Source organism: Melospiza georgiana, chromosome 34 (genome assembly GCF_028018845.1).
Source record: "Melospiza georgiana isolate bMelGeo1 chromosome 34, bMelGeo1.pri, whole genome shotgun sequence".
Lineage (NCBI taxonomy): Eukaryota > Metazoa > Chordata > Aves > Passeriformes > Passerellidae > Melospiza > Melospiza georgiana.
The window spans coordinates 281,778-425,956 of NC_080463.1; the positions used below are offsets into that span (position 1 = coordinate 281,778).

The 144,179-nt window shown below is 54.3% G+C and overlaps 2 protein-coding genes across 2 annotated transcripts; one reads left to right on the forward strand and one right to left on the reverse strand.

Annotated features, from left to right (window-relative positions):
* Nucleotides 1–19,370: 19,370 nt before the first annotated feature.
* On the reverse strand, nucleotides 19,371–65,316 carry LOC131095370 (antigen peptide transporter 1-like). Its single transcript, XM_058043067.1, has 14 exons — nucleotides 64,992–65,316; nucleotides 62,524–62,632; nucleotides 57,141–57,486; nucleotides 54,191–54,418; nucleotides 51,367–51,495; nucleotides 50,346–50,555; nucleotides 47,647–47,820; nucleotides 45,159–45,318; nucleotides 41,018–41,154; nucleotides 37,241–37,421; nucleotides 24,029–24,259; nucleotides 21,916–22,028; nucleotides 19,465–19,618; nucleotides 19,371–19,381 (listed from the first exon to the last, which is right to left on the reverse strand). Exons 1-14 carry the CDS (start codon nucleotides 65,086–65,088, stop codon nucleotides 19,371–19,373), a joined length of 2,280 nt encoding a protein of 759 aa, XP_057899050.1. The 5' UTR covers nucleotides 65,089–65,316.
* A 3,848-nt stretch (nucleotides 65,317–69,164) lies between these two features.
* LOC131095381 (antigen peptide transporter 2-like) lies at nucleotides 69,165–92,540 on the forward strand. The gene is made up of 11 exons (XM_058043075.1): nucleotides 69,165–69,666; nucleotides 71,377–71,485; nucleotides 71,563–71,693; nucleotides 74,706–74,911; nucleotides 76,386–76,583; nucleotides 80,288–80,416; nucleotides 80,497–80,685; nucleotides 82,516–82,689; nucleotides 84,790–84,949; nucleotides 90,642–90,769; nucleotides 92,031–92,540. The coding sequence occupies exons 1-11, from the start codon at nucleotides 69,165–69,167 to the stop codon at nucleotides 92,295–92,297; spliced, it is 2,193 nt and encodes a 730-aa protein (XP_057899058.1). The 3' UTR covers nucleotides 92,298–92,540.
* Nucleotides 92,541–144,179: the final 51,639 nt, after the last annotated feature.

Below are 144,179 nucleotides of genomic sequence, written 5' to 3' on the forward strand. Positions count from 1 at the left end.
TACCAATTTTACAATTACAATATACATATCTGTCCCAGCTCTCAGGCTGCCACAGCTCTCGGCTGTCCTATCTTCTATAGTCCCAGCTCTCAGGCTGCCACAGCTCTCGGCTGTCTTTAAACACACACACAAATCCCTAGATGTTCCCAGGCTCTTCTCCTCAAAGGCCATAGTCTTACAGCTCTCTGAAAAGCCATAATCTTATAGCTTTCTGCTGTTACAGCTCCTTGATTTAAAGGCCTTACTATATTCTAGAGTCCCAGCTCTCAGGCTGCCACAGCTCTCGGCTGTCCGGGGGATTCCATACCTTCTTTAGATGTTCGTCGTGGCTGCAGATCTTTATCACGTCGGGGTCACCAGATGTTGTATACATATTGTTGTCTAATTATATTTTCTGAATCTCATACCTTCTTGATGATTTTCTCATGGCAGATCTTCACTGCAGTGGTGTTGTTGCTTCTCGGTCAGGGCTCCTCTCCCAGGCTCTCCCTGACCACCCCGCCCCCTTTTATCTCAGCTACCTCCATGGGCTACAGCTGCTGCCCAATCAAGGACATCACAGCTGCAGCCCATTTACAATAACTAGAATCAGGGCAGGGTCACTAATACAATACAAAGATCTTTCACTGCCATACATATATTTACAATACATATGTTAACTCAGGCCCCTACACCTATTGACCAACCTGCCACCATCATCTATAACCCATCAGCCATCATCAACCATCATCCCTCATCCAGCCACAGAACCACACATCCCTGCATCCCCATCCATCCATGGATCCACTCTCCATCCCTCTGGCCTCCGCATTCCCACCCCATCTCAAGCCCCAGAAGAACTTCCCAGACTCCCCAAGCTTGAAGGGTCATGTGAGACATTTGATGCACCACAGGAGCAGATGCTGCCTGAGCCCCCCTCACCTGTCATGACATCAGTGGACACGTGATCAATCCTTTTGCCACTTTGTAACCCGTACAGGTGGAAGCGGTACCGGCGGGACGGGGACAGCCCTGGCACTGTCACCGAGCGGGACCCGCCATCGATGGGCAGGGCCTGGGGCTGGCCCTGGGCATCCCGGTACTGCAGCGTGAAGGAGTCAAAGGAGCCCTGGGGGACGCTCCACTGTAGCTCCACAGAGCTGGGTGTGACACTGGAGACCCTCAGCTCCCCCAGCTCTGCTCTTGCTGGGAGTGCCTCGGGTGACAGGGACTCAGTTTGGGGCTTTTCCACTTGAGGCTCCTCTGAGGGCAAGGGTTCTTCGATGGCTGCATTGGAGAGAAGATGGTAATGGGTGTGGGCATCCTTGTATCCATCCAAATGCCCGTCCCAGAACCCACCAACCAATCCATCCATTCACCCATGTGTCCATCTATTGGATCATCCATCCATCCATCCATCCATCCATCCATCCATCCATCCATCCATCCATCATTCTTTCAGTCACTCATCCAACATCCAATACAAGCCTGTAGACATTTCCACATCAACCTCTCTGTCTCTTTTTTATCAAATCTCCCCACGCCTTCACCCTTCCCACCCTCATTTCCCATGGACAACCTTCCATTCATTTATCACTGAAAACATCCGGCCTGGATAGAGGATGAGGGAAGCATGGCAGGATAGATGGATGCATGATAATTGATGGATGACGATGATGGGGATTCATGGTAGATGAAGATGATGGATGAAAATTGATAATTGATGGTTCCGGCTGCTGCTGGTGTATGATGGATGATGGGAGGTGCTGGTCACTGGGTTGGTGGAAGGGTTGATGCTTGATCAGATGGTGCTGAGGCAATGGCTGCTGGTTGGTGGGCGTGTGATGGGAATCCCTTGATGCCTCCATTTTGTGATCCTTCCATCTCTTTGACCTTCCCCCTTACCTGTCACAGCCTCGGTGGAGACACGGTCAATCCTTTTGCCTCCCCTCAGCCCGTAGAGGTGGAAGCGGTACCGGCGGGACGGGGACAGCCCTGGCACTGTCACCGAGCGGGACCCGCCACCGATGGGCAGGGCCTGGGGCTGGCCCTGGGCATCCCGGTACTGCAGCAGGAAGGAGTCAAACGATCCTTCAGGGACGCTCCACTGCAGCCCCACAGAGTTGGATGTGACACTCGAGACCCTCAGGTCTCCCAGCTCTGCTCTTGCTGGGAGTGCCTCAGGTGTGGGGGCCTCAGTTTGGGGCTTTTCCACTTGAGGCTCCTCTGAGGGCAAGGGTTCTTCGATGGCTGCATTGGAGAGAAGATGGTAATGGGCATGGGCATCCTTATGTCCATCCAAATGCACATCCCATGACCCAACAACCAATCCATCCATTCACCCATGTGTCCATCTACTGGATCCTCCATCCATTCATCCATCCATCCATCCATCCATCCATCCATCCATCCATCCATCCATCCATCCATCCTTCTTTCAGTCACTAATCCAGCATCCAATACAAGCCTGTAGACATTTCCACATCAACCTCTGTCTCTTTTTTATCAAATCTCCCCACGCCTTCACCCTTCCCACCCTCATTTCCCATGGACAATCTTCCATTGATTTATCACTGAAACCATCCTTGATGGACAGAGGATGAGGGAAGCATGGCAGGATAGATGGATTCATGATAATTGATGGATGACGATGATGGGGATTCATGGTAGATGAAGATGATGGATGAAAATTGATAATTGATGGTTCCGGCTGCTGCTGGTGGATGGTGGATGATGGGAGGTGCTGGTCAATGGGTTGGTGGAAGGGTTGATGGTTGATCAGATGGTGCTGAGGCAATGGCTGCTGGTTGGTGGGCGTGTGATGGGAATCCCTTGATGCCTCCATTTTGTGATCCTTCCATCTCTTTGACCTTCTCCCTCACCTGTGACAGCCTCGGTGGAGACACGGTCAACCCTTCTGCCTCCCCTCAGCCCGTAGAGGTGGAAGCGGTACCGGCGGGACGGGGACAGCCCTGGCACTGTCACCGACCGGGACCCGCCATCGATGGGCAGGGCCTGGGGCTGGCCCTGGGCATCCCGGTACTGCAGCGTGAAGGAGTCAAAGGAGCCCTGGGGGACGCTCCAGTGCAGCTGCACAGAGTTGGATGTGACACGAGACACCCTCAGCTCTCCCAGCTCTGCTCTTGCTGGGAGTGCCTCAGGTGTGGGGGCCTCAGTTTGGGGCTTTTCCACTTGAGGCTCCTCTGAGGGCAAGGGTTCTTCGATGGCTGCATTGGAGAGAAGATGGTAATGGGCATGGGCATCCTTATGTCCATCCAAATGCACATCCCATGACCCACCAACCAATCCATCCATTCACCCATGTGTCCATCTACTGGATCATCCATCCGTCCATCCATCCATCCATCCATCCATCCATCCATCCATCCATCCATCCATCCACCCATCCATCCATCCATCCATCCATCCATCCATCATCCATCCATCCATCCATCCATCCATCCATCCATCCATCCATCCAACCATTCTTCCCATTACATACCTAACACCCAACTCAACCCCCTAGACAGACCCACATCAATCCCTCCGTCTGTTTCTAATCACATCTCTCCGTGCCTTCCAGCCTCCCACACCCATCTCCCATGGACAACCTTCCATTCATGTATCACTGAAACCATCCTTGATGGACAGAGGATGAGGGAAGCATGGCAGGACAGATGGATGCATGATAATTGATGGATGATGGTGATGGTTATTCATGGCAGATGAAGATGATGGATGACGATGGATAATTGATGGTTCCTGCTGGGTGGTGGTGGATGATGGATGATGGGAGGTGGTGGTCAATGGGTTGGTGGAAGGGTTGATGGTTGATCAGATGGTGCTGAGTCAACGGGTGCCCGCTACTGGGTGTGTGATGGGCATGGGATGCCTACAGGTCTCCATTTTGTGATCCTTCCCTCCCTCTGACCTTCCCCCTAACCTGTGACAGTGTCGGTGGAGACACGCTCAATCCTTTTGCCTCCCCTCAGCCCGTAGAGGTGGAAGCGGTACCGGCGGGACGGGGACAGCCCTGGCACTGTCACCGAGCGGGACCCGCCATCGATGGGCAGGGCCTGGGGCTGGCCCTGGGCATCCCGGTACTGCAGCGTGAAGGAGTCAAAGGAGCCCTGGGGGACGCTCCAGTGCAGCTGCACAGAGTTGGATGTGACACTCGAAACCCTCAGGTCTTCCAGTGCTGGGGTGGCCTCAGGTGTGGGGGCCTCAGTTTGGGGTTTCTCCTGCTGTGGTTCCTCTGTGGGCAGGGGCCGCTCCTCTGGCTCTTCTGCAGCTCCTATGGAGACGGGATGTTAATGGCTGCTTCCATCCAAACATCCATCCACCACCAACCCACCCACTCACTCATCCACACTTCCATATTCTAGACCATTCTTCCTGGCAATCATCCTTCCGTCCATCCATCCATCCATCCATCCATCCATCCATCCATCCATCCATCCTTCCATCCTTCCATCCTTCCATCCATCCATCCATCCTGTAATATTTCTCTTCACACACTTTTTCCTTCAACACCTTCTTTAATCTTAACATCCATTTGATCATCCGATCACTCAACCACTGATCTGATCTGCCCTGTTGATCAACCATCAATCTGTCCTAAAAACCATCATGCATCACCTGCATTCATCAGTCCTGTTTATTTCACTCAGTCTTTGAGTCCAATCCTTCATCCACACTCCCATTCCCATGCACCTCCCAACCCCAAGACACAAACCAGCCACTGACACATCCATAAATCTGGTCTCCGTCCTTCGATCCATGAATCCATCCATGCATCCATCCGTGCATCCGTTCCTCTATTGCTCACCCCTCCACCACTACGTCCCTTCATCGAATCACCCATTACTCCATTCTTCCATCACTTCATCTCTCCTTATATCCATTATTTTTCATCCATTTATCCATCCACCGTTCCTCGTCTTGACCCTTTCCCTCACCTGTCACAGCCTCGGTAGACACATGGTTGATCTTCTTCCTGCCCCTCAGCCCGTAGAGGTGGAAGCGGTACCGGCGGGACGGGGACAGCCCTGGCACTGTCACCGAGCGGGACCCGCCATCGATGGGCAGGGCCTGGGGCTGGCCCTGGGCATCCCGGTACTGCAGCGTGAAGGAGTCAAAGGAGCCCTGGGGGACGCTCCAGTGCAGCTGCACAGAGCTGGGCGTGACAGTGGAGACCCTCAGCTCCCCCAGCTCTGCTCCTGCTGGGGGTGCCTCAGGTGTGGGGGCCTCAGTTTGGGGTTTCTCCTGCTGTGGTTCCTCTGTGGGCAGGGGCAGTTCCTCTGGCTCTTCTGCAGCTCCTATGGAGAGGAGATGTTAATGGCTGCTTCCATCCAAACAACCATCCACCACCTTCCAACCCACTCATTCATCTGCATTTCAATATTCTGGACCATTCATTTGGGCAACCATCCTTCCATCTGTCCATCCATCCTGTCATATTTCTTTTCACACACATTTTCCTTCATCTCCGTCTTTAATGACAACATCCATTTGATCATCTGATCACTCAACCACTGATGTGATCTGCCCTGTTGAACAACCATCATTTTGACCTAAAAACCATCATGCATCATCTGCCTTCATCAGTCCTGCTTCCTTCAGGCAGACCTTGAATCCAATCCACCATGCACATTCTCATTGCCATGCACCTTCCAAAGCCGAGACACAAACCAGCCACTGACACATCCATAAATCTGCTGTCCATCCATCCATCCATCCATCCATCCATCCATCCATCCATCCATCCCTCCATCCATCCATCATCCATCCATCCATCCATCCATCCATCCATCCATCCATCCCTCCATCCATCCATCATCCATCCATCCATCCATCCATCCATCCATCCATCCATCATCCATCCATCCATCCCTCCATCCATCCATCATCCATCCATCCATCCATCCATCCATCCATCCATCCATCCATCCATCCATCCATCCAGTTATATTCCTTTTCACACTCTTTTTCCTTTAACGTCTTCTTAATCTTACCCTACTTTTGACCATCCAAACACCCAACCACTGATCAGATCTGATCTGATCTGCTCTGTCAAACATCCATCAATTTGTCCTAAGAAACATCATGCATCATCCATCCTCATTGCTCCTGTGTCCTTCAATCAGTCCTTGAATCCCATCTACCATTTTCCTTCTCATTGCCATGCACCTCCCAAACCCAGGACACAAACCCAACACAGGCCCAGCCATAAATCTGCTATGCATCCATCCATCCATCCATCCATCCATCCATCCATCCATCCATCCATCCACCCATCCATCCATCCATCCATCCATCCATCCATCCACCCATCCATCCATCCATCCATCCATCCATCCATCCCTCCACCCATCCATCCCTCCATCCCTCCATCACTCCATCAATCTATCCCTTCCTGCAATTACACATCCCTTCATCCCTCCATCACTTCATATATCCATTATTCTTCATCCATTTATCCACCCGGCCTTCCTCCTCTTGACCTTCTCCCTCACCCGTGATGACCTCGGTGGACACATGGTTGATCTTCTTCCTGCCCCTCAGCCCGTAGAGGTGGAAGCGGTACCGGCGGGACGGGGACAGCCCTGGCACTGTCACCGAGCGGGACCCGCCATCGATGGGCAGGGCCTGGGGCTGGCCCTGGGCATCCTGGTACTGCAGCAGGAAGGAATCAAATGATCCTTCAGGGACACTCCACTGCAGCCCCACAGAGTTGGATGTGACACTGGAGACCCTCAGCTCCCCCAGCTCTGCTCTTGCTGGGAGTGCCTCGGGTGCCGGGGACTCCGTTTGGGGCTTTTCCACTTGAGGCTCCTCTGAGGGCAAGGGTTCTTCAGTGGCTGCATTGGAGATAACGTGGTAATGGGTGTGGGCATCCTTGTGTCCATCCAAATGCCCGTCCCACAACCCACCAACCGATCCATTAATTCACCCATGCGTCCATCTATTGGATCCTCCATGCATCCATGCATCCATGCATGCATGCATCCATCCATCCATCCATCCATCCATCCATCCATCCATCCATCCATCATCCATCCATCCATCCATCCACCCATCCATCCATCCATCCATCCATTCTTCCCACAACATATCCAACACCCAACTCAACCCCCTAGACAGTCCCACATCAATCCCTCCGTCTGTTTCTAATCACATCTCTCCATGCCTTCCAGCCTCCCACACCCATCTCCCATGGACAACCTTCCATTCATGTATCACTGAAACCATCCTTGATGGACAGAGGGTGAGGAAAGCATGGCAGGACAGATGGATGCATGATAATTAATGGATGATGGTGATGGTTATTCATGGCAGATGAAGATGATGGATGACGATGGGTAATTGATGGTTCCTGCTGCTGGTGGTGGTGGATGATGGATGATGGGAGGTGGTGGTCAATGGGTTTCGTGGAAGGGTTGATGGTTGATCAGATGGTGCTGAGTCAACGGGTGCCTGCTACTGGGTGTGTGATGGGCATGGGATGCCTACAGGTCTCCATTTCGTGATCCTTCCATCCCTCTGACCTTCCCCCTCACCTGTGACAGCGTCGGTGGAGACACGCTCAATCCTTTTGCCTCCCCTCAGCCCGTAGAGGTGGAAGCGGTACTGGCGGGACGGGGACAGCCCTGGCACTGTCACCGAGCGGGACCCGCCATCGATGGGCAGGGCCTGGGGCTGGCCCTGGGCATCCCGGTACTGCAGCGTGAAGGAGTCAAAGGAGCCCTGGGGGACGCTCCAGTGCAGCTGCACAGAGTTGGGTGTGACACCAGACACCCTCAGGTCTTCCAGTGCTGGAGTGGCCTCAGATGTGGGGGCCTCAGTTTGGGGTTTCTCCTGCTGTGGTTCCTCTGAGGGCAGGGGTTCTTCCATGGCTGTAGTGGACAAGAGATGGTAAAGGGGTGGGCATATGTCCCTCCAAATTTCCATCCCACCACCCACCAACCAATCCATCCATTCACCCATGTGTCCCTCCATTGGACCATTCATCCATCCTCTCCTGTTGAGATGGGATAGTGATCGCTGTGGAAATGCCTGTGTCCCTCTAAATGTCCATCCCACCACTTACCAACAATCCGTCCATCCATCCATCCATCCATCCATCCATCCATCCATCCATCCATCCATCCACCCATCCATCCATCCATCCTTCTGCCCTTTCATCCCCTGCACCTTTAAGTACAGCACTCATTATCTACCCATCCAGGAAACCATGGTTCATACCATGAACATTCTCCTTCAACTCCTTCTTTAGTCTCACACTGCACTGGGGCATCAGACTATTCACCCATTGATTTGATGACGTCAAACCGCCAACAAAACATTCCCAACAATAATCATGTATCATTCATCTTTCATCCATCCATCCATCCATCCATCCATCGTTAATGGATGAAGAATGATCAGTGGTTGGATGGAAGAATGGATGGATGGAAGATAATTGAGGAATGATGATGGTGGTGTTTATACATGGTAGATAAAAATTAGGGATGAAAATGATGGATCAGTGATGGATAATGGTGGATGGATGATGATGATGATCATAGTGGACTGTAAATGTTGGTCACCTGGTCAGCAGAAGGGTCAGTGAGTGATTGGATGGTGCCCAAGTCAGTGGGTGCTCACTGACAGATGGGGATGGAATAGGAGTGGAGTCTGTCCATCCATCCATCCATCCATCCATCCATCCATCCATCCATCCATCCATCCATCCATTCCCCTATTGCTTCACTTCTCACGCCATCCAACCCTTCATCCAATCGCCCATCACTCCATTCTTTCATCCCTCCAGCTCTCCATATATCCATTATTCTTCATCAATACATCCACCCACCCTTCCTCCTCCTGATTTTCTCCCTCACCTGTCACAGCCTCGGTGGACAAATGGTCGATCTTCTTCCTGCCCCTCAGCCCGTACAGGTGGAAGCGGTACCGGCGGGATGGGGACAGCCCTGGCACTGTCACCGAGCGGGACCCGCCATCGATGGGCAGGGCCTGGGGCTGGCCCTGGGCATCCCGGTACTGCAGCGTGAAGGAGTCAAAGGAGCCCTGGGGGACGCTCCACTGTAGCTCCACAGAGTTGGATGTGACACCAGACACCCTCAGGTCTTCCAGTGCTGGAGTGGCCGCAGGTGTGGGGGCCTCAGTTTGGGGTTTCTCCTGCTGTGGTTCCTCTGTGGGCAGGGGCCGCTCCTCTGGCTCTTCTACAGCTCCTATGGAGACGGGATGTTAATGGCTGCTTCCATCCAAACATCCATCCACCACCAACCAACCCACTCACTCATCCACACTTCCATATTCTAGACCATTCTTCCTGGCAGTCATCCTTCCGTCCATCCATCCTTCCATCCATCCATCCATCCATCCATCCATCCATCCATCCATCCATCCATCCATCCATTCCTGTATTCCCCATACCTCCACCACTCCATCCCTTCCTCCAATCACGCATCACTCCATTCCTTCATCCCTCCACCTCTCCATATATCTGATATCCTTCATCCATTCATCCACCCGGCCTTCCTCACCCTGACCTTCTCTCTTACCCGTCATGACCTCGGTGGACACATGGTCGATCTTCTTCCTGCCCCTCAGCCCGTAGAGGTGGAAGCGGTACCGGCGGGACGGGGACAGCCCTGGCACTGTCACCGAGCGGGACCCGCCATCGATGGGCAGGGCCTGGGGCTGGCCCTGGGCATCCCGGTACTGCAGAGTGAAGGAGTCAAAGGAGCCCTCGGGGACGCTCCACTGTAGCTCCACAGATTTGGATGTGACACCAGACACCCTCAGGTTTTCCAGTGCTGGAGTGGCCGCAGATGTGGGAGCCTCAGATTGGGGTTTCTCATCCTGCGCTTCCTCTGTTGGCATGGGCAGTTCCTCTGGCTCTTCTGCAGCTCCTATGGAGTGGGGAAGGTCATGGCTGCTTCCATCCAAAGAACAATCCACCACCAACCAACCCACTCATTCATCCACACTTCCATATTCTGGACCCTTCATTCTGGAACCATCCTTCCATCCATCCATCCATCCATCCATCCATCCATCCATCCATCCATCCATCCATCCATCCATCCATCCTTCCATCCATCCATCCATCCATCCATCCTTCCATCCATCCACACACACACACATGCAGTCATCCTTCTTGTCAAAAACTTTTTCCTTCAAATCCTTCTTTAATCTCACCCTCCATTTGATCACCCAGCCTCCCAACCACCAATCTGATCTGATCTGCTCATGTCAAAAAAACAGAAATTTGCCCTAAAAAAGATCATGCATCATCTCCCTTCATTAATCCTGTTTCATTCAGGGAGACCTTGAATCTAATCCTCCATCTACAATGTCATTGCCATGCTGCTCCCAAACCCACGACATAAACCAGCCACTGGCTCAGCCATTAATCCACAGTCCGTCCATCCATCCATCCATCCATCCATCCATCCATCCATCCATCCATCCATGGTTAACTGATGAAGAATGATCAGTGGGTGGATGGAGAATGGATGGCTGGAAGATGATTGAGGAATTATGATGGTGACAATGGACAATGATGGTGGTGGTAATACATGGTTAGTGAAAATTATGGATGATACTGATGGATAATTGATGGATGCTGGTGATGATGATAGTGGACAGCAAATGTTGGTCGCCCGGATAGTAGAAGGGTCAATGGTTGAATGGATGGTGCCCAAATCAGTGGTTGCTCACTGACAGATGGGGATGGAATGGGAGTGGGATCTTTGCATCCATCCATCCATCCATCCATCCATCCATCCATCCATCCATCCATCCATCCAGTCATATATCTTTTCAAACACTTTTTGCTTCAACTCCTTTTTTCATGTCACCCTCCCTTTGATCATCCAACAACCCAACCATGGATCTGCTCAGATCTGCTCTGTCAAGTAAGCATCAATCTGCCCTTAAAAACATCATGCACCATCCATCTTCATCAGTCCTGTTTCCTTCATGCAGACCTTGAATCCAATCCTCCATCTACAATTTAATTGCCATGCACCTCCCAAACCCACGGCCCAAAGCAGCCACTGGCTCAGCCATTAATCCACTGTCCGTCCATCCATCCATCCATCCATCCATCCATCCATCCATCCATCCATCCATCCATCCGTCCGTCCATCCTTTCCTGTATTCCTCCATCCCTCTACCACTCCATCCCTTCCTCCAATCACCCATTCCTGCATCCCTTCATCTTGCCATATATCCATATATCCATTATTCTTCATCCATTCATCCATTCATCCACCCAGATAAACTCCTCATAACCTTTCCTCTTACCTGTCATGACCTCGGTTGAAATGTGGATAATCTTCTTCCTGCCCCTCAGCCCGTAGAGGTGGAAGCGGTACCGGCGGGACGGGGACAGCCCTGGCACTGTCACCGAGCGGGACCCGCCATCGATGGGCAGGGCCTGGGGCTGGCCCTGGGCATCCCGGTACTGCAGCGTGAAGGAGTCAAAGGAGCCCTGGGGGACGCTCCAGTGCAGCTGCACAGAGCTGGATGTGACGCTGGAAACCTTCAGGTCTTCCAGTGCTGGGGTGGCCTCAGATGTGGGGGCCTCAGTTTGGGGTTTCTCATGCTGCGGTTCCTCTGTGGGCAGGGGCCGCTCCTCTGGCTCTTCTGCAGTTCCTGGAGAGCGGATGTTAATGGCTGCTTCCATCCAACCAACCATCCAAGACTAACCAATCCACTAATTCATCCACACTTCCATATACTGGACCATTCATTCTGCAACCATCCATCCATCCATCCATCCATCCATCCATCCATCCATCCATCCATCCATCCATCCATCCACCCATCCACCCATCCATCCATCCACCCATCCATCCATCCATCCACCCATCCATCCACCCATCCATCCACCCATCCATCCATCCATCCAGTCATATTTCTTTTAACACAATTTTTCCTTATCGCCTTCTTTAATCTCACCCTCCTCTTGACCATCCAACCACCCAACCACTGATCAGAACTGATCTGATCTGCTCTGTCCAAAATCCATCAATTTGCCCTAAAAAATATCATGCATCATCCATCTTCATCCCTCCTGTTTCCTTCAGTCAGTCCTTGAATCCAATCCTCCATGCCCATTCTCATTGCCATGCACCTCCCAAATCCAGGACACAAACCCAACACAGGCCCAGTCATAAATCTGCTATGCATCCATCCATCCATCCATCCATCCATCCATCCATCCATCCATCCATCATCTATCCCTCCATCCATCATCTATCCATCCATCCATCCATCCATCCATCCATCCATCCATCCATCCAGTCATATTTCTTTTAACATAATTTTTCCTTATCGCCTTCTTTAATCTCACCCTCCTCTTGACCATCCAACCACCCAACCACTGATCAGAACTGATCTGATCTGCCCTGTCCAAAATCCATCAATTTGCCCTAAAAAATATCATGCATCATCCATCTTCATCCCTCCTGTTTCCTTCAGTCAGTCCTTGAATCCAATCCTCCATGCCCATTCTCATTGCCATGCACCTCCCAAATCCAGGACACAAACCCAACACAGGCCCAGTCATAAATCTGCTATGCATCCATCCATCCATCCATCCATCCATCCATCCATCCATCCATCATCTATCCCTCCATCCATCATCTATCCATCCATCCATCCATCCATCCATCCATCCATCCATCCATCCATCATCTATCCCTCCATCCATCATCTATCCATCCATCCATCCATCCATCCATCCATCCATCCATCCATCCACCCATCCATCCATCCATCCATCCATCCATCCATCCATCCATCCATCCATCCACCCTCACCTGTGATGACATCAATGGAGACACGGTCGATCCTCTTCTCACCCCTCAGCCCGTAGAGGTGGAAGCGGTACCGGCGGGACGGGGACAGCCCTGGCACTGTCACCGAGCGGGACCCGCCATCGATGGGCAGGGCCTGGGGCTGGCCCTGGGCATCCCGGTACTGCAGCGTGAAGGAGTCAAAGGAGCCCTGGGGGACGCTCCAGTGCAGCTGCACAGAGCTGGGCGTGACACTCGAGACCCTCAGGTCTTCCAGCACTGCCTGTGCTGGGGGTGCCTCAGGTGCCGGGGACTCTGTTTGGGGCATTTCAACTTGACGCTCCTCTGAGGGCAAGGGTTCTTCAGTGGCTGGTTTGGAGAGAAGATGGTAATGGGTGTGGGCGTCCTTGTGTCCATGCAAATGCACATCGCATGACCCAACAACCGATCTATCCATTCACCCATGTGTCCATCTGTTGTATCATCCTTCCTTCCTTCCTTCCTTCCTTCCTTCCTTCCTTCCTTCCTTCCTTCCTTCCTTCCTTCCTTCCTTCCTTCCTTCCTTCCTTCCTTCCTTCCTTCCTTCCTTCCTTCCTTCCTTCCTTCCTTCCTTCCTTCCTTCCTTCCTTCCTTCCTTCCTTCCTTCCTTCCTTCCTTCCTTCCTTCCTTCCTTCCTTCCTTCCTTCCTTCCTTCCTTCCTTCCTTCCTTCCTTCCTTCCTTCCTTCCTTCCTTCCTTCCTTCCTTCCTTCCTCTCTCTCTCCCTCCCTCCCTCCCTCCCTCCCTCCCTCCCTCCCTTCCTCCCTTCCTCCCTCCCTTCCTCCCTTCCTCCCTTCCTCCCTTCCTCCCTTCCTTCCTCCCTCCCTTCCTCCCTCCCTTCCTCCCTCCCTTCCTCCCTTCCTCCCTTCCTCCTTTCCTCCCCCCTAGACAGTCCCACATCAATCCCTCCGTCTGTTTCTAATCACATCTCTCCATGTCTTCCAGCCTCCCACACCAATCTCCCATGGACAACCTTCCCTTGATTTTTTATCACTGAAACCATCCTTGATGGACAGAGGGTGAGGAAAGCATGGCAGGACAGATGGATGCATGATAATTGATGGAAGATGGTGATCACGATTCATGGTAGATGAAGATAATGGATGACAATGAAGATGATGGATAATTGATAGTTCCGCCTGCTGATGGTGGATGATGGATGATGGGAGGTGCCAGTGAATATGTTGGTGGAAAGGTTGATGGTTGACGAGATGGTGCTGAGTCAACGGCTGCTGGTTGGCGGGTGTGTGATGGGCATGGGACCCCCTGATGGCTCCCTTTTGGGATCCCTCCATCCCTTTCACCATCCTCCTCACCTGTCACAGCCTCGGTGGACACATGGTTGATCTTCTTCCTGCCCCTCAGCCCGTAGAGGTGGAAGCGGTACCGGCGGGACGGGGACAGCCCTGGCACTGTCACCGAGCGGGACCCGCCATCGATGGGCAGGGCCTGGGGCTGGCCCTGGGCATCCCGGTACTGCAGCGTGAAGGAGTCAAAGGAGCCCTGGGGGACGCTCCAGTGCAGCTCCACAGAGCTGGGCGTGACACTCGAGACCATCAGGTCCCCCAGCTCTGCCTGCACCATGGGGGCCTCAGATGGGGGCCTCTCAGTTTGAAGTTTCTCATGTTTTTGGTCCTCTGAGGGCACAAGCATCTCCTCTGGCTCTTCTGTGCCTGCAGTGGATGATGCCATGGTAATCCCTGTGTCCATCCCATCATCCATCCCAACACCCACCAATCAATGCACAAATCCTTCCATTTGCACTTTTATCTGCAGGGCTATTCATTCCAGCACCCATCAACTGCCCGTCTATGTCAGTACAGGTCATACCACGCACATTTTATTTCAACTCCTTTAATCTCACCGTGCATTGGGTCTTCCAAACCCACCCACTGATCTGACATGGAAACCACAGAGAAACGGCCCCAACAGCTATCATCCATTATCCATCTTCATCCAACCATCCGTCCATCCATCCATCCATCCATCCATCCATCCATCCATCCATCCATCCATCCATCCATCCATCATCCATCCATCCCACCATGCTGTTACCAGTCCTCCACCCCCGAGTTGGCACTTGGGATTGGAGGAAACTGAGGAGAGCTTTGGTGGAAGGATGGGTGCTGGATGATGATGGTAACGATGAAGATGGGCGATGATGATGACAGTGGGTTCTTGATAGCAGGTTAGTATGGGATGAGATGAGATACGTTGGTCCATCCATCCATCCATCCATCCATCCATCCATCCATCCACCCTCACCTGTGATGACATCAATGGAGAGACGGTCGATCCTCTTCTCACCCCTCAGCCCGTAGAGGTGGAAGCGGTACCGGCGGGACGGGGACAGCCCTGGCACTGTCACCGAGCGGGACCCGCCATCGATGGGCAGGGCCTGGGGCTGGCCCTGGGCATCCCGGTACTGCAGCGTGAAGGAGTCAAAGGAGCCCTGGGGGACGCTCCAGTGCAGCTGCACAGAGCTGGGCGTGACACTCGAGACCCTCAGGTCACCCAGGGCTGGCCGGGATGGACGCTGCTCTTCTGGCTCGGGTTTGACTGCAATGGAGTGGGAACAGTGTGGGCACAGGCAGCTGTCTGTCCGTTCGCATGGTCATCCATATCTCCAGCCTCCCTCCATCCATCCCTCCCTTATCCCTCCATCTATCCATCCATCTCCTCCTCCATTCATGTCTGCATTCATCAGTCTCTCCATCTCTCTAATCCATGGGCCATCCATCAATCCATCATCCATCCATCCATCATCCATCCATCCATCCATCCATCCATTCATCCATCCATCCATCATCCATCCATCCATCATCCATCCACCCATCCATCCATCCATTCATCCATCCATCCATCCATCCATCCATCCATCCATCCATCATCCATCCATCCATCCATCCATCCATCCATCCATCATCCCTCCCTCCATCCATCCATCCATCCATCCATCCACCATCCATCCATCCATCCATCCATCCATCCATCCATCATCCATCCATCCATCCATCCATCCATCCATCCATCCATCATCCATCCATCCATCCATCCATCCATCCATCCATCCATCCATCCATCATCCATCCATCCATCCATCCATCCATCCATCCATCCATCCATCCATCATCCATCATCCATCCATCCATCCATCCATCCATCCATCATCCATCCATCCAGCCACCCATCCATCCATCCATCCATCCTTCCATCCATCCATCATCCATCCACCCATCCATCCATCCATCCATCCATCATTCATCCATCCATCATCCATCCATCCATCCATCCATCCACCCATCCATCCATCCATCATCCATCCATCCATCCATCCATCCATCCATCCATCCATCCATCCACCATCCATCCATCCACCCATCCATCCATCCATCCATCATCCATCCATTCATCCATCCATCATCCATCATCCATCCATCCATCCATCCATCCATCCATCCATCCATCCATCCAATCCATCATCCATCCATCCATCCATCCATCCATCCATCCATCCATCCATCCATCCATCCATCCATCCATCCATCCATCCATCCATCCATCCTCTCTCCATAGCAGAATCTTCTGAACTGGGTGGGACCCTTAAGGGCCATCAAATCCAACCCCTGAGCTCGTCCCATCCATCATTCCCAACGTCAGTACCTGTTTTCCTCACGTCCCTCCATGGCTCCGTCACCTTCATCCTGTCCAAGTCCCCCCATTCCAGCACTTCCACCTGGTTTCCACCGTCCCCTGTCCCCAGAGAGTGCGTTACTGGACATCCCTGACACCCCATCTCCATTTCCCTCCCCAGCATGTCCTTCCCCCTGATGCCTGTGATCCTCCTCCTTCTCAGCACGTCCTGTCCACCCATCCTCTCCATCCTCCCTGTCCCTGTCCCCCTGTCCCCTCCATCCCACCCTCCCCGGAATGTCCCTTCCCTGTCCCTGTCCTGTCCCATTCCCACCTCCCTGCATCCATCTCACTCTGATGTTCCTTTCTCCCATCCTCCATGTTCTCCATCCCCTCCATCCCACCCTCCCTGGAATGTCCCTTCCCTTCCCTGTCCCTGTCCCTGTCCCTGTCCCTGTCCCTGTCCCTGTCCCTGTCCCACCATCCCCTCACTCTGATGTTCCTCTCTCCCCATCTCCCTGTTCCCCATCCCCTCCATCCCACCCTGGAATGTCCCTGTCCCTGTCCCTGTCCCTGTCCCCGTCCTGTCCCTGTCCCTGTCCCCGTCCTGTCCCTGTCCCTGTCCCTGTCCCCGTCCTGTCCCTGTCCCTGTCCCCGTCCTGTCCCTGTCCCTGTCCCACCATCCCCTCACTCTGCTGTTCCTCTCTCCCCATCTCCCTGTTCCCCATCCCCTCCATCCCACCCTGTCCCCGTCCTGTCCCTGTCCCTGTCCCCGTCCTGTCCCTTCCCTGTCCCTGTCCCTGTCCTGTCCCTGTCCCCGTCCTGTCCCTGTCCCTGTCCCCGTCCTGTCCCTGTCCCCGTCCCTGTCCTGTCCCTGTCCCTGTCCCTGTCCCCGTCCTTGTCCCCGTCCTGTCCTGTCCCTGTCCCCGTCCTGTCCCTGTCCCTGTCCCCGTCCTGTCCCTGTCCCCGTCCCTGTCCTGTCCCTGTCCCCGTCCTGTCCCTGTCCCTGTCCCCGTCCTGTCCCTGTCCCTGTCCCCGTCCTGTCCCTGTCCCTGTCCCACCATCCCCTCACTCTGCTGTTCCTCTCTCCCCATCTCTTCCCCTCTCCACGATGTCCCTCCCTTGTCCCCCCATCCCTGAGCCCTCCTTTCCCCCCCCCGTCCCTCCCCAGTGTCCCCACAGCCACCTGTGTGTCCCCACGCTGTCCCCAGGCCCGGGTGCCGCCGCAGGATGTAGGCCAGGATGGCACGGGCCACCCCTGGCACCGTCTGGTTGCCACGCAGAGGGAACTTGGTGGCCCGGAGGTGGCTCTCGAGACGCTGCAGCAGGGAGCCACCGTACGGGGACAGCCGGGCCACCAGGTCCTGCAGGGAGGGGACGCCTGGGGACAGGGGGGACCACGGGGACTCTGGGGACCATGGGGGTGGAGGAGACCCTGGGGACACTGGGGACCCTGGCAGCTCTGGGAACTCTGGGGACTCTGGGGACACTGATGACCCTGGGGATCCTGGTGACCCTGGGGATTCTGGTGACCCTGGGGACTCTGGTGACACTGGTGACCCTGGGAATTCTGGTGGCACAGGTGACCCTGGGGACTCTGGTGACACTGGTGACCCTGGGGACTCTGGTGACACTGGTGACTCTGGGAATTCTGGTGGCACAGGTGACCCTGGGGACTCTGGTGGCACCGGTGACCATGGTGACCCTGGGGATTCTGGTGACCCTGGGGACTCTGGTGACACCGGTGACCCTGGTGACTCTGGTGACACCGGTGACCCTGGGGACTCTGGTGGCACTGGTGACCCTGGGGACTCTGGTGACACTGGTGACTCTGGGCGCTCTGGTGGCACTGGTGACTCTGGGAATTCTGGTGGCACTGGTGACCCTGGTGACACCGGTGACCCTGGGGATTCTGGTGACCCTGGGGACTCTGGTGGCACTGGTGACCATGGTGACCCTGGGGATTCTGGTGACTCTGGGAATTCTGGTGACACTGGTGACCCTGGGGACTCTGGTGGCACTGGTGACTCTGGGAATTCTGGTGGCACAGGTGACCCTGGGGACTCTGGTGGCACTGGTGACTCTGGGAATTCTGGTGGCACAGGTGACCCTGGGGACTCTGGTGGCACTGGTGACCCTGGGCGCTCTGGTGGCACCGGTGACCTCGCGGGAGCTGGCGATCCCAGGGACCCTCGAGCTGCTGGAGATGCTGGAACCTTGGGAGATGCTGGTGACCCCAAGGACCCGGGTGACCCCAGGGACAAGTCTGGCGACAGGGGTGACACCGGTGACCCTGGGGACCCTGGGGACTCTGGGGCTCCTCGGGCTGATGGTGCCACTGCTGGGGACCCCAGGGAGCCCTGAGGTGACCCCGGGGACCCCTCGTGGTGGGGCACGGACGGGGTGAGCGCTGTGGAGCAAAGGGGAGCCGTGTCACCAATGTGCCGCAGAGACTGGGGACATCCCTGTCCCCATCCCTGTGCCATCCCCACTGTCCCTACGCCATCCTGTCCCTGTCCCCATGCCACCCACTGTCCCCACTGCCATTGCTGTCCCTGCTGTGTCCCTCACTCCATCTCTGTGCCCGCTGCCTTGTCCCCAGGTGTCCCCAGGTGTCCCTGAGGTGTCCCTGGGGTGTCCCCAGGTGTCCCCACCTGTGCACAGGTGCAGGACCCTCTCTCCACCCTCACCCCAATGCCATCCCCACCCTCACCCCGTTCCTGTTTCCCCACCCCTTGCCATGTCCCCACCATGTCCCCAGGTGTCCCCACCGTGCCCCCAGGTGTCCCCACCGTGCCCCCAGGTGTCCCTGGGGTGTCCCCAGGTGCCCCCAGGTGTCCCCAGGTGTCTCCACCTGTGCACAGGTGCAGGACCCTCTCTCCACCCTCACCCCAATGCCATCCCCACCCTCACCCCGTTCCTGTTTCCCCACCCCTTGCCATGTCCCCACCGTGTCCCCAGGTGTCCCTGAGGTGTCCCTGGGGTGTCCCCAGGTGTCCCCACCTGTGCGCAGCCGCAGGACCCCGGGTGCCCCCAGGTGCGGCCCCCGCCGGGCCTGGACCAGCAGCTCGAAGGGGCGGCCTGGGGACAGCCCTGTCACCGAGAAGGCGACGGCGGAGCTGGGCAGCTCGTGCGTCGTCATGGCCACCGGGTCATCCTGGGGACATTCGGGGACACAGTGAGGGGGACACGGGGGCACCATGGGGACACCACGGGGACACACTGGGGACACCACAGGGACACACTGGGGACACACTGGGGACACCACAGGGAGACACTGGGGGACACACTGGGGACACCACAGGGCACATTGGGGACACACTGGGGACACCACAGGGAACATTGGGGACACACTGGGGACACCATGGGACACACTGGGGACACACTGGGGACACACTGGGGACAGAGTGGGGACACCACAGGGACACACTGGGGACACACTGGGGACAGATGAGGACACACTGGGGACACCACAGGGACACACTGGGGACACACTGGGGACAGAGTGGGGACACCACAGGGACACACTGGGGACGCACTGGGGACACACTGGGGACACACTGGGGACACATTGGGGACACCTGGGGACACCACAGGGACACACTGGGGACACACTGGGGACACCACAGGGAGACACGGGGACACACTGGGGACACCACAGGGAACATTGGGGACACACTGGGGACACCATGGGGACACCATGGGACACACTGGGGACACCATGGGGACACCACAGGGAACACTGGGGACACACTGGGGACACCATGGGACACACTGGGGACACACTGGGGACACCATGGGGACACCATGGGGACACCACAGGGAACACTGGGGACACACTGGGGACACCATGGGACACACTGGGGACACCACAGGGACACACTGGGGACACATTGGAGACACACTGGGGACACACTGGGGACACACTGGGGACACACTGGGGACAGAGTGGGGACACCACAGGGACACACTGGGGACACACTGGGGACAGATGAGGACACCTGGGGACACCACAGGGACACACTGGGGGAACATTGGGGACACACTGGAGACACACTGGGGACACACTGGGGACACCATGGGACACACTGGGGACACACTGGGGACACACTGGGGACACCATGGGACACACTGGGGACACCCTAGGAATGTGTTGGGAGCTTGAGGGACACTTTGGTGACGTGTTGGGGACACAGTGAGGACAGGGGGGTGACTCATCGGGGGACACCATGGGGACACACCGGGAACGTGGTGGAGACACCACAGGGAACATTGGGGACACACTGGGGACACACTGGGGACACACTGGGGACACACTGGGGACACACTGGGGACACACTGAACACTGGGGACACACTGGGGGACACCGTGAGGACACCTGGGGGACACCACAGGGACACACTGGGGACACACTGGGGACACACTGGACACAGGTGAGGACACCTGGGGACACCACAGGGACACACTGGGGACACATTGGGGACACCTGGGGACACCACAGGGACACACTGGGGACACACTGGACACTGGGGACACACTGGGGGACACCGTGGGGACACCACGGGGAACATTGGGGACACACTGGGGACACACTGGGGACACACTGGGGACACACTGGGGGAAACCATGGGACACACTGGGGACACACTGGGGACACACTGGGGGACACCATGGGGACACAATGGGGACACACTGGGGACACCCTAGGAATGTGTTGGGAGCTTGAGGGACACCTTGGAGACGTGTTGGGGACACAGTGAGGACAGGGGGGTGACTCGTTATAGGACACCATGGGGACACCTTGGGGACACACGGGGATGATTTGGGGACATGTTGGGCTCTTCCCCTTGTGGCCACACGGTGGCACTGGAGTGGTGGCCCTGGCATGTCCCTGTTCCCGCTGCGTCCCCTCCTGTCCCTGTGCCACCCCCGTGTCCCCATCACCAGTGGCACCAGTGTCCCCTCCTGTGCCACCCCCGTGTCCCCACTCACCAGTGGCACCAGTGTCACCTGCTGTGCCACCCCTGTGTCCCCATCACCAGTGTCCCCTCCTGTGCCACCCCCGTGTCCCCATCACCAGTGGCACCAGTGTCCCCTCCTGTGCCACCCCCGTGTCCCCATCACCAGTGTCCCCTCCTGTGTCACCCCCGTGTCCCCACTCACCAGTGGCACCAGTGTCACCTGCAGTGCCACCCCCGTGTCCCCACTCACCAGTGTCCCCTCCTGTGCCACCCCCGTGTCCCCACTCACCAGTGGCACCAGTGTCACCTGCAGTGCCACCCCCGTGTCCCCATCACCAGTGTCCCCTCCTGTGCCACCCCCGTGTCCCCACTCACCAGTGGCACCAGTGTCACCTGCAGTGCCACCCCCGTGTCCCCATCACCAGTGGCACCAGTGTCACCCCCGTGTCCCCATCACCAGTGGCACCAGTGCCACCCCCGTGTCCCCACTCACCAGTGGCACCAGTGTCACCCGGTAGCCGTCGGGTGGCACCGGGGGCTGGCCCCAGGTGATGCGCAGCGACGTCGGCGTGCGGGAGGCCAGGCGGGGTGACACCCAGGGCACCTCTGAGGGGACACAACGGGGACACCGTGGGGACAGAGCGGGGACAGCGTGGGGACACTGTGGGGACAGAGCGGGGACAGCAAGGGGACAGAGCAGGGACAGCGTGGGGACAGCGTGGGGACACCGTGGGGACAGAGCGGGGACAGCGTGGGGACACCGTGGGGACAGAGCGGGGACAGCGTGGGGACAGCTCAGGGACAGTGTGGGGACAGCGTGGGGACACCGTGGGGACAGAGCAGGGACAGCAAGGGGACAGAGCGGGGACAGCGTGGGGACACCGTGGGGACAGAGCGGGGACAGCAAGGGGACAGAGCGGGGACAGCGTGGGGACAGCGTGGGGACACCGTGGGGACAGAGCGGGGACAGCGTGGGGACACCGTGGGGACAGAGCGGGGACAGCGTGGGGACAGCTCAGGGACAGTGTGGGGACAGTGCAGGGACACCGTGAGGATAGGGCACGGACACCGTGGGGACACTTTGGGGACACCTTGGGGACACACTGGGGACACCGTGGGGACACACTGGGGACACACTGGGGACACATTAGGGACACACTGGGGACACTGTGGGGACACATTAGGGACACATTGGGGACACATTGGGGACACCTTTGGGGCACTTTGGGGACACACTGGGGACACCTTGGGGACACTGCGGGGACACCTTGGGGACACACTGGGGACACACTGGGGACACCTTGGGGACACACTGGGGACACACTGGGGACACCATGGGGACACCGTGGGGACGCCTTGGGGACACTTTGGGGACACATTAGGGACACCTTGGGGACACACTGGGGACACACTGGGGCACTTTGGGGACACCATGGGGACACATTGGGGGCACACTGGGGACACACTGGGGACATCGTGGGGACACATTAGGGACACATTGGGGACACCTTTGGGGCACTTTGGGGACACATTGGGGACACACTGGGGACACTGCGGGGACACCATGGGGACACATTGGGGGCACACTGGGGACACATTGGGGACACCGTGGGGACACACTGGGGACACACTGGGGACACACTGGGGACACCTTGGGGCACTTTGGGGACACCTTGGGGACACATTAGGGACACCGTGGGGACACACTGGGGACACACTGGGGACACATTAGGGACACACTGGGGACACTGTGGGGACACCTTGGGGACCCCTTGGGGACACATTGGGGACACCTTTGGGGCACTTTGGGGACACACTGGGGACACCTTGGGGACACATTGGGGACACCTTGGGGACACACTGGGGACACACTGGGGTCACCGTGACGCACCCACGTGGCAGCGGGCGCCGCCCCAGCCCGGGTGGGGAGGACAGGGGGTCCCTTTGGGGCACACTGGGGACACCTTGGGGCACTTTGGGGACACCGTGGGGACACATTGGGGACACATTAGGGACACCTTTGGGGCACTTTGGGGACACATTGGGGACACACTGGGGACACCTTGGGGACACACTGGGGACACATTAGGGACACCTTGGGGACACCTTGGGGACACATTGGGGACACCGCCTGGGGACACCTTGGGGACACCTTGGGGACACACTGGGGACACATTAGGGACACACTGGGGACACCTTGGGGACACACTGGGGACACTTTGGGGACACACTGGGGACACACTGGGGACACCTTGGGGACACACTGGGGACACACTGGGGACATCCTGGGGACATCGTGGGGACACATTAGGGACACATTGGGGACACACTGGGGACACATTGGGGACACCGTGGGGACACCGTGGGGACACATTGGGGACACATTGGGGACACATTGGGGACACACTGGGGACACCATGGGGACACATTAGGGACACACTGGGGACACATTAGGGACACATTAGGGACACCTTGGGGACACACTGGGGACACATTGGGGACACCTTGGGGACACACTGGGGACACTTTGGGGACACCGTGGGGACACACTGGGGCCACATTAGGGACACATTGGGGACACACTGGGGTCACCGTGACGCACCCACGTGGCAGCGGGCGCCGCCCCAGCCGGGCGCGCAGGCGGCCGTGCCGCAGTCGGGGCCGCTCCAGCCCGGGAAGCAGCGGCAGCGGCCCCGCTCGCACCGGCCCTGGTCGCTGCAGCCGCGGGGACACGCGGGCCGGGGCGGCGCCGGCGCCGGGGGCGGGGCCTCGCCCGAGGGGGCGGGGCAAGCGCAGGCACCGCCCGCGGGGGGGGGCGCAGAGCTGCACGGAGCGGCCTGGGGGGGGGGGGGGGGGGGGACGGGGGGACACACGGACAGCGGGGTGAGACACGGTGACCCCCCCCCCGGTGACCCCCCCGAAATGACCCCCCAAAAGCCATCCAGTGACCCCCGGTGACCCCCCAAAATGACCCCCCCAAAACCCACCCAGTGACCCCCGGTGACCCCCCGGTGACCCCCCAAACCCTCCCCAGTGACCCCACCAAAGCCCACCCAGTGACCCCCAATGACCCCCCAAAACCCACCTCAGTGTCCCCCCGGTGACCCCCCCGGTGACCCCCCAAAATGACCCCCCAAAACCCACCCAGTGACCCCCCCAGTGACCCCCGGTGACCCCCCGGTGACCCCCCCCGGTGACCCCCCAAAACCCACCCAGTGACCCCCGGTGACCCCCCGGTGACCCCCCAAAATGACCCCCCAAAACCCACCCAGTGACCTCCCGGTGATCCCCCGGTGACCCCCCGGTGACCCCCCGAAATGACCCCCCAAAACCCACCTCAGTGTCCCCCCCGGTGACCTCCGGTGACCCCCCAAACCCTCCCCAGTGACCCCACCAAAACCCACCCAGTGACCCCCCGGTGACCCCCGGTGACCCCCCGGTGACCCCCCGAAATGACCCCCCAAAACCCACCTCAGTGTCCCCCCCAGTGACCCCCGGTGACCCCCCAAAATGACCCCCCAAAACCCCCCCAGTGTCCCCCCCAAAGACCCCCCGTGACCCCCCCAGTGACCCCCAATGACCCCCCAAAACCCACCTCGGTGTCCCCCCAATGACCCCCCCCGGTGACCCCCATGTCCCCCACGTCCCCCTTGTCCCCAATGTCCCCCCAATGTCCCCCAATGTCCCAAATGTCCCCCATGCCCCCAATGTCCCCCAATGTCCCCAATGTCCCCAATGTCCCCCAATGTCCCCAATGTCCCCAATGTCCCCAATGTCCCCAATGTCCCCCATGTCCCCGCTGTCCCCTGTCACCTGTCCCGGCCTGCGGTCCCCCCGTGTCCCCGCAGTGTCCCCAATGTCCCCGCTGTCCCCTGTCCCCTGTCACCTGTCCTCCCAATGTCCCCAGTGTCCCCAATGTCCCCGCTGTCCCCTGTCACCTGTCCCGGCCTGCGGTCCCCCCGTGTCCCCGCAGTGTCCCCCATGTCCCCAATGTCCCCAATGTCCCCACTGTCCCCAGTGTCCCCAATGTCCCCGCTGTCCCCTGTCACCTGTCCCGGCCTGCGGTCCCCCCGTGTCCCCGCAGTGTCCCCGCAGTGTCCCCCAATGTCCCCCGCTGTCCCCTGTCACCTGTCTCGGCCCCCCGTGTCCCCGCAGTGTCCCCAATGTCCCCATTGTCCCCGCTGTCCCCCTGTCACCTGTCCCCCCATGTCCCCAATGTCCCCAGTGTCCCCAATGTCCCCGCTGTCCCGTGTCACCTGTCCCGGCCTGCGGTCCCCCCGTGTCCCCAATGTCCCCACAGTGTCCCCACTGTCCCCGCTGTCCCCAATGTCCCCGCTGTCCCCTGTCACCTGTCCCGGCCCTGCGGTCCCCCCCGTGTCCCCGCAGTGTCCCCTCAGTGCCCGCACGTGTCCCTCGAGCTCCCGCAGCCGCCGCAGCACATCGGCCAGCGCCGCCCCGCACGGCCCGGGGACAGGGGACACCGATGGTGGCACCGATGGCGGCACCGGGGGGGGACACCGATGGTGGCACCGGGGGGGACACCGGGGGTGGCACTGATGGTGGCACCGGGGGTGGCACCGCCTCCCCCCCGCAGCGCCAGCGCCAGCAGCAGCAGCCGCAGCTCCAGGGACACCGGCATCGTCCTGCGGGACAGCACGGGGACATGGGGACATCGTGGGGACATGGGGACATCGTGGGGACATCTGGGGACATCGTGGGGACATTGTGGGGACATGGGGACATCGTGGGGACATCGTGGGGACATCTGGGGACATGGGGACATGGGGACATGGCGGGGACATGGGGACATCATGGGGACATCGTGGGGACATGGGGACATGGGGACATGGATGGGGACATGGATGGGGACATGGGGACATCGTGGGGACATCGTGGGGACATGGGGACATCGTGGGGACATCTGGGGACATGGGACATGGATGGGGACATGGATGGGGACATGGGGACATCGTGGGGACATCTGGGGACATGGGGACATGGATGGGGACACGGATGGAGACACGGGGACATGGATGGGGACATCTGGGGACACGGGGACATGGGGGACACGGATGGGGACATGGGGACATGGGGACATGGATGGAGACACGGGGACATCGTGGGGACATGGGGACACTGCGAGGGGACATGGGGACATGAGGACATGGGGACATGGGGACATTGTGGGGACATGGGGACATGGGGACATGGATGGGGACACGGGGACATGGTGGGGACATGGGTGGAGACACGGGGACATCGTGGGGACATGGGGACATGGGGACATGGATGGGGACATGGGTGGGGACATCCCTGGGGACATGGATGGGGACACAGGGACACCTGCGGGGACATCCGTGGGGACACAGGGACATGGAGCATGAGGGGACATCCGTGGGGACATCCCTGGGGACACAGGGACATGGAGGGGGACACAGGGACATGTGGGGACATCCATGGGGGACACAGGGACATGGGGGGGGACACGGGGACATGTGGGGACATCCATGGGGGACACGGGGGACATGGGGGGGACACAGGGACACCTGTGGGGACAGCCAGGGGACACAGGGACAGGGACGAGCATGTGGGGACATCCGTGGGGACACAGGGACACCAAAAAAGGACACAGGGACACCTGCGGGGACATCCGTGGGGACACAGGGACATGGAGCATGAGGGGACATCCGTGGGGACAGCCAGGGGACACAGGGACATGGAGCATGAGGGGACATCCGTGGGGACATCCATGAGGACACGGGGGACATGGGGGGGGACACAGGGACACCTGTGGGGACAGCCAGGGGACACAGGGACAGGGATGAGCATGAGGGGACACCCATGGGGACATCCATGGGGACACAGGGACATGGAGGGGGACACGGGGGACATGTGGGGACAGCCAGGGGACACAGGGACATGGAGCATTTGGGGACATCCGCGGGGACATCCCTGGGGACACAGGGACATGTGGGGACATCCATGGGGACACAGGGACATGGAGGGGACACGGGGACATGTGGGGACACAGGGACACCTGCGGGGACAGCCAGGGGACACAGGCATGAGCAGGCAGGGACATCTTGGGGACACCCACGGGGGGACACAGGGACACCAATAAAGGACACGGGGACATGTGGGGACAGCCAGGGGACACAGGGACAGGGACGAGCATGAGGGGACACCCATGGGGACACAGGGACACCAAAAAAGGACACAGGGACACCTGCGGGGACATCTGTGGGGACACAGGGACATGGAGCATGAGGGGACATCCGTGGGGACATCCATGGGGACACAGGGACATGGGGGGGACACAGGGACATGTGGGGACATCCATGGGGACACAGGGACACCAATAAAGGACACAGGGACACCTACGGGGACAGCCAGGGGACACAGGGATGAGCATGTGGGGACATCCATGGGGACACAGGGACATGGAGCATGAGGGGACATCCGTGGGGACATCCCTGGGGACACAGGGACATGGAGGGGACACGGGGACATGTGGGGACACAGGGACATGGAGGGGACACGGGGACATGGAGGGGACACAGGGACACCTGTGGGGACAGCCAGGGGACACAGGGACAGGGATGAGCATGAGGGGACATCCGTGGGGACACAGGGACACCCCGAACCCGGCACCCCCAGTGACCCCTCCCAGTCCCCCCCAGTCCCCCCCCAGTGCCCCCCAGTCTCCCCCAGTGCCCCCCAGTGCTCCCCAGTGCCCCCCAGTGCCCCCCAGTGCCCCCCAGTCTCCCCCAGTGCCCCCCAGTGCCCCCCAGTCTCCCCCAGTGCCCCCCAGTGCTCCCCAGTGCCCCCCAGTGCCCCCCAGTGCCCCCCAGTCTCCCCCAGTGCCCCCCAGTGCCCCCAGTGCCCCCCAGTGCCCCCCAGTGCCCCCCAGTGCCCCCCAGTCTCCCCCAGTGCTCCCAGTGCTCCCCCAGTGCCCCCCAGTGCCCCCCAGTGCCCCCCAGTGCTCCCCAGTCTCCCCCAGTGCCCCCCAGTCCTGCCCAGTTTTCCCAGTTCCTCCCAGTTCCCTCCCAGTCCATCCCAGTCCCCCCCAGTTTCCCCCAGTGCCCCCCAGTCCCGCCCCATTCTCCCAGTCCCTCCCAGTATATCCCAGTGCATCCCAGTCCATTCCCAGTACATCCCAGTATATCCCAGTCCATTCCCAATATATCCCAGAATATCCCAGTATATCCCAGTTTGATCCCAGTCCATCCCAGTGCCCCCAGTCCATCCCAGTTCCCCCCCAGTCCCCCCCAGTCCATCCCAGTCCCTCGCAGTCCATCCCAGTCCATCCCAGTTTGTTCACAGTCCCTCCCAGTCCATTCCCAGTCCCTCCCAGTCCCTCCCAGCTCTCCCAGTTCCCCCCAGTTCCCCCCAGTTCTCCCAGTTCCTCCCAGTGACCTCACAGCCCCCAGTGCCTCCCAGTTCCCTCCCAGTCCCTCCCAGTGCTCCCAGTTCCCCTGAGATATCTGTGTCCCCAGTCCCGCCCCGTTCCCCCAGTCCCTCCCAGTCCCTCCCAGTCCCTCCCAGTGCCCCCCAGTGCCCCCCAGTGCCCCCCAGTTCCTCCCAGTTCTTCCCAGTCCCTCCCAGTGCCCCCCAGTGCCCCCCAGTTCCTCCCAGTTCTTCCCAGTCTCTCCCAGTTCCTCCCAGTTCTTCCCAGTCCCTCCCAGTGCCCCCCAGTTCTCCCAGTTCCCCCAGACCCTCCTGCGCCCCCCAGTCTCCCCAGTCCCTCCCAGTCCCTCCCAGTCCCTCCCAGTGCCCCCAGTTCCCCCCAATTCTCTCAGTGCCCCCCAGTCCTGCCCAGTTCCCCCCAGTCTCTCCCAGTACCTCCCAGTCCATCCCAGTCCCCCCCAGTCCCCCCCAGTCCCCCCCAGTTTCCCCCAGATCTCCCAGTCCCGCCCCATTCTCCCAGTCCCTCCCAGTCCCTCCCAGTATATGCCAGTCCATCCCAGTCCATTCCCAGTACATCCCAGTATATCCCAGTCCCTCCCAGTATATCCCAGTCCCTCCCAGTATATCCCAGTCCATCCCAGTCCATTCCCAGTACATCCCAGTATATCCCAGTCCATTCCCAATATATCCCAGAATATCCCAGTATATCCCAGTTTGATCCCAGTCCATCCCAGTGCCCCCAGTCCATCCCAGTCCCTCGCAGTCCCTCGCAGTCCATCCCAGTTTGTTCACAGTCCCTCCCAGTCCATTCCCAGTATATCCCAGTCCATTCCCAGTCCCTCCCAGTCCCTCCCAGCCCCTCTCAGCTCTCCCAGTTCCCCCCAGTTTCCCCCAGTTCCCCCCAGTTCTCCCAGTTCCTCCCAGTGACCTCACAGCCCCCAGTGCCTCCCAGTTCCCTCCCAGTCCCTCCCAGTGCTCCCAGTTCCCCTGAGATATCTGTGTCCCCAGTCCCGCCCCGTTCCCCCAGTCCCTCCCAGTCCCTCCCAGTTCCCCCCAGTCTCTCCCAGTTCCTCCCAGTTCTTCCCAGTCCCTCCCAGTGCCCCCCAGTGCCCCCCAGTGCCCCCCAGTTCTCCCAGTTCACCCCCAGTTCTCCCAGTTCCCCCAGACCCTCCTGCGCCCCCCAGTCTCCCCAGTCCCTCCCAGTCCCTCCCAGTCCCTCCCAGTCCCCCCCAGTTCCCCCCAATTCTCTCAGTGCCCCCCAGTTCCCTCCCAGTCCCTCCCAGTTCCCTCCCAGTCCATCCCAGTCCCCCCCAGTCCTGCCCAGTCCCCCCCAGTTCCCCCCCAGTCCATCCCAGTCCATCCCAGTTCCCTCCCAGTCCATCCCAGTCCCCCCCAGTTCCCTCCCAGTCCATCCCAGTTCTCCCAGTCCATCCCAGTGCCCCCAGTTCCCCCCAGTTCATCCCAGTCCATCCCAGTCCCCCCCAGTCCATCCCAGTCCATCCCAGTCCCTCCCAGTTCCCCCCAGTCCATCCCAGTTCCCCCCAGTCCCCCCCAGTCCATCCCAGTTCCCTCCCAGTCCATCCCAGTCCATCCCAGTTCCCTCCCAGTCCCTCCCAGTCCATCCCAGTCCCTCCCAGTCCCTCCCAGTCCATCCCAGTCCCCCCAGTTCCCTCCCAGTCCATCCCAGTCCATCCCAGTTCCCCCCAGTGCCCCCAGTTCCCCCCAATTCTCTCAGTGCCCCCCAGTCCTGCCCAGTTCCCCCCAGTCTCTCCCAGTACCTCCCAGTCCATCCCAGTCCCCCCCAGTTCCCCCCCAGTCCCCCCAGTTCCCCCCAGTCCATCCCAGTCCATCCCAGTCCCCCCCAGTTCCCTCCCAGTCCCCCCCAGTTCCCCCCAGTTCCCCCCAGTTCCCCCCAGTCCCCCCCAGTCCCCCCCAGTTCCCTCCCAGTCCATCCCAGTTCTCTCCCAGTCCCTCCCAGTTCCCCCCAGTCCATCCCAGTCCCCCCCAGTCCATCCCAGTCCCCCCCAGTCCACTCCAGTCCCCCCCAGTCCATCCCAGTTCCCCCCAGTCCATCCCAGTCCATCCCAGTCCCCCCCAGTCCACCCCAGTTCCCTCCCAGTCCATCCCAGTTCCCCCCAGTTCATCCCAGTTCCCTCCCAGTCCCCCCCCAGTCCATCCCAGTCCCCCCCAGTCCATCCCAGTTCCCCCCAGTCCATCCCAGTCCCCCCCAGTTCCCTCCCAGTCCCCCCCAGTTCCCTCCCAGTCCATCCCAGCGCCCCCCAGTCCATCCCAGTCCCCCCCAGTCCATCCCAGTTCCCTCCCAGTCCCCCCCAGTCCATCCCAGTCCATCCCAGCGCCCCCCAGTTCCCCCCCAGTCCATCCCAGTCCCCCCCCAGTCCCCCCCAGTCCATCCCAGTTCCCTCCCAGTCCATCCCAGTTCCCCCCCAGTCCATCCCAGTTCCCTCCCAGTCCATCCCAGTTCCCTCCCAGTCCATCCCAGTCCATCCCAGTCCCCCCCAGTTCCCTCCCAGTCCATCCCAGTTCCCCCCAGTCCATCCCAGTCCATCCCAGTCCATCCCAGTCCCCCCCAGTCCATCCCAGTCCCCCCCAGTTCCCTCCCAGTCCATCCCAGTTCTCCCAGTCCATCCCAGTCCCCCCCAGTTCCCTCCCAGTCCCCCCCAGTCCATCCCAGTCCCCCCCAGTCCCCCCCAGTCCATCCCAGTCCATCCCAGTCCCCCCCAGTCCCCCCCAGTATCCCCAGTATCCCCAGTACCTCCGGCCGCTCCCGCTCCGCTCTCGCTCTGTCCCGGGCGGGGCGGCCCGAGGGGGGCGGGGCCGGGGCGGGGCCGGGGGCGGGGCCGGGGCGGGGCCGGGGGCGGGGCCGGGGCCACACCCACCCCGCCCCCCCAGGGGAGCCGCCCCCGCCCGTGTTTGGGGCGTTGCCATGGAAACCAAACAGCGGAGCGGGAGCGGCTCCAGGGAGAGAAACCAGTGAGACCAGTGAGGGAAACCAGTGAGACCAGTAAGGGAAACCAGTGAGACCAGTAAGGGAAACCAGTGAGGGAAACCAGTGAGACCAGTAAGGGAAACCAGTGAGACCAGTAAGGGAAACCAGTGAGGGAAACCAGTGAGACCAGTGAGGGAAACCAGTGAGACCAGTAAGGGAAACCAGTGAGACCAGTGAGGGAAACCAGTGAGACCAGTAAGGGAAACCAGTGAGACCAGTGAGGGAAACCAGTGAGGGAAACCAGTGAGACCAGTGAGGGAAACCAGTGAGACCAGTAAGGGAAACCAGTGAGGGAAACCAGTGAGACCAGTGAGGGAAACCAGTGAGGGAAACCAGTGAGACCAGTGAGGGAAACCAGTGAGGGAAACCAGTGAGGGAAACCAGTGAGGGAAACCAGTGAGACCAGTAAGGGAAACCAGTGAGACCAGTGAGGGAAACCAGTGAGACCAGTAAGGGAAACCAGTGAGGGAAACCAGTGAGACCAGTGAGGGAAACCAGTGAGGGAAACCAGTGAGGGAAACCAGTGAGGGAAACCAGTGAGACCAGTAAGGGAAACCAGTGAGACCAGTAAGGGAAACCAGTGAGACCAGTGAGGGAAACCAGTGAGACCAGTAAGGGAAACCAGTGAGACCAGTGAGACCAGTAAGGGAAACCAGTGAGGGAAACCAGTGAGACCAGTAAGGGAAACCAGTGAGGGAAACCAGTGAGACCAGTAAGGGAAACCAGTGAGACCAGTAAGGGAAACCAGTGAGACCAGTGAGGGAAACCAGTGAGACCAGTGAGGGAAACCAGTGAGACCAGTGAGGGAAACCAGTGAGACCAGTGAGGGAAACCAGTGAGGGAAACCAGTGAGACCAGTAAGGGAAACCAGTGAGACCAGTAAGGGAAACCAGTGAGACCAGTAAGGGAAACCAGTGAGACCAGTGAGGGAAACCAGTGAGACCAGTAAGGGAAACCAGTGAGACCAGTAAGGGAAACCAGTGAGACCAGTAAGGGAAACCAGTGAGACCAGTGAGGGAAACCAGTGAGACCAGTAAGGGAAACCAGTGAGACCAGTAAGGGAAACCAGTGAGACCAGTAAGGGAAACCAGTGAGACCAGTGAGACCAGTAAGGGAAACCAGTGAGACCAGTGAGGGAAACCAGTGAGACCAGTAAGGGAAACCAGTGAGACCAGTAAGGGAAACCAGTGAGACCAGTGAGACCAGTAAGGGAAACCAGTGAGGGAAACCAGTGAGACCAGTAAGGGAAACCAGTGAGGGAAACCAGTGAGACCAGTGAGGGAAACCAGTGAGACCAGTAAGGGAAACCAGTGAGACCAGTGAGGGAAACCAGTGAGACCAGTGAGGGAAACCAGTGAGACCAGTGAGGGAAACCAGTGAGACCAGTAAGGGAAACCAGTGAGACCAGTGAGGGAAACCAGTGAGGGAAACCAGTGAGACCAGTGAGGGAAACCAGTGAGACCAGTAAGGGAAACCAGTGAGACCAGTGAGGGAAACCAGTGAGACCAGTAAGGGAAACCAGTGAGACCAGTAAGGGAAACCAGTAAGGGAAACCAGTGAGACCAGTAAGGGAAACCAGTGAGACCAGTGAGACCTGTGAGAGAAACCAGTAACACCAGTAACACCAGTAACAGAAACCAGTGAGACCAGTGACACCAGTAACACCAGTGAGAGAAACCAGTGACACCAGTAACACATCCCAGTGAGACCAGTGACACCAGTAATGGAAACCAGTAACACCAGTGACACCAGTGACAGGGCACAGCCCACCCCAGTGCTCCCAGTTACACCAGTATGGCCCATCCCAGTGACACCAGCAACCCCAGCAACCCCAGTAAGCCAAACCCAGTGTTCCCAGTGACACATCCCAGTGCTCCCAGTAACACATCCCAGTGACACCAGTGACACATCCCGGTGCTCCCAGTAACACATCCCAGTGCTCCCAGTGTTCCCAGTAACACATTCCAGTGCTCCCAGTAACACATCCCAGTGACACCAGTGACACATCCCAGTGCTCCCAGTGACATCAGTGACCCATCCCAGTGCTCCCAGTGACACCAGTAACACATCCCGGTGCTCCCAGTGACACCAGTGACACATCCCAGCGCTCCCAGTGACACATCCCAGCGCTCCCAGTAACACATCCCAGTGCTCCCAGTGACACCAGTAACACATCCCAGTGCTCCCAGTGCTCCCAGTGACACCAGTAACACATCCCAGTGCTCCCAGTAACACATCCCAGTGCTCCCAGTAACACATCCCAGTGCTCCCAGTGCTCCCAGTGACACATCCCAGTGCTCCCAGTAACACATCCCAGTGCTCCCAGTGACACCAGTGACAAATCCCGGTGCTCCCAGTAACACCAGTGACACATCCCAGTGCTCCCAGTAACACATCCCAGTGCTCCCAGTGACACCAGTAACACATCCCAGTGACACCAGTGACACATCCCAGCGCTCCCAGTGCTCCCAGTAACACATCCCAGCGCTCCCAGTGCTCCCAGTAACACATCCCAGTGCACCCAGTAACACCAGTGACACATCCCAGTGACACCAGTGACACCAGTGACACAGCACAGTGCTCCCAGTGCTCCCAGTAACACATCCCAGCGCTCCCAGTGCTCCCAGTAACACATCCCAGTGCTCCCAGTGACACCAGTAACGCATCCCAGTGCTCCCAGTAACACGTCCCAGTGCTCCCAGTGCTCCCAGTAACACATCCCAGTGCACCCAGTGCTCCCAGTAACACATCCCAGTGCACCCAGTAACACCAGTGACACATCCCAGTGACACCAGTGACACATCCCAGTGCTCCCAGTGACACATCCCAGTGCTCCCAGTGCTCCCAGTAACACATCCCAGTGCACCGAGTAACACCAGTGACACATCCCAGTGACACCAGTAACACATCCCAGTTCTCCCAGTGCTCCCAGTGACACATCCCAGTGCTCCCAGTGCTCCCAGTAACACATTCCAGCCCCTCCCAGCGCTCCCAGTGCGGGCGTGCCCGTGACTCACAGCCCCGGCAGCCACAACAACAGCGGGGGGGAACTGGGAGGGACTGGGATGGACTGGGGGGAACTGGGATGGACTGGGATGGACTGGGATGGACTGGGGGGGGCGGGGAGGGACCCCCAATGTCCCCCCCGTGTCCGTGTCCCGTGTCCGGCCCCCGTCCCTGTCCGTGTCCCCATTGTCCCCAATGTCCCCCCCCATTGTCCCCTCCCCCTTTTGTCCCCTCCGTGCCCCCCCCGCCCATCGCGTGTCCCGGCCCCCGCCGAGGAATTTCGGGAGTTTGGGAATTTGGGAATTTTGGAATTTTCTCCGTCAACAGCGATGAGATCATGGAGGGGGGGGGAGGGGCGGAGGGGCCCCGGCGGGGGGGGTCCGGCCCCGAATTGTTGCGTTGGTTTGATCGATTGATTGATTGATTGGTTGGTTGGTTGATGGAGTGATCTTATTGTTCGATTTAATTTATATCGATTGATTTATTTTATTGTTTGATTTATTTTATCGATTTTACTGTTCGATTTAATTTATTTCGATTGATTTTATTGCTCGATTGATTTCATTGTCTGGTTTATTTCACTGTTGGATTTATTGACATTTTGTTTTATTATTTCGCGCGTTCATTGATGCTCTCGCACTCGGTCGCTGTCACGGCCCCGGTCCCGAGGTCACCCCGTCCCGGCGGTGTCCCCATCGCTGTCACCGCTGCTGCCACTGCAGTGTCACTGTGTCCCCGTGTCCCCGTGTCCCCATCCTCGGTGTCCCCGTCCCTGTGTCACTGTCTGTGTCCCCGTGTCCCCAGTGTCCCAAACTCAGTGTCCTTGTCCCTGGTGTCACAGTCTGTGTCCCCGTGTCCCCATCCTCGGTGTCCCCATCGCTGTCACCGCTGCTGCCACTGCAGTGTCCCTGTGTCACTGTCTGTGTCCCCAATGTCCCAAACTCAGTGTCCTTGTCCCTGGTGTCACAGTCTGTGTCCCCGTGTCCCCACCCTCGGTGTCCCCTGGTGTCACTGTCTGTGTCCCCACTGTCCCCATCCTCAGTGTCCCCGTCCCCGTGTCACTGTCTGTGTCCCCGTGTCCCCAATGTCCCAAACTCAGAGTCCTTGTCCCCGTGTCACAGTCTGTGTCCCCGTGTCCCCATCCTTGGTGTCCCCATCGCTGTCACCGCTGCTGCCCCTGCAGTGTCCCCGTGTCACTGTCTGTGTCCCCAATGTCCCAAACTCAGTGTCCCCGTCCCTGTGTCACAGTCTGTGTCCCCGTGTCCCCATCCTTGGTGTCCCCTGGTGTCACTGTCTGTGTCCCCACTGTCCCCATCCTCGGTGTCCCCGTCCCTGTGTCACTGTCTGTGTCCCTGTGTCCCCATCCTCAGTGTCCCCTGGTGTCACTGTCTGTGTCCTCATTGTCCCCATCCTCGGTGTCCCCATCGCTGCCACCGCTGCTGCCACTGCAGTGTCCCTGTGTCACAGTCTGTGTCCCCATTGTCCCCATCCTTGGTGTCCCCTGGTGTCACTGTCTGTGTCCCCATTGTCCCCATTCTCAGTGTCCCCGTCCCTGTGTCACTGTCTGTGTCCCCGTGTCCCCATCCTCGGTGTCCCCATTGCTGTCACCGCTGCTGCCACTGCAGTGTCCCTGTGTCACTGTCTGTGTCCCCGTGTCCCCAGTGTCCCAAACTCAGTGTCCTTGTCCCTGGTGTCACTGTCTGTGTCCCCATTGTCCCCACCCTCGGTGTCCCCTGGTGTCACTGTCTGTGTCCCCGTGTCCCCATCCTCGGTGTCCCCGTCCCCGTGTCACTGTCTGTGTCCCCGTGTCCCCATCCTTGGTGTCCCCTGCTGTCCCCATCCCTGTTGTCACACTCTCTGTCCCCATTGTCCCCATTGTCCCCACCCTCGGTGTCCCCATTGTCCCCCAGGGGACGCTCCCCAGCTCCTCAGTGTGCCCTGCTGTCACAGTCCGTGTCCCCGCTGTCCCCATTGTCCCCCGTTGTCCCCGTTGTCCCCCAGGGGACGCTCCCCAGCTCCTCAGTGTCCCCATTGTCCCCATTGTCCCCACTGTCCCTGCTGTCCCCATTGTCCCCGTTGTCCCCCGGTGTCCCCCAGGGGACGCTCCCCAGCTCCTCAGTGTGCCCCGCTGTCACAGTCCGTGTCCCCATTGTCCCCGCTGTCCCCAGCCTCAGTGTCCCCCACTGTCACACTCTCTGTCCCCATTGTCCCCGCTGTCCCCATTGTCCCCGGTGTCCCCCGGTGTCCCCCAGGGGACGCTCCCCAGCTCCTCAGTGTGCCCCGCTGTCACAGTCCGTGTCCCCATTGTCCCCATTGTCCCTGCTGTCACAGTCCGTGTCCCCGCTGTCCCCGCTGTCCCCGCTGTCCCCACTGTCCCCGCTGTCCCCGCTGTCCCCGCTGTCCCCCGGTGTCCCCCAGGGGACGCTCCCCAGCTCCTCGGCGCTGCCCAGCTCCCGCAGCCGCCCCCCCTCCAGCAGTGCCACCCTCGGTGCCAGCTGTGCCAGGGCCACCCTCGATGTCACCAGCAGCACCGCCGGGCCCTGCCCCGGCCCGCGGCCGCGCAGCAGCTCCTGCTCCACCTGCGGGGACACCGGGGGACATTGGGGACATTGGGGACATTGGGGACATTGGGGGACATTGGGGACATTGGGGACATGGGGGACATGGGGGACATTGGGGACATTGGGGACATTGGGGACATGGGGGGACATTGGGAACATTGGGGACATGGGGGACATTGGGGACATTGGGGGACATTGGGGGACATTGGGGGACATGGGGGACATGGGGGACATTGGGGACATTGGGGGACATTGGGGGACATTGGGGACATTGGGGGACATTGGGGACATGGGGGACATTGGGGACATTGGGGACATTGGGGACATGGGGGACATTGGGGACATTGGGGACATGGGGGACATGGGGGACATTGGGGACATTGGGGACATTGGGGACATGGGGGACATTGGGGACATGGGGGACATTGGGGACATTGGGGACATGGGGGACATTGGGGACATGGGGGACATGGGGGGACATGGGGGACATGGGGGACATTGGGGACATTGGGGGGACATTGGGGACATTGGGGGACATTGGGGACATTGGGGGACATTGGGGACATTGGGGACATGGGGGACATTGGGGACATTGGGGACATTGGGGACATTGGGGGACATGGGGGACATGGGGGACATTGGGGACATTGGGGGACATTGGGGACATTGGGGACATTGGGGGACATTGGGGACATGGGGGACATTGGGGACATTGGGGACATTGGGGACATTGGGGACATGGGGGACATTGGGGACATTGGGGACATTGGGGACATTGGGGACATGGGGGACATTGGGGACATGGGGGACATGGGGGGACATGGGGGACATGGGGGACATTGGGGACATTGGGGGGACATTGGGGACATTGGGGGACATTGGGGGACATTGGGGACATTGGGGACATTGGGGACATTGGGGACATGGGGGACATTGGGGACATTGGGGGACATTGGGGGACATGGGGGACATTGGGGGACATGGGGGACATTGGGGACATGGGGGACATTGGGGACATTGGGGACACTGGGGACATTGGGGACATTGGGGGACATGGGGGACATTGGGGACATTGGGGACATTGGGGACATGGGGGGACATTGGGGGACATTGGGGACATTGGGGGACATGGGGGACATTGGGGACATTGGGGACATGGGGGGACATTGGGGGACATTGGGGACATTGGGGGACATGGGGGACATTGGGGACATTGGGGACATTGGGGGACATTGGGGACATTGGGGGACATGGGGGACATTGGGGACATTGGGGGACATTGGGGACATTGGGGGACATGGGGGACATTGGGGGACATTGGGGACATTGGGGACATTGGGGGACATTGGGGACATTGGGGACACTGGGGACATTGGGGACATGGGGGACATGGGGGACATTTGGGACATTGGGGACATTGGGGGACATGGGGGACATTGGGGACATTGGGGACATTGGGGGACATGGGGGACATTGGGGACATTGGGGACATTGGGGACATTGGGGGGACATTGGGGACATTGGGGGACATGGGGGACATTGGGGACATTGGGGGGACATTGGGGACATTGGGGGACATTGGGGGACATTGGGGACATTGGGGACATTGGGGACATTGGGGACATGGGGGACATTGGGGACATTGGGGGACATGGGGGACACTGGGGACATTGGGGGACATTGGGGGACATGGGGGACATTGGGGGACATGGGGGACATTGGGGACATGGGGGACATTGGGGACATTGGGGGACATGGGGGACATTGGGGACATTGGGGACATTGGGGACATGGGGGGACATTGGGGACATTGGGGGACATTGGGGGACATTGGGGGACATTGGGGACATTGGGGGACATTGGGGACATTGGGGACACTGGGGACATTGGGGACATGGGGGACATGGGGGACATTTGGGGACATTGGGGACATTGGGGGACATGGGGGACATTGGGGACATTGGGGACATTGGGGGATTGGGGACATTGGGGACATTGGGGACATGGGGGACATTGGGGACATTGGGGGGACATTGGGGACATTGGGGGACATTGGGGGACATTGGGGACATTGGGGACATTGGGGACATTGGGGACATGGGGGACATTGGGGACATTGGGGGACATGGGGGACACTGGGGACATTGGGGGACATTGGGGGACATGGGGGACATTGGGGGACATGGGGGACATTGGGGACATGGGGGACATTGGGGACATTGGGGGACATGGGGGACATTGGGGACATTGGGGACATTGGGGACATGGGGGGACATTGGGGACATTGGGGGACATTGGGGGACATTGGGGGACATTGGGGACATTGGGGGACATTGGGGACATTGGGGACACTGGGGACATTGGGGGACACCGGGGGACATTGGGGACATTGGGGACATGGGGGACATTGGGGACATTGGGGACATTGGGGACACTGGGGACATTGGGGACATTGGGGACACTGGGGACATGGGGGACATGGGGGACACTGGGGACATTGGGGGACATTGGGGGACATGGGGGACATTGGGGGACATTGGGGGACATTGGGGACATTGGGGGACATTGGGGGACATTGGGGACATTGGGGACATTGGGGACATGGGGGACATTGGGGACATTGGGGACATTGGGGACATGGGGGACATTGGGGACATTGGGGGGACATTGGGGACATTGGGGGACATTGGGGGACATTGGGGACATTGGGGACATTGGGGGACATTGGGGGACATTGGGGGACATTGGGGACATTGGGGACATTGGGGACATGGGGGGACATTGGGGACATTGGGGGACATGGGGGGACATTGGGGACATTGGGGGACATTGGGGGGACATGGTGGGCATGGGGGACACAGCAGGGATGTGGGGACATTGGGACCAAGGGGACATCGGGATTGGGGCCGTGTGGGACGAGGGGACATGAGGATTGGGGACCCAGGGGACATTGGGACCGAGGGGACACAGGGATTGGGGACCCAGGGGACAGGGGGACACAGGGGACATGAGGATGTGGGACCCAGGGGACAGAGGGACCCAGGGGACAGAGGGAATATTGGGGACACAAGGATTGGGGACACCGGGGACACGGGGCACATGGGGGACACAAGGATCGGGGACCCAAAGGACGTGAGGACACACAGGGACCCAGGGGACACACAGGGACCAAAGGGACACAGGGGGACGTGGTGGGGACATGGTGGGGATGGGGGACACGGGTGCAGAGCAGGGACCTGGGCAGTGGGGACATGGGGACCAAGGGGACATCGGGATTGGGGCCTTGTGGGACGAGGTGACATGAGGATTGGGGACCCAGAGGACAGGGGGACACAGGGATGGGAACAGAGGGGACACAGGGGACATGGGGCATGTGGGGGACACGAGGATTGGGGACACAGGGGACACAGGGATTGGGGACCCAGGGGACAGGGGGACACAGGGACACGGGAAGTGGAGACCCAGGGGACAAGGTGACCTAGGGGACACAGGGCATATTGGAGACACGAGGATTGGAGACCCAGGGGACACAGGGAGTGAGGACCCAAGGGACAGGGGGACCCAGGGGACACAGGGACAGGGCCGTGTGACACGGGGACAGCGCTGTCACCTACCTGGCACCGCGTCACGGGGTCCAGGGCCCTCGTGGGCTCATCCAGCACCAGCACCTGGGGGTTCCTGAGCAGCGCCCGGGCCAGCGCCACCCCCTGCGCCTGTCCCCCGGAGAGCGGCAGCCCGCGGGGACCCACCTCTGGGGACACAGGGACACCGTGGGGACACCATGGGGACAGTGTGGGGACAGTGCCACCCCCTGCGCCTGTCCCCCGGAGAGCGGCAGCCCGCGGGGACCCACCTCTGGGGACACAGGGACACCGTGGGGACAGTGTGGGGACAGTGTGGGGACAGTGCCACCCCCTGCGCCTGTCCCCCCGAGAGCTGCAGCCAGCGGGGACCCACCTCTGGGGACACAGGGACACCGTGGGGACACCGTGGGGACAGTGCCACCCCCTGCGCCTGTCCCCCGGAGAGCTGCAGCCCGCGGGGACCCACGGCTGGGGACACAGGGACACCGTGGGGACAGTGTGGGGACAGTGTGGGGACAGTGTGGGGACAGTGTGGGGACAGTGCCACCCCCTGCGCCTGTCCCCCGGAGAGCGGCAGCCCGCGGGGACCCACCTCTGGGGACACAGGGACACCGTGGGGACACCGTGGGGACAGTGCCACCCCCTGCGCCCGTCCCCCCGAGAGCTGCAGCCCGCGGGGACCCACCTCTGGGGACACAGGGACACCGTGGGGACACCGTGGGGACAGTGCCACCCCCTGCGCCCGTCCCCCCGAGAGCTGCAGCCCGCGGGGACCCACGGCTGGGGACACAGGGACACCGTGGGGACAGTGTGGGGACAGAGAGGGGACAGTGCCACCCCCTGCGCCCGTCCCCCCGAGAGCTGCAGCCCGCGGGGACCCACGGCTGGGGACACAGGGACACCGTGGGGACAGTGTGGGGACAGTGTGGGGACAGTGTGGGGACAGTGCCACCCCCTGCGCCTGTCCCCCGGAGAGCGGCAGCCCGCGGGGACCCACCTCTGGGGACACAGGGACAGTGTGGGGACAGTGTGGGGACAGTGTGGGGACAGTGTGGGGACAGTGCCACCCCCTGCGCCTGTCCCCCGGAGAGCGGCAGCCCGCGGGGACCCATGGCTGGGGACACAGGGACACCGTGGGGACAGTGTGGGGACAGTGTGGGGACAGTGCCACCCCCTGTGCCTGTCCCCCCGAGAGCTGCAGCCCGCGGGGACCCACCTCTGGGGACACAGGGACACCGTGGGGACAGAGAGGGGACAGCAAGGGGACACACAGAGACACTGTGGGGACATTGCGGGGACAGCAAGGGGACAGCAAGGGGACATTGGGGGGACACAATGGGGACACATTGGGGACACAATTTTCCCTGAAGGGGGACACCTGCTGTACCTGTGTCATGGGAACAGCAGGGGACACCATGGGGACACCATGGGGACACTATGGGAACATAATGGGGACACCATGGGGACACCAAAGGGACACACTGGGGACACCAAAGGGACACACTGGGGACACTATGGAGACACCATGGGGACACCATGGGGACACCATGGGGACATAATGGGGTCACCATGAGGACACCAAGTGGACACACTGGGGACACTATGGGGACACTATGGGGAGACCTTGGGGACACAATGGGGACACAAAGGGGACACAATGGGGGAACTGCAGGGGACACCATGGGAACACACTGGGGACACACTGGGGACACCATGGGGACACAATGGGGACACTATGGGGACACCATGGGGACACTGCAGGGGACACCTTGGGGACACCGCAGGGGACACTATGGGGACATAATGGGGACACAATGGGGACACAATGGGGACACTATGGGGACATAATGGGGACACCATGGGGACACTAAGGGACACACTGGGGACACCACGGGAACACCATGGGGACACAAAGGGGACACTATGGGAACACACTGGGAACACTATGGGGACACCAAAGGGACACACTGGGGACACAAAGGGGACACAATTGGGACACCATGGGGACTCCATGGGGACACCTGGGGTACACAAAGGGGACACTACATGGGACACCATGGGGACACTATGGGGACATAATGGGGACACCACAGGGACACCATGGAGACACAATGGGGACACTATGGGGACATAATGGGGACACTATGGAGACAGAATGGAGACACTATGGGGACACAATGAGGACACTGCAGGGGACACCATGGGGACATAATGGGGACACTATGGGGACACCTTGGGGACACCACAGGGACACCAAGTGGACACACTGGGGACACACTGGGGACACAATGGGGACGCCATGGGGACACAATGGTGACACAAAGGGGACACAGTGGGGAAACTGCAGGAGACACAATGGGGACACAATGGGGACACAGTGGGGACACAATGGGGACACCGTGAAGACACCTTGGGGACACAATGGGGACACTGCAGGGGACACAATGGGGACATAATGGGGACACCATGGGGACACTATGGGGACACAATGGGGACACCACAGGGACACCAAGTGGACACACTGGGGACACTATGGGGGCACCTGCCGTACCTGTGTCATGGGAACAGCAGGGGACACCATGGGGACACCATGGGGACACAAAAGGACAGCATGGGGACAGCATGGGGACACAAAAGGACAGCATGGGGACAGCATGGGGACACACTGGGGACATAATAGAGTCACAATGGGGATACAATGGGGACACCATGGGAACGCTGTGGAGACACCACGGGGACACAATGGGGACACCATGGGGACACAATGGGGACACTATGGGGACACAATGGGGACACCATGGGGACACCACAGGGACACAATGGGGACACCATGGGGACACCATGGGGACACAATGGGGACACAACAGGGACACAATGGGGACACTATGGGGACACAATGAGGACACCATGGGGACACAATGGGGACACAATGGGGACACCATGGGGACACAATGGGGACACTATGGGGACACTATGGGGACACCATGGGGACACAATGGGGACACAACAGGGACACAATGGGGACACTATGGGCACACAATGAGGACACCATAAGGACACTATGGGGACAAAATGGGGACGCCACGGCGAACACAATGGGGAAACCATGGGGACACCTTGGGGACACCGTGGGGACACTATAGGGACACAATGGGGACACAATGGGGACACCTTGGGGACACAAATGGGACACAATGAGGACATGATGGGGACACCTTGGGGACACGATGGGGACACTGTGGGGACACACTGGGCACATAATGGCGACATAATGGGGTCACCATGGGGACACCATGGGGACACAATGAGGACACCTGCCGTACCTGTGTCATGGGAACAGCAAGGGACACTATGGGGACACCATGGGGACTCCATGGGGACACCATTGGGACACCATTGGGACACCATGGGGACACTATAGGACACCTTTCATACCTGTGTCATGGGAACAGCCGGGGACAGCATGGGGACACCACGGGGATACCAAGGGGACACAATGGGGACACAATGGGGACACCATGGGGACACAATGAGGACACAACGGGGACACAATGGGGACACAATGGGGACACCATGGGGACACAATGAGGACACAACGGGGACACAACGGGGGCACAATGGGGACACTGCAGGGGGACACTGCAGGGGGACACAATGGGGACACCATGGGGACACCATGGGGACATAATGGGGACACCATGGGGACACAATGCTGACAGAAAGGGGACACAACGGGGACACCATGGGGACACAATGGGGACACAACGGGGACACAATGGGGACACCATGGGGACACCTTGGGGACACAATGAGGACACAACGGGGACACAATGAGGACACAATGGGGACACCATGGGGACACTGCAGGGGGACACCATGGGGACACCATGGGGACACAATGAGGACACAACGGGGACACAATGGGGACACCATGGGGACACAATGGGGACACCATGGGGACAGCATGGGGACACTATGGGGACACAATGGGGACACAATAGGGACACAAAGGGGACACTACATGGGACACCATGGGGACACCATGGGGACACCATGGGGACACCATGGTGACGCACTGGGGACACCTTGGGGACACCTTGGGGACACATTGGGGACACCATGGGGACACCACGGTGACACACTGGGGACACCTTGGGGACACCTGCCGTACCTGTGTCGTAGCCCTGCAGCAGGTGCTGGGCCCAGCTGTGCACCCCCACGCGCCGCGCCGCTGCCACCACCGGTGTCCCCTCCTTGTGTCCCCAGCCCAGGCTGATGTTGGCCCTGAGGGTGCGGGACAGGAGGGACGGGCTCTGCAGGACACCGGCCACCTGCGGGGACACGGGGACAGCGTCAGGGTCGGCAGGGACAAGGAGGGGACACCTAGGGACACACGGGGTGGGGGCAGGGTCACGGCGAGGTGACACAGGGCTGGCTGTGAAGAGCTGTTGGGGACACGGGGTGGCAACCGGGATGTGTTGGGGACACGGGATGGCAGCGGGGATGTGTTGGGGACACAGGGTGACCTGGAGTAGCCATGGTGACCCACTGGTGACACAAGGGTGGCACTGGGGACCCAGGGGGTGACACAAAGGTGGCACTGGGGACACAGGGGGTGGCACTGAGGCACCCATTGGTGACACAGGGGTGGCAGCAGGGACCCATTTGGGGCACAGGAGTGACCTGGGGATGGCAATGGGGATGTGTTGGGGACACAGGGTGACACTGTGGCCATGGCTGTGGGGACAATGGGGTAGCCATGGTGACCCACTGGTGACACAGGGGTGGCTGTGGGGACCTGTTGGGGACACAGGATGGCAATGGGGACGTGTTGGGGACACAGGGTGACACGGTGTCCATGGCATGGGACAATGGGGTAGCCATGGTGACCCACTGGTGACACAGGGGACACAGGGGGTGGCACTGAGGCACCCATTGGTGACACAGGGGTGGCAGTAGGGACCCATTTGGGGCACAGGAGTGACCTGGGGATGGCAATGGGGATGTGTTGGGGACACAGGGTGACACTGTGGCCATGGCTGTGGGGACAATGGGGTAGCCATGGTGACCCACTGGTGACACAGGGGTGGCTGTGGGGACCTGTTGGGGACACAGGATGGCAATGGGGACCTGTTGGGGACACAGGGTGACACGGTGTCCATGGCATGGGACAATGGGGGAGCCACGGTGACCCATTGGTGACACAGGGGTGGCACTGGTGACACAGGGGGTGGCACTGAGACACCCATTGGTGACTTTGGGGTGGCAGAAGGGACCCAATTGGGGCACAGGAGTGACCTGAGGGTGGCAGTGAGGGCCTGTTGGGGACAACAGGGTGGCCATGGGGACACAATGGAGAGGTTTGGTGGCAGGGGAACAGCAGCAGGAGATGGTTTGGTGACCTGGAGGTGGCTGTGGGGACCCGTTGGGGACAGCACTGGTGACTTTGGGGTGGCAGTAGGGACCCATTTGGGGCACAGGAGTGACCTGGGGATGGCAATGGGGACGTGTTGGGGACACAGGGTGACACTGTGGCCATGGCTGTGGGGACAATGGGGTAGCCATGGTGACCCACTGGTGACACAGGGGTGGCTGTGGGGACCTGTTGGGGACACAGGATGGCAATGGGGACGTGTTGGGGACACAGGGTGACACGGTGTCCATGGCATGGGACAATGGGGGAGCCACGGTGACCCATTGGTGACACAGGGGTGGCACTGGTGACACAGGGGGTGGCACTGAGACACCCATTGGTGACTTTGGGGTGGCAGAAGGGACCCAATTGGGGCACAGGAGTGACCTGAGGGTGGCAGTGGGGATCTGTTGAGGACCAGGTGTGGAGACAGGGGTGGCTGTGGGGACCCGTTGGGGACAACAGGGTGGCCATGGGGACGCAATGGAGAGGTTTGGTGGCAGGGGAACAGCAGCAGGAGATGGTTTGGTGACCTGGAGGTGGCTGTGGGGACCCGTTGGGGACAGCACTGGTGACTTTGGGGTGGCAGTAGGGACCCATTTGGGGCACAGGAGTGACCTGGGGATGGCAGTGGGGACGTGTTGGGGACACAGGGTGACACGGCGGCCATGGCTGTGGGGACAATGGGGTAGCCATGGTAACCCACTGGTGACACAGGGGTGGCACTGGGGACCTGTTGGGGACACGGGATGGCAATGGGGACGTGTTGGGGACACAGGGTGACACGGTGTCCATGGCATGGGACAATGGGGGAGCCACGGTGACCCATTGATGACACAGGGGTGGCACTGGTGACACAGGGGGTGGCACTGAGGCACCCATTGGTGACTGTGGGGTGGCAGCAAGGACCCAATTGGGGCACAGGAGTGACCTGAGGGTGGCAGTGAGGGCCTGTTGGGGACAACAGGGTGGCCATGGGGACACAATGGAGAAGTTTGGTGGCAGGGGAACAGCAGCAGGAGATGGTTTGGTGACCTGGAGGTGGCTGTGGGGACCCGTTGGGGACAGCACTGGTGACTTTGGGGTGGCAGTAGGGACCCATTTGGGGCACAGGAGTGACCTGGGGATGGCAATGGGGACGTGTTGGGGACACAGGATGGCAATGGGGACACAATGCAGAGGTTTGGTGACACGGGGACAGCACCAGGGGATGGGTGGTGACCCGAGGGTGTCCCGTGAGCGTCACCTGCTCGCGCAGCGCGGGCTCCGAGCGCGGGCTCAGGGGGGTCCCGTTGAGCAGCACCGTCCCGGCCGCCAGGGGGCGCAGCCCCAGCGCCGCCGCCGCCAGGGAGCTCTTCCCGCCGCCAGGGGGCGCCAGCACGGCCAGGGCCTCGCCGGGGCGCAGCGACAGCGACACCCCCTGGCGGCGGCAACGGGGATCGCACCCGGCACCGCCACGCGCGACGCGTGTCCCCAGTGTCCCCCCGTGTCCCTCCATGTCCTCCCCGTGTCCCTCCATGTTCAATGTGTCCCCCTGTGGCCCCAATATCCCTCTTGTCCCCTCATAGCCCCAACATCCCCTTGTCCATGTGCCCCAATTTCCCCAATATCCCCTTGTCCCCCCATGCCCCATGCGCCCCCGTGTCCACAATACCCCCATGTGCCCCTGTCCCATGTGTCCCTCCATGTCCCCAATGTCCCCTTGTCCCTCCATGCCCCATGCGCCCCCGTGTCCACAATACCCCCATGTGCCCCTGTCCCATGTGTCCCTCCATGTCCCCAATGTCCCCTTGTCCCCCCATGTCCCATGTTTCCCCATGTCCTCCCCATGTCCCCAATATCTTCTTGTCTCCCCGTGTCCCATGTGCCCCAATGTCTTCCTGATGTCACCAAAATCCCCTTGTCCCCCCATGGCCCCAATATCCCCCTTGTCCCTCCATGTCCCATGTGTCCCCATGTCTCCGCCATGGCCCCAATGTCCCCTTGTCCCCCCATGTCCCCAACGTCCCCTTCTCCCCCCATGTCCCTTGTGCCTCTGACCCATATCCCCCCAAGTCCCATGTGCCCCCATGTCCTTCCCGTGTCCCCAGTGTCCCCTTGTCCCCCCATGTGCCCCCATGCCCACAATATCCCATTGTGCCCCTGTCCCACGTTCCCCCATGTCCCACATTTCCCCGTATCTTCCCCATGTCCCCAATGTCCTTTTGTCCCCCCATGTCCCGTACGTCCCTCTGTGGCCCCAACATCCCTTCGTCCCCTCATGTCCCATGTGCCCCCACGTCCTCCACGTGTCCCCTTGTCCCCCCATGTCCCTTCATGTGTCCCATGTCCCCGTGGCCCTCCATGTCCCTTGTGCCCATGTGCCGTGTCCCGCCATGTCCCATGTTCCCCCATGTTCACAATAGCCCCATGTTTCCCCATGTCCCCAATGTCCTCAAGTCCCACCATGTCCCATGTGTCCCCCCAAGTCCCCCATATCCCCCATGTCCTCCCCATGTCCCACATGTCCCCCCGTGTCCCTAACATCCCCTTGTCTCCCCGTGTCCCATGTGCCCCCATGCCCACAAAATCCTTTCGTCCCCCCATGTCCCAAGCGCCCCCACTTCCTCCCCATGTCCCCAATATCCCCCATGTCCTCCCCATGTCCTCCATGTCCTCCCCATGTCCCATGTTCCTCCATGTTCACAATACCCCCACATTTCCCCACGTCCTCCCCGTGTCCCCAGTGTCCCCTTGTCCCCCCATGTCCTCCCCATGTCCACAATATCCCCTTGTCCCCCCATGTCCCCCCATGTCCCATGTTCCTCCATGTTCACAATACCCCCACATTTCCCCACGTCCTCCACGTGTCCCCAGTGTCCCCTTGTCCCCCCATGTCCCTTCATGTGTCCCATGTCCCCGTGGCCCTCCATGTCCCTTGTGCCCATGTGCCGTGTCCCGCCATGTCCCATGTTCCCCCATGTTCACAATAGCCCCGTGTTTCCCCGTGTCCCCAATGTCCCCTTGTCCCACCATGTCCCATGTGTCCCCCCAAGTCCCCAATATCCCCCATGTCCTCCCCATGTCCCCCCGTGTCCCCAACATCCCCTTGTCTCCCCGTGTCCCATGTGCCCCCATGCCCACAAAATCCTTTCGTCCCCCCGTGTCCCAAGCGCCCCCACGTCCTCCCCATGTCCCCAGTGTCCTCTTGTCCCCCCATGTCTCCCATGTCCCCCCATGTCCCATGTTCCTCCATGTTCACAATACCCCCACATTTCCCCACGTCCTCCCCATGTCCCCAGTGTCCCCTTGTCCCCCCATGTCCTCCCATGTTCACAATACTCTCATGTCCCCCCATGTCCCCCCATGTCCCCCCCATGTCCTCCCCATGTCCACAATATCCCCTTGTCCCCCCGTGTCCCCCCATGTCCCATGTTCCTCCATGTTCACAATACCCCCACATTTCCCCACGTCCTCCCCATGTCCCCAGTGTCCCCTTGTCCCCCCATGTCCTCCCCGTGTCCACAATATCCCCTTGTCCCCCCATGTCTCCCATGTCCCCCCATGTCCCATGTTCCTCCATGTTCACAATACCCCCACGTTTCCCCACGTCCTCCCCGTGTCCCCAGTGTCCCCTTGTCCCCCCATGTTTCCCCGTGTCCCCAGTGTCCCCCTGTCCCCCCATGTCCTCCCCGTGTCCACAATATCCTCTTGTCCCCCCATGTCTCCCATGTCCCCCCATGTCCCATGTTCCTCCATGTTCACAATACCCCCATGTCCCCCCACGTCCTCCCCGTGTCCCCAGTGTCCCCTTGTCCCCCCATGTTTCCCCATGTCCCCAGTGTCCCCTTGTCCCCCCATGTCCCCCCATGTTCACAATACTCCCATGTCCCCCCATGTCCCCCCATGTTCCCCCATGTCCCCCCACGTCCTCCCCGTGTCCCCTGTCTCCCCATGTCCCCCCACCTTGAGGACAGGCTCGGAGCGCCCAGGGTAGGACATCCAGACATCCTTGAGGCACAGCCCTGGAGCGCCCTGTGCGGTGTCACAGCTCCGGGGTGGCACAGGTGACGGTGGCCCCGCGGGTGTCCCCACCTTGGCCTGCTCCAGCAGCTCCAGGAGGGTCTCAGAGGAGCCAACGGACTTGGCCAGGATGGGGACGTACAGCAGGACACCCTGGGGACACGGGGACATGGGGTAACATGGGGTGACAAGGGACACTGGGGACATGGGGACATGAGGTGACATGGGGGAGCTATGGCGTGGCCGGGGGACAAAAGGGACATGGGGACATGAGGGGACATGGGGGAGCTATGGCATGGCCTGGGGGACAGAAGGGACACTGGGGACACTGGGGACAGTGGGACATGTGGTGGTGATGGGGACATGGGAGGGGTGATGGGGACATGGGGAGCTATGGCATGGCCTGGGGAACACAAGGGACATTGGGGACATGGGGGGACATGAGGGGACATGGGGGAGCTATGGCATGGCCTGGGGAACACAAGGGACATTGGGGACATGGGGACATGAGGGGACATGGGGAGCTATGGCATGGCCTGGGGGACACAAGGGACATTGGGGACATGGGGGGACATGAGGGGACATGGGGAGCTATGGCATGGCCTGGGGAACACAAGGGACATTGGGGACATGGGGACATGAGGGGACATGGGGAGCTATGGCACGGCCTGGGGGACACAAGGGACATTGGGGACATGGGGGGACATGAGGGGACATGGGGAGCTATGGCATGGCCTGGGGGACACAAGGGACATTGGGGACATGGGGACATGAGGGGACATGGGGAGCTATGGCATGGCCTGAGGGACACAAGGGACATTGGGGACACAGGAGACAGGGACAGGGACATGGCCAGGAGAACATGGGGACATCACTGTGAGGATGTGGGGACATGGTGACACAGGGAATGGGGTTGGGGACAGACTGGGGACGAGACGGGACACGCTGGGGACACATTTGTCACCTCCACAGCCCGGGTGAAGTTCAGCTGGCACATGAGGATGGTGACCAGCTCCCCACGGGTGACACTGCCCGCAGCCACCAGGCGTCCCCCCAGGAAGAGCAGCGCCAGCTTCAGGGCCAGGGCAGGGAACTGGGGACAAGGGACACGCAGGGTGTCAGCCCCGCCTCCTGTCACCGCGCGTCCCCAGCCCCGTGCCACCGCGTCCCCTTCCCCAGGACACCCATCCCCGCGCTCCTCACGCCCAGGCCACCACCTTTGGCCATGTCCCCCGGCCCCACGCTGCTGATCCCCATGTCCTGCCACCCCCGTGCTGCCATGTCCCTGTGTCCCCATGTCCCCACATCTGCCATCCCTGTGCCACCATCCCCAGTGTCCCCATGTCCCTGTGCCTTCAACCCCCTGCCACCACATCCAACGTGGTGCCACATCCCCGTGTCCCCCATTCCAATGCCATCCCCATGTCCCCCATTCCAATGCCACCACGCTCCCATGTCCCCCAGACCCCTGTCCCCACATCTGCCCTCCCCGTGCCACCACCCCCGTGTCCCCATGCCCCTGTGTCTTCATCCCCGTGCCACCACATCCGACGTGGTGCCACATCCCCGTGTCCCCCATTCCAATGCCATCCCCATGTCCCCCATTCCAATGCCACCACGCTCCCATGTCCCCCAGACCCCTGTCCCCACATCTGCCATCCCCGTGCCACCACCTCCATGTCCCCTATTCCAAGGCCACCAAATCCCCATGTCCCCCAGGCCCCTGTCCCCACATCTGCCATCCCTGTGCCACCATCCCCAGTGTCCCCATGTCCCTGTGTCTTCATCCCCGTGCCACCACATCCGACGCGGTGCCACATCCCCGTGTCCCCCATTCCAATGCCATCCCCATGTCCCCTATTCCAAGGCCACCAAATCCCCATGTCCCCCAGACCCCTGTCCCCACATCTGCCCTCCCCGTGCCACCACCCCCGTGTCCCCATGCCCCTGTGCCTGTGTCTTCATCCCCCTGCCACCACATCCGACGTGGTGCCACATCCCCGTGTCCCCCATTCCAATGCCATCCCCATGTCCCCTATTCCAATGCCACCACGCTCCCATGTCCCCCAGGCCCCTGTCCCCACATCTGCCATCCCCGTGTCCCCATGACCCTGTGCCAATGTCCCCCAGACCCCTGTCCCATCTGCCATCCCCGTGTCCCCATGACCCTGTGCCAATGTCCCCCAGCCCCCTGTCCCCACATCTGCCATCCCCGTGTCCCCATAACCCTGTGCCCATGTCCCCCAGCCCCCTGTCCCCACATCTGCCATCCCTGTGCCACCACCTCCATGTCCCCTATTCCAAGGCCACCAAATCCCCATGTCCCCCAGCCCCCCTGTCCCCACATCTGCCATCCCCGTGTCCCCATAACCCTGTGCCCATGTCCCCCAGACCCCTGTCCCCACATCTGCCATCCCCGTGTCCCCATGACCCTGTGCCCATGTCCCCCAGCCCCCTGTCCCCACATCTGCCATCCCCGTGTCCCCATAACCCTGTGCCAATGTCCCCCAGCCCCCTGTCCCCACATCTGCCATCCCCGTGTCCCCATGACCCTGTGCCAATGTCCCCCAGCCCCCTGTCCCCACATCTGCCATCCCCGTGCCACCACCCCCGTGTCCCCACGCCCCTGTGCCTGTGTCTTCATCCCCGTGCCACCACATCCAAGGTGACCTCCTGCTGCCACATCCCCACGTCCCCTCGCCCTTTGCCGCTGTGTCCCCTGTCCCCACATGTCCCATCCGTGTGTCCCCATGTCCCTGTACCCACGTCTTCATCCCCCTGCCACCAGCTCTCCATGTCCCCTATTCCAATGCCACCACGCATCCATGTCCCCCAGACCTGTGCCACCACATCCCAATGTCCCCAGCCCCTGTTGCTCACCCCCAGTGTCCCCATTGTTCCCATGTCCCCAGTGTCCCCAGTGTCCCCAATGTCCCCAGTGTCCCCAGTGTCCCCATGTCCCCAGTGTCCCCAATATCCCCACTGTCCCCAGTGTCCCCATTGTCCCCAGTGTCCCCATGTCCCCATTGTCCCCATACCCCGCTGGCCCAGAGCCCGGCCGCGTATGCCAGCGCCTCCCGCTGCTCCAGCCGCTGTCCCCGTGCCATCATCCCCATGTCCCCAGTGTCCCCATGTCCCCATTGTCCCCAGTGTCCCCATGTCCCCATTTTCCCCAGTGTCCCCATGTCCCCAGTGTCCCCATTGTCCCCAGTGTCCCCATTGTCCCCTTGTCCCCAGTGTCCCCAGTGTCCCCAATGTCCCCATTGTCCCCATTTTCCCCAGTGTCCCCATTGTCCCCACTGTCCCCATTTTCCCCACTGTCCCCATGTCCCCAGTGTCCCCATTGTCCCCATTGTCCCCAATGTCCCCATTGTCCCCATTGTCCCCAATGTCCCCAGTGTCCCCATTGTCCCCATACCCCGCTGGCCCAGAGCCCGGCCGCGTATGCCAGCGCCTCCCGCTGCTCCAGCCGCTGTCCCCGTGCCACCATCCCCGTGTCCCCAGTGTCCCCGTGTCCCCATTGTCCCCATGTCCCCAGTGTCCCCATTGTCCCCAGTGTCCCCGTGTCCCCATTGTCCCCAGTGTCCCCATTGTCCCCATTTTCCCCAGTGTCCCCATTGTCCCCAGTGTCCCCAATGTCCCCACTGTCCCCAGTGTCCCCATGTCCCCAGTGTTCCCAGTGTCCCCAGTGTCCCCGTGTCCCCAGTGTCCCCATTGTCCCCATTTTCCCCATTGTCCCCATTTTCCCCAGTGTCCCCATTGTCCCCATTGTCCCCATGTCCCCATACCCCGCTGGCCCAGAGCCCGGCCGCGTATGCCAGCGCCTCCCGCTGCTCCAGCCGGTGTCCCTGTGCCAGGTGGCGCCGCACGCGCTCGGTGGCACCGGCCTCGTGCCCGAAGGCCCGCACCGTGCCCATGGCCCCCAGCGCCTCCAGGGCCACCGCCGTGGTGCCGGCCTGGGCCGCGCGCACCCGCCGCGCCAGCTCCTGGGGACACGGGGACACACCGCGGTCACGCTGGGGACACGGGGGACAATGGGGGACACGGGGGACACACCGGGGTCACGCTGGGGACACGGGGGACAATGGGGGACACACCGCGGTCACGCTGGGGACACTGGGGACAATGGGGGACACGGGGGACACACCGGGGACACGGGGTCACACTGGGGACAATGGGGGACACAGGGGACACACCGGGGTCACACTGGGGACAATGGGGACAATGGGGACACGGGGTCACACTGGGGACAATGGGGACAATGGGGGACACGGGGGACACACCGCGGTCACGCTGGGGACACTGGGGACACACTGGGTCACACTGGGGACACGGGGTCACACTGGGGACACGGGGACACACCGCGGTCACGCTGGGGACACACTGGGGACAATGGGGACAATGGGCCACACTGGGGACACACTGGGGACAATGGGTCACACTGGGGACAATGGGGACACGGGGTCACACTGGGGACACGGGGGACAAAGGGTCACAGTGGGGACACTGGGGACACACCGGGGTCACACTGGGGACACACTGGGGACAATGGGTCACACTGGGGACAATGGGGACACGAGGTCACACTGGGGACAAGGGGTCACGCTGGGGACACGGGGTCACACTGGGGACACGAGGTCACACTGGGGACAATGGGTCACAGTGGGGACACTGGGGACATGGGGGACACGGGGGACAATGGGTCACGCTGGGTGACACTGGGGACACAGGGGACAAAGGGTCACACTGGGGGACACTGGGGACACACTGGGGACACGGGGGGGTCACCGTGGGGCCACCACAAGGATGGGAGGACACGAGGTGGCATGGGACAGGGAGCCACCCCGAGGCCACCATGGGGACAGGGAGGGGACAATGGGCACAGGGGGGTGACAATGGGCACAGGGAGGGGACAATGGGGACAGAAGGGTGACAATGGGCACAGGGAGGGGACAATGGGGACGGGGAGGTGACAGGGAGGTGACAATGGGGACAGGGAGGGGACAATGGGGACAGGGGGGTAACAGGGAGGTGACAATGGGGACAGGGAGGTGACAATGGGGACAAGGAGGTGACAATGGGGACAGAAGGGTGACAATTGGCACAGGGAGGTGGCACCTGGGACAAAGAGGTGACACTGGGGATGAGGAGGTGACATTGGGGACAAAGAGGTGACAATGGTGACAGGGAGGTGACAATGGGGACAGGGAGGTGACAATAGTGACATACAGGTGACACAGGTGACACAGAGGTGACAGGGAGGTGACACCGGGCACACAGAGGTGACAATGAGCACACAGAGGTGACAGTGGTGACAACGGTGACACAGGTGACACAGAGGTGACAATGGTGACACAGGTGACACAGAGGTGACAACGGTGACACAGAGGTGACACAGAGGTGACAGCGAGGATAGGGAGGTGACACAGAGGTGACACCGGGCACACAGAGGTGACAATGAGCACACAGAGGTGACAGTGGTGACACAGGTGACACAGGTGACAATGGTGACACAGAGGTGACAGGAAGGTGACAATGGGCACAGGGAGGTGACAATGGGGACAGGCAGGTGACAAAGGGCACACAGAGGTGACAACGGTGACGCCGGTGACACAGAGGTGACAGTGAGGATAGAGAGGTGACACCGGTGACACAGAGGTGACAACGGTGACGCTGGTGACACAGAGGTGACAATGAGCACACAGAGGTGACAATGGTGACACAGGTGACACCGGTGACACGGAGGTGACACAGAGGTGACAATGAGCACACAGAGGTGACAATGGTGACACAGGTGACACCGAGGTGACACGGAGGTGACACAGAGGTGACAATGAGAACACAGAGGTGACAACGGTGACACAGGTGACACAGAGGTGACATGGAGGTGACAATGAGCACACAGAGGTGACAACGGTGACACAGGTGACACAGAGGTGACACAGAGGTGACAATGGTGACACAGAGGTGACAACGGTGACACCGAGGTGACACGGAGGTGACACGGAGGTGACAGAGAGGTGACAATGAGAACACAGAGGTGACAATGGTGACACAGGTGACACAGAGGTGACACACAGGTGACACGGAGGTGACACAGAGGTGACAATGAGCACACAGAGGTGACAACGGTGACACCGGTGACACAGAGGTGACACAGAGGTGACAGTGAGGATAGAGAGGTGACACCGGTGACACCGAGGTGACACAGAGGTGACAATGAGCACACAGAGGTGACAACGATGACACAGGTGACACACAGGTGACACGGAGGTGACACGGAGGTGACACAGGGGTGACAATGAGCACACAGAGGTGACACCGGTGACACAGAGGTGACACAGAGGTGACACAGAGGTGACAATGAGAACACAGAGGTGACAACGGTGACACAGGTGACACAGAGGTGACACACAGGTGACAATGAGCACACAGAGGTGACAACGGTGACACCGAGGTGACACAGAGGTGACAGCGAGGATAGGGAGGTGACACAGAGGTGACACGGAGGTGACACAGAGGTGACAATGAGAACACAGAGGTGACACCGGTGACACAGAGGTGACACAGAGGTGACAATGAGCACACAGAGGTGACACAGGTGACACAGAGGTGACACAGGGGTGACACAGAGGTGACAATGAGCACACAGAGGTGACACAGGTGACACAGAGGTGACACACAGGTGACACGGAGGTGACACGGGGGTGCCCGCGGCGACGCGGACGGCGTCCTTACCTGCTGCACCCGGGCCACGGCGCGCGGCAGCAGCAGGAGCAGCGGCAGCGCCAGCGCCGTCAGCAGCCCCAGCGCCGGGGACAGCCAGGCCACCGCGGCCAGCAGCGCCGCCGCCCGCGTCGCCGCCCACAGCGCCGGCACCAGCGCGTCCGCCAGCGCCGCGTGCGCCGCCTCCGCGTCCCCGGTGAGCCGCGCCGCCACCGCGCCCGCCGTGTCCCCCAGGGCGCCGCCCGCGCCGGGCACGGCCCCGCGCAGCACCGCCGACACCGCGCCGCGCTGCAGCCGCGCCCGCGCCCGCGACAGCGCCAGCGCCGCCGAGGAGTCGCAGGCCAGCTCCGACAGCGCGCTGCGGGGACGGACGGACGGAGAGAGAGACAGAGAGAGGGGGTAGAAATGGAAAACACGACAGTTATTTTGGGGGAAACAAAAAAGAAAAGAGTTGCAAATCCAGTTAAACCAGTTACCGCTAAAGTAAAGTTCTAACGGTTTGCTATCGTCACCATCGGTTTGATATCGTCATCATCGGTTTGATATCGTCACCATCGGTTTGATATCGTCATCATCGGTTTGATATCGTCATCATCGGTTTGATATCGTCATCATCGGTTTGCTATTGTCATCATCGGTTTGATATTGTCATCATCGGTTTCATATCGTCATCATCGGTTTGCAATTGTCATCATCGGTTTGATATCGTCACCATCGGTTTGATATCGTCATCACCGGTTTGCTATCGTCACCATCGGTTTGATATCGTCATCATCGGTTTGATATTGTCATCATCGGTTTGATATCGTCATCATCGGTTTGATATCGTCATCATCGGTTTGATATTGTCATCACCGGTTTGATATCGTCATCACCGGTTTGATATCGTCACCATCGGTTTGATATCGTCATCATCGGTTTGATATCGTCACCATCGGTTTGATATCGTCACCATCGGTTTGATACCGTCACCACCGGTTTGATATCGTCACCATCGGTTTGATATCGTCATCATCGGTTTGATATCGTCATCATCGGTTTGATATCGTCACCATCGGTTTGATATCGTCATCATCGGTTTGATATCGTCACCACCGGTTTGATATCGTCACCATCGGTTTGATATCGTCACCATCGGTTTGCTATCGTCATCATCGGTTTGATATCGTCACCACCGGTTTGATATCGTCACCACCGGTTTGCTGTTGTCGTCACCGCTCGTTTTTTCGCTAAACGCTCCCTTTGTGTCAGCGCGGCCCTGCCTGGCGCTACGGGGATGGTTCTTCTCCCCAAAAAGTGAGAGGAGGGGACACGGGGGACGTGGCAGGGGGGTGGCATCGGAGAAAATGCAAAATAACCTCGAGGCCGGCGTGCCGTGGGAGGCAACCCCACCAAACTCACCGAAAAGAGCCCAAAAACAACGAGCCAACGCAGAATTGAGAGATCAGAGAGATGTCTGGACACAAAAAGAGTCCAAAAACAACGAGTCAATGCAGAATTGAGAGATCAGAGAGATGTCTGGAGGAAAAGAGCCCAAAACCCAGAATGAACAGACCAGAGAGATGTCTGGACACAAAAAGAGCCCAAAAACAACGAGCCAACGCAGAATTGAGATATCAGAGTGATGTCTGGACACAAAAAGAGCCCAAAAACAACGAGCCAATGCAGAATTGAGAGACCAGAGAGATGTCTGGACACAAAAAGAGCCCAAAAACAACGAGCCAACGCAGAATTGAGAGATCAGAGAGATGTCTGGAGGAAAAGAGCCCAAAACCCAGAATGAACAGACCAGAGAGATGTCTGGAGGAAAAGAGCCCAAAAACAACGAGCCAACAGAGAATTGAGAGATCAGAGAGATGACTGGAGGAAAAGAGCCCAAAACCAACGAGCCAATGCAGAATTGAGAGATCAGAGAGATGTCTGGAGGAAAAGAGCCCAAAACCCAGAACGAACAGACCAGAGAGATGTCTGGAGGAAAAGAGCCCAAAAACAACGAGCCAACGCAGAATTGAGAGATCAGAGAGATGACTGGACACAAAAAGAGTCCAAAAACAACGAGCCAACAGAGAATTGAGAGATCAGAGTGATGTCTGGAGGAAAAGAGCCCAAAAACAATGAGCCAACGCAGAATTGAGAGATCAGAGAGATGACTGGAGGAAAAGAGCCCAAAAGCAACGAGCCAACGCAGAATTGGGAGATCAGAGTGATGTCTGGACAAAAAGAGCCCAAAAACAACGAGCCAACGCAGAACTGAGAGATCAGAGAGATGTCTGGAGGAAAAGAGCCCAAAAACAACGAGTCAATGCAGAATTGTGAGATCAGAGAGATGTCTGGACAAAAAGAGTCCAAAAACAACGAGCCAACAGAGAATTGAGAGATCAGAGAGATGACTGGACAAAAAGAGCCCAAAAACAACGAGCCAACAGAGAATTGAGAGATCAGAGAGATGACTGGACACAAAAAGAGTCCAAAAACAACGAGCCAACGCAGAATTGAGATATCAGAGAGATGTCTGGAGGAAAAGAGCCCAAAACCCAGAATTAACAGACCAGAGAGATGTCTGGAGGTGAGGAACCCAGCGCTGAACCTGCAGAGATGCTCAGAACCTTCGCTGCAAAGAGCTCAGCTGGAACCAAGACCCCGAGACTGGAAAACCCAAAAGTTGTCAACACGGGGTGCAAACGCGCTGCTCTTGTTATAAACAAAAAAAAAAATCTGCCAAATTTTTATTTTTTGGGGGGGGAAAAAGGGGAATCCACAAGATTGGAGGGTTTTGGGGGAGCAAGAGGCAGGCCCCAGAGACAGCAGAACTGTGAGCAGAGCTAAAGCAGCAGCCATGAGTGAAGTCAGCAGAAAAATTATGTAAAAAACAGAAAAGTAACGAAATAAAATAAAATAAATAAAATAAAATAAAATAAAATAAAATAAAATAAAATAAAATAAAATAAAATAAAATAAAATAAAATAAAATAAAATATTAAGAAGAACGGCCTGTGTATTAGTGCTCTCTAAGCCACAGAAAGTTTATCTGGCAACGTCCCGTGGGTGTCACAGCCCAGCTGGGCGATGGCACTGCGGGGATGGATGGACAGAGGGGGCAGCGGGGTTAGAAATCAAAAATCTGACAATTTTTTTGGGGAAAAAAAAAAAGGGTTTCAGAACCTTGACGGTGTTCACAGGGGTCTTATGTTGGAAGGAAAGGAGGAAAATATGACTCCGTAATTCAGACGGCTTGATTTGTTATTTTATGATATATATCACGTTAAAACTGCACTAAAAGAACAGAAGAAAAGGATTTCATCGCAAAGAATAGCAAAGAATGATAACAAAGGTTTGTGGGAGTCTGTGATTGGCCATTAATTAGGAACAACCACACGAGGCCAATCCCAGGTGCACCTGCTGCGTCCCACAGCAGCAGATAAATAATAAAAGTGCTTTAATAAAATAAAATAAAATAAAATAAATAAAATAAAAATGCTTTAATAAAAGCATTAACAGGAGAAAAAGTCTCCTGCCCTGTTTATTTGATTGATCACATTTAATAAAGGCATTTAAAGGAGATAAACCTCCTGCCCTGTTTATTTCAGTGATCACGTTTAATAAAGGCATTAAAAAGAGAAAAAAACCCTGCCCTGTTTATTTCACTGATCACTTTTAATAAAGGCATTAAAAAAGAGAAAAACGCCCTGCCCTGTTTATTTCACTGATCACTTTTAGTAAAGGCATTAAAAAGAGAAAAACGCCCTGCCCTGTTTATTTCAGTGATCACGTTTAATAAAGGCATTAAAAAGAGAAAAATGCCCTGTTTATTTCACTGATCACATTTAATAAAGGCATTAAAAAGGAGAAAAATCCCCTGCCCTGTTTCACTGATCACATTTAATAAAGGCATTTAAAAGGAGATAAAACCTCCTGCCCTATTTCAGTGATCACATTTAATAAAAGCATTAAAAGGAGATAAAACCTCCCGCCCTATTTCAGTGATCACATTTAATAAAGGCATTAAAAAGAGAAAAACGCCCTGCCCTGTTTATTTCAGTGATCACGTTTAATAAAGGCATTTAAAGGAGATAAAACCTCCTGCTCTATTTCAGTGATCACATTTAATAAAAGCCTTAAAAAGAGAAAAACGCCCTGTTTATTTCAGTGATCACGTTTAATAAAGGCATTAAAAAGAGAAAAATCCCCTGCTCTATTTCAGTGATCACGTTTAATAAAGGCATTAAAAAGAGAAAAACGCCCTGCCCTGTTTATTTCAGTGATCACGTTTAATAAAGGCATTAAAAAGAGAAAAATCCCCTGCTCTATTTCAGTGATCACGTTTAATAAAGGCATTAAAAAAGAGAAAAATCCCCTGCCCTATTTCAGTGATCACGTTTAATAAAAGCATTAAAAAGAGAAAAACGCCCTGCCCTGTTTATTTCAGTGATCACATTTAATAAAAGCATTAAAAAGAGAAAAACGCCCTGCCCTGTTTATTTCAGTGATCACGTTTAATAAAGGCATTAAAAGGAGAAAAATGCCCTGCCCTGTTTATTTCAGTGATCACGTTTAATAAAGGCATTAAAAAGAGAAAAATCCCCTGCTCTATTTCAGTGATCACGTTTAATAAAGGCATTAAAAGGGAGAAAAAAACCCTGCCCTGTTTATTTCACTCATCACGTTTAATAAAGGCATTAAAAGGAAAAAAATGCCCTGCCCTGTTTATTTCAGTGATCACGTTTAATAAAGGCATTAAAAAGAGAAAAATGCCCTGCCCTATTTCAGTGATCACATTTAATAAAAGCATTAAAAAGAGAAAAACGCCCTGCCCTGTTTATTTCAGTGATCACGTTTAATAAAGGCATTAAAAGGAGAAAAATGCCCTACCCTGTTTATTTCACTGATCACATTTAATAAAGGCATTTAAAAGGAGATAAAACCTCCTGCCCTATTTCAGTGATCACATTTAATAAAAGCATTAAAAAGAGAAAAACGCCCAGCCCTGTTTATTTCAGTGATCACGTTTAATAAAGGCATTAAAAAGAGAAAAATCCCCTGCCCTGTTTATTTCAGTGATCACGTTTAATAAAGGCATTAAAAAAGAGAAAAATCCCCTGCCCTATTTCAGTGATCACATTTAATAAAAGCATTAAAAAGGAGAAAAATCCCCTGCCCTGTTTCACTGATCACATTTAATAAAGGCATTTAAAAGGAGATAAAACCTCCTGCCCTATTTCAGTGATCACATTTAATAAAAGCATTAAAAGGACAAAAACGCCCTGCCCTATTTCAGTGATCACGTTTAATAAAGGCATTAAAAAGAGAAAAATCCCCTGCCCTGTTTATTTCAGTGATCACGTTTAATAAAAGCATTAAAAGGAGAAAAACGCCCTGCCCTGTTGGTTTCACCCACCTGGCGAGCCCCACCAGCACCAGGGGCCACACGGCGGCCGCCGGCTCCTCCTCCTCGTGTGCCACCCGGTCGGTGACACGGCCCGTGAAGTAGGGGGCGGCCACCTCACCTGCGGGGACACGGCGGGGTCACGGTGGGGACCCCCGAACTGGGGGCAGAGACCTGGAAACGGCATCCTGACCTCTCCAAAACTGTGTGATCGGCCCCAAAACCGGATCCTGATTCCCCAAACCGGGTGCTCAAAATCTCTGAATTGGGTCCTGACACACAAACTGGGTCCTGACCGCTCCAAAATTGTGTGATCGGCCCCAAAATCGGATCCTGATTCACCAAACCGGGTGCTCAAAACCTCTGAATTGGGTCCTGACCCTCAAATTGGGTCCTGACCTCGCTCCAATCAGATCCGAAATCCCCCAAATTGGGTCCTGACCCCTCAGATTGGCCTTGCAACCCTCCCAAATTGGGTCCTGAAACCCCCAGTTATGGCCAAACCCTTTAAATTGGATCCCAAAGCCCCTCAAAGGGGTCCTGTTATGTCCAAAGGATCCCAAACCCCCTCAAATTGGATCCTGACCATTCCCAAAATTGTGTGATCGGCCCCAAAACTGGATCCCAAAGCCCCTCAAAGGGGTCCTGCCATGTCCAAACTGCACAAATTTGATCCCAAATCCCCTCAAATCGGATCCTGACCACTCGCAAAATTGTGTGATCGGCCCCAAAATCGGATCCTGATTCCCCAAACCGGGTGCTCAAAACCTCTGAATTGGGTCCTGACCCTCAAACTGGGTCCTGACCTCGCTCCAATCAGATCCGAAATCCCCCAAATTGGGTCCTGAGCCCTCATTTTGGCCTTGCAACCCCCCCAAACTGGGTCCTGGAACCCCCAGTTATGGCCAAACCCTTTAAATTGGATCCCAAAGCCCCTCAAAGGGGTCCTGTTATGTCCAAAGGATCCCAAATCCCATCAAATTGTATCCTGACCGCTCCCAAAATTGTGGATTGAGCCCAAAATTGGATCCCAAAGCCCCTCAAAGGGGTCCTGCCATGTCCAAACTGCACAAATTTGATCCCAAATCCCCTCAAATCAGATCCTGACCACTCCAAAATTGTGTGATCGGCCCCAAAATCGGATCCTGATTCCCCAAACCGGGTGCTCAAAACATCTAAATTGGGTCCTGACCCTCAAATTGGGTCCTGACCCCTCAGATTGGCCTTGCAACCCCCCCAAACTGGGTCCTGGAACCCCCAGTTATGGCCAAACCCTTTAAATTGGATCCCAAAGCCCCTCAAAGGGGTCCTGTTATATCCAAAGGATCCCAAATCCCATCAAATTGGATCCTGACCATTCTCAAAATTGTGGATTGAGCCCAAAACTGGATCCCAAAGCCCCTCAAGGGGGTCCTGCCATGTCCAAACTGCACAAATTTGATCCCAAATCCCCTCAAATCAGATCCTGACCGCTCCAAAATTGTGTGATCGGCCTCAAAATCGGATCCTGATTCCCCAAACCGGGTGCTCAAAATCTCTAAATTGGGTCCTGACCCTCAAATTGGTTTCTGACCTCGCTCCAATCAGATCCAAAATCCCCCAAATTGGGTCCTGACCCCTCATTTTGGCCTTGCAACCCCCCCAAACTGGGTCCTGGAACCCCCAGTTATGGCCAAACCCTTTAAATTGGATCCCAAAGCCCCTCAAAGGGGTCCTGTTATGTCCAAAGGATCCCAAACCCCCTCAAATTGGATCCTGACCATTCTCAAAATTGTGTGATCGGCCCCAAAACTGGATCCCAAAGCCCCTTAAGGGGGTCCTGTTATATCCAAACCCACAAATCAGATCCCAAAACCTCTCAAATCAGATCCTGACCACTCCCAAAATTGTGTGATTGGCCCCAAAATCGGATCCTGATTCACCAAACCGGGTGCTCAAAATCTCTAAATTGGGTCCTGACCCTCAAATTGGTTTCTGACCTCGCTGCAATCAGATCCAAAATCCCCCAAATTGGGTCCTGACCCCTCAGATTGGCCTTGCAACCCCCCCAAATTGGGTCCTGGAACCCCCAGTTATGGCCAAACCCTTTAAATTGGATCCCAAAGCCCCTCAAAGGGATCCAAACCCCCCAAATCAGATCCCAAAGCCCCTCAAAGGGGTCCAAACCCCCCAAATCAGATCCCAAAGCCCCTCAAAGGGATCCAAACCCCCCAAATCAGATCCCAAAGCCCCTCAAAGGGATCCAAACCCTCCAAATCGGATCCCAAAGCCCCTCAAAGGGGTCCAAACCCCCCAAATCAGATCCCAAAGCCCCTCAAAGGGGTCCAAACCCCCCAAATCAGATCCCAAAGCCCCTCAAAGGGGTCCAAACCCCCCAAATCAGATCCCAAAGCCCCTCAAAGGGATCCAAACCCCCCAAATCAGATCCCAAAGCCCCTCAAAGGGGTCCCGCCCCGCCCCGGTCGGGGTCCCCCCCGTACCGAGAGCCGAGGCCGACATCAGCCCCCCCACCAGCGTCCATCGGCCGCGCTCGGGGCCCAGCAGGGCCAGGAGCCGGCGAATGGGGGGTGACAGCATCGGCGACACGGGGACCGGGGGGTTCTGCTGCGTCCGGTGGGTCTCGGTCTGTCCCGCTGGCTCCCGCTCGCTCCCGGTTCTCCCCGCCGGCGGTTCCGGGTGGTTCCGGGCAGTCCCGGGCTCCGTGCGGGTGCCGGTGCCGCTCGCAGCGTGTCCCGGTCCGGACCGTGTCGCTCTCCCGGCCGCTCCCGGTGCCGCCCCGGTCCCTTCCCGGCAGCCGCCGCCGCTTCCCGGAACGCGCGCGCGGGAACCCCCGGCAATCCCGGCCTGGCCCGCCCGCTCCTGAAATAACGGCTGTGATTGGTCAGAATGGCGGCGGCGTCATCGGTTGCCAGGCAGAGCGGGACGGAGCGGGTTGAGAGGAGATGGGAGGCGATGCCAGGAGGGGGCGGGGTCTGGGCGGGAGGAGGCGGGGTCTGGGCGGGGTCTGGGCGGGAGGGGGCGGGGTCTGGGCGGGGTCTGGGCGGGAGGGGGCGGGGTCTGGGCGGGAGGGGGCGGGGCCTCGAAAGCGAAACCTTAACGGCGCTTTTGGGAGCGGAACTGGGAGCACTGGTGTGGACTGGTGAGCTCAGGGGGCTGAACTGGGAGCACTGGTGTGGACTGGTGAGCTCAGGGGGCTGCACTGGGAGCACTGGTGTGGACTGGGGACTGCTCCAGGCTGGACTGGGAGCACTGGTGTGGACTGGTGAGCCCAGGGGGCTGAACTGGGAGCACTGGTGTGGACTGGTGAGCCCAGGGGGCTGAACTGGGAGCACTGGTGTGGACTGGGGAGCTCAGGGGGCTGAACTGGGAGCACTGGTGTGGACTGGGGAGCGCCTTAGGCTGAACTGGGAGCACTGGTGTGGACTGGTGAGCTCAGGGGGCTGAACTGGGAGCACTGGTGTGGACTGGTGAGCATCCCAGGCTGAACTGGGAGCACTGGTGTGGACTGGGGAGCGCCTTAGGCTGAACTGGGAGCACTGGTGTGGACTGGGGACTGCTCCAGGCTGAACTGGGAGCACTGGTGTGGACTGGTGAGCACCCCAGGCTGGACTGGGAGCACTGGTGTGGACTGGTGAGCTCAGGGGGCTGAACTGGGAGCACTGGTGTGGACTGGTGAGCTCAGGGGGCTGAACTGGGAGCACTGGTGTGCACAGGGGAGCATCCCAGGCTGGATTGGGAGCACTGGTGTGGACTGGTGAGCTCAGGGGGCTGAACTGGGAGCACTGGTTTGGACTGGTGAGCACCCCAGGCTGGACTGGGAGCACTGGTGTGGACTGGTGAGCATCCCAGGCTGGACTGGGAGCACTGGTGTGGACTGGTGAGTGCCCCCAGCTGAACTGGGAGCACTGGTGTGCACAGGGAAGCACCCCAGGCTGAACTGGGAGCACTGGTGTGGACTGGTGAGCTCAGGGGGCTGAACTGGGAGCACTGGTGTGGACTGGGGAGCTCATGGGGCTGAACTGGGAGCACTGGTGTGGACTGGGGAGCGCCTTAGGCTGAACTGGGAGCACTGGTGTGGACTGGGGAGCGCCTTAGGCTGAACTGGGAGCACTGGTGTGGACTGGGGAGCACCCCAGGCTGAACTGGGAACTCTGGAGTGGACTGGTGAGCCCAGGGGGCTGAACTGGGAGCACTGGTGTGGACTGGTGGGCTCAGGGGGCTGAACTGGGAGCACTGGTGTGGACTGGTGAGCTCATGGGGCTGAACTGGGAGCACTGGTGTGGACTGGTGAGCTCAGGGGGCTGAACTGGGAGCACTGGTGTGGACTGGTGAGCTCATGGGGCTGCACTGGGAGCACTGGTGTGGACTGGTGAGTGCCCCCAGCTGAACTGGGAGCACTGGTGTGGACTGGTGAGCTCAGGGGGCTGAACTGGGAGCACTGGTGTGGACTGGTGAGCTCAGGGGGCTGAACTGGGAGCACTGGTGTGGACTGGTGAGCTCAGGGGGCTGAACTGGGAGCACTGGTGTGGACTGGGGAGCTCAGGGGGCTGAACTGGAGCACCATAGTCTAGACTGGGAGCACTGGTGTGGACTGGTGAGTACCCCCAGGCTGGACTGGGAGCACTGGTGTGCACAGGGGAGCACCCCAGGCTGAACTGGGAGCACTGGTGTGGACTGGGGAGCGCCTTAGGCTGAACTGGGAGCACTGGTGTGGACTGGTGAGCTCAGGGGGCTGAACTGGGAGCACTGGTGTGGACTGGTGAGCCCAGGGGGCTGAACTGGGAGCACTGGTGTGGACTGGGGAGCTCATGGGGCTGAACTGGGAGCACTGGTGTGGACTGGGGACTGCTCCAGGCTGGACTGGGAGCACTGGTGTGGACTGGTGAGCTGAGAAGGCTGCACTGGGAGCACTGGTGTGGACTGGGGAGCTCAGGGGGCTGAACTAGAGCACCATAGTCTAGACTGGGAGCACTGGTGTGGACTGGTGAGTGCCCCCAGCTGAACTGGGAGCACTGGTGTGCACAGGGAAGCACCCCAGGCTGGACTGGGAGCACTGGTGTGGACTGGTGAGCACCCCAGGCTGGACTGGGAGCACTGGTGTGGACTGGTGAGCTCAGGGGGCTGAACTGGGAGCACTGGTGTGGACTGGTGAGTGCCCCCAGCTGAACTGGGAGCACTGGTGTGGACTGGTGAGCATCCCAGGCTGGATTGGGAGCACTGGTGTGGACTGGTGAGCTCATGGGGATGGACTGGGAGCACTGGTGTGGACTGGGGAGCACCCCAGGCTGAACTGGGAGCACTGGTGTGGACTGGGGACTGCTCCAGGCTGGACTGGGAGCACTGGTTTGGACTGGTGAGCTGAGAAGGCTGCACTGGGAGCACTGGTGTGGACTGGGGAGCACCCCAGGCTGGACTGGGAGCTCTGGAGTGGACTGGTGAGCTCAGGGGGATGAACTGGGAGCACTGGTGTGGACTGGTGGGCTCAGGGGGCTGAACTGGGAGCACTGGTGTGGACTGGGGAGCGCCTTAGGCTGAACTGGGAGCACTGGTGTGGACTGGGGACTGCTCCAGGCTGGACTGGGAGCACTGGTGTGGACTGTGGAGCACCTTAGGCTGAACTGGGAGCACTGGTGTGGACTGGGGAGCTCAGGGGGCTGAACTGGGAGCACTGGTGTGGACTGGTGAGCACCCCAGGCTGAACTGGGAACTCTGGAGTGGACTGGTGAGCTCAGGGGGCTGAACTGGGAGCACTGGAGTGGACTGGTGAGCACCCCAGGCTGAACTGGGAGCACTGGTGTGGACTGGTGAGCACCCCAGGCTGAACTGGGAGCACTGGTGTGGACTGGGGAGCACCTTAGGCTGAACTGGGAACTCTGGAGTGGACTGGGGAGCTCATGGGGCTGGACTGGGAGCACTGGTGTGGACTGGTGAGTGCCCCCAGCTGAACTGGGAGCACTGGTGTGGACTGGGGAGCGCCTTAGGCTGAACTGGGAGCACTGGTGTGCACAGGGAAGCACCCCAGGCTGGACTGGGAGCACTGGTGTGGACTGGGGAGCTCAGGGGGCTGAACTGGGAGCACTGGTGTGGACTGGGGAGCACCCCAGGCTGAACTGGGAGCACTGGTGTGGACTGGTGAGCTCAGGGGGCTGAACTGGGAGCACTGGTGTGGACTGGTGAGCTCAGGGGGCTGAACTGGGAGCACTGGTGTGGACTGGGGAGCACCTTAGGCTGAACTGGGAGCACTGGTGTGGACTGGTGAGCTCAGGGGGCTGAACTGGAGCACCATAGTCTAGACTGGGAGCACTGGTGTGGACTGGTGAATGCCCCAAGCTTGACTGGGAGCACTGGTGTGGACTGGTGAGTGCCCCCAGCTGAACTGGGAGCACTGGTGTGCACAGGGAAGCACCCCAGGCTGGACTGGGAGCACTGGTGTGGACTGGTGAGTGCCTTGTCTGGACTGGGGACTGCTCCAGGCTGAACTGGGAGCACTGGTGTGGGCTGCTGAGCTCAGGGGGCTGAACTGGGAGCACCGTAGTCTAGACTGGGAGCACTGGTGTGCACAGGGGCGCGCCCCAGTCCTAACTGGTTTTAACTGGTGCCTCCACAGGCTGTTGCTCATTCCTGGGAGCCGCGCTGTCCGTACCGGTGCCGCCATGGCGCTGCCACCCGCCGCTCTCCTGCCCGCCGCGCTGCTGGCGGCCGACGCCCTGGCGCTGGCGTTCCTGGCGCCGCTGGTGCCGCTGCTGGCGCCGCTGGGCGCGCCGGGCGTGTGGCTCGAGGCCGCCCTGCGCTTGCCCATCCTGGCCGCGGCCACCCGGCTGCCGTTCCCTCGCCGTCCCTCCGGAGCCGCCGCGGCCGCCGTCACGGCCGCCGCCACCCCCGCGGTGTTCGGAACCTTCCGCAGCCTCCTGGGGCCGCCCGGCGCCGGCGCGGGGCTGTTGGCGGCCGCGGCTCCCGCCTGGCTCGGGGTCACCCACGCCGCTGCCGCCCTGGCCGTGCTGGCCTGGGCCGCGCCCCCGACCCCCGGCAGCGTCGCCGAGAGCCCCGGAGGCGTCCCCAAGGCTCCCGGCGGCGTCCGGCGCGCTCTGGCGCTGACCTGGGAGCAGCGGAACGTCCTTGGAGCTGCCGTGCTCTGCCTCGTGCTGGCCGTCGCTGGTGGGTGACCGTCCTGGTTCGGGGCAAATTTGGGAGAAAATCTCCAAAGGGGGCAAAGCAAACCCACACGGCCCCTCGCCACAAATGGCTGCTCAGTCAGTAGGGCGTGACACGCTTAATCTCAGGGTCAGGGCTTCAAGCCCCACGTTGGGCGCCAAAATTTGTCCTGATTTAGGGCAAATTTGGGGGAAAATCTCCAAAGGGGGCAAAGCAAACCCACACGGCCCCTCGCCACAAATGGCTGCTCAGTCAGTAGGGCGTGACACGCTTAATCTCAGGGTCAGGGGTTCAAGCCCAACGTTGGGCACCAAAATTTGTCCTGGTTTAGGGCAAATTTGGGGGAAAATCTCCAAAGGGGGCAAAGCAAACCCACACGGCCCCTCGCCACAAATGGCTGCTCAGTCAGTAGAGCATGAGATGCTTAATCTCAGGGTCAGGGCTTCAAGCCCCACGTTGGGCGCCAAAATTTGTCCTGGTTCGGGGCAAATTTGGGGGAAAATCTCCAAAGGGGCCCCTCCAGAAAGCAAACCCACACAGTCCCTCCCCAAACCAGTTCAGGAAGGATTCCTTGGAGAGAAGTGGAAAGAACCTGTTTGTTTAACGGGCACAGCACCCCTAGCACACAAAATGAACAATACCGGGTGACACCGCTCTGAAAAAGATGACAAGTTCAGAAAGTCTCTCTCGGGGTGGTCGCTCTGTTCTCAGTCCCTCTGGTGCTGGGGCAGCTGCTGCAGCCACAAGGTGCAAACTCTCGGTGTTTCCCAGGTCCCAGTCTGGAGCAGGTTTGAGTGGTTCCAAAAAAGGGAAAGGAGAAACAGTCCAGGGTAAATTTCGGACTGCTTAGCTAAAGTAACTAATGAGCAGAAGCAAAAAGCAGAAGCAGGAGAAAAGCAAAAGCAGCACCATGTACTGCCCCGTCTGTGTGTCCCGCCAGCCGTGGGGGAGCGGCTGATAACAAAACCAAAACAAAACTTCGCTGTTCAGAGCCAGTCTTGATAATATCCATAATATGAGACAATATCCAGCATAAACAGAACACATGAATGGGGATACAAGGATCACAGCGTCACCCTAGCACATTGACACGTGGTGACAGGCTCTGACACCCCAAATTTGGGCTCTGCAGCCCCAAATTGGGAACCCCCCCAACTTGGGATACCCCCCCATAATTGAATGCTGGTGCCTAAAAGTTGAGTGCTGAGCCCCTAAAGAGGCGATGGCCACCCTAAAGCTGAGTGGTGACCCTCCTGAATTGTGAGTTGACCCCTTCGGTTGGGTGCTGACCCTGCCAAAACGAGGTGCTGACATTCCAAATTGGGTTCTGACCCTGCAGACTTGGCTGTTGGTCCCCCAAAATTGGGTGCTGACCATCAAACTTAGGGTCTGATGCCCGAAAATGGATGTTGGCCTCTAAGGCCTGGGATCTTAAGGTCCTGATCTCCTACGTTTAGGTTCTGACCCATAAAATTGTGTGCTGAATCCCCCCAAAATTGGTACTGATGCTTTAAATTGGCTGTAAGATCCCTAAATTTGTCGCCAAACCCCCAAAATTGGGCCCTGACCTCTCTAAGTTGTCTCCTGCCCAAATCGTGTCCCGCATTTCCAAAATGAGATCCCCGCTCCCCAGACCGGGTCCCGCCCCCCCAAACCAGGGTCCCCCTGTGTCAGTGGTCACACCCGTGGTGACGCAGCCTCGGTGACACCCAGGGGAGATGGCGGGGCCCTACGCCACCGGGAAGGTGCTGGATGCCATCGGGAGCGGGGACGGAGTCACCGCCGGAGCTGTCGGGATGGTGGCGGCTGCTGGAGCCACAAGGTGGGTGGCAGCGTCCCCAGGGCCTGTCCCCGTGTCCCCGACGTCCCCGATGTCACCGTGTCCCTGCGTCCCCACAGTGTGCTGTTTTCTGGCTGCCGGGGCTCTCTCTTCATGCTGTTGATGGCGCGTCTCCGTCAGAGCCTGAGCCTGCGGCTCTTTTCCCACCTGGTGCACCAAGACCTGGACTTCTTCCAGGGAACTACGGCAGGTAACGGGGCACGGCCCAGCCCCATCCCACCCGACCCATCCCACCCGACCCATCCCAGCTGTCCCATCCCATCCCAAGTATTGTGTCACCCCAGGTCCATCCCCACCATCCCAGCCCCCAGTCCCCGTCCCATCCTATCCCATCTGTCTGTTATGCCATCCCACCACTCCATCCCCATCATTCCCAATCCCACCACCCCACCCCATCCCATCCCATCCCATCCCATCCCATCCCATCCCATCCCATCCCATCCCATCAATCCCATCCCATCGATCCCATCCCATCCCATCCCATCCCATCCCATCCCATCCCATCCCATCCCATCCCATCCCATCACTCCATCCCCATCATTCCCATCCCCACCATCCCAGCCCCCAGTCCCCATCCCATCCTATCCCATCTGTCTGTTATCCCGTCCCACCACTCCATCCCCATCATTCCCAATCCCACCATCCCATCCCATCCCACCCCATCCCATCCCATCCCATCCCACCACTCCATCCCCATCATTCCCATCCCCACCATCCCAGCCCCCAGTCCCCGTCCCATCCTATCCCATCTGTCTGTTATCCCATCCCATCACTCCATCCCCATCATTCCCATTCCCACCACCCCACCCCATCCCATCTCATCCCATCCCATCCCATCCCATCCCACCACTCCATCCCATCCCATCCCATCCCATCCCATCCCATCCCATCGCTCCATCCCCATCATTCCCATCCCCACCATCCCAGCCCCCAGTCCCCATCCCATCCTATCCCATCTGTCTGTTATCCCGTCCCACCACTCCATCCCCATCATTCCCAATCCCACCATCCCATCCCATCCCACCCCATCCCATCCCATCCCACCACTCCATCCCCATCATTCCCATTCCCACCATCCCATCCCATCCCATCCCATCCCATCCCATCCCATCCCATCCCATCCCATCAATCCCATCCCATCGATCCCATCCCATCCCATCCCACCACTCCATCCCCATCATTCCCGTTCCCACCATCCCACCCCATCCCATCCCATCACTCCATCCCCATCATTCCCATTCCCACCATCCCATCCCATCCCATCCCATCCCATCCCATCCCATCCCATCCCATCCCATCCCATCGATCCCATCCCATCCCATCCCATCGATCCCATCCCATCCCATCCCATCCCACCACTCCATCCCCATCATTCCCATCCCATCCCATCGATCCCATCCCATCCCATCACTCCATCCCCATCATTCCCATTCCCATCATCCCATCCCACCATCTCCATTCCCACCATCCCATCTCCCCCGTCCCATCCCATCGACCCTGTCCATCTCCACACCCATTCCCATCATGCCATCCCACCATCTCCATTCCCACCGTCCCATCTCCCCTGTCCCATCCCATCCACCCTGTCCATCTCCACACCCATTCCCACCTCTCCCCTGTCCCATCCCATCCACCCTGTCCATCTCCACACCCATTCCCACCATCCCATCTCCCCTGTCCCATCTCATTCCACCCTGACCATCTCCACACCCATTCCCACCATCCCATCCCACCATCTCCATTCCCACCATCCCATCTTCCCTGTCCCATCCCATCCACCCTGTCCATCTCCACACCCATTCCCACCATCCCATCCCACCACCTCCATTCCCGCCATCCCATCTCCCCTGTCCCACCCATTCCACCCTGTCCATCTCCCCACCCATTCCCACCTCTCCCCTGTCCCATCTCATTCCACCCTGTCCATCTCCACACCCATTCCCACCATCCCATCTCCCCTGTCCCACCCCATTCCACTCTGACCATCTCCCCACCCATTCCCATCATGCCATCCCACCATCTCCATTCCCACCATCCCATCTCCCCTGTCCCACCCCATTCCACCCTGACCATCTCAATTCTCACCATCCCATCACTCCATTCCACCATCTCCATTCCCATCAATCCATCTTCCCTGTCCCACCCCATTCCACCCTGACCACCTCCACCTCCATTCCCATCACCCCGTCCCACCATCTCCATTCCCATCATCCCATCTCCCCTCTCCCATCCCATTCCACCCTGACCATCTCAATTCTCACCATCCCATCACTCCATTCCACCATCTCCACTCCCACCATCCCATCTCCCTTGTCCCATCCCATTCCACCCTGTCCATCTCCACACCCATTCCCACCATCCCATCCCACCATCTCCATTCCCGCCATCCCATCTCCCCTGTCCCACCCCATTCCACCCTGACCATCTCCACACCCATTCCCACCATCCCATCTCCCCTGTCCCATCTCATTCCACCCTGACCATCTCCACACCCATTCCCACCATCCCATCCCACCATCTCCATTCCCATCAATCCATCTTCCCTGTCCCATCCCATCCACCCGGTCTATCTCCACACCCATTCCTACCATCCCATCCCTCCTGTCCCACCCCATTCCACCCTGTCCATCTCCACACCCATTCCCACCATCCCATCTCCCCTCTTCCACCCCAATCCACCCTGACCACCTCCACACCCATTCCCACCATCCCATCCCACCATCTCCATTCCCACCATCCCATCTCCCCTCTCTCATCCCATTCCACCCTGACCATCTCAATTCTCACCATCCCATCACTCCATTCCACCATCTCCACTCCCACCATCCCATCTCCCTTGTCCCATCCCATTCCACCCTCACCATCTCCACACCCATTCCCACCATCCCATCCCACCATCTCCATTCCCACCGTCCCATCTCCCCTGTCCCACCTCATTCCTACCATCCCATCCCACCATCTCCATTCCCACCGTCCCATCTCCCCTGTCCCACCTCATTCCCACCATCCCATCCCACCATCTCCATTCCCACCATCCCATCTCCCCTGTCCCACCCCATTCCACCCTGACCACCTCCGCCTCCATTCCCATCACCCCGTCCCACTGTTCCCCATCCCATCATTCCCATCCCGAATGGGATCATCCAGGATGGGATCATGGTCTCACCCACCGCGATCCCAAAGCTCTTTTCCCACCCTGCAGCTGAGCTCCTGGCCCAGTTTTCCATGGAAGTGCCGCGGGTGTGCAGGGCGGCGCCGACTGGAGCCAACCAGCTGCTGCGGAGCCTGGTGATGGCCCTGGTGGTGGGGGGGTTCATGGTGGGGCTGGCACCGGGGCTGGCACTGCTGGCGCTGCTGGAGGTGCCCCTGGGAATCGCCGCGCGCCGCATCCAGAGCACCCGCAAACAGGTCAGGAGCGGGAGGGGGACAGAGGTGGGATAAGGGGGTGGGAATGGTGGAGCTGGGATGGGGGCTAGGGGGATGGCATGGCATGGCGTGGCGTGGCGTGGCGTGGCGTGGCGTGGCGTGGCGTGGCGTGGCATGGGGTGGGATCAATGGGACGAGATGGGATCAATGGGATTAATGGGATTGGATGGGATGGGATCGATGGGATCAATGGGATCAATGGGATTAATGGGATGGGATGGGATCGATGGGATCAATGGGAATGGGATGGGATGGGATGGGATGGGATGGGATGGGATGGAATCGATGGGATCAATGGGATGGGATGGGATGGGATGGGATGGGATGGGACGGGATGGAATCGATGGGATCAATGGGATGGGATGGGATGGGATGGGATGGGATGGGATGGGATGGGATGGGATAGGATGGGATGGGATGGGATGGGATGGGTTGGGATGGAATCGATGGGATCAATGGGATGGGATGGGATGGGGTGGGATTGATGGGATCAATGGGATGGGATGGGATGGGGTGGGATGGAATCGATGGGATCAATGGGATGGGATGGGATGGGGTGGGATGGGATGGGATGGGATGGAATCGATGGGATCAATGGGATTAATGGGACGGGATGGAATCGATGGGATCAATGGGATCAATGGGATCAATGGGATGGGATCAATGGGATGGGATCAATGGGATGGGATGGGATGGGATCAGTGGGATCAATGGGATGGGATGGAACGGGATGGGATCAATGGGATGGGATGGGATACAGAATGGAAAGGAGGACGATGGAGATGGAAATGGTGGGATGAAAGGGGATAAAGACCAGGGGAATGGGATGGTGGGGATGGGATGGGATGGGATGGGATGGGATGGGATGGGATGGGATGGGATGGGATGGGATGGGATGGGACAGGATGGGTCAGGATGGGAAGGAGGATGGAAAGGAGGATGATGGAGGTGGAACAGTGGGATGAAAGGAGATAAAGTCCAGCTGAATGGGATGGTGGGGATGGGATGGGATAGAGAATGGAAAAGAGGATGATAGAGGTGGAATAGTGGGATGAAAGGGGATAAAGACCAGGGAAGCAGGATGGTGGGGATGGAATGGAGAATGGAAAAGACGATGATGGAGGTGGAAATGGTGGGATGAAGGGGATGAAGACCAGGGAAATGGGATGGTGGGAGTGCTGACATGGGGATGGAACGAAATGGTGGAGATGGGAATGGTGTGGATGGGAAGAGAAGGATGAGATAAGGTGGGATGGTGGGGACGGGATGAGACTGTGGGGATGGGGATGGTGGGATTAGGACTGGGAGAATGGATGGGAATGGTGAGGGTGAGAGAGAAGGGCGTGGGATGTTGGGAGTGCAGTAGTGGGGATGCAGTGGGTGTGGTGGGACTCGATGTGGATGGTGGGCCAGGAAGGTGACCTGAGAAAGTTGGAGATCCCCGTTGCTGCCACAGGCCCTTCAGCGATCCATGCTGGAAGCTTCCGCCCGCACAGCCGCCGGGGTGCAGGAATCTGTTGCCGCCATCGAGACCATCCGAACGTTTTCGGCGGAGGAGGAGGAGGAGGAGCAGCACAGACGTAACCTGGCCAAGGAGCTGAGGCTGAAGGAGCAGATAGAGCTGGAGCTGGCAATCTTCGTCCTCGTCCACAGGGTCAGGGGGGACTGGGAATGGGAACAGCAGAGAATGGGGATGCCGGGATCAGGGATGGGGACACTGGGAATGGGGACACCGGGACCAGGAATGGGAAACCAGCGGCTGAGATGGGGCCACTCAGAGCAGAATGGGGACACCAGGAATGGGGACAACAGAACAGGGACACTGGGAATGGGGACACTGGGACCAGGAATGGGAAACCAGCGGCTGAGATGGGGACACTCAGAGCAGAATGGGGACACCAGGAATGGGGACATCAGAACAGGGACACTGGGAATGGGGGTACTGGGAATGGGGACACTGGGACCAGGAATGGGAAACCAGCGGCTGAGATGGGGACACTCAGAGCAGAATGGGGACACCAGGAATGGGGACATCAGAACAGGGACACTGGGAATGGGGACACTGGGAATGGGGACACTGGGAATGGGGGTACTGGGAATGGGGACACTGGGAATGGGGGTACTGGGAATGGGGACACTGGGACCAGGAATGGGAAACCAGCGGCTGAGATGGGGCCACTCAGAGCAGAATGGGGACACCAGGAATGAGGACATCAGAACAGGGACACTGGGAATGGGGACACTGGGAATGGGGACACTGGGAATGGGGGTACTGGGAATGGGGACACTGGGAATGGGGGTACTGGGAATGGGGACACTGGGACCAGGAATGGGAAACCAGCGGCTGAGATGGGGACACTCAGAGCAGAATGGGGACACCAGGAATGAGGACATCAGAACAGGGACACTGGGAATGGGGACACTGGGAATGGGGACACTGGGAATGGGGACACTGGGACCAGGAATGGGAAACCAGCGGCTGAGATGGGGACACTCAGAGCAGAATGGGGACACCAGGAATGGGGACATCAGAACAGGGACACTGGGAATGGGGACACTGGGAATGGGGACACTGGGAATGGGGACACTGGGACCAGGAATGGGAAACCAGCGGCTGAGATGGGGACACTCAGAGCAGAATGGGGACACCAGGAATGGTGACATCAGAACAGGGACACTGGGAATGGGGACACCGGGACCAGGAATGGGAAACCAGCGGCTGAGATGGGGACACTCAGAGCAGAATGGGGACACCAGGAATGAGGACATCAGAACAGGGACACTGGGAATGGGGGTACTGGGAATGGGGACACTGGGAATGGGGACACTGGGAATGGGGACACTGGGACCAGGAATGGGAAACCAGCGGCTGAGATGGGGCCACTCAGAGCAGAATGGGGACACCAGGAATGGGGACATCAGAACAGGGACACTGGGAATGGGGACACTGGGAATGGGGACACTGGGACCAGGAATGGGAAACCAGCGGCTGAGATGGGGCCACTCAGAGCGGAATGGGGACACCAGGAATGAGGACATCAGAACAGGGACACTGGGAATGGGGGTACTGGGAATGGGGACACTGGGACCAGGAATGGGAAACCAGCGGCTGAGATGGGGACACTCAGAGCAGAATGGGGACACCAGGAATGGGGACATCAGAACAGGGACACTGGGAATGGGGGTACTGGGAATGGGGACACTGGGAATGGGGACACTGGGAATGGGGACACTGGGACCAGGAATGGGAAACCAGCGGCTGAGATGGGGACACTCAGAGCAGAATGGGGACACCAGGAATGGGGACAACAGAACAGGGACATTGGGGTCAGGAACAGGCATGGCCGGAATGGGAATGGTGACATTGGAAACAGGATGGGGACACCGGTATAAAGGTTGGGAACATCAGTGGGGTGGTGTTTGCGGGTCCCCAGGACGAGGGAAGAGACGAAAATCTTGACTCCATGTTTCAGAAGGCTTGATTTATTATTTTATTAAATATATTATATGACGAGAAAATTATATGCTAAAACTGTACTAAAGAAAGAGAAAGGAAACATTAGAAAGCTAGAAAGGAATGAAAGGCTGATTTATTATTTTATGATATATATTATATTAAAAGAAAATTATATACTAAAACTGTACTAAAGAATGAGAAAGGAGACATTAGAAAGCTAGAAAGGGATGAATAATAAAATCTTGTGACTGACCAGAGAGTCCGACACAGCTGCAGCTGTGATTGGTCTTCAATTAAAAACAACCACATGAGACCAATCAAGGATGCACCTGCTGCATTCCACAGCAGCAGATCATTATTGTTTACATTTCATTTCTGAGGCCTCTCAGCTTCTCAGGAGAAAAATCCTGGTGAAAAGATCTTTCAGAAAATATGTCTGTGACGCATCAGGATCAGGAATGGGGACACCAAGAGTGAGAGGGGGACACCAGAACTGGAATGAGGACAGCAGGAACAGGGATAAAGACGCAGAGATGAAGGAGTGGGATGGGGGCAGGTGGAATGGGGACACCAGGAGTGGGTTGGGGACACCAGGAGTGGGATGGGGGCAGATGGAATGGGGACATCAGGAGTGGGTTGGAATGGGAGCAGATGGAATGGGGACACCAGGAGTGGGATGGAATGGGGGCAGATGTAATGGGGACATCAGGAGTGGGATGGGGGCAGATGGAATGGGGACATCAGGAGTGGGTTGGAATGGGAGCAGATGGAATGGGGACACCAGGAGTGGGATGGGGGCAGATGGAATGGGGACACCAGGAGTGGACTGGGGGCAGATGGAATGGGGGGCACCAGGAGTGGGTTGGAATGGGGTAGGATGGAATGGGGACACCAGGAGTGGGTTGGGGACAGATGGAATGGGGACACCAGGAGTGGGTTGGGGACACCAGGAGTGGGTTGGAATGGGGTAGGATGGAATGGGGACACCAGGAGTGGGTTGGGGACAGATGGAATGGGGACACCAGGAGTGGGTTGGGGACACCAGGAGTGGGTTGGAATGGGGGCAGATGGAATGGGGACACCAGGAGTGGGTTGGGGACAGATGGAATGGGGACACCAGGAGTGGGTTGGGGACACCAGGAGTGGAATGGGGGCAGATGGAATGGGGACACCAGGAGTGGGTTGGAATGGGGTAGGATGGAATGGGGACACCAGGAGTGGGTTGGGGACAGATGGAATGGGGACACCAGGAGTGGGATGGAATGGGGTAGGATGGAATGGGGACACCAGGAGTGGGTTGGGGACAGATGGAATGGGGACACCAGGAGTGGGTTGGGGACACCAGGAGTGGGTTGGAATGGGGGCAGATGGAATGGGGACACCAGGAGTGGGATGGGGGCAGATGGAATGGGGACACCAGGAGTGGGTTGGGGACACCAGGAGTGGGTTGGAATGGGGTAGGATGGAATGGGGACACCAGGAGTGGGTTGGAATGGGGTAGGATGGAATGGGGACACCAGGAGTGGGATGGGGGCAGATGGAATGGGGACACCAGGAGTGGGCTGGGGACACCAGGAGTGGGCTGGGGACAGATGGAATGGGGGGCACCAGGAGTGGGTTGGGGACACCAGGAGTGGGTTGGAATGGGGGCAGATGGAATGGGGACACCAGGAGTGGGTTGGGGACAGATGGAATGGGGACACCAGGAGTGGGTTGGGGACACCAGGAGTGGGTTGGAATGCGGGCAGATGGAATGGGGACACCAGGAGTGGGTTGGGGACAGATGGAATGGGGACACCAGGAGTGGGATGGAATGGGGTAGGATGGAATGGGGACACCAGGAGTGGGCTGGGGACACCAGGAGTGGGCTGGGGGCAGCAGTGTCCCTGTCCCACCCACAGGTGATCGAACTGGCCATCCGGGTCATGGTGCTCTTCAGGAGCCACCAGCAGCTCCGTGACGGGTCCATCACTCCCGGCGTCCTCGTCACCTTCCTGCTGTACCAGGACAGAGTTGGCAGCCATGTCCAGGTGATCCCATGGAATGCGCGCGTCTGTCCATCCGTCCGTGCTTCTGTCCACCCCGGTGCCACCCCCTCCCTTCTCCCCAGGTGCTGCTCTACGGCTTCAACGAGTTCCTGACCAACGCAGCTGCTGGACAGAGGATCTGGGAATACCTGGATCGGAAACCCGCAGGGAATGTCGGGGGCACGCGGGAGCCCCCCGAGCTTCAGGGCCACGTCACCTTCCAGAAGGTCTCCTTCGCATACCCCGGGAATCCAGAGCGCCCTGTGCTGAAGGTGGGTCTGGGGGCAGGTGGCGCTTCCCAGGGGTGGGAATTCTGGCGTCACCCGCTGTCACCATCCGTCCTTACGAACGGCTTCGTGGTGGCTCGTGGGTGGATCTCAGGGTGCAAAAAACACCGACACGGCACGGGGGGTTGCAGTGATAATCAGAACAAATGTGCCTTTGTTGAATAACCGCAACGAAGCGCGTTAGAGAGAAATTGGGGAAACAGGAAAAAGAGGGAGGAAGAGAAAGGAAGGTACAAAGCTACCAAACGTAGAACGGTGAAGTCCTTCAATGTCCACCCAATGGAGTTCACCAGGTCACATCTCGGGAGGTCTCAGGGTTGCAGTTTATCCAAACTCTTATTATACTCTTTTTTTTTGATGGGGGAATGGGTAAAACTTGAAACCGAATCAAAGGTAGTCTGTTGTATTTTTGGGGTAAAAAATGGTATTTAGAGAAGGCTACACACAGTCCATGTTCTCAGCAGTGTGTGAGAGCCATTGTCTTCTTGGTCCACTGCTCACACCTGCAACATCCATCTTGCTGTGGCCAGCTTGCCTCCCCCACACGCCTCCCCCGGGTTGGGGGTCTCAGTCCCAGTCCTCGGGGGCCTTTTCGCACAGGGATTTCACGTCTCGGTCTGTTACGGAGAGGTTCTTGCATCTCAGTCTGTCTGTCACGGCGGCTGTGAGACAAGTGAGGGGGTTTTGTGTGGGGTCTTCTGTGGGGGGACCACCCAAAACTCAGCAGGAGTCCAGCCAGGCCCAGAGGTGGGACGACTTCCAAGGCCGTTGTTGCAAAAAGGGCACGGTGCCCCCTTCTTCCTTCCGTTGGGTTCAGTGCGGCATACAGCAAACACACCTGTGAGCAGTAGCTTGGCAATGCTCCTCACGTGTCGGGGCCTTGTTGGGATGTGACTTTCTCCTCCAGAGCCAGAGATTTTGCACAGTGGGGTGTGATGGTGTTCGCAGGGGTCTCGGGATGAGGGAAGAGACGTAGATTTGACTGTGTTACAGAAGGCCTGATTTATTATTTTATTATATATTACATTTAAACTGTACTAAAAGAACAGAAGAAAAAGTTCTCATCAGAAGGCTGTGCTAAGAATAGGAAAGAATGAATCCACAAAAGTCTGTAGCTCACACAGAGAGAGAGCCAACTCTGCCGTGATTAGCCATTAATTCCAACCATCTACATGAGACCAATCACAGATCTACCTGTTGCATTCCACAGCAGCAGATAATCAATGTTTACATTTTGTTCCTGAGGCCTCTCAGTGTCTCAGAAAAGAAAAATCCTAAAGAAAGATTTTTAATGAAAGGATGTCTGCGACAGTGTGTAAACGTTCAAAAACAAATAATCACATAAGCGATTATATCCGGTGCTTTTTGTGAAGAGCTCTGGGAATCGGGTATTACAACCCAAATCTGATTCCGACCATACATTCAAGATGAACGTGTTTTTATGCTCTGTCGTTATGTAGCTTTGATTTTAATTATTAAACTTATATCGTTCTATTGTATACATAGATTTCAGCCAAACGTAGCCCCCTTAAATTTCCAACATAGTTTCTCATGATTCTTCTTATGATTATGTAATAATTATATTTAATTACTAAACAACCATCACACCTAACAGCTGTATCTTTTATCATACTGCTTACGCGGGTGCAGTGATCTGAGAGAACACAAAGCCTAACATTTTCCAAAGACTGTCTTTAACATCTCCCAGGGCTCCACTATCAAGTGGGCTCTTCTCCTCAGCGGCGCCCCAAAGACGATGGCGAGGCAGATGAGGAATATTTCGGACAGACCCTCACACCTGTCCCCATCCCACAGGACGTGAGCTTCCAGGTGCGCTCCGGGGAGGTGACGGCGCTGGCGGGGCCCAATGGCAGCGGGAAGAGCACGGCCGTGGCGCTGCTGGAGCGGCTGCGGGATCCTGGCAGCGGGACGGTGCTGCTGGACGGGATCCCGCTGCCAGAGTACGAGCACCAGTACCTGCACCGCAAGGTGGGACAGCACAGACACTGGGCATGGAACGGGGAAAATGGGGACAGCGAGGGGGACACTGAAATGGAACTGGGAATGTGGGACAGCAGGGACACTGGGCATGGAATGGGGAAAATGGGGACAGGGGTGTGGGGACACTGAAATGGAACTGGGACCGTGGGACAGCACAGACACTGGGCATGGAATGGGGAAAATGGGGACAGCGAGGGGGACACTGAAATGGAACTGGGACCGTGGGACAGCAGGGACACTGGGGATCGAATGGGGAAAATGGGGACAGCGAGAGGGACACTGAAATGGAACTGGGACCGTGGGACAGCAGGGACACTGGGCATGGAACGGGGAAAATGGGGACAGCGAGGGGGACACTGAAATGGAACTGGGACCGTGGGACAGCAGAGACACTGGGCATGGAATGGGGAAAATGGGGACAGCGATGGGGACACTGAAATGGAACTGGGACCGTGGGACAGCAGGGACACTGGGAACACTGGGCATGGAATGGGGAAAATGGGGACAGGGGTGTGGGGACACTGAAATGGAACTGGGAATGTGGGACAGCAGGGACACTGGGGATCGAATGGGGAAAATGGGGACAGGGGTGTGGGGACACTGAAATGGAACTGGGACCGTGGGACAGCAGAGACACTGGGAACGCTGGGAATGGAATGGGGAAAATGGGGACAGGGGTGTGGGGACACTGAAATGGAACTGGGACCGTGGGACAGCAGGGACACTGGGGATCGAATGGGGAAAATGGGGACAGGGGTGTGGGGACACTGAAATGGAACTGGGACCGTGGGACAGCAGGGACACTGGGGATCGAATGGGGAAAATGGGGACAGGGGTGTGGGGACACTGAAATGGAACTGGGACCGTGGGACAGCAGAGACACTGGGGATCGAATGGGGAAAATGGGGACAGCGATGGGGACACTGAAATGGAACTGGGACCGTGGGACAGCAGGGACACTGGGCATGGAATGGGGAAAATGGGGACAGCGAGGGGGACACTGAAATGGAACTGGGACCGTGGGACAGCAGAGACACTGGGGATCGAATGGGGAAAATGGGGACAGGGGTGTGGGGACTCTGAAATGGAACTGGGACCGTGGGACAGCAGGGACACTGGGAACGCTGGGAATGGAATGGGGAAAATGGGGACAGGGGTGTGGGGACACTGAAATGGAACTGGGACCGTGGGACAGCAGGGACACTGGGAATGCTGGGCGTGGAAGGGGGAAAATGGGGACAGCGATCGGGACACTGAAATGGAAGTGGGACTGTGTGACAGCAGAGACACTGGGCATGGAATAGGGAAAATGAGGACAGCGATGGGGACTCTGAAATGGAACTGGGACCGTGGGACAGCAGGGACACTGGGAATGCTGGGCGTGGAATGGGGAAAATGGGGACAATTGTGACGGTGTTCACAGGGGGTTTTGGATGGGGGAAGAGATGAGGATTTGACTCCATGTTTCAGAAGGCTTGATTTATTATTTTATGATATATATTACGTTAAAACTATACGAAAAGAACAGAAGGAAGGATTTCATCAGAAGGCCAGCTAAGAGCAGAATAGGAAAGAATGATAACAAAGGTTTGTGGCTCAGGGTTCTCTGTCCGAGCCAGCTGGGCTGTGATTGGCCATTAATTACAGACTTCCAATATGGGCCAATCAAAGATCCACCTGTTGCATTCCGCAGATAATCAATGTTTACATTTTGTTCCTGAGGCCTCTCGGCTCCTCAGGAGGAAAAATCCTGAGGAAAGGATTTTCCATAAAAGATGTCTGCAATAAACAGTGAAATGGAACTGGGACCACCGGAGCATGAGAGCAGAAATGGGGACACTGGGAAGAGGGATGGGGACACCAGGAATAGGATGGGGACAACAAGAAATGGGATGGGAACGTTGGGAAATGGGATGGGAATGACAGGGATGGGGATGGGAAAAGTGGGAAATCAGGAGTGGGGATGCAGATGGGGACAGTGGGATCAGGGATGGAGACCGCGGGGACACCAAGGTGGGATGGGGTCATGGAACAGGGGTGGGGACACCAGGAGCCAGGACAGCGTCACAGGGTTTGGTGCTGGGGCAGGTGGTGCTGGTGGAGCAGGACCCCGTCCTGTTTTCTGGAACGATCCGTGAGAACATCCTGCTGGGGCTGGAGCACTGCAAAGAGTCAGAGCTGCGGGAGGCCGCCACCGCTGCTGGAGCCATGGAGTTCATCCAGGGGCTGGAGCAGGGCTGGGACACTGGTGAGAGCCAGGGGGATGGATGGGGCACCCCTGGGGCACATCCCCATGATCCCATGGGATTGCTCACCATGCAGGTCACTGATCCCACTGATCCCATGGGATTGCTCACACAGGTCACTGATCCCACTGATCCCATGGGATTGCTCACCATGCAGGTCACTGATCCCACTGATCCCATGGGATTGCTCACACAGGTCACTGATCCCACTGATCCCATGGGAATGCTCACACAGCTCACTGATCCCACTGATCCCATGAGATTGCTCACCGCACAGGTCACATCCCCCTGATCCCATGGGATTGCTCAGACCCCACTGATCCCATGGGATTGCTCACCATGCAGGTCACTGATCCCACTGATTCCATGGGATTGCTCACACAGTCACTGATCCCACTGATCCCATGGGATTGCTCACACAGGTCACTGATCCCACTGATCCCATGGGATTGCTCACCACACAGCTCAGACCCCACTGATCCCGTGGGATTGCTCACACAGCTCAGATCCCACTGATCCCATGGGATTGCTCACACAGCTCAGATCCCACTGATCCCATGGGATTGCTCACACAGCTCAGATCCCACTGATCCCATGGGAATGCTCACCACACAGCTCAGACCCCACGGATCCCATGGGATTGCTCACACAGCTCAGACCCCACTGATCCCGTGGGATTGCTCTCACAGGTCACTGATCCCACTGATCCCATGGGATTGCTCACACAGCTCAGATCCCACTGATCCCATGGGATTGCTCAGACCCCACTGATCCCATGGGATTGCTCACACAGCTCAGACCCCACTGATCCCATGGGATTGCTCACACAGGTCAGACCCCACTGATCCCGTGGGATTGCTCACACAGGTCAGACCCCACTGATCCCATGGGATTGCTCACACTGGTCAGATCCCACTGATCCCATGGGATTGCTCACACAGGTCAGACCCCACTGATCCCATGGGATTGCTCACGCAGGTCAGATCCCACTGATCCCATGGGATTGCTCACGCAGCTCAGATCCCACTGATCCCATGGGATTGCTCACACAGCTCAGACCCCACTGATCCCATGGGATTGCTCACACAGCTCACTGATCCCACTGATCCCATGGGATTGCTCACGCAGCTCACATCCCACTGATCCCATGGGATTGCTCACACAGGTCAGACCCCACTGATCCCATGGGATTGCTGACACAGCTCACTGATCCCACTGATCCCATGGGATTGCTCACACAGCTCACTGATCCCACTGATCCCATGGGATTGCTCACGCAGCTCAGACCCCACTGATCCCATGGGATTGCTCACCACACAGCTCAGATCCCACTGATCCCATGGGATTGCTCACCATGCAGGTCAGACCCCACTGATCCCATGGGATTGCTCACACAGCTCACTGATCCCACTGATCCCATGGGATTGCTCACACAGCTCACTGATCCCACTGATCCCATGGGATTGCTCACACAGGTCACTGATCCCACTGATCCCATGGGATTGCTCACACAGTCACTGATCCCACTGATCCCATGGGATTGCTGACACAGCTCAGACCCCACTGATCCCATGGGATTGCTCACGCAGCTCAGACCCCACTGATCCCATGGGATTGCTCACCACACAGCTCAGATCCCACTGATCCCATGGGATTGCTCACCATGCAGGTCAGACCCCACTGATCCCATGGGATTGCTCAGACCCCACTGATCCCATGGGATTGCTCACACAGCTCACTGATCCCACTGATCCCATGGGATTGCTCACACAGCTCAGACCCCACTGATCCCATGGGATTGCTCACACAGGTCACTGATCCCACTGATCCCATGGGATTGCTCACAGAGCTCAGATCCCACTGATCCCATGGGATTGCTCACACAGGTCACTGATCCCACTGATCCCATGGGATTGCTCACACAGGTCACTGATCCCATGGGATTGCTCACACAGCTCACTGATCCCACTGATCCCATGGGATTGCTCACCATGCAGGTCACTGATCCCACTGATCCCATGGGATTGCTCACACAGTCACTGATCCCACTGATCCCATGGGATTGCTCACACAGCTCAGACCCCACTGATCCCATGGGATTGCTCACACAGTCACTGATCCCACTGATCCCATGGGATTGCTCACCATGCAGGTCACTGATCCCACTGATCCCATGGGATTGCTCACACAGCTCAGACCCCACTGATCCCATGGGATTGCTCACACAGCTCAGACCCCACTGATCCCATGGGATTGCTGACACAGGTCACTGATCCCACTGATCCCATGGGATTGCTCACACAGGTCACTGATCCCACGGATCCCATGGGATTGCTCACACAGCTCAGACCCCACTGATCCCATGGGATTGCTCACACAGCTCAGACCCCACGGATCCCGTGGGATTGCTCACACAGGTCACTGATCCCACGGATCCCATGGGATTGCTCACACAGCTCAGACCCCACTGATCCCATGGGATTGCTCACACAGCTCACTGATCCCACTGATCCCATGGGATTGCTCAGACCCCACTGATCCCATGGGATTGCTCACAGAGCTCAGACCCCACTGATCCCATGGGATTGCTCACACAGCTCAGACCCCACTGATCCCATGGGATTGCTCACACAGTCATTGATCCCACTGATCCCATGGGATTGCTCTCACAGCTCAGACCCCACTGATCCCATGGGATTGCTGACACAGCTCAGACCCCACTGATCCCATGGGATTGCTCACCATGCAGGTCACTGATCCCACTGATCCCATGGGATTGCTCACACAGGTCACTGATCCCACTGATCCCATGGGATTGCTCACACAGGTCACTGATCCCACGGATCCCATGGGATTGCTCACCATGCAGGTCAGACCCCACTGATCCCATGGGATTGCTCACGCAGGTCACATCCCACTGATCCCATGGGATTGCTCACAGAGCTCACTGATCCCACTGATCCCATGGGATTGCTCACACAGGTCAGACCCCACTGATCCCATGGGATTGCTCACACAGGTCACTGATCCCACTGATCCCATGGGATTGCTCACACAGCTCAGACCCCACTGATCCCGTGGGATTGCTCTCACAGGTCACTGATCCCACTGATCCCATGGGATTGCTCACGCAGCTCAGACCCCACTGATCCCATGGGATTGCTCTCACAGGTCACTGATCCCACTGATCCCATGGGATTGCTGACACAGCTCAGACCCCACTGATCCCATGGGATTGCTCACACAGCTCAGACCCCACGGATCCCATGGGATTGCTCACGCAGCTCAGACCCCACTGATCCCATGGGATTGCTCACACAGGTCACTGATCCCACTGATCCCATGGGATTGCTCACACAGCTCAGACCCCACTGATCCCATGGGATTGCTCACGCAGCTCAGACCCCACTGATCCCATGGGATTGCTCACACAGGTCACTGATCCCACTGATCCCATGGGATTGCTCACACAGGTCACTGATCCCACTGATCCCATGGGATTGCTCACACAGGTCACTGATCCCACGGATCCCATGGGATTGCTCACACAGGTCACTGATCCCACTGATCCCATGGGATTGCTCACACAGGTCAGACTCCACTGATCCCATGGGATTGCTCACACAGGTCACTGATCCCACTGATCCCATGGGATTGCTCACAGAGCTCAGACCCCACTGATCCCATGGGATTGCTCACAGAGCTCAGACCCCACTGATCCCATGGGATTGCTCACACAGTCACTGATCCCACTGATCCCATGGGATTGCTCAGACCCCACTGATCCCATGGGATTGCTCACGCAGCTCAGACCCCACTGATCCCATGGGATTGCTCACACAGCTCAGATCCCACGGATCCCATGGGATTGCTCACCATGCAGGTCAGACCCCACTGATCCCATGGGATTGCTCACACAGCTCAGACCCCACGGATCCCATGGGATTGCTCTCACAGGTCACTGATCGCACTGATCCCATGGGATTGCTCACACAGCTCAGACCCCACTGATCCCATGGGATTGCTCTCACAGGTCACTGATCGCACTGATCCCATGGGATTGCTCACCATGCAGGTCACTGATCCCACTGATCCCATGGGATTGCTCACCATGCAGGTCACTGATCCCACGGATCCCATGGGATTGCTCACACAGCTCAGACCCCACGGATCCCATGGGATTGCTCACACAGCTCACTGATCCCACTGATCCCATGGGATTGCTGACACAGGTCAGACCCCACTGATCCCATGGGATTGCTCACGCAGCTCAGACCCCACTGATCCCATGGGATTGCTCACACAGGTCACTGATCCCACTGATCCCATGGGATTGCTCACCATGCAGGTCACTGATCCCACTGATCCCATGGGATTGCTCACACAGCTCACTGATCCCACTGATCCCATGGGATTGCTCACACAGGTCACTGATCCCACTGATCCCATGGGATTGCTCACCACACAGCTCAGACCCCACGGATCCCATGGGATTGCTCACACAGCTCAGACCCCACTGATCCCATGGGATTGCTCACACAGCTCACTGATCCCACTGATCCCATGGGATTGCTCACGCAGCTCAGACCCCACTGATCCCATGGGATTGCTCACACAGCTCACTGATCCCACTGATCCCATGGGATTGCTCACACAGCTCAGACCCCACTGATCCCATGGGATTGCTCACACAGCTCACTGATCCCACTGATCCCATGGGATTGCTCACACAGCTCAGACCCCACTGATCCCATGGGATTGCTCACGCAGCTCAGACCCCACTGATCCCATGGGATTGCTCACACAGGTCAGACCCCACTGATCCCATGGGATTGCTCACACAGGTCACTGATCCCACTGATCCCATGGGATTGCTCACACAGCTCACTGATCCCACTGATCCCATGGGATTGCTCACACAGCTCAGACCCCACTGATCCCATGGGATTGCTCACCATGCAGGTCACTGATCCCACGGATCCCATGGGATTGCTCACCATGCAGGTCACTGATCCCACTGATCCCATGGGATTGCTCACACAGGTCAGACCCCACTGATCCCATGGGATTGCTCACACAGGTCAGACCCCACTGATCCCATGGGATTGCTCACACAGGTCACTGATCCCATGGGATTGCTCACACAGCTCACTGATCCCACTGATCCCATGGGATTGCTCACACAGCTCACTGATCCCACTGATCCCATGGGATTGCTCACACAGCTCAGACCCCACTGATCCCGTGGGATTGCTCACACAGCTCACTGATCCCACTGATCCCATGGGATTGCTCACACAGGTCACTGATCCCACTGATCCCATGGGATTGCTCACACAGGCCACTGATCCCATTGATCCCATGGGATTGCTCACACAGGTCACTGATCCCACGGATCCCATGGGATTGCTCACACAGCTCAGACCCCACTGATCCCATGGGATTGCTCACACAGGTCAGACCCCACTGATCCCATGGGATTGCTCACGCAGCTCACATCCCACTGATCCCATGGGATTGCTCACACAGCTCACTGATCCCACTGATCCCATGGGATTGCTCACCACACAGGTCACTGATCCCACGGATCCCATGGGATTGCTCCCCCAGAGGTGGGGCAGCACAGGGGTGGGAGAAGAGGGGAGAGCTCCAGGGCTGCCCCTCACTGATCGTCCCCCGTGGTCGCTCCCGCAGAGGTCGGGGAGCGCGGGGGGCGGCTGGCGGCCGGGGAGCGGCGCCGTCTGGCCCTGGCCCGGGCCCTGCTCCGGCGCCCGGCCGTGCTCATCCTGGACGAGGCGCTGGACGATGGAGATGACGGAGCGGTGAGCGGGCTGGGGTGGAGGGGGTTGGTCTGGCTGGGGCTGCACTTGGTGAAGATGGGGTGTGATGGGACGGCTGGGATGGCTGGGATGGGATGGAGAGATGGGGTGGTGGCAATAATGGTTGCCATGGAGTGGGAATGATGCGATGAAGACAGGGGTTGGGTGGGGTGGTGGGGTCATCGAGGTGGAGAAACAGGACAGGATAGTGGGGTGGGAATGGTGATAGAGACCAGGGGGTGTGGGATGGCAGGAAAGTAGAATGAAGGAATGAAGACAAGGAGATGTAACAGGGTGGGTTTGGAGGGGGTGGGAATGGAGGGGATAGGAATGCTGGGATGAGGACAGAGAGATGGAATGCAATGGGAAGGGTTGGGGTGGTGGGAGGAGGATGGCATGGGACAGTGGGAATGGGGATGGTTTGGACAGGATGGCAGAGTGGGCATGGGGATGGGCTGGAGAACAGGGAGGGGGGATGGTAAGAATAGGATGGGATTAGAGTAGGACTGAGAGTGGGGTGGGGTGGGTTGGTTGGGACTGGGTGGGATCAGGTGGGACAGGGTAGGACTGAGCTGGATGTGTTGGGATGGGAGTTGTCTGAGCTGGATGGGTTGGGATGGGAGTTCTGTGAGCTGGATGTGTTGGGATGGGAGTTCTGTGAGCTGGATGTGTTGGGATGGGAGTTCTCTGAGCTGGATGTGTTGGGATGGGAGTTCTCTGAGCTGGATGGGTTGGGATGGGAGTTCTCTGAGCTGGATGTGTTGGGATGGGAGTTGTCTGAGCTGGATGGGTTGGGATGGGAGTTCTGTGAGCTGGATGGGTTGGGATGGGAGTTCTGTGAGCTGGATGGGTTGGGATGAGCTGGATGGGTTGGGATGAGCTGGATGGGTTTGGATGGGAGTTCTCTGAGCTGGATGGGTTGGGATGAGCTGGATGGGTTGGGATGGGAGTTGTCTGAGCTGGATGGGTTGGGATGGGAGTTCTGTGAGCTGGATGGGTTGGGATGAGCGTTCTCTGAACTGGATGGGTTGGGATGGGAGTTCTCTGAGCTGGATGGGTTGGGATGAGCTGGATGGGTTTGGATGGGAGTTCTCTGAGCTGGATGGGTTGGGATGAGCTGGATGGGTTGGGATGGGAGTTCTCTGAGCTGGATGGGTTGGGATGAGCTGGATGGGTTGGGATGGGAGTTCTCTGAGCTGGATGGGTTGGGATGAGCTGGATAGGTTGGGATGGGAGTTCTCTGAGCTGGATGGGTTGGGATGAGAGCATTCTCTGGCCCCAGGCACAGCGCTGGGTGCGCACTGGGCTGGCCAAGACCGTGCTGGTCGTGTCCCACCGGCCGCGGGTGCTGGACGGGGCCGATCGCCTGGTGCTGCTGGAGCGCGGGGCCGTGATGGAGACGGGAACACCGGCGGAGCTGCGGGAACGCCGCGGCGCCTACAGCCGCCTGCTCCTTGGAGGAGGCAGCACCGGGCAGCCCGAGGGCCCCGGGACGGGCAGCGAGCAGGGGGCTGCATCTGGCAGGGAATAAAGGGGAATCGGCCCCAGTGTCCCCATTCCCGGTGTTTGTGTCCCCAGCCAGCTCCCGGTGTCCCCAGTCACGGTGTGCTGTGAATCCCTCATCCCCACATCCTCAGGATCCCAACTCCCCGTGTCCCCCATGTCCCCAGCGTGTCCCCCATGTCCCCACCGTGTCCCCCAGCCCCGCCCATTCCCTGGCTGTGTCTGTGTGCTGTGAATCCCTCATCCCCACATTCTCAGGATCCCAACTCCCCGTGTCCCCCATGTCCCCGCTGTGTCCCCCGTGTCCCCGCTGTGTCCCCCAGCCCCGCCCATTCCCTGGCTGTGTCTGTGTGCTGTGAATCCCTCATCCCCACATCCTCAGGGTCCCAACTCCCCGTGTCCCCCATGTCCCCAGCGTGTCCCCCATGTCCCCAGCGTGTCCCCCGTGTCCCCGCTGTGTCCCCCAGGCCCGCCCATTCCCTGGCTGTGTCTGTGTCCCCTGTATCCACCACGTCCCCATGATCCCTGGTCCCCGTGCCTGCTCCTGGACATGGGACACCGGGTGGGAAATCAGTCCCAAGGAATGGATCTGGGCATGGGTGTCACGTCCTCATCTCACTCCTGCTGTGCCCACTCCAAGCTCCTGGTGTCCCCAGTCCCTTCCCAGTGTCCCCGTCCCCAGTGTCTTCATCCCAGTTCCCAATGTCCCCTTTTCTATTCCTCATTCCCTGAGAGGAAAGTGCTGGGCACTGGAGGAGGGAGCTGGGATTTATTGCCCAAACCAGGGTATTTTTACATTAGAAATAAAGCATTTTGAACCACTGTAATTCCCGTGTTTGAAACATGAGAAAACAGGAAGCCAGCCTGTTGGGAAGGGCTGCTGTGTGATGAGTGGGAGCAGCAGGATGAGCTCTGCCAGCAATTTGCGGCTTTCTGCAGGGAGAGGGAAGAGGTTGGACCTGCACCATGGATCATTCAGCTGCTGATGAGGGAAAGAGTTGGTGTCACCGTGTCTCTGTCGCCATGGCTTGGATCTGGCTGAAGAGCCCACAGAGAGCAAGGATCCCACCAGATCCTCCTGCATCCCTTGTACCCCAATGCTGCTCCACCAGCACCGCCTGATCTGCTTTGGAATCCCCCAAATCCTGTTCTGGAATCCCACTCCAATGCTGCCCCATCCATCCATCCATCCATCCATCCATCCATCCATCCATCCATCCATCCATCCATCCCACCTGATCCTGCTCTGGAATCCAGCCCAGAGTCACTTTAGAATTCGACCTGATCCCGATCTGGAATCCTGCCCTGTTTCCCTTCTGGAATCCCGCACAGGTTCCCCTGTGCTCAAGCAATTTGGTTTCTCTGCCTGTTTCTGCAGAATGAGAGGATCCATGAGATTCCAGCATGGATCACACACCAGGATTCACCTGCATGCAGGAGATCCAGAGCTGGATCTGCCTCTGTGTTAGGTCACATGTGGAGGGCGAGGGGCACAGGAGATGGAGACCACCACTCACCCCGATGTTCGTGTGGGAAGAGATTTTATTTTTATTTTTATTTTTATTTTTATTTTTATTTTTAATTTTCCACTCCCTCCTTTACACAGAGCAATTGAAAGGCCTGGTCTGGATGCTCTCATTGGTTTGAACTCCACACCCCTTTGGGTCCTGGGCCACTGAAATGCCTGCAGGCTTATGGGAGATCAGATTGGCCGAAATCCCTGTCACCGAGCCCAGGGCTGGCAAGGTGACACCAACATCTCACCTCTTCTTTTCTATAAATTTTGATTTGCCTTATAGCTGCAGCATTTATGTCCAGGACCTGCTAGGGGGAGAGCTCAGGTAAATATGCCCCAGGTTACAGGTTACAATTTGTAAAAACAACAAACTATTTAGGCCTTGAAGAAAATAAAACAGTCAGTAAGAACAAGAATCATGCAACCTTAATAAAGAAAAAAAAAAAAAAAAACAAAAAAACAACTCGAAACCTAGGAAACAATCTGTAGGCAAGGAAAACAGTTTGTAAACAGGGAGATAATTTGTAAATCTCATTCCCAGGAGCCCCCGTGTATTGGTAAGGAGGTCTCGAGCCATTCTATTCCCGCGCCTGAGTGGGTCGCAGCTGGTGAGAGAGAGAGGGTGAATCTTGTTTCTTGATCAGAAGGCTTGGTTTATTAAGATATTATATATAATACATTATGACTATACTAAATAGAATATAGAGAGAGGTCTGCAGAGCAGCTAGGCTAGCTAAGAATAGAAAGAAAGAATCTAAACCAAAGTAAATTTTATATTATATATTACTATATATATTATATATTATAGGATATAATATATATTATATATAATACATTATGACTATACTAAATAGAATATAGAGAGAGGTCTGCAGAGCAGCTAGGCTAGCTAAGAATAGAAAGAAAGAATCTAAACCAAAGTAAATTTTATATTATATATTACTATATATATTATATATTATAGGATATAATATATATTATATATAATACATTATGACTATACTAAATAGAATATAGAGAGAGGTCTGCAGAGCAGCTAGGCTAGCTAAGAATAGAAAGAAAGAATCTAAACCAAAGTAAATATTATATTATATATTACTATATATATTATATATTATAGGATATAATATATATTATATATAATACATTATGACTATACTAAATAGAATATAGAGAGAGGTTTGCAGAGCAGCTAGGCTAGCTAAGAATAGAAAGAAAGAATCTACAACAAAGTTGTGGCCAAGGACTCAGTCCCCTGGCTTGCACTGGTGATTGGCCCTTAATTATAAACATAGAAAATGAGCCAATCAAGGTGTGCCCGTTGCATTCCACAGCATCTGATAATAATTGTTTACCTTGTCTTCTGGAGCCTCTGGCCTCCCGAAGACACAGAAATCCGAAAGAAAGGATTTCTGTGGAGAAATGTCTGCGACACCATTCCCTTGGGTTTGGGCAGCCGAACGTCGCAGGATTTGCGTTGATAAGGAGTCATTTAGCCTAACTGGGTTCTGGGATTTTCCTAACACTGATAAGTGATTTGATGTGTGTCGCAGACATTTCTCCACAGAAATCCTTTCTTTCAGATTTCTGTGTCTTCGAGAAGCTAGAAGTTCTAGAAAACAAAGTAAACAATTATTATCAGATGCTGTGGAATGCAACAAGAACACTTTAATTAACTCATTTCCTATGTTTATAATTAAGGGCCAACCACCAGTGCGAGCTAGAAGACTGAGTCCTTGAACACAACTTTGTTGTTGTCGTGGGTTGACAGCCTTTATCCCAATATCGTGTGTTGTACACGACAGTTGTAAATTTTTTTTTTCTATTCTTAGCTAGCCTAGCTACTCTACAAACCTCTCTCTATATTCTATTAGTATAGTAATAATGTATTATATATAATATCTTAATAAACCAAGCCTTCTAATCAAAATACAAAATTCACCATCTCTCTCTCAGCAGCTGCGACCCACTCAAGCGCAGTAATAGATGTGGCTAGTCATATAATTATTAATATAAAGTTATTAATATACAGCTTTAGCTGTTCTGCTCTCCGGGGTCTCACCACGTACCTCCTTTTGTTTATTAACTATTCCTTTTCAGGCACCGTGCGCTCTCTCCACTCTTGCTTGTCCAGCTGCTAATGAGGGATGCTGCTTTGGCGTGACACACCCCAGAGCTGTAGAAACTGCCTGGTTTTCTGGGAAGTGTAGCAGGCCCACAGTCGGTCTGGGTGGTTTGAGGAATGCCCACCAAGGCTGCCAAAGCTGATGGCCAGTGTGCCATGGCATCCCATCCTCTTCCCCTGTGCGTGCTGTGGCCCACATCGATGAGGAAAAGGTGTCAGTTGAGTCATGGGTGTGTTTTAAATCACCAAATTCAGGGATGTGTGTGACATCAGTGTGCCAGATTCGCAAAGTCCACGAGGGTGTTGCCTTCTGGATCAAGGCAGGTGACCTGGTTCTGAGGTACAGCTCGACAGCCCGCTCTCCAGGGCTGCTCGGGCCAATGACACACGCAGACACCAATGTGGTGGACGGTCAAAAGGCATTTATCACTTCTTCTCATGGGGTCTTATAGTCTTAGGGGTCTCTGCGTCAAAAGGGGTTTGTCCTTCTTACCTATGGTTAGTAGGGGATGGAAAAGTACTGGGTAAGGAGTGGAAAGTTACTGGCTTCAGTGGGGCAACATTCCTATTGTTAGTGGGGCCACATTCCTATGTTAATTTCTTATCTATGAGTACCTGAGGGTCTTATCTACGGGGAACAGAGGGTCCTGGCTTTCCGTGACATCGTGAAATCTTCCGCAGCGCCTCTTCCCTAGCTACCACATCTCCCCCTCCCTTTTCACAAATGAATGAGGTAGTCGTGTACATAGGTGCTGAATTGAGGTATGAGGTTGTAACTTGACAAGGGAAAGGGGTTTTGGGAAACCTGTTGCCTTCTGGATCAAGGCAGGCGACCTGGTTCTGAGGTACAGCTCGACAGCCCACTCTCCAGGGCCGTTTGGGCCAATGACACACGCAGACACCAATGTGGTGGACGGTCAAAAGGCGTTTATTACTTCTTCTCGTGGGGTCTTATAGTCTTAGGGGTCTCTGCGTCAAAAGGGGGTTTGTCCTTCTTACCTATGGTTAGTAGGGGATGGAAAAGTACTGGGTAAGGGATGGAAAGTTACTGGCTTCTGCGGGGCAACATTCCTATTGTTAGTGGGACCACATTCCTATGTTAATTTCTTATCTATGAGTATCTGAGGGTCTTATCTATGGGGAACAGAGGGTCCTGGCTTTCCGTGACATCGCGGCAATCTTCCGCAGCGCCTCTTCCCTAGCTACCACACTGTCGCCTGTCCCCATCTGTGAGAGACGCTCTGAGGTTTCCCTCAGCAGCCTCACTGTGACGGACGGAGACTGAAGCCCCTCCCAAGGGCTGGGACTGAGACCCCTGTAACTCCAACACAGGGGGCTGGCCGGGCTGCAGCCAGATGTTTGCCAGGTGTTGCCTGCGGGTGTGTGCCCTGGACCAAGATGACAATTGGTGTCGCTCACGGCTGAGAACATGGAGTGCCTGTAAACTCACCTGTTCCCTCTCGGTGGTTTCGACAGAGTTACCTGTTCCCCCCCTTGGTGGAGGACTGTAACAGAACCAAGACTTTGAGATTCTCCCTGGACCACGAGGGTTTCATCTCTCCACTGGCAGCTGCTCCTGCCCTCTTTCTCTCTCTCTCTCTCTGCTTTATTCTCCTTTCTAATCCTTCCATCGCATCTGCTGTGGGCACTCAATAAAAGGCGCATTTGTTTTGATTAACACCAAAATCCCCTTTCCGTGTTGCTTCTGCGCTCTGAGATCAGTTAACGAACCATCACGACCCCCGCTTGTACGAGCGGATCATGACACCATCCTGGTGGCCCTGGTGACCCTACCATGGTCCCTGGTGGCCCTGGTGACCCTGCCATTGTCCCTGGTGGCCCTGGTGACCCTACCATGGTCCCTGCTGGCCATCCTGGTGGCCCTGGTGACCCTACCATGGTCCCTGGTGGCCCTGGTGACCCTGCCATTGTCCCTGGTGGCCCTGGTGACCCTACCATGGTCCCTGCTGGCCATCCTGGTGGCCCTGGTGACCCTGCCATTGTCCCTGGTGGCCCTGGTGACCCTACCATGGTCCCTGCTGGCCATCCTGGTGGCCCTGGTGACCCTACCATTGTCCCTGGTGGCCCTGGTGACTCTACCATGGTCCCTGCTGGCCATCCCGGTGGCCCTGGTGACTCTACCATGGTCCCTGCTGGCCATCCTGGTGACTGTGCTGGCCCCGCCATGGTCCCCGCTGGCCATCCTGTCCCACCACTGTCCCTGTTGGCCATGCTGGTGGCCCTGGTGACCCTACCATGGTCCCCGCTGGCCATCCTGTCCCACCACTGTCCCTGCTGGCCATGCTGGTGACCACAATGGTCCTGCTATCACCCACGCTGGTGGCCACAGCGTCCCCCCATTGTCCCTGGTGCAGACGGCCCAGCGAGTGCATCCTGCTGCTCACCAGGGTGGGGCTGGGGTGGTGGCCACGGGGACGTGGAAGTGGTCAAGAGGGTGGTGGTGGCCATGGGGAGATGATGGCGACCATGAGGGGCTGGTAGTCAAGGGGATGGTGGTGGCCATTTTTGGCCCCACCGGAAACGCACATGCAACTCCCGTCACCCCCCGCGCCCCATAGAGAATCATTACAAACCCGCATACAACTCCCGTCACCCCCCGCGCCCCATAGAGAATCATTACAAACGCGCATACAACTCCCGTCAGCCCCCGCGCCCCATAGAGAATCATTATCACCCATAGAGCCCCATTAGAAATGCGCATACAACTCCCATCAACCCCTGCGCACCACAGAGAATCATTGTAACCCATAGAGTCCCATAGAGAATCATTATAGCCCGTAGAGCCCCATTACAGGCGGGCATACAACTCCCGTCAGCCCCCGCGCCCCATAGAGAATCATTACAAACGCGCATACAACTCCCGTCAGCCCCCGCGCCCCATAGAGAATCATTATAACCCATAGACCCCCATTACAAACGCGCATACAACTCCCGTCAGCCCCCGCGCCCCTTAGAGAATCATTATAACCCATAGACCCCCATTACAAACGCACATACAACTCCCGTCAGCCCCCGCGCCCCATAGAGAATCATTATATCCCATAGAGCCCCATTACAAGCACGCATACAACTCCCATCACCCCCCGCGCCCCTCAGAGAATCATTATAACCCATAGAGCCCCATTACAAGCACGCATACAACTCCCGTCAGCCCCCGCGCCCCTCAGAGAATCATTATCACCCATAGCGCCCCATTACAAACACGCATACAACTCCCATCACACCCCACGCCCCATAGAGACTCATTATAGCCGCGCCTACAACTCCCATCATGCCCCGCGCACCACAGCGCCTCAGTTAATCGCCTACAACTCCCGTCATGCCCTGCGCCTCCCATACCCATCATTGCAGGCCCCGCCCCTCCCGCACTACAACTCCCGTGCTGCCCCGCGGCGCTTTTCCCGCGCTTTTTCGCTCCCCTCAGCGGCCCCCGGCCATGATGGCCGAGGCTCTGGAGCGCTGGCTCCGGGAGGCGATGGAGCTGCCGCCCTCCGCCGTCCCCCTCCCCGGCCGCGCTCCGCAGGTCGGGACCACCCGGGGACCCTCACGGAGCTCCCTCTGAGGCGGGGAGGGGCTGAGGGGTTGCGGGGAGCCGGGGCCGGGAACCCCCCGAGGGCTCCGTGAGGGGAGAGGGGGAATCTGGGAGGGGCTGAGGGGGTTTGGGGTCCCCTTGGAGGGTTCTGTGTGGGTTTGGGGGCTACTGGGGGGTTTTGGGGTCCCTTTGAAAGGTCTTGGGGCGGTTTTGGGGTCCCTTTGGAGGGTCCTGGGGGATTTTGGTGGGGGTCCTGAGAGAGTTTTGGGGTCCTTTTAGAGGGTCTTGGGGGGGGTTTGGGCCTGCTTTGAGGGTCCTGGATAACTTGGGGTCCCCTTGCAGAGTCCTGGGGAGATTTTTGGGGGTCCTGTGAGAGTTTTGGGGTCCTTTAGGAGAGTCCTAGGGAGGTTTTGGGGTGCCCTTGGAGGTATTTGGGGGTCCCTTAGTAGGGTCCTGGGAAGATTTGGGATGTCCTGGGAGAATTTTGGGGTCCCTTTCTGGGGTCCTGAAGGGATTTTGGGGTCCCACTTGAGGGCTCTTCAAGGGGTTTTGGGGTCCCTTTTAGGGCATCCTGAGTGGATTTGGGGGTTCCTGGGGGTGATTTTCGGGTTCCTGGGTGAATTTTATGGTCACCCCCAAATGTTGGGGTGCCCCAATTCCCTCTCCTGCAGGCTCTGCTCCGGCCCCACAGCCCCCATTTGGGACTACGTCACCCGCCACGTCCGGAAGCAGCGGTGAGGCGGGACCCCAAAACTCAGGAGGGTGAAAAAACCCCAAAAATTAAAAGGGGACCCCAAAATTTAAGGGGTAAGAGCAGGAGTTGCTTTCCGGGACTACAGCTCCCATCATGCCCCGCAACACCCATTTGGCACCATTGGATGCGCGCATACAACTCCCATAACCCCCTGCACCCCATTGACTTTTATTATAACTGAGCCTACAGCTCCCATCATCCCCCGCGCCTCATTGGGCCCATTGGACGCACGCACACAACTCCAATAACCCCCTACGCCCCATTGGCTTTTATTATAACTGAGCCTACAACTCCCATCATCCCCCACGCCTCATTGGGCCTAATTGGATGTGCACATACAACTCCCATGATCCCCTGCACCCCATTGGCTTTTATTATGACTGAGCCTACAGCTCCCATCATCCCACGCGCCTCATTGGGCCCCATTGGAGGCACGCATACAACTCCCATGATCCCCTGCGCCCCACTGGCTTTTATTATGACTGAGCCTACAGCTCCCATCATCCTCCGCGCCCCATTGAGTTCCATTATAGCCGAGCCTACAGCTCCCATCATCCCCCACGCCCCATTGAGTTCCATTATAGCCAAGCCTACAGCTCCCATCATCCCCCACGCCCCATTGAGTTCCATTATAGCCGGGCCTACAGCTCCCATCATCCCCCACGCCCCATTGAGTTCCATTATAGCCAAGCCTACAGCTCCCATCATCCCCCGCGCCCCATTGAGTTCCATTATAGCCGAGCCTACAGCTCCCATCATCCCCCACGCCCCACTGAGTTCCATTATAGCTGAGCCTACAGCTCCCATCATCCCCCGCGCCCCATTGAGTTCCATTATAGCCGAGCCTACAGCTCCCATCATCCCCCGCGCCCCATTGAGTTCCATTATAGCCGAGCCTACAGCTCCCATCATCCCCCACGCCCCATTGAGTTCCATTATAGCCAAGCCTACAGCTCCAATCATCCCCCGCGGCCCATTGAGTTCCATTATAGCCAAGCCTACAGCTCCCATCATCCCCCGCACCCCATTGCGTTCCATTATATCAAGCCTACAGCTCCCATCATCCCCCGCGCCCCACTGAGTTCCATTATAGCCAAGCCTACAGCTCCCATCATGCCCCGCGCCCCATTGAGTTCCATTATAGCCAAGCCTACAGCTCCAATCATCCCCCACGCCCCATTAAATTCCATTATAGCCAAGCCTACAGCTCCCATCATCCCCCGCGCCCCACTGAGTTCCATTATAGCCAAGCCTACGGCTCCCATCATGCCCCACGCCCCATTGAGTTCCATTATAGCCAAGCCTACAGCTCCCATCATCCCCCGCGCCCCATTGAGTTCCATTATAGCCGAGCCTACAGCTCCCATCATGCCCCGCGCCGCCCATAGAGCATCATTGCAGGCCCACACCTCCCGAACTACAGCTCCCATCATGCCCCGCGCCGCTTTTCCCGCTCTTTTCCCCGGTTCTCCCCTCACGGAATTTTTGGGGTCTCCCCACAGGAACGCAAAGAAGATTCGAGGAAATCTGCGCTGGTATCCGAAATTTTGGCGGTTCCTGGGATGGAAAATTCTGGAAACCCCAAAATTTGGGGTGGGGGTGCCCGAATTTGGGGGCTGAACCTTCAATTGAAGGGGAGATTTTTGGGGGATCCCCAAATTGTTCCTTAACTTGGGGTTCAGGTACGGGAACCTGCAGGAGCTGGAGGTGAGGGGGACCCCAAAACCTGAGGGGGAATTGGGGTCAGATTGGGGGTGGGGAACCCAAAATTTGGGGGTTCCCTCAGATCTGGGGAAATTTGGGGATTTTTGGGGAATTTTCAGGAATTTTCAGGGATTTTTTGGGATTTTGGGGGATTTTTTGGAGGGGATTGAGGGAATTCTGGGGGGTCCAGGGGGGTTTTGGAGCTTGAAATGGGATTTATTTGTGGGCGAAATGGAATTTTTGGGGAATTTTTTGGGGATTTGTGGGAATTTTGGGAGGGATTTGGGGCATTTAAAAGTGATTTTTGGGGGAATTTTGGGGATTTTGTGGGAAAATTTCTGGGGAGAATTTTGGGTGATTTTTTTGGGGAATTTTTGGGTTTTTTTGGGCATTTTGGGGGAAAATTTTGGGATTTTTTTTTGAAATTTTTGGGGAATTTTGGGGGATTTTTGGATATTTTTTGGATTTTTCAGGATTTTTGGGAAATTTTGGAAAAGATTTTGGGATTTTTTTGACAATCTCAGGGATATTTGAGGGAATTTTGGAGTGAATTCAGGAGGATTTGGGGTCCACGTTGAGCCTCATTTTTGTGGGATTTTGGGGAATTTTGGGGGAGAATTTTGAGGGGAATTTTAGGTTTTTTTGGGGATTTTTTAGAGGAATTTTGTGGATTTTTGGGGGGGAAATTTTGGGGATTTTTGGGGGAAATTTTGGGGTTTTTTGAGAGAAATTTTAGGTTTTTTTTGGGATTTTTTAGAGGAATTTTGTGGATTTTTGGGGGGAATTTTTGGGATTTTTTTGGAGGATTTGGGTCTATTTTGAGCCTCGTTTTTATAAAATTTTGGGGATTTTTTGGGATTTTTGGGGGAATTTTGTGGGGAATTTTGGGGGATTTTTCAGGGAGTTTTTTGGGGGATTTTTTTTGATTTTTTGGGGAATTTTGGGGATTTTTGGTGGAATTTTTGGGATTATTTTGGGGTGAATTTGGGCGGATTTGAGTCCATTTTGAGCCTCGGTTTTTTGTTTGAATTTTGGGGATTTTGGGGGGAATTTTTTTGGATTTTTCAGGGAATTTGGGGATTTTTGGTGGAATTTTTGGGGAGATTTTGTGGGGCAATTTTAGGGGAATTTTTGGGATTTTTTGGGGATTTTTGGGGGGAGAAATTTTGTGGATTTTTGGGGGGAATTTTGGGGATTTTTTTGAGGATTTGGGTCCATTTTGAGCCTCGTTTTTATAAAATTTTGGGGGGATTTTTTTGGGATATTTTGGGGGAATTTTGGGGGATTTTTCAGGGAGTTTTTTGGGGAGAAATTTGGGGATTTTTTAGGGGAATTTTGGGGATTTTTGGTGGAATTTTTGGGGGAATTTTGGGGATTTTTTTCAGGGAATTTTTGGGAGAATTTGAAGCCTCATTTTTGTGGAATTTTGGGGTTTTTTTGGGGGATTTTTTAGGGGAAATTTGGGGATTTTTCAGGGAATCTTGGGGAATTTTAGGGGGGAATTTTGGGGGATTTTTTCAGGGAATTTTTTGGGGGATTTTGGGGCAATTTTGGGGATTTTTGGGGGGAATTTTTGGGGTTTTTTTTGGGATTTTTAGGGGAATTTTGTGGATTTTTTTTGGGAGTTTTTGGGGGTTTTTTTATGGGAATTTTGTGGATTTTTTGGGGGGAATTTTGGGGATTTTTTGGAGGATTTGGGTCCATTTTGAGCCTCGTTTTTATAAAATTTTGGGGAGTTTTTTTGGGATATTTTGGGGGAATTTTGGGGGATTTTTCAGGGAGTTTTTTTGGGGGAATTTGGGGATTTTTTAGGGGAATTTTGGGGATTTTTGGTGGACCGGGGAGGGGCAGCCATGCGGTAGGGCTGGGCCTGGACAGAGATGGGGTGAGGAGGCCTTGGAGGATGGAAGGGTGGAGAGCAACGAGAGACATCGGGCAGCCATGTTGTAGGCCTGGGCCTGGACAGAGATGGAGTGAGGAGGCCTTGGAGGATGGAAGGGTGGAGGAGCCCCAAGAGACATCGGGCAGCCATGTTGTAGGCCTGGGGCTGGGGCTGGACAGAGATGGAGTGAGGAGGCCTTGGAGGATGGAAGGGTGGAGGAGCCCCAAGAGACATCGGGCAGCCATGTTGTAGGGCTGGGGCTGGACAGAGATGGAGTGACGAGGCCCTGGAGGATGGAAGGGTGGAGAGCAACGAGAGACATCGGGCAGCCATGTTGTAGGCCTGGGCCTGGACAGAGATGGGAGTGAGGAGACCCTGGAGGATGGAAGGGTGGAGAGCAACAAGAGACATCGGGCAGCCATGTTGTAGGCCTGGGGCTGGACAGAGATGGGGGTGAGGAGGCCCTGGAGGATGGAAGGGTGGAGAGCAACGAGAGACATCGGGCAGCCATGTTGTAGGCCTGGGCCTGGACAGAGATGGGGTGAGGAGGCCTTGGAGGATGGAAGGGTGGAGAGCAACGAGAGACATCGGGCAGCCATGTTGTAGGCCTGGGCCTGGACAGAGATGGGGTGAGGAGGCCTTGGAGGATGGAAGGGTGGAGGAGCCCCAAGAGACATCGGGCAGCCATGTTGTAGGCCTGGGCCTGGACAGAGATGGGGTGAGGAGGCCTTGGAGGATGGAAGGGTGGAGGAGCCCCAAGAGACATCGGGCAGCCATGTTGTAGGCCTGGGGCTGGGGCTGGACAGAGATGGAGTGAGGAGGCCCTGGAGGATGGAAGGGTGGAGGAGCAACAAGAGACATCGGGCAGCCATGTTGTAGGCCTGGGCCTGGACAGAGATGGGAGTGAGGAGGCCCTGGAGGATGGAAGGGTGGAGGAGCCCCAAAAGACATCGGGCAGCCATGCGGTAGGCCTCGGCCTGGACAGAGATGGGAGCGAGGAGGCCCTGGAGGATGGAAGGGTGGAGGAGCCCCAAGAGACATCGGGCAGCCATGTTGTAGGCCTGGGGCTGGGCCTGGACAGAGATGGGGGTGAGGAGGCCTTGGAGGATGGAAGGGTGGAGAGCCCCAAGAGACATCGGGCAGCCATGTTGTAGGCCTGGGGCTGGGCCTGGACAGAGATGGGGTGAGGAGGCCCTGGAGGATGGAAGGGTGGAGAGCAACAAGAGACATCGGGCAGCCATGTTGTAGGGCTGGGGCTGGACAGAGATGGGAGTGACGAGGCCCTGGAGGATGGAGGGGTGGAGAGCAATGAGAGACATCGGGCAGCCATGTTGTAGGGCTGGGCCTGGACAGAGATGGGGGTGAGGAGGCCTTGGAGGATGGAAGGGTGGAGAGCAACAAGAGACATCGGGCAGCCATGTTGTAGGCCTGGGGCTGGGCCTGGACAGAGATGGAGTGAGGAGGCCTTGGAGGATGGAGGGGTGGAGGAGCAACGAGAGACATCGGGCAGCCATGCGGTAGGGCTGGGCCTGGACAGAGATGGAGTGAGGAGGCCTTGGAGGATGGAAGGGTGGAGAGCAACAAGAGACATCAGGCAGCCATGTTGTAGGCCTGGGCCTGGACAGAGATGGGAGTGAGGAGGCCCTGGAGGATGGAAGGGTGGAGGAGCCCCAAGAGACATCGGGCAGCCATGTTGTAGGCCTGGGCCTGGACAGAGATGGAGTGAGGAGGCCTTGGAGGATGGAGGGGTGGAGAGCAACGAGAGACATCGGGCAGCCATGTTGTAGGGCTGGGGCTGGGCCTGGACAGAGATGGGAGTGAGGAGGCCTTGGAGGATGGAGGGGTGGAGAGCAACGAGAGACATCGGGCAGCCATTCCCATCCCCCTTTGAGACAGACAGACAGACAGACAGACAGACAGAGTGTGCAGCCTGTGTCGTTATCTCGAAACTCAGTAAACATGTGCGGGCAGCCCGGCTGAGGAGATGGGGGGGTGCAGCCAGGAGTCCAGGCGCCTGGGGGAGTTTTTAACCCTTTTTTGGACAATGAAAACCTTACAGAACATTAACCCTTCCTAGACGAGTGATAAGAGAGGAGGAGGATGAAGGAAATGAACGAGTGATGGAGGTCTGGACCAGAGAGAGAGAGTGAGAGATGTTAGAAGGATGGAGAAGATGGAGTGGCATTTAATGCTGGACTCTTTCGTGTAGCCATGGACAGAGCCATGTTTCCGTGAGATACAGAGACTGAGTCCAGGGGGAGAAATGTCCCAGAGCCAAAGAAGAGTCAGTGTGGGGACCCCTCGGCCCCAGGGGGTATATAAAATATGGGGGGGACGGATGTCCCAGAGGATGAGAAGGTGAGATACTGTGCTTTTCTGGAACTGGACAAAGCATCCTTAAAAAGACAACCCTGGAAGCAGCCCTGATCCCTGTTCGGTGGTGAGAGCACCGGAACAAGGACGGAAGAGGCCACCGCGACACATGGAAGGACTCCCTCTCCTCTTGAGGAGCTGAAAGTTTGAGCAATCTAAAGGGTGGGGCTGGACCCAGAACTGGTGATTTTGGAGGATGTATTGTGTTGGGAATCTAGGGGGGAGGAGGGGGAGAGTGTTTTTGTGAGGTTTTCATTTTCCTCGTGTTCTCTTTCTTTTTCTTTCTTTCTTTCTTTCTTTCTTTCTTTCTTTCTTTCTTTCTTTCTTTCTTTCTTTCTTTCTTTCTTTCTTTCTTTCTTTCTTTCTTTCTTTCTTTCTTTCTTTCTTTCTTTCTTTCTTTCTTTCTTTCTTTCTTTCTTTCTTTCTTTCTTTCTTTCTTTCTTTCTTTCTTTCTTTCTTTCTTTCTTTCTTTCTTTCTTTCTTCCTTCCTTCCTTCCTTCCTTCCTTCCTTCCTTCCTTCCTTCCTTCCTTCCTTCCTTCCTTCCTTCCTTCCTTCCTTCCTTCCTTCCTTCCTCCCAAAATCCCCATTATTCCCAATTTCCCTATTTTTCCCGAAATCCCCATTTTCCCCAAAATCCCCATTTTCCCAATTTCCCCATTTCCCCATTTTTGTCAAAATCCCAATTTCCCCAATTTTCCCCAATTTCCCAATTCCCAATTTTTCCCCAAATCCCAATTTTCCCCAATTTCCCAATTCCCAATTTTTCCCCAAATCCCAATTTTCCCCAAAATCACCATATTTCCCCATTTTCCCCAATTTCCCCATTTTCTCAATTTCCCTATTTCCCCATTTTTCTCAAAATCCCAATTTCCCCATTTTTCCCAATTTCCCCATTTCTCCCCATTTTCCCCAAAATCCCGTTTTTCCGAAAATCCCCAATTTTCCCCATTTTCCCCAATTTCCCCATTTTTCCCAAAATCCCCATTTCCCCATATTCCAAATTTCCCCATTTCCCCATTTTTCCCCAATTTCCCCATTTTCGCAATTTCCCCATTTTTCCCAAAATCCACATTTTCCCCAAAATCGCCATTTTTCCCATTTCCTCATTTCTCCCAAAATCCCAATTTCCCCATTTTTCCCCAATTTCCCGAATTTTCCCAAAATCCCCATTTTTCCAAAAATCCAAATTTTTCCCAATTTCCTCATTTCCCCAATTTCCCCATTTCTCTCCATTTCCCCATTTGTCCCAAAATCCCATTTTTCCCTATTTCCCCAAAATCCCCATTTTCCCCAATTTTCCCATTTTTCACAAAATCCCAATTTTCCCCAATTTCCCGAATTTTCCCAAATCCCCCAATTTTCTCAATTTCCCCATTTTCCAAAAAAATCCCAATTTTTCCCAATTTCCTCATTTCCCCAATTTCCCCATTGCTCTCCACTTCCCCATTTTCCCAAAATCCCAATTTCCCCATTTTTCCAAAAATCCCCATTTTTCCCAATTTCCCCATTCCCCCAAACTCGCCATTTTCCCCATTTTTCCAAATTTCCCCATTTTTCCCAAAATCCCAATTTCCCCATTTTCCCAATTTTCCCATTTTTCCCAATTTCCTTATTTTTCCCAATTTCCCCAATTTCCCAAATTTCCCCATTTTTCCCAATTTCCCATTTTCCCCATTTCCGCATTTTTCCCAAAATCCCAATTTTCCCCAATTTCCCCATTTTCCCATTTTCCCAAAATACCCATTTTTCCCAATTTTCCCAATTTCCCTATTTTCACAATTTCCTAATTTCTCCCCATTTCCCCATTTTTCCCAAAATCCCAATTTCCCCATTTTCCCCAAAATCCCCATTTTTCCCAATTTCCCCATCTCCCCAAAATCCCCAATATCCCCATTTTCCCCAAAATCCCCAATTTTCCCAAAAAATCCCCATTTTTCCGAATTTCCCCATTTCCCCCAATTTCCCCAAAATCCCCATTTTCCCAAAAATCCCAATTTTTCCCAATTTCCTCATTTCCCCAATTTCCCCATTTCTCTCCATTTCCCCATTTTTCCCAAAATCCCCATTTTTCCCAATTTCCCCATTTCCCCATTTCTCCCCATTTTTGCCAAAATCCCCATTTCCCCCATTTCCCCATTTTCCCAATTTCCCCATTTTCCCATATTTTCCCATTTCCCCAAAATCCTCATTTTCCCCATTTTTCCCAATTTCCCCTTTTTTCCCCCCAACTTTCCCTCCCCCCCCCAGTCTGTTCCTGCTCTGGGGGGGCTCTCGGCCTTTGGAGCTGCCTGGGCCCCAAAAACGCCCAAAGTCCCCCCAAAATTCAGCCCCAAAATCCCCAAGTTTGTCTCCAAATTCCGCCCCAAAATCGGCCCCGAATTGGCCCAAAAAAAATCCCAAAATTTGACTTCAAAATCAGCCCCAAAATCGGACCCAAAATCCCCAAAATTTGGCCCCAAAATCCCCAAAATTTGGCCACAAACCCTCCAGGTTTAGCCTTAAAATCAGCCCCAAAATCGGCTCTCAAATTTGGCCCCAAAATCACCCCAAAATTTGGCCCCAAAATTCCCAAGTTTGTCTCCAAATTCAGCCCCAAAACGGGCCCCAAATAACCCCAAAATCTGCTCCAAAATCTCCAAAATCTGAAATCCCCAAATCTGCTCTGAAATCCCAAAATCGGCCCCAAATTGAGCCCCCAAACCCCCAGAAAAAAACCCCAAAGTTTTGCCCGAAACCACCAAAATTCCGCTCCAAATTCGCCCCAAAATCCCCAAATTTGGCCCCATAATTGTCCCTAAAATCCCGAAAATTTGCTCTAAAATCCTCCAATTCAGCCCCAAAATCCTCCAATTCAGCCCCAAATTCCCCAAATTCGGCCCCAAAATCCCCCAAATCCCCATATTTGGCCCCAAATCCTCAAGTTTGGCCCCAAAATCCCAAAATTTGGCCCCAAAATCTGATAATTCAGCCCCAAAATCTGGACCCAAAATGACCAAATTTGGCCCCAAAACCCCAAAATCCAGATCCCAAATCCCCAAATTTGGCCCCAAAATCCCATAATCTGGGCCCAAATTCCCAAAATTTGGACCCCAAATCAGCTCTAAAATCCCCAAGACTTGGCCCCAAAATCCTCAAGTTTGGCCCCAAAATCCGGATCCAAAATCCCCAAATTTGGCCCCAAAATCCCCGGATTTGGCCTCAAAATCGGCTCTAAAACCCCAAAATTTGCTCCCAAAATCCCAAATTTGGCCCCAAAATCCCAAAATTTGGATCCTAAATCCCCAAATTTGGCCCCAAAATCCCATAATCTGGGCCCAAAATCCCAAAATTTGGACCCCAAATCAGCTCTAAAATCCCCAAGACTTGGCCCCAAAATCCTCAAGTTTGGCCCCAAAATCCGGATCCAAAATCCCCAAATTTGGCCCCAAAATCCCCGGATTTGGCCTCAAAATCGGCTCTAAAACCCCAAAATTTGCTCCCAAAATCCCAAATTTGGCCCCAAAATCCCAAAATTTGGATCCTAAATCCCCAAATCTGGCCCCAAAATCGGCTCGAAAACCCTAAAATTTGCTCTGAAATCCCCAAATCTGCTCCAAAATCCCCCAAATCTGCTCTGAAATCCCAAAATCGGCCCCAAAATCCCCAAATTCAGCCCCAAATTCCCCAAAATCGGCCCCAAAATCCCCAAATTTGGCCTCAAAAATCCCCAACATTTGGCCCCGAACTCAGCTCTAAAATTCAGCCCCAAATCAGCCCCAAAATTTCCAAAATTGGCCCCAAATTGGGTCCCAAAATCACCAAGTTCTGCCCCAAAACTCCAAAACTTGGCTGGAAATCTCCAAATTCTGCCCCAAAATTCCCAAATTCTGCCCCAAAACCTGTTCTGAAATCCCCAAAATTGGCTCCAAAATCACCAAATTGGACCCCAAAATCCCAATTTTTATTCCCATTTCCCCCCATTTCTCACCCCAGTTTCCTCCCCAGGCAGGAACTGGGCCCCAAAAACACCAAAATCACCCCAAAAATCACCCCTGAAACCACAAAAACCCCAAAATCCACCCCAAAATCCACCCCAGGAACCCCAAAACCCCCAAAATTCGGCCCCCAAACCTCAAAAATCCCCCAAATTCAGCCCCAAAATCGACTCGAAAACCCCAAAATTTGCACCCAAAATCCTCAAATTTGGTCCCAAAACCCCAAAATTCGGCCCCAAAATCCCAAAATTTGGATCCTAAATCCCCAAATCTGGCCCCAAAATCGGCTCCAAAACCCTAAAATTTGCACCCAAAATCCCAAGATTTGGCCCCAAAATCCCAAGATTTCGACACAAGATCAGCTCTAAAATCCCAAGATTTGGCCCCAAAATGCTCAAGTTTGGCCCCAAAATCCGGATCCAAAACCCCAAAATTTGCACCCAAAATCCTCAAATTTGGTCCCAAAACCCCAAAATTTGCAGGCAAAATCCCAAAATTTGGATCCTAAATCCCCAAATCTGGCCCCAAAATCGGCTCGAAAACCCCAAAATTTGGCCCCAAAATCGGCTCTAAAATCCCAAAATTTGCACCCAAAATTCCAAAATTTGCACCCCAAATCCGGATCCAAAATCCCAAAATCTGGACCCAAAATCCCAAAATTTTTACCCAAAATTCGGCCCCAAAATCCCCGGATTTGGCCTCAAAATCGGCTCGAAAACCCCAAAATTTGGTCACAAAATCCCAAAATTTGGATCCTAAATCCCCAAATCTGGCCCCAAAATCGGCTCTAAAATCCCAAAATTTGCACCCAAAATCGGCTCTAAAATCCCAAAATTTGCACCCAAAATTCCAAAATTTGCACCCCAAATCCGGATCCAAAATCCCAAAATCTGGACCCAAAATCCCAAAATTTTTACCCAAAATTCGGCCCCAAAATCCCCGGATTTGGCCTCAAAATCGGCTCGAAAACCCCCAAATTTGGTCACAAAACCCCAAAATTTGGTCACAAAATCCCCAAATTTGGATCCTAAATCCCCAAATCTGGCCCCAAAATCGGCTCCAAAACCCTAAAATTTGCACCCAAAATCCCAAAATTTCGACACAAGATCAGCTCTAAAATCCCAAGATTTGGCCCCAAAATGCTCAAGTTTGGCCCCAAAATCCGGATCCAAAACCCCAAAATTTGCACCCAAAATCCTCAAATTTGGTCCCAAAACCCCAAAATTCGGCCCCAAAATCCCAAAATCCGGATCCTAAATCCCCAAATCTGGTCCCAAAATCGGCTCGAAAACCCTAAAATTTGGCCCCAAAATCGGCTCTGAAATCCAAAAATTTGCACCCAAAATCCCAAAATTTGCACCCCAAATCCGGATCCAAAATCCCAAAATCTGGACCCAAAATTCCGTCCAAAAATCCCCGGATTTGGCCTCAAAATCGGCTCTAAAACCCCAAATTTGGACCCCAAATCCCAAAATTTGGTCCCCAAATCCCCAAATTTGGATCCTAAATCCCCAAATCTGGCCCCAAAATCCCCAAATTTGGCCTCAAAATCGGCTCTAAAACCCCAAAATTTGCTCCCAAAATCCCAAATTTGGCCCCAAAATCCCAAAATTTGGATCCTAAATCCCCAAATCTGGCCCCAAAATCGGCTCTAAAACCCTAAAATTTGCTCTGAAATCCCCAAATCTGCTCCAAAATCCCCCAAATCTGCTCTGAAATCCCAAAATCGGCCCCAAAATCCCCAAATTCAGCCCCAAATTCCCCAAAATCGGCCCCAAAATCCCCAAATTTGGCCTCAAAAATCCCCAACATTTGGCCCCGAACTCAGCTCTAAAATTCAGCCCCAAATCAGCCCCAAAATTTCCAAAATTGGCCCCAAATTGGGTCCCAAAATCACCAAGTTCTGCCCCAAAACTCCAAAATTCGGCCCCAAAATCCCAAAATTTGGATCCTAAATCCCCAAATCTGGCCCCAAAATCAGCTCTAAAACCCCAAAATTCGGCCCCAAAATCGGCTCTAAAATCCCAAAATTTGCACCCAAAATCCCAAAATTTGCACCCCAAATCCGGATCCAAAATCCCAAAATCTGGACCCAAAATTCGGTCCCAAAATCCCCGGATTTGGCCTCAAAATCGGCTCTAAATCCCCAAATTTGGACCCCAAATCCCCAAATTTGGATCCTAAATCCCCAAATCTGGCCCCAAAATCGGCTCCAAAACCCTAAAATTTGCACCCAAAATCCCAAGATTTGGCCCCAAAATTTCGACACAAGATCAGCTCTAAAATCCCAAGATTTGGCCCCAAAATGCTCAAGTTTGGCCCCAAAATCCGGATCCAAAACCCCAAAATTTGCACCCAAAATCCTGAAATTTGGTCCCAAAACCCCAAAATTCGGCCCCAAAATCCCAAAATCCGGATCCTAAATCCCCAAATCTGGTCCCAAAATCAGCTCGAAAACCCTAAAATTTGCACCCAAAATCGGCTCTAAAATCCCAGAATTTGCACCCAAAATCCCAAAATTTGCACCCCAAATCCGGATCAAAAATCCCAAAATCTGGACCCAAAATCCCAAAATTTTTACCCAAAATTCGGCCCCAAAATCCCCGGATTTGGCCTCAAAATCGGCTCGAAAACCCCCAAATTTGGTCACAAAATCCCAAAATTTGGCCCCAAAATCCCAAAATTTGGATCCTAAATCCCCAAATCTGGCCCCAAAATCGGCTCCAAAACCCTAAAATTTGCACCCAAAATCCCAAGATTTGGCCCCAAAATCCCAAAATTTCGACACAAGATCAGCTCTAAAATCCCAAGATTTGGCCCCAAAATGCTCAAGTTTGGCCCCAAAATCCGGATCCAAAATCCCCAAAATTTGCACCCAAAATCCTCAAATTTGGTCCCAAACCCCCAAAATTCGGCCCCAAAATCCCAAAATTTGGATCCTAAATCCCCAAATCTGGTCCCAAAATCAGCTCTAAAACCCTAAAATTTGGCCCCAAAATCGGCTCTGAAATCCAAAAATTTGCACCCAAAATCCCAAAATTTGCACCCCAAATCCGGATCCAAAATCCCAAAATCTGGACCCAAAATTCCGTCCAAAAATCCCCGGATTTGGCCTCAAAATCGGCTCTAAATCCCCAAATTTGGACCCCAAATCCCAAAATTTGGTCCCCAAATCCCCAAATTTGGCCTCAAAATCGGCTCTAAAACCCCAAAATTTGCTCCCAAAATCCCAAATTTGGCCCCAAAATCCCAAAATTTGGATCCTAAATCCCCAAATCTGGCCCCAAAATCGGCTCTAAAACCCTAAAATTTGCTCTGAAATCCCCAAATCTGCTCCAAAATCCCCCAAATCTGCTCTGAAATCCCAAAATCGGCCCCAAAATCCCCAAATTCAGCCCCAAATTCCCCAAAATCGGCCCCAAAATCCCCAAATTTGGCCTCAAAAATCCCCAACATTTGGCCCCGAACTCAGCTCTAAAATTCAGCCCCAAATCAGCCCCAAAATTTCCAAAATTGGCCCCAAATTGGGTCCCAAAATCACAAAGTTCAGCCCCAAAACTCCAAAATTCGGCCCCAAAATCCCAAAATTTGGATCCTAAATCCCCAAATCTAGCCCCAAAATCGGCTCGAAAACCCCAAAATTCGGCCCCAAAATCGGCTCTAAAATCCCAAAATTTGCACCCAAAATCCCAAAATTTGCACCCCAAATCCGGATCCAAAATCCCAAAATCTGGACCCAAAATTCGGTCCAAAAATCCCCGGATTTGGCCCCAAAATCGGCTCGAAAACCCCAAATTTGGACCCAAAATCCTCAAATCTGGACCCAAAATGCCCAAATTTGGCCCCAAAACCTCAAAATCCCCAAAATTCGGCCCCAAAATCGGCTCTAAAACCCCAAAATTTGCACCCAAAATTCCAAAATTTGCACCCCAAATCCGGATGAAAAATCCCAAAATCTGGACCCAAAATCCCAAAATTTTTACCCAAAATTCGGCCCCAAAATCCCCGGATTTGGCCTCAAAATCGGCTCTAAAATCCCAAAACTTGGTCACAAAATCCCAAAATTCGGCCCCAAAATCCCAAAATTTGGATCCTAAATCCCCAAATTTGGCCCCAAAATCGGCTCTAAAATCCCAAAATTTGCACCCAAAATCCCAAAATTTGCACCCCAAATCCGGATCCAAAATCCCAAAATCTGGACCCAAAATTCGGTCCAAAAATCCCCAGATTTGGCCTCAAAATCGGCTCTAAAACCCCAAATTTGGACCCCAAATCCCCAAATTTGGATCCTAAATCCCCAAATCTGGCCCCAAAATCGGCTCCAAAACCCTAAAATTTGCACCCAAAATCCCAAGATTTGGCCCCAAAATCCCAAAATTTCGACACAAGATCAGCTCTAAAATCCCAAGATTTGGCCCCAAAATGCTCAAGTTTGGCCCCAAAATCCGGATCCAAAACCCCAAAATTTGCACCCAAAATCCTCAAATTTGGTCCCAAAACCCCAAAATTTGCAGGCAAAATCCCAAAATCCGGATCCTAAATCCCCAAATCTGGTCCCAAAATCGGCTCGAAAACCCCAAAATTTGGCCCCAAAATCGGCTCTAAAATCCCAAAATTTGCACCCAAAATCCCAAAATTTGCACCCCAAATCCGGATCCAAAATCCCAAAATCTGGACCCAAAATTCGGCCCCAAAATCCCCGGATTTGGCCTCAAAATCGGCTCTAAATCCCCAAATTTGGACCCCAAATCCCAAAATTTGGTCCCCAAATCCCCAAATTTGGATCCTAAATCCCCAAATCTGGCCCCAAAATCGGCTCTAAAACCCCAAAATTTGCACCCAAAATTCCAAAATTTGCACCCCAAATCCGGATCCAAAATCCCAAAATCTGGCCCCAAAATCCCAAAATTTTTACCCAAAATTCGGCCCCAAAATCCCCGGATTTGGCCTCAAAATCGGCTCGAAAACCCCAAAATTTGGTCACAAAATCCCAAAATTTGGTCACAAAATCCCAAAATTTGGATCCTAAATCCCCAAATTTGGCCCCAAAATCGGCTCTAAAATCCCAAAATTTGGCCCCAAAATCGGCTCTAAAATCCCAAAATTTGCACCCAAAATCCCAAAATTTGCACCCCAAATCCGGATCAAAAATCCCAAAATCTGGACCCAAAATCCCAAAATTTTTACCCAAAATTCGGCCCCAAAATCCCCGGATTTGGCCTCAAAATCGGCTCTAAAACCCCAAATTTGGACCCCAAATCCCAAAATTTGGTCCCCAAATCCTCAAATTTGGTCCTAAAACCCCAAAATTTGCAGGCAAAATCCCAAAATCCGGATCCTAAATCCCCAAATCTGGCCCCAAAATCGGCTCGAAAACCCTAAAATTTGGCCCCAAAATCGGCTCTAAAATCCCAAAATTTGCACCCAAAATCCCAAAATTTGCACCCCAAATCCGGATCCAAAATCCCAAAATCTGGACCCAAAATCAGCTCTAAAATCCCAAGATTTTTTGGGGTTTTTGGGGTTTTGGGGGGTAAAAATGGGGAATTTTGGGGTTTGGGGTTTGAGATTTTTGGGGTTTTTGGGGGGATTTGGGGCAATTTTGGGTGTTTGGGATTTTGGGGGTTGGAAATTTGGGGGGATTTGGGATTTTGAGGGATTTGGGGTTTGGGATTTTTTGGGATTTTGAGGGATTTGGGATTTTTTGGGATTTTGAGGGATTTGGGGTTTGGGATTTTTTGGGATTTTGAGGGATTTGGGGTTTGGGATTTTTGGGGATTTTGAGGGATTTGGGGTTTGGGATTTTTGGGGATTTTGAGGGATTTGGGGTTTGGGATTTTTTGGGATTTTGAGGGATTTGGGGTTTGGGATTTTTGGGGATTTTGAGGGATTTGGGGTTTGAGGTTTTGGGGTTTTTGAGGGATTTGGGGTTTGGGAATTTGGGGTTTTTTTGGTGTTTTTGGGCCTTGGAGTTTTTGGGGGGGTTTTGGGATTTGGGATTTTGAGGATTGGAGATTTTGGACATTTTGGGTTCAGGATTTTGGGAGTTTTTTGGGGATAAAATGGGAAATTTGGGGATTTTGGGGTTTTGGGGTTTTGGGGTTTTTGGGGATTTTGGGTTTTGGGGTTTTGGGGTTTTTGGGGTTTGGGGTTTGGGATTTTGGGGTTTTTGGGGATTTTGGGGATTTTGGGTTTGGGGGATTTTGGGGTTCGGGATTTTGGGGTTTTTTGGGATTTTGGGGATTTTGGGTGTTTGGGGTTTGGGGATTTTGGGGTTTGGGGTTTGGGGATTTTGGGGTTTTGGGGTTTTGGGATTTTGGGGTTTTGGGGTTTTGGGGTTTTGGGGTTTGGGATTTTGGGGTTTTGGGATTTTGGGGTTTGGGATTTTGGGATTTTGGGGTTTTGGGGTTTGGGATTTTGGGGTTTTGGGATTTTGGGATTTTGGGGTTTTGGGGTTTTGGGGTTTTGGGATTTTGGGAATTTGGGGTTTGGGATTTTGGGGTTTTGGGATTTTGGGGTTTTGGGATTTTGGGAATTTGGGGTTTTGGGGTTTTGGGGTTTTGGGATTTTGGGATTTTGGGATTTTGGGATTTTGGGATTTTGGGGTTTTGGGATTTTGGGGTTTTGGGGTTTTGGGATTTTGGGGTTTTGGGATTTTGGGGTTTGGGATTTTGGGGTTTCCGGGAGATTTGGGATTTGGGATTGAGGATTTTGGAGCTTTTGGGGATTTGGGGTTTTGAGGGATTTTGGGTTTGGGGATTTTTGGGAATTTGGGGGATTTGGGATTTAGGATTTTGGGATTTTGGGGTTTGGGATTTTGGGGGAGTTTTGGGGTTTTTGGGGAGGATTTGAGGGGATTTTGGGGGATTTGGGATTTTGGGGGATTGAAGATTTTGGGATTTGGGGACATTGTGGGGTTTTGGGGATTTGGAGTTTTGGGGTTTTGGGGGGTAAAAATGGGGAATTTTGGGGTTTGGGGTTTGAGATTTTTGGGGTTTTTTGGGGGATTTGGGGCAATTTTGGGTGTTTGGGATTTTGGGGGTTGGAAATTTGGGGGGATTTGGGATTTTGAGGGATTTGGGGTTTGGGAATTTGGGGATTTTGAGGGATTTGGGGTTTGGGATTTTTTGGGATTTTGAGGGATTTGGGATTTGGGATTTTTTGGGATTTTGAGGGATTTGGGATTTGGGAATTTGGGGATTTTGAGGGATTTGGGATTTTTTGGGATTTTTTGGGATTTTGAGGGATTTGGGGTTTGGGATTTTTTGGGTTTTTGAGGGATTTGGGATTTTTTGGGATTTTGAGGGATTTGGGATTTGGGAATTTGGGGATTTTGAGGGATTTGGGGTTTGGGAATTTGGGGATTTTGAGGGATTTGGGGTTTGGGATTTTTTGGGATTTTGAGGGATTTGGGATTTGGGATTTTTTGGGATTTTGAGGGATTTGGGGTTTGGGATTTTTTGGGATTTTGAGGGATTTGGGGTTTGGGATTTTTTGGGATTTTGAGGGATTTGGGGTTTGAGGTTTTGGGGTTTTTTTGGTGTTTTTGGGCCTTGGAGTTTTTGGGGGGGTTTGGGATTTGGGATTTTGAGGATTGGAGATTTTGGACATTTTGGGTTCAGGATTTTGGGAGTTTTTTGGGGATAAAATGGGAAATTTGGGGATTTTGGGGTTTTGGGGTTTTGGGGTTTTGGGGCTTTTGGGTTTTTTTGGGGTTTCGGATTTGGGGGTTTTGAATTTGGGGTTTGGGGATTTGGGTTTTTGGGGCAGTTTGGGGTTTTTTGGGGAATATTTGAGGGGATTTGGGGGCATTTGGGATTTTGGGGTTTTGGGGTTTTGGGGTTTTGGGATTTTGGGGTTTTGGGGTTTTGGGGTTTTGGGGTTTTGGGATTTTGGGATTTTGGGGTTTTGGGGTTTTGGGATTTTGGGGTTTTGGGGTTTTGGGATTTTGGGGTTTTGGGGTTTTGGGATTTTGGGGTTTTGGGATTTTGGGGTTTTGGGATTTTGGGGTTTTGGGGTTTGGGATTTTGGGGTTTTCGGGTTTGGGGTTTTGGGGTTTCCGGGAGATTTGGGATTTGGGATTGAGGATTTTGGAGCTTTTGGGGATTTGGGGTTTTTGAGGGATTTTGGGGGGGATTTTTGGGAATTTGGGGGATTTGGGATTTAGGGATTTTGGGATTTTGGGGTTTGGGATTTTGGGGGAGTTTTGGGGTTTTTGGGGAGGATTTGAGGGGATTTTGGGGGATTTGGGATTTTGGGGGATTGAAGATTTTGGGATTTGGGGACATTGTGGGGTTTTGGGGATTTGGGGTTTTGGGGGTTTTGGGGGGTAAAAATGGGGAATTTTGGGGTTTGGGGTTTGAGATTTTTGGGGTTTTTTGGGGGATTTGGGGCAATTTTGGGTGTTTGGGATTTTGGGGGTTGGAAATTTGGGGGGATTTGGGATTTTGAGGGATTTGGGGTTTGGGAATTTGGGGATTTTGAGGGATTTGGGGTTTGGGATTTTTTGGGATTTTGAGGGATTTGGGATTTTTTGGGATTTTGAGGGATTTGGGGTTTGGGATTTTTTGGGATTTTGAGGGATTTGGGATTTGGGATTTTTGGGGATTTTGAGGGATTTGGGGTTTGAGGTTTTGGGGTTTTTTTGGTGTTTTTGGGCCTTGGAGTTTTTGGGGGCGTTTTGGGATTTGGGATTTTGAGGATTGGAGATTTTGGACATTTTGGGTTCAGGATTTTGGGAGTTTTTTGGGGATAAAATGGGAAATTTGGGGATTTTGGGGTTTTGGGGTTTTGGGGCTTTTGGGTTTTTTTGGGGTTTCGGATTTGGGGGTTTTGAATTTGGGGTTTGGGGATTTGGGTTTTTGGGGCAGTTTGGGGTTTTTTGGGGAATATTTGAGGGGATTTGGGGGCATTTGGGATTTTGGGATTTTGGGGTTTTGGGGTTTTGGGGTTTTGGGGTTTTGGGGTTTGGGATTTTGGGGTTTTGGGATTTTGGGATTTTGGGATTTTGGGGTTTTGGGGTTTTGGGATTTTGGGGTTTTGGGATTTTGGGATTTTGGGATTTTGGGGTTTTGGGGTTTTGGGATTTTGGGGTTTTGGGGTTTTGGGATTTTGGGGTTTTGGGGTTTTGGGGTTTTGGGGTTTTGGGATTTTGGGGTTTTGGGGTTTGGGATTTTGGGGTTTCCGGGAGATTTGGGATTTGGGATTGAGGATTTTGGAGGTTTTGGGGATTTGGGGTTTTTGAGGGATTTTGGGGGGGATTTTTGGGAATTTGGGGGATTTGGGATTTAGGATTTTGGGATTTTGGGGTTTGGGATTTTGGGGGAGTTTTGGGGTTTTTGGGGAGGATTTGAGGGGATTTTGGGGGATTTGGGATTTTGGGGGATTGAAGATTTTGGGATTTGGGGACATTGTGGGGTTTTGGGGATTTGGGGGTTTTGGGGGGTAAAAATGGGGAATTTTGGGGTTTGGGGTTTGAGATTTTTGGGGTTTTTTGGGGGATTTGGGGCAATTTTGGGTGTTTGGGATTTTGGGGGTTGGAAATTTGGGGGGATTTGGGATTTTGAGGAATTTGGGGTTTGGGATTTTTTGGGATTTTGAGGGATTTGGGGTTTGGGAATTTGGGGATTTTGAGGGATTTGGGGTTTGGGAATTTGGGGATTTTGAGGGATTTGGGGTTTGGGATTTTTTGGGATTTTGAGGGATTTGGGGTTTGGGATTTTTTGGGATTTTGAGGGATTTGGGATTTGGGTTTTTGAGGGATTTGGGGTTTGAGGTTTTGGGGTTTTTTTGGTGTTTTTGGGCCTTGGAGTTTTTGGGGGGGTTTTGGGATTTGGGATTTTGAGGATTGGAGATTTTGGACATTTTGGGTTCAGGATTTTGGGAGTTTTTTGGGGATAAAATGGGAAATTTGGGGATTTTGGGGTTTTGGGGTTTTGGGGTTTTGGGGTTTTGGGGCTTTTGGGTTTTTTTGGGGTTTCGGATTTGGGGGTTTTGAATTTGGGGTTTGGGGATTTGGGTTTTTGGGGCAGTTTGGGCTTTTTTGGGGAATATTTGAGGGGATTTGGGGGCATTTGGGGTTTTGGGGTTTTGGGATTTTGGGGTTTTGGGGTTTTGGGGTTTTGGGGTTTTGGGATTTTGGGGTTTGGGATTTTGGGATTTGGGATTTAGGATTTTGGGATTTTGGGGTTTTGGGGTTTTGGGATTTTGGGATTTTGGGGTTTTGGGGTTTGGGATTTTGGGGTTTTGGGATTTTGGGGTTTTGGGGTTTGGGATTTTGGGATTTTGGGGTTTTGGGGTTTGGGATTTTGGGGTTTCCGGGAGATTTGGGATTTGGGATTGAGGATTTTGGAGGTTTTGGGGATTTGGGGTTTTTGAGGGATTTTGGGTTTTGGGATTTTTGGGAATTTGGGGGATTTGGGATTTAGGGATTTTGGAGATTTTGGGGGGATTTGGGATTTTGGGAGATTTTGGGGCATTTGGGATTTTTTTGGGGTTGTTTGGGGTTTTGGAGGGTTCGGGGTTTGGGGTTTTGGGGTTCGGGATTTTGGGGATTTTGGGTTTTGGGGATTTTGGGGTTTTGGGGTTTTTGGGGATTTTGTGGTTTGGGGTTTGGGATTTTGGGGTTTGGGGGATTTTGGGGTTTGGGGATTTTGGGGTTTGGGATTTTGGGGTTTTGGGGATTTTGGGGTTTGGGATTTTGGGGTTTTTGGGGATTTTGGGGATTTTGGGGATTTTGGGTTTTGGGGATTTTGGGGTTTGGGGTTTTGGGGTTTTTGGGGATTTTGGGGTTCGGGATTTTGGGGTTTTTGGGGTTTTTGGGGATTTTGGGGATTTTGGGTTTTGGGGTTTTGGGATTTTGGGGTTTTTGGGGATTTTGGGGATTTTGGGGATTTTGGGATTTTGGGGTTTTTGGGGATTTTGGGGATTTTGGGGTTTGGGGTTTTGGGGTTTTTGGGAATTTTGGGGATTTTGGGGTTTTGGGATTTTGGGGTTTTTGGGGATTTTGGGGATTTTGGGGTTTGGGGTTTTGGGGGTTTTTGGGAATTTTGGGGTTTGGGGATTTTGGGGATTTTGGGGTTTGGGATTTTGGGGTTTGGGTTTGGGGATTTTTGGGATTTTGGGGTTTTGGGATTTTGGAGCATTTGGGGTTTGGGATTTTGGGAGGGATCTGGGGGAATTTTGGGGGTTTTGGGGTTTGGGGTTTTGGGGTTTGGGGTTTGGGATTTTGGGGTTTTTGGGAATTTTGGGGATTTTGGGTTTTGGGGATTTTGGGGTTTGGGGGATTTTGGGGTTCGGGATTTTGGGGTTTTTGGGGATTTTGGGATTTTGGGGATTTTGGGGATTTTGGGGATTTTGGGTTTGGGGGATTTTGGGGTTTGGGATTTTGGGGATTTTGGGGTTTGGGGTTTGGGGTTTGGGGTTTGGGATTTTGGGGTTTTTGGGAATTTTGGGGATTTTGGGTTTTGGGGATTTTGGGGTTTGGGATTTTGGGGTTTGGGGGTTTGGGTTTTTTCGGGGGTAAAATGGGGAATTTTGGGGTGAAATTGGGGAATTTGGGATTTACAGTTTCGGGGGGGTTGAGGTTTGGGGGTTTTGGGGCATTTTGGGGCATTTGGAGAATTTTGGGGTTTTCGAAGTTTGGAAGATTTTGGGCCTTTTGGGATTTGGGGTTTTTGAGGGGGAAAAATGGGAAATTTTGGAGATTTTGGGATTTTTGGGGGGTTTGGGGCATTTTTGGGCTTTGGGCATTTGGGGGATTTCGGGGGAATTTTGGGGTGAATTTTGCCGAATTTGGCGGGAATTTCGGGCTCAATTCGTTGATTTTTGGGTTGATTTTGGGTTCATTTGGGGGGATTTCAGGGTTAATTTTGGTGATTTTTGGGTGAATTTTGGGTGAATTCGGGGAATTCTGGGTTAATTTGCGGATCTCAGGAAGATTTTTGGGTGAATTTCGTTGTGTTTTGGGTGAATATTGGTGATTTTTGCGTGAATGTTGTGGATTTCAGGGGGATTTTGGGTTAATTTGGGTGAATTTGGGGTGAATTTGGGGGTTTTGGGTTAATTTGGTGATTTGGGGAATATTTTTAGGTTAATTTTTGTGATTTTGGGGTTAATTTGGGGATTTCAGATTTAATTTTGTTGATTTCAGGGAGATTTTGGGTGAATTTTGGGTGAGTTTTGTGGATTTTTGGGTTAATTTTGGGTGAATTTTGTTGATTTTGGGTTAATTTGGGGATTTCAGGGTTCATTTTGTTGATTTCAGGAAGATTTCAGGGTGAATTTTGGGCGAATTTTGGTGATTTTTGGGCGAATTTTGGGTGAGTTTTGTTGAGTTTTGGTTGAATTTTGGGTGATTTTGGGTGAGTTTTGTTGATTTTTGGGTTAATTTGGGGATTTGGGGGTTGATTTCGTTGATTTCAGGGAGATTTCAGGGTGAATTTTGTTGATTTTGGGTGAATTTTGGGTGAGTTTTGGTGAATTTTGGGTTAATTTGGGAATTTCAGGGTTAATTTTGTTGATTTCAGGGAGATTTTGGGGTGAATTTGGGGTTAATTTTGGGTGATTTTGGGTGAGTTTTGTCGATTTTGGGTTAATTTGGGGATTTCAGGGTGAATTTTGTTGATTTCAGGGAGATTTCGGCGTTAATTTTGGACGAATTTTGAATGAATTTTGGGTGAGTTTTGTGGATTTTTGGGTTAATTTTGGGTGACTTCGGGTGAGTTTTGTCGATTTTGGGTTAATTTGGGGATTTCAGGGTGAATTTTCGCTGATTTCGGGGTTAACTTGGGGATTTCCGGGATATTTTTGGGTTCATTTTGGTGATTTGGGTGAATCTGGGCGGTTTTGGGGGATTTTGGGGTTCATTTCAGGGATTTTGGTGAATTTGGCTGATTTGGGGGGGATGTTTGGTGATTTTTTGTGTTACCCTGGATGATTTCGGGGGGGGATTTTTGGGACAATTTTGGTGCTTTTTGGTTGAATTTTGGGGTAATTGGGGAATTTCAGGGTTCATTTGGGTGAATTTGGGAGAATTTGGGAGAATTTGGGAGAATTTGGGTGAATTTGGGTGAATTTGGGTGAATTTGGGGTGAATTTGGGTGAATTTGGGAAAATTTGGGTGAATTTCGGAAAATTTGGGTGAATTTGGGGTGAATTTGGGAGAATTTGGGTGAATTTGGGAGAATTTGGGTGAATTTGGGAGAATTTGGGTGAATTTGGGAGAATTTGGGAGAATTTGGGTGAATTTGGGAGAATTTGGGTGAATTTGGGAGAATTTGGGTGAATTTGGGAGAATTTGGGTGAATTTTGGGTGAATTTGGGTGAATTTGGGAGAATTTGGGAAAATTTGGGTGAATTTGGGTGAATTTGGGGTGAATTTGGGAGAATTTGGGGTGAATTTGGGTGAATTTGGGTGAATTTGGGAAAATTTTGGTGAATTTGGGGTGAATTTTGGGAGAATTTAAGAGAATTTGGGTGAATTTTGGAGAATTTGGGTGATTTTGGGTGAATTTGGGAGAATTTGGGTGAATTTGGGTGAATTTGGGTGAATTTGGGAAAATTTGGGTGAATTTGGGTGAATTTTGGGTGAATTTGGGAAAATTTGGGTGAATTTGGGAAAATTTGGGAGAATTTGGGTGAATTTGGGAGAATTTGGGTTCATTTGGGTGAATTTGGGAGAATTTGGGAGAATTTGGGGTGAATTTTGGAAATTTGGGTGAATTTTGGGTGAATTTGGGGTGAATTTGGGAAAATTTTGGTGAATTTTGGGTGAATTTGGGAGAATTTGGGAAAATTTGGGTGAATTTCGGAAAATTTGGGTGAACTTTGGGTGATTTTGGGTGAATTTGGGGTGAATTTGGGTGATTTTGGGAGAATTTGGGAAAATTTGGGTTCATTTGGGTGAATTTGGGTTCATTTGGGTGAATTTGGGAGAATTTGGGTGAATTTGGGTGAATTTCGGAAAATTTGGGGTGAATTTGGGAGAATTTGGGTGAATTTGGGAGAATTTGGGTGAATTTGGGAGAATTTGGGTGAATTTGGGAAAATTTGGGTGAATTTTGGGTGATTTTGGGTGAATTTGGGAAAATTTGGGTGAATTTGGGAGAATTTGGGTGAATTTTGGAGAATTTGGGTTGAATTTGGGTGAATTTGGGAGAATTTGGGAGAATTTGGGAGAATTTGGGAGAATTTGGGGTGAATTTTGGAAATTTGGGTGAATTTGGGAAAATTTGGGTGAATTTGGGGTGAATTTGGGTGAATTTGGGAAAATTTGGGTTCATTTGGGTGAATTTGGGAGAATTTGGGTGAATTTGGGTGATTTTGGGTGAATTTGGGTGATTTTGGGGTGAATTTTGGAAATTTGGGTGAATTTGGGAAAATTTGGGTGAATTTGGGGTGAATTTGGGTGAATTTTGGAAATTTGGGTGATTTTGGGTGAATTTGGGTGAATTTGGGAGAATTTGGGTGAATTTTGGGAAAACTTGGGTGAATTTGGGTGAATTTGGGAAAATTTTGGTGAATTTTGGGTGAATTTGGGTGAATTTTGGGAGAATTTAAGAGAATTTGGGTGAATTTGGGTGAATTTGGGTTAATTTGGGAGAATTTGGGTGATTTTGGGTGAATTTGGGAGAATTTGGGAGAATTTGGGTGAATTTGGGGTGAGTTTTGTTGATTTTTGTGTGAATTTTGGGTGATTTTGGGTGGATTTTGTGTGAATTTGGGTGATTTTTGGGGTTAATTTGGGGATTTCAGGGTGTATTTTGTTGATTTCAGGGAGGTTTTGGGGTGAATTTTGGTGAATTTGGGGTGAATTTTGGTGAATTTGGGTTGAAATTACCCCCAAAAAATCCGAATTTCACCCCAAAATTCACCCCAAAATTATCTCCAAAAATCCCAAATTCACCCCAAAATTCACCCCAAAAATCCCAAATTCACCTCCCAGCGCTGACCCTGCTGTGAGTGACCCAAAACCCCCAAAATTCACCCAAAAAACCCCCCAAATTCACCCCCATAAAACCCCAAAATTTACCCAAAAATTCACCCCAAAAATGTCATAAAACATCCCAAAATTCACCCCAAAATATCTGAAAATTCACCCCAAAAATTTACCCCAAAATATCCCAAATTCACCCCAAAAAATCCGAAAATTCACCCCAAAATTTACCCCAAAATTTCCCAAATTCCCCCCAAATTCCCCCCCTGATGCTGAACCTGCGGGGAGTGACCCCAAAATGTCCCAAATGGACCCCAAAATATCCCAAAATTGCCCCTCAAATGTCCTCAATTGTCCCCAAATTGTCCCCAAATGTCCCCAAATTTGCCCCAAAGTTTCACTCCCGAATGCCCAAAATTTGCCTCAAATTGTCCCCAAAATTGTCCCCAAAATGTCCCAAAATTGTCCCAAATTGTCCCTAAATTGTCCCCAAAATTGTCCCCAAAATTGTCCTTAAAATGTCCCCAAAATGTCCCAAAATTTCCCCCAAAATGTCCCCAAAATTGTCCCAAATTTTCCCAAAAATGTCCCAAACTTGTCCCCAAAATTGTCCCCAAATTTGCCCCAAATTCTGCTCCAAAATTGTCCCTAAAATGTCCCCAAATATCCTGAAAATGTCCCCAAATGCCCCAAATTTCCCCCAAATTTTACCCCAAAATGTCCCAAAATTGTCCCCAAATGTCCCCAAATGTCCCCGGATTGTCCTCAAATCCCCCAAATTCCCCCAATTTGTCCCCAAAATTGTCCCTAAAATGTCTCAAAAATGTCCTCAAAATGTCCCAAAATTGTCCCCAAATTGTCCCAAAATGCCCCAAAATTGTCCCCAAAATGTCCCCAAATATCCTGAAAATGTCCCCAAATTGTCCCCAAAATTGTCCCTAAAACGTCCCCAAATCCCCCAAAATTTCCTCATTTCGTTCCCGGAATTGTTCCTGAAATATCCCAAAAATGTCCCCAAAATTCGGACCCCAAAATTGTCCCCAAAGTGTCCCCAAGCCCCCCAAATTTCCCCCAAATTTTACCCCAAAATGTCCCAAAATTGTCCCCAAAATGTCCCAAAATGTCCCAAAAATGTCCCAAAATTGTCCCCAAATGTCCCCGGGTTGTCCTCAAATTTTCCCCCAAATTTCCCCAATTTGTCCCCAAAATTGTCCCTAAAATGTCCCAAAATTGTCCCCAAATTTTCCTCAAATTCCCCCAATTTGTCCCCAAAATGTCCCAAAAATGTCCCAAATTTGTCCCCAAAATTGTCCCCAAAATGTCCCAAAATTGTCCCAAAATGTCCCAAAATTGTCCCCAAAATGTCCCAAAATGTCCCAAAAATGTCCCCAAAATTGTCCCTAAAATGTCCCAAAATTGTCCCAAATTGTCCCAAAATTGTCCCAAATTGTCCCTAAATTGTCCCCAAATTTGTCCCCAAAATTGTCCTTAAAAATTTCCCAAAATGTCCCAAAATTGTCCCCGAATGTCCCCGGGTTGTCCTCAAATCCCCCAAATTTCCCCAATTTGTCCCCAAAATTGTCCCCAAAATGTCCCCAAATTGTCCCCAAATTTTCCCAAAAATGTCCCCAATTTGTCCCCAAAATTGTCCCCATCATTGACCCCAAAATTGGCCCTGAAATGTCCCCAAATGTCCCCAAAGTGTCCGAAATTGTCCCCAAATTTGCCCCAAAGTTTCACTCCCGAATGTCCCAAAATTTGCCTCAAATTGTCCCCAAAATGTCCCAAAATGTCCCAAAATTGTCCCCAAAATGTCCCCAAAATTGTCCCAAATTGTCCCTAAAATGTCCCAAACTGTCCCCAAATCTTCCCCAAATTGTCCCCAAAATTGTCCCCAAATTGTCCCAAAATGCCCCAAAATTGTCCCCAAAATGTCCCCAAATATCCTGAAAATGTCCCCAAATTGTCCCCAAAATTGTCCCTAAAACGTCCCCAAATCCCCCAACATTTCCTCATTTTGTTCCCGGAATTGTTCCTGAAATGTCCCAAAAATGTCCCCAAAATTCGGACCCCAAAATTGTCCCCAAAGTGTCCCCAAACCCCCCAAATTTTACCCCAAATTTTACCCCAAAATGTCCCAAAAATGTCCCAAAATGTCCCCAAATTGTCCCAAAATTGTCCCCAAATTGTCCCTAAAATTTGGCGGCCATTTTGGGACATTGGGGACACGTTGGGGACATTGGGGGGGGTTGGTGCCACTTTGTGGCCCCTCGGTGCCACCCTGGTGCCACTCTTTGTGCCTTTGGTGCCACCTGGTGTCCCTTTAGTGCCACTTAGTGCCACTCTGATGCCACTTATTGCCACTTTGGTGCCATTTTTGTCACTCTTGTGCCACTTTGGTGCCACCTGGTGCCAGTTTGATGCCACCTGACAGCACCTGATGCCATTTTGGTGCCACTCAGTGCCACTCTAATGCCATTTATGTGCCACCTGGTGCCACCTGGTGCCATTTGGTGTCACTCAATGTCCCTTTAGTGCCACTCTGGTGCCATTCAGTGCCATCTGATGCCACTTGGTGCCATTTTTGTCCCTTTGGTGCCAGTTTGGTGCCACCTGGTGCCATCTGATGTCCCTTTAGTGCCACTTTGGTGCCACTTTGATGCCATTTTTTGTCACTTTGGTGTCACTTTGGTGCCACCTGGTGCCATCTGGTGCCATTTTTGTCACTTTGGTGCCACTTTGGTGCCACTCTGATGCCATTTTTTGTCACTTTGGTGCCATTTGGTGCCACTTTATGCCACTCGAATGCCATTCAGTGCCACCTGCTGCCATCTGATGCCACTTTGGTGCCACTTTCTGTCACTTTGGTGCCCCTCTGGTGCCATTCGGTGCCACTTGATGTCCCTTTAGTGCCACTTTGGTGCCACTTGGTGCCACTTTTTGTCCCTTCGGTGCCACTCGGTGCCACTCTGGTGCCACGCAGGGACACCTGGCACCCCTGGCACCCCTTTGGTGCCACTTTGGTGCCATTTCAGTGCCATTTGGTGCCACTCAGTGCCACTCTGGTGCCATTTGATGCCACCTGGTGCCACCTGATGTCCCTTTAGTGCCCCTTTTGGCCACTTTGGTGCCACTTTTTGCCACTTTGCTTTCGCTTTTTGTCCCTTCAGTGCCACTCGGTGCCACTTTAATGCCCTGCAGTGACACCTGGTGCCACTTTGGTGCCACCTGGTGCCATTTTTTGTCACTTTGATGCCATTTGGTGCCACTCTGGTGCCATCTGATGTCCCTTTAGTGCCACTTTGGTGCCACTTTGATGCCATTTTTGCCACTTCAGTGCCATTTGGTGCCCCTTTATGCCACTCGAATGCCATTCAGTGCCACCTGCTGCCATTTGATGCCACTTTGGTACCACCTTCTGTCACTTTAGTGCCACTCTGGTGCCATTCGGTGCCACCTGATGTCCCTTTAGTGCCACTTTGGTGCCACTTGGTGCCACTTCTTGTCACTTTGGTGCCACTCGGTGCCATTTAATGCCCTGCACTGACACCTGGCACCCCTGGCACCCCTTTGGTGCCACTTTGGTGCCATTTTGGTGCCATTCTTTGCCCATTTATTGCCAATTAGCACCACTCTGATGCCACTCAGTGCCACCTGGTGCCATTTTGTGTCACTTTTATGCCACTCTGATGCCATTCGGTGCCACCTGGGTGACATTTGGTGCCACTCTAATGCCACTCTGATGCCACCTGGTGCCACTTTGGTGCCACTTAGGTGACACCTGGCACCCCTCGGTGCCACTCTGGTGCCATTTGGTGCCACCTGGTGCCACTTGATGTCCATTTGGTGCCACCTTAGAGCCATTTAGTGCCACTTTGGTGCCACTTTGCTGCCATCTGATGCCACTCAGTGCCACTCTAATGCCCTTTGGTGCCACCTGGTGCCATGTTTGTCACTTTGGTGCCACCTGGTGCCACTCTGGTGCCATTTGGTGCCACCTGATGTCCCTTTAGTGCCACTTTGTGCCCTTTGGTGCCACCTGGTGCCATGTTTGTCACTCTGGTGCCATTTGGTGCCACTTTGGTGCCATTTCGGCGCCATTTGGTGCCACTCAGTGCCACTCTGGTGCCATTTGATGCCACCTGGTGCCACCTGATGTCCCTTTAGTGCCCCTTTTGGCCACTTTGGTGCCACTTGGTGCCACTTTTTGCCACTTTGCTTTCACTTTTTGTCCCTTCGGTGCCACTCAGTGCCACTTTAATGCCCTGCAGTGACACCTGGTGCCACTCTGGTGCCACCTGGTGCCATTTTTTGTCACTTTGATGCCACTTTGGTGCCACTCTGGTGCCATCTGATGTCCCTTTAGTGCCACTTTGGTGCCACTTTGATGCCATTTTTTGTCACTTTGGTGCCACTTTGGTGCCACCTGGTGCCATCTGGTGCCATTTTTGTCACTTTGATGCCATTTGGTGCCACTCTGGTGCCATTTAGTGCCACCTGGGGTCCCTTTAGTGCCACTTTGGTGCCATTTGGTGCCATCTGGTGCCATTTTTGTCACTTTGATGCCATTTGGTGCCACTTTGGTGCCATTTGGTGCCACTCTGGTGCCATTTTTGCCACTTCAGTGCCATTTGGTGCCCCTTTATGCCACTCTAATGCCATTCAGTGCCACCTGCTGCCATTTGATGCCACTTTGGTGCCACCTTCTGTCACTTTAGTGCCACTCTGGTGCCATTCGGTGCCACTTGATGTCCCTTTAGTGCCACTTTGGTGCCACTTGGTGCCACTTCTTGTCACTTTGGTGCCACTCGGTGCCATTTAATGCCCTGCAGTGACACCTGGCACCCCTGGCACCCCTTTGGTGCCACTTTGGTGCCACTTTGGTGCCATTCTTTGCCCATTTATTGCCAATTAGCGCCACTCTGATGCCACTCAGTGCCACCTGGTGCCATTTTGTGTCACTTTTATGCCACTCTGATGCCATTTGGTGCCACTCTAATGCCACTCTGATGCCACCTGGTGCCACTTTGGTGCCACTTAGGTGACACCTGGCACCACTCGGTGCCACTCTGGTGCCATTTGGTGCCACCTGGTGCCACTTGATGTCCATTTGGTGCCACCTTAGAGCCATTTAGTGCCACTTTGGTGCCACTTTGCTGCCATCTGATGCCACTCAGTGCCACTCTAATGCCCTTTGGTGCCACCTGGTGCCACTTGGTGCCATTTTTGTCACTTTGGTGCCACCTGGTGCCACTCTGGTGCCATTTGGTGCCACCTGATGTCCCTTTAGTGCCACTTTGTGCCCTTTGGTGCCACCTGGTGCCATGTTTGTCACTTTGGTGCCACTTTGGTTCCACCTGGTGCCATGTTTGTCACTTTGGTGCCACTCTGGTGCCACTTTGGTGCCATTTCAGTGCCATTTGGTGCCACTCAGTGCCACTCTGGTGCCATTTGATGCCACCTGGTGCCACCTGATGTCCCTTTAGTGCCCCTTTTGGCCACTTTGGTGCCACTTGGTGCCACTTTTTGCCACTTTGCTTTCGCTTTTTGTCCCTTCGGTGCCACTCAGTGCCACTTTAATGCCCTGCAGTGACACCTGGTGCCACTCTGGTGCCACCTGGTGCCATTTTTTGTCACTTTGATGCCATTTGGTGCCACTCTGGTGCCATTTAGTGCCTCTTTGGTGCCACTTTTTGTCACTTTGGCGCCATCTGGTGCCACTCTGGTGCCATCTGGTGCCATTTTTGTCCCTTTAGTGCCACTCAGCGCCACCTGGTGCCACTTTGATGCCATTTGGTGCCACTTTGGCGCCACTCTGGTGCCATTTCGGTGCCATTCGGTGCCATTTCGGTGCCATTTCGCCCCCGTTTGGTGCCCCTCCCCCAGCTGGGCGTGGCCTTGGCGAGGCCCCGCCCCCCGGGCTCCAGTGCGCAGGCGCGGGGACTGGGAGGGACTGGGACAAACTGGGACAAACTGGGATGGACTGGGAGGGACTGGGAGGTGAAAATTTGGTGGTTTTGGGTCAAAAATTGGGGATTTGAGGGGGAAAAAATGGGGATTTTAGAGGGGAAAATGGGACTGGGAGAGGACTGGGTTATAGTGGGACAAACTGGGATGGACTGGGGGGGACTGGGAGGAACTAAATGGAAAAAAATCCGGGGATTTTAGGGTTAAAAATGGGAATTTAGGGGGAAAATGGGACTGGGAGGGAACTGGGTTATACTGGGAGGGAACTGGGAGGTGAAAATTTGGTGGTTTTCGGTCAAAAAATGGAGATTTTAGGGTTAAAAATGGGGATTGAAGGGTTAAAGTGGGACTGGGTTATACTGGGATGGACTGGGGGGGACTGGGAAGGACTAAAGGGAAAAAATCCGGGGATTTATGGGGTAAAAATGGGGATTGAAGGGTTAATAATGGAGATTTAAGGGTTAAAAATCAGGGTGATAAAGGGGGAAACGGGACTGGGTTATACTGGGAGGCACTGGGACAAACTGGGACAAACTGGGACGAACTGGGATGGACTGGGAGGGACTGGGGTGAAAAATCCGGGGATTTTTGGGAAAAAGGGCGGGAATTTAAGGGTTAAAAGTGGGAATTTTAGGGTTAAAATTTGGGGATTTTAGGGTTAATAATGGAGATTTAAGGGTTAAAAATTGGGGCCTTAGAGGGGAAAATGGGACTGGGTTATACTGGGAGGGATTGGGACAAACTGGGAGGGACTGGGAGGTGAAAATTTGGTGGTTTTATGTAAAAATTTGGGGATTTAAGGGTTAAAAATTGGGATTTTAGAGGGGGAAGTGAGACTGGGTTATACTGGGAGAAACTGGGATATACTGGGAGGGACTGGGAGGGACTGAAGGGAAAAAATCCGGGGATTTAAGGGTTAAAAATGGGGATTTTAGAGGGGAAATGGGACTGGGAGGGGCTGGGAGTGTCCCCAAATTTTCTGATTTTTCCCCCATTTTGTGTCCCCAGAGCTGTGGCCGTTCCGGACTCTCAGGAATCCCAAATTTCCCCATTTTACCCAAATTTCCCCATTTTTAACCAATTTTTCCCATTTTTAACCAAATTTTCCCATTTTTGTCCCCATTTTGTGTCCCCAGGGCTGCGGCCATTCCAGACTCTCAAAAATCCCAAATTTTCCCATATTTCCCAAATTTTCCTATTTTTAACAAAATTTTGGTGTGAAAAGTTCCAAATTTCTCCATTCTTAACCAAATTTTCCAATTTTAGTCCCCATTTTGTGTCCCCGGAGAGGCGGGGAAATTGGGAAAAATGGGGAAAGAATTGAAAAAAATGAAAAAAGGGGGAAAATTGGGAAAAAATGGAAAAAAGGGGGAAAACAAAGAAAAATGAGGGGGAGGTTCTGGCTCAGAGCGTGGTCAATGGGGAGAGAAATTGGGGGAAAAATGGGGAAATTGGGAAAAACGGGAAAAATTTAAAAATTGGGGGGAAAAATCGGTAAAAAACCAAAAAAAAATGGGGGGAAAAAAGGGAAAATGAGGGAAAATGAGGGGGAGGTTGAGGGCCCAGAGCGTCATCAACGGTGAGAAAAATGGGGGGAAATGGGAAAAAATGGGGAAAAAAGGAAAAAATGGGGTAAAACAAAGGGAAAATGGGGAAAACAAAGGGAAAATGGGGAAAAATAGGAAAAAAACGGGGAAATATGGGGAAATTGGGAGGGGAAAATGTGGGCAATATGTGGGAAAAAATAGGAAAAAAACAGGGAAAAAATGGGGAAAAATAGGAAAAAAACCAGGAATAAATGGGGGAAAAATGGGAGGAAAAAACAGGAAAAATGTGGGCAAAATGGGGAAAAAATAGGAAAAAAATAGGGAAAATGGGGAAAAAATAGGGAAAATGGGGAAAAAATAAAAAAAATATGGGGAAAATGGGGGGGAAATGGGGAAAAATAGGAAAAAACCCAGGGAAAAGTGGAGAAAAAATAGGAAAAAACCGGGGGAAAATGGGGAAAAAATGTGGGGAAAATGCGGAAGAAATAGGAAAAAAAACAGGGGAAAATGGGGGGAAAATGGGAGGAAAAAACCAGGGAAAAATGGGGGGAAAGCGGGGAAAAAATAGGAAAGAAAACAGGAAAAAATGTGGGGAAAATGGGGTGGAAATGGGGAAAAGAAGGAAAAATGTGGGGAAAAGGGGGGGGGGAATGGGAGGAAAAAACAGGAAAAAAATGTGGGAAAAATGGGGGGAAAATGGGGAAAAATAGGAAAAAAACAGGAAAAAATGGGAGGGGAAAAAAGGAACAAAACCGGGGAAAAATGTGGGAAAAATGGGGGGAAAATGGGGAAAAATGGGAGGACAAAACAGGAAAAAATGTGGGAAAAATGGGGAAAAAATAGGAAAAATCCAGGGAAAAATGGGGAAAAATGGAGGGAAGTTGGAAAAAATGGTGAAGAAATGGAAAGAACTGCAGAGAAATGGGGAAATTGGGGGGAAACCGGGAAAAATGGGGGAAACCAGGGAAAAACAGGGGGAAATGGAAAAATTGGGGAAACAGGAAAAACTAGGGGGAAATGAGAAAAAGAATAGGGGGAAAATGGGAGGGGAGAAGAGGGAAAAATAGGAAAAAATTGTGAAAATGGAAAAAGAGTGAAAAAATGGGGAAAATTGGGTGGAAAGTGTTGAAAATATTGGGGGGAAATGGTGAAAAATGGGTTAAAATGGTGAAAAATTGGTTAAAATGGTGAAAATTGGGTTAAAATGGTGAAAATTGGGGGAAATGATGAAAATTGGGTTAAAAATGGGTTAAAATGGTGAAAATGGGTTAAAAATGATGAAAATGGGTTTTAAATGGTTAAAAATGGTTAAAATGGTGAAAACATTGGGGGGAAATGCTGAAAAATGGGGTGGGAAATGGTTAAAATGGTGAAAAATGGGTTAAAAATGGTGAAAATTTGGGTGGAAATGGTGACAATGGGTGAGGGACATCAAGATGGAGCCCGAGGACACCGAGGGTGACAATGCCAGTCCAGGAGTGGCCTTGGGGACACCGAGGGTGACAATGCCAGCCCAGGAAGGGTCCTGGGGACACCGAGGGTGACAATGCCAGCCCAGGAGTGGCCTTGGGGACACCAGGATGGGCTGAGGGACACCAAAGTGGCCTCGGGGAGAACGATGGCCCCGAGGCCTCCTCAGATGTCCCCAAGGTCCCCAAGGTCTCCAATGTCCCCAGATGTCCCCAAGGTCCCATCACCCCAGCATCTCCAATTTCCCCAAGGTCCCCAATGTCCCCAAGGTGCCATCACCCCAATATCTCCAGGGTCCCCAATGTCCCCAATGTCCAAACATCTCCAATGTCCCCCAGGTTTTCCAATGTCCCCAAGGTCCCCATCACCCCAACATGTCCAATGTCCCCAGTGTCCCATCACCCCAACATCTCCAATGTCCCCAAGGTCCCATCACCCCAACATCTCCAAGGTCCCCAATGTCCCCAACGGCCCCAACACCCTCCACATTCGCAAGGTCCCCAAGGTCTCCAAGGTCCCAAACATCTCCAGTGTGCCCAAGGTCCCCATCATCCCAATGTCCCCAGGGTCCTCAAGGTCCCCATTGCTCCAACATCCCCAATGTCCCCAGTGTCCTCCATACTCCCAAGGTCCTCAAGGTCCCCAACATCTCCAGTGTCCCCGAGGTCTCCAATGTCCTCAGTATCCCCAAGGTCCCATCACCCCAACATCTCCAGTGTCCCCAATGTTCTCCAATGTCCCCAAGGTCCCCAAGGCCCCATCACCCCAGTGCACCTGATGTCCCCAGTGCCCCCAATGTCCCCAAGGTCCCAAAGGTCTCCAACATCTCCGATGTCCCCAAGGTCCCCAAGGTCCCCATTGCCCCAACATCTCCAGTGTCCCCAGTGTTTTCCAATGTCTGCAATGTCCCATCACCCCAACATCTCCAGTGTGCCCAAGGTCCCCATCATCCCAATGTCCCCAAGGTCTCCAATGTCCCCATCACCCCAACATCTCCAATGTCCCCAACATCTCCAATGTCCCCAAGGTCCCCAACATCTCCAATGTCCCCAACATCTCCAGTGTCCCCAACAACCTCCATATTCCCAAAGTCCCCAACGTCCTCAAGATTCCCAAGGTCTCCAACATCTCCAACATCTCCAAGGTCCCCAATGTCCCCAAGCTCCCCAAGGTCCCCAAGATCCCCATCACCCCAACATCTCCAACATCTCCAAGGTCCCCAGTGTCCCCAAGGTCCCCAAGGTCCCCAAGATCCCCATCACCCCAAAATCTCCAAGGTCCCCAAGGTCTCCAAGGTCTCCTCACTCGTGTCCCCTCTCCCCCAGGCTCGTCCCCGGTGTCCTGCCACCCCATCCTGGCGGGTGACGCGCTGCTCCTGGTGGTGGCCCAGCTGCCCCGGGTGTTCCTGTGGGGGGCCGGTGGCTTTGTGCCACACACGGACATCCCGCACAGGGACATCCCACACACGGACATCCCGCACATGGACATCCCACACAACCCACACGGGGACATCCCGCACGGGGACATCCCGCACAACCCACACGGGGACATCCCGCACAGGGACATCCCGCACAGGGACATGTGGTTATGGGGGTCCATCAGGGTTATGGGGTCATGTGGTTATGGGGGTCCATCAAGATCATGGGAGTAACCAGGGTCATGGTGTTATGGGGTTCCATCAGGGTCATGGGGTTATGGAGGCCCATCAAGGTCATGGGGCCATGTGGTTATGAGGGTCCATCAGGGTCATGGGGTTATGGAGGTCCATCAAGGCTATGGGGTTATGGGGGTCCATCAGGGTCATGGGGGTCCATCAGGGTCATGAGGGTTCATCAAGGTCATGGTGGGTCAGCAGGATCATGGGGTTATGGAGTTCCATCAGGGTCATGGGGTTATGGGGATCCATCAAGGCTATGTGGTTATGGGGGTCAATCAGGGTCATGGGGGTCCATCTAGGTCCTCAGGGTCCATCAAGGTCATGGGGTTATCGAGGTCCATCAAGGCCATGTGGTTATGGGGTTCCATCAGGGTGATGTGGTTATGGAGGTCCATCAAGGTTATGGGGTTATGGAGGTCCATCACGGTCATGTGGTTATGGGGTTCTGTCGTAGGAAGGAGACCAGGACACCAGGTGGTTCATCACAGGTCCAATTTATTGAAGAAAGCATCAAACACTTATACAGCAAATAATAAGCTCATGAATATTCTGTAAGCCAAGCAATCTATTGGTTAAACTATACCATGAACTCTTCCTCATTGCTTAGGGGTTACATCTCTCTTTTCTCATGTCTCTTTCACTATTTGTTATCCTACTACAGCTAGGCCCAAGGACACGCTATCTCACAGGTGCAGGACTTGGAATTAGCCACGGCTTTGTAGTTTTCCAATCTCCAGCCTCCTAAATTTCCCAACACTTCCCCTGTTTTTATTTTTTATGAAAAGCAAAATTCTATGGGCTAACTGTGTCACACTCTTTGCAACACAAAAACAGGCAATTCTAACAACTAAAGAGTATTTCAAACAGTGTTCTCAGCTAGCAAGGTTTCTCTCTTACAAGGGATCTAAGCCAGGGAAACAAACAGAAAAGGCTATCACTATTTATAAGATATGCTATATAACAGATACAAACAGGATTCTATGTGCTACAAGGCTCAAACCAAACTCTGGTGTGCTAATACAACTTACAAAAATAAGCTAAAGGAGTAACGTGTGCGCAGGTTTCACCCGTGTCAATTGTCCGGTCAGTTTGCTTTCTATTCTCAAACAGCACATATACTTCAGACAGGAATGGCTCTACTCACAAATGCTTCTGATTGTCCTTTTTTAACTACAGTTTCTCTGATGTTCACAACAACATTTTACACACAAGTCATAAAAATAAACGCCTATCATAAAAGGATAAATCTATCTAACATCACTTAAACTAATAGTACCTAGACTTAAAATACTTAAACTTAAAATATTTAAACTTAATAAAATTTAACATTACTTAAACCTATCTTTACTTAAACTTAACAGATTTTTAAATGAACAGAACTTACATGTAAAATAACTTAAATCTAACAAAATTTCAACAAAACTTAACTGACTTAAAATTCTACATAACTTAAACCTAATATAATTTAAACAGAATCTAGCTTTATTTAAAATTAATAACACTTAAACTTAACAGGAGATAAACTTAACAAAACTAAACCTTAACAGTATTTAACATTTAATGGCACTTAATAGATAATTTAACTTAAACTACTTAGACTCGGATAATACTTACTATAGAAATAAATTATAGCATTTACTATAACTTACTTACAGGCCTGATTCTAAAATACTAAACTAAAACAGTTTCTTCACATATTTGCTGCAGCATTTTTATACTTGAATGCACTTAAACATAAGAAGTTTGTTCAAGGTATACCTGTGGAGAAATTCTTTGAAATTCAGGCTTGCTTTTACTTTTATCACATCTAAACAAATCTTAAAAAAAACAAAAAACACACTCATTACATCTTACTTCTACAACCACTTTAACACATTTTTAACATTTTAAATTTTTTTCAAAATATAATTTCAGAGTTTAATGTTCCACTGACTGAGTTAGTTGGGCTTCTGATATTTAAAGTCTCTTTCACAGTGTCTGCTAGGAAAAATAGAAGTCCTTTTGACTTAGGTGAAAAACGTCTTGACCGTAATGGTCCTTGGTGTCCTTTGTTTATTATCACTGGCTTCTTAATTGCAGTAGAAATCTTTCTTTTGTTGACAAGAGTCACATTTATTAAGCTGTTAGGTCTCACACTGAAGCTTTTGCCGGCTGCGGGGCGGAGGGAGAGCGCTCCCGCTGGAAGAAGCGCTCCGGTCCCGCGGCGCTTGTGTCGGAGGGGGCGAACCCCCCGTGGCTGCCGCCGCTGCCGCCGCTGCAGCGCAGCATTTCAGGCGGCCGCTCGCCGCGGCTGCTCCCCATGGCGGAGCGCCCATGCCGAGTTCGGAACAGCACAGCCTCGCAGGCGTCCTGAGCCACAGCTGCTGCTGTGCACTCAGAGACATGCTGAAGTGTATTGTATATCACCCGCCATGGCTTGCTCGGTTTCTTTGCTGACTTATCATCTTCTAACACTGCTTCCCACAGTATATCCCCAGATTTTCTCCATTCTGAGAGTTCATGTGGGTTAAGGAAAGTTTCTTCAGCGTATCCGTAGGCTAATAACCAATCTATCCCCTTTATCCCTCGCCATTCTAGATACCCGGCGGATAACTTATATGCTGCTTGCCTTTTCATACCTCTTTCGTGAGCGCTCTTGAAGCTTTCCAGGCTCCAGCAGCACGTATGGCTCAGGTCACCGATGTGAACCCCGAGCATGCTTCAAAATTCTGGCACCTATGATTTAAAATATATTATGTTGTTGTCATTTACAAAATACACCCTGTGGGAAGAGGGATGGAAGTGTTTATTATGCTAATAGCAATGAGTATGCTAATAATGATGCAAAGGCGGAATTGACAATCAACCATCTAGCTGGAGAAGGACAACACAGCCTACCAGATGACCAAGCAGCAGGTATCCTCAGAGAAGTATTGGATGATATCAAAGAGATGGCTTTGAAAGCTTTAATCCAGGTATTGGATGGTAGCACCCCCAATTTGGACTACCCTGGGTGGCTGCAGCTAAAGCTTTAGGACAATCAGACCATCTTGGGTGCCTGTTAAGTAAGCAAACCAATGCTACTCCCTCACACTGAGGGGCCTGCTCTCAGACATAGAGACCATCAAACATGCCACCTTGCAGAACAGTGACAGAGTTTTTATTCTGGGCACATGGGAATGGCTGTGTAGACTCTGAGGGCATGTGTTGCATGAACCTCTCCAGCCACAGCGAGTCAATCCACAAGAGCATTCAAGTACTGAATGAAGAGTTCAAGAAGCTTCAAGTGGAAAACAAAGACTGGGTCAATGAACTCTTCCAATCCAAGGGACTAAAGGGTTGGATGATGTCTATCTAAAACAGGACATTTAATTTTCCTAGTTGTTGTTGTATTGTAAATTGTCTCATGTTTGTTTGGATGCTTTCAGAAAGCCTTACAAAATTCTTTCAGTTTTGTCATTGTTGTAAAACAGAAAGAGGGAAGATACCCAACACAGGCTCCTCACGGACTCCTTGGAGGAGAGAACTGGAGGTCAGGATGGCACAAAAACCTCTCAGAGACTCAGTGTGGGCAAGGAAATCCTTAAAATTACCTAAAAGTATTCTTAAATCCATAAAGGACATTAAAAGCCTTAAGTATCTAAAGCCATTAATGAGCCCCACTGAGTGTCAGTACAAAGCTCTCCAGGGACTCATTAAAGCAGAGAATTGGGGGCCATGATTGCACAAGCCTCTCACAGATTCAGTATCAAAAGGGAAACACCAAGTACCTTAAAATAGCTTAAGTAAGCTGAAGTACTAATGAGTCCCAATGAGTGTTGTTACTGACAAAGCCTCTCCAGGGACTAATTAAAGCAGATAATTGCAGGCCATGATTGCACAAACCTCTCAGAGACTCCAAGGCAAAAGCCAAACCCAAAGTCCTTTCAAAAACCTGCATTCCCTACAGGGAGCATTAAGGATTCCCCAGGGCCATTGCTGAGCAAGGGTCCCCAGGGACTCCTTCCAGCAGATCCTTGAGGCCACTGGGATGTGGGCTAGGGGGGGATGCTGAGGGCAGGACAAGTGGCTGACAGGTCCCAGCCTGGCTGGGGCTGTGCCAGGAGGCCCCAGTGCCTCAGGACAAGGTGTCTCCTCCCAGCCCTTGGTGGCACAGACCCTGCTGTGCCCCAGGGCACCAAGACTCGGCTTCTCTTTGTGCCCACCTGTCATCATTGCCTGCAGTTCTCTGCTCTGCCTGGGGCCTGGGGACACTTTCTCAGTTGTGCTCCTCAGTGGGACCCATTAAAAGTCCAAGAAACTTTGGAGTTGGATTCTTCCTTGGAGTTCTGGAGAGGTTTCTTCAGCTCCCTCTCAGGGACTGATGTTCAGGGCCTGAGCACAAAGCCCCAGAGGCTCATTAAAGTTCTTGTGCTGTGTCTGTGCTGCTGAGCTGGGCTGGGTTCCTGGCACAGAGGCAGATCCTGGTAACAAAGAGGAGCTTCAAAAGCACATTTCTCTCGATGAGCTGCTCTTCTGCCAGCCCAGCAGGGCTGGGGCACTGCCTGCAGCCACCCCGGGCACAGCACAGAGGCACAGAGAGCTTCAATCAGTCAGGGCTGGGAAGGTGCTGAGAAGTGCCTGGGGCAGAATCACTGCCAGCCCTTGGCACAGGAACCTCTGGCTGCAGGACAATGCAGCTGCAGCTCCTGGAGCCATCTCCTGCAGCTGGAACATCCCATTGCCTGCAGACTCTGTGAGTACATTCTCTGATTGTCTCTTGTGCAGAGCAGCCAGGGCTGCCCAGGGCTGTCGTGCAGAGCAGGGTCCTGCAGCCCAGGGCGCTGTGCTGGGGCAGGGACTCTGCTGCCTGCCAGGGACAGCTCTCAGCCAGCCCTGGCAGCTGCTCCCAGCATGGGGGGACAAGGTCTGGGTGGGAGGAGACAGCTGGTCAGGCTTGGAATTGTTTTCTTGGTGTGGTGAGGATGCTGCATTGTTCAGGACTGCTCCCAGCATGACATTTAGCTGTAGAATATTTCCAAGTAGGTTATACAGGGAGCACAGCAAGGCTGGGGCTGCATAAATTGGAAAATCTTGCTTTTTTAATCTACTGCTTTCTGTTGCCAGGATGAAAAATTGCACATTGATATTAATCTCTCAGTTAAGATTCAGGAAAAGAAAATAGCTTTTTCTCAGATCTTACTACGCCAGGCAGTGACAGAAATCTGCACAGGGCCCCCTAGAAGCTGCATCAGTTTTGCTTTTTCAGCCTCCTCAGGGTTGCTCTGACAGAGCCATCAGAGCCTGGAGAGCCAGAGCTGCCCCTGGGCAGTGCCAGAGCTGGGAGGGTTCTGCAGGGCAGAGCTGAGCCCCCAGGATTGGGCTGGGCTCTGGCAGCACTGGCAGGGCCCAGCCCTGGGCACAGGGAAGCAGCTGCTGGCAGGGACAGCTCCAGGCAGCAGAGCCGTGGGTAGGCAGTGGGGGGAAAGTGCCCCCAAGCTGTGCTGGGATATTTAAAGTAATCTCCAAACCCAAGTATTCCATGAATACTTTTCTTACAGATCCCCATGCCAAGGCACAGTAAATGTCCAACAGCAGCTCCATCAGGCACTTCCTCCTGCTGGCATTGGCAGACACACGGCAGCTGCAGCTCCTGCACTTCTGCCTCTTGCTGGGCATCTCCCTGGCTGCCCTCCTGGGCAACGGCCTCATCATCAGCGCCGTAGCCTGCGGCCACCACCTGCACACGCCCATGTTCTTCTTCCTGTTCAACCTGGCCCTCAGCGACCTGGGCTCCAATGCACCACTGTCCCCAAAGCCATGCACAATTCCCTCTGGGACGCCAGGGATATCTCCAACAAAGGATGTGCAGCACAGCCTTTTTTTTTTTTGCCTTTTTCATCTCAGCAGAATTTTGCCTCCTGGCCATCATGTGCTACGACCGGTACGTGTCCATCTGCAAACCCCTGCACTACAGGACCCTCCTGAGCAGCAGAGCTTGTGCCCACATGGCAGCAGCTGCCTGGGCCAGTGCCTTTCTCCATGCTCTCATGAACACGGCCAAAGATATTTTCCCTACCTATGTGCCAGGACAATGCTCTGGGTCAGTTCTTCTGCGAAATCCCTGCCATCCTCAAGCTCTCCTGCTCACACTCGTGCCTCAGAGAACTGGAACTTCTTGTGTTTTCTATCTGTTTAGGTTTTGGTTGTTTCGTGTTCATTGTTTTCTCCTATGTGCAGATCTTCAGGGCCGTGCTGAGGATCCTCTCTGAGCAGGGACGGCACAAAGCCTTTTCCACTTGCCTCCCTCACCTGGCTGTGGTCTCTCTGTTCCTCAGCACTGCCACATTTTCTGATTTCAAGCCCCTCTCCATGTCCTCCCCATCCCTGGATCTGGCAGTCTCAGTTCTGTACTCGGTTGTGATGCCAAATTTTGCCTCAAAAGGCGAGAATAACTGCCTAAGAGACTCAGCTTAAGTCAAATAAGCAGGAGGTATTTTATTGCGACGCGTCGGAGAAATCACAAAATGGATTTCTAAGTTTCCCGTAACAAAGGCAAGCCTTTTATACAGTTTTGGATATAGGATTACATCAGATCATATACATAATCATATCTTTGCATGAATATTCATATGGGATGTGGTGTAGGCAGAGTGTGGGCGGGGATACCTCTTTTGAGGATCATCTTGGTGGTCGTTCCGGTTGCCTTCATCATGGGCTGGGGTCTCTTGATGAGTCTTCTTCTTTGAACCTTTGAACTCCTTTCTTAATTTGGCCAATTCTCGGTGTACTTGGCTTGGTCCCCATGGCTTGGCAAGGCTCTTAGGGTCAGTTTGACGTTGTTGGCTCTGAACATGCTTAGCCCATCAGTTCCCCTATCCCTATCTCTCTTTCTTGTCATTGTGTTCTATGCTTTAGCCGATTTATTGTTCTATGTGTTTCTTAAATGCTATACTTTCTTCAAATGCCTCACATGCTATGTTTTAACTCATTATTTCTTGAAGGCTATCTGTTTTGGGGCTTCATTTCCCTCCTTTTTCTTATAACTTACGAATTCTTTCGTCAAATTCTAATCTTATAGGGCGCTGATACGCTCGTACCATAGCCCAAACCATTTGGGTCCTTTTCATTATGATTCTTAGTCTCTACCACATACAAATATTTGTGAGAGTTAATAGTAACAGAACTACAATTACTATTAGCATTGTGTGCACTAGGTAGTTGAAGACCTGTGTAGCTGTTGGGGAGTATCTTGTAAAGATCTTCTACCAATGATGCTGGCTCACTTGTTCTACTTTGGTCAGGACATTCTTTATTTTTCTTGAATTATGTTCTACTTGCCATACCATTAGTTTAGTCGTTTGATTCACCTTTTGCACTAATTCCTTTACTTTAGGATGTGCAAGCATTGCTTTAAGAATCTTGACGTCCATCTCTATTTGTAATTTCGGTATCTCTTGATATAGGTTAAAATCTGCATTAATTAGCTGTTGAGTAGTTATTGGGACAGTATAATGAAAATCACAACCTATGATCTTGGTGAAGTTGCATACACAGAAGTTAGTATTGTTAGTCTCCTCTTGGCAATTATCTATAGTGACATTGTCACAAGCTGTCCTCACGCAAGCACACCCATTCCCTATATAGTAAACTTGTAAACTTGTGATTGTGTTCTATTATGCGGAAGCATTTCTAAGGTACATACACTATTTTCGGCATCTAAGCATAAATCGTCTGCTTCTACCACAGCATTTTCGCAAACATAGCCTAATTGTCCTCTAGGAATACATGCTTCTGTGCTAACCGATTGCCACCTATTTTTGATATAATTATAACTGGCCCAGACATTATGGTCTATTGGCCTGACAATGACATCTTGATGTATTGTCCCTAGAGTGAGGATGGGAAAGATAGCTCTTTCCTCTGCCACACTAATGGTGAGGACATAAGCTTCAATGTGTTCCTGTTGAGGCTTTTAAGTGAAGTTTACTAATTGCCACTAAGCTTGGTGGTCCTTCTCAAATTGTGTAGTATGATTGTCCTTTAATATTGTTTCCTTTATTTCTTGAGGTAATATACCTGACGTTCTTTCTCTCATTATTCTTGCCGCTACTGATTGTACTCATTGTTGCATCTGAGAGCATTGGATAGCGAGTGCAATGTCTTTGCTAAGTTCCCCTGTGTAGTCAGCGAGCTTCACAAAATCTTCTGCAGTATGGTTTGCTACCATGGTTAGTAATTTTACTACTAGCGATTGTGTTTCAGCTAATGTAAGCATGGATGAACTGAGGGGCATCTTAAGCTTTCTTAAGTTTGACGTGACGGTACTTAATTTGTTCACTAATACTTCTTGATCTATCGTGTTTACTATACTAAATCCGGTGCCAATCTACCCACTTAGATCTCTTTTTGCTCTTCTGTGATGAGATCTTGTCGCTAGCCATGCATTCCATCCTTTAAGGCTTTGCTGTATAAATGGTCGGCAGTCTTTCTG

Bases quoted from the DNA above. Each gene is read 5' to 3' on its own strand.
- LOC131095370 (XM_058043067.1), bottom strand. From the start codon at position 65,088: ATGCTGTCACCCCCCATTCGCCGGCTCCTGGCCCTGCTGGGCCCCGAG. The intron at 51,496-54,190 runs GTATGGGGACAT...CCTTGTCCCCAG, and splicing joins CCGGGCTCTGGGCCAGCGGG to TTCCCTGCCCTGGCCCTGAA. The intron at 37,422-41,017 runs GTAGGTGACAGC...GTGTCCCCGCAG, and splicing joins ACCCCGTGACGCGGTGCCAG to GTGGAGCAGGAGCTGCTGCG.
- LOC131095381 (XM_058043075.1), top strand. From the start codon at position 69,165: ATGGCGCTGCCACCCGCCGCTCTCCTGCCCGCCGCGCTGCTGGCGGCC. The intron at 80,686-82,515 runs GTGGGTCTGGGG...CCCATCCCACAG, and splicing joins CAGAGCGCCCTGTGCTGAAG to GACGTGAGCTTCCAGGTGCG. The intron at 84,950-90,641 runs GTGAGAGCCAGG...TCGCTCCCGCAG, and splicing joins GGAGCAGGGCTGGGACACTG to AGGTCGGGGAGCGCGGGGGG.